Source organism: Dermochelys coriacea, chromosome 14, assembly GCF_009764565.3.
Source record: "Dermochelys coriacea isolate rDerCor1 chromosome 14, rDerCor1.pri.v4, whole genome shotgun sequence".
NCBI lineage: Eukaryota > Metazoa > Chordata > Testudines > Dermochelyidae > Dermochelys > Dermochelys coriacea.
Window position 1 is genome coordinate 10,693,070 of NC_050081.1, and position 122,437 is coordinate 10,815,506.

General features: G+C 42.4%; 1 long non-coding RNA gene across 2 annotated transcripts; it reads right to left on the reverse strand.

Moving 5' to 3' along the window:
- Window positions 1-793: 793 nt before the first annotated feature.
- On the reverse strand, window positions 794-92,813 carry LOC119843118. 2 transcript variants are annotated; one of them, XR_005288864.1, is made up of 3 exons: window positions 92,744-92,813; window positions 31,298-31,530; window positions 794-1,001 (listed from the first exon to the last, which is right to left on the reverse strand). It is a non-coding gene; the product is annotated as an uncharacterized LOC119843118 (long non-coding RNA). The 2 variants fall into 2 exon arrangements; XR_005288865.2 differs by lacking the exon at window positions 794-1,001 and adding an exon at window positions 30,191-31,249 and having other exon boundaries at window positions 31,387-31,530.
- Window positions 92,814-122,437: the final 29,624 nt, after the last annotated feature.

Genomic DNA, 122,437 nt, shown 5'->3' on the forward strand with positions numbered 1-122,437 from the left:
TACATCAGTAACAGCCTATGAGATCTCTTCAGAAAATATGTAGTCAGATGTCTCTATGGTGTCACGACGCATGATGCATTCTGTATGACAAGATCTCAAAAAGATCACACTGCTTCAACATACTGCAGGAGTTGGAACAGCAGCTTGGTGCCAACATAACCGGTGCACAGTAAAATTAGCAACATCATATGCTGCTCATCTGGCCAGTGAAGTTTTCATGCCTGATAACCAAGATATGGTCATTACTGGAATTAGTGATCTCTGAAAAATATTGTCTGGACATTAGTCTGAATTCCAAAGTACAGTTTACTTTGACCATGACTGTGCCCCTTTTAATTTGCTCTTCATGAATATTTGCATAAATAGCTTTATGCTCCCACTGCTGTTGGGGAACGGCTGCTCTTTGTGGATTTGTGCTCTTAAGTGGATTTGGGTACAAACGAGAGTATTTTTTCTATTCTGTATAAAAAGTTTCAGTCATCCGACCAGACAGCAGAAAAAGCGAAGGGGAGGTTGCAGATGCTGAATGTAGCTCTGTATTATATAGTGTTCTCCTCTCTATAGCTATCTCTTATGTTTCTTCCACGCACTTGCTTTTGCAGGTTGCAGAGAGATTCAAGCAGTTCACCTGGCATATACTTTTAGGGCCAAATTCTGATACCCTTATATTCATTATTGCCAAGTCGCTCTATTGAAATCAGTAGGACCATTCATGGAGCAAGGTGCTTCTCCCTATGAGTAAGATAGTCAGTATCTGGCTTTTAATGGGGTTAACAAAATACAATACAATAAAGGTTCTGATTAATTAGTCCAATTTGTATTCTGAGTCACTACTTGAGATAACCTTCATAGCTGACTGTTAAGCTTGAACATAATTCACTTTTGTCACTGAGGGTTGCTGAAATCAGACAGACAGTCTCTGAAAACGTGGCTTTTGGATCTCCCCCTCAGACCGATTATTCACATTAAGCCCCATTCAGGAAGTGATCTCGCTGGAAAATCTGAGAAAACAGTAGCACAGAACTTTCAGACTTTCAAAAAGCCAAAGAATGTTCTCTTTCTCTCTTTTTTTAAAATGAATTTAGTGCTTGAGAAAGGAACCAGATTGACAGCCCCGAAGACTGAAGGCTTCTGTGTATGCACAAAACCAGATCCATTATCAGGGTTCCTTACTGCATATCAGCATGCCTTAATGGTGAGCTACCAGTTTAACCAATTGCCATCAACAGGAATTGAACCTGGGAATCTCCAGGGCTAAAGAGTAAATAGCTATAGCACTATATCCTTTAGCTTTCAGTGCCAGAGAACTCATATCCTCAGAATTAGACACAGAAGGTGGAAGGTTAATAGACCACTGAATAGTGGTTTACATAAAAACACCTCTGGGGGTGATAGGATACTTCAGTGGTCATGGTCTTTCTGTCTTTTGGCCTCCCTGGTGCAACTAGTGCCAAATCTAGTGGTGGATTTTGTGTTGAGGCTGTAGGTCAACTAGGAACTAGACTGAAACTACCATATGATTTATCAGGAATCAAATAGTAACAATTTTCTATTACTCCTGACCTGGGCTGAATTTGAGAACTGATGGCCTACAGGTGAAAAGCTTTTTCTTCTCTCTTCTGTTGTTGAAAGAATAAATGGGATTAATAGGAGAGTACATTAAATTCATTTCAGCTGAGATCTGAACCCAATTTACCAAGGGAGATAAATGAATGCATTAAGTCACTGTCTGAACTTCAAAAATTTTCAGTACTTTCATTCTGAAATGGACTTGTGCAACAGAAAAGACTGAATGACCGATAGGCAGTGAGGTGGGGGTTTTTTTGTGAGGGAGGTTAAGAGCATTACTGCATTATTATTATTAATTAATTGTATTATAGCAGTGCCTATGAGCCATTAGGGCCCCCTTGTGATAGGCACTGTACAATATAAGTCAGGGGCCGCAGAAAACCATTTAAAGTGCGTGTGGATATATAGATTCCCTCTACCCCCCATACCTGATCCTCCTCTACCCCTCAAAGGTATGCAACCCCCACCAGCAGCCTGAGTCCCCTGCTCCATGAACCTCTTCACCCACTTCCTCCAAATCTGTGAGAGAGGCATTGTGGCCTGGCACACAGGGTTCCAATGTCACGTGGGGGGCGATGGCCAAGCCAAGGGCTTGAGCAGAAGCCAAAAGGAAATAGATCCAAACCCCAGCTCTTCTGTGTTATCTCTAATGGGCCAAATCCTGACCTGAGTTACACAGGAGCAATCTGCAGGCATTGCACCAGTGGGATACAGCAGAAACAGATCAACTTTACATAATATAGCACAAGTCCCCAGATTTGGTATCAGGATTTTTCTAAACCTATTTTTAAGGTTAATTGGGCCTAATTTTCAGAAGTAGGGAACTTCTCCATCTCCAGTGGAAGTCAATGACACTCTTCGGCAGGGGATATTCCTAGGAAGGCTGTATGGCTGGTGAAAAGTGGTTGTAGCGGTAGGGTCAATTCCTCCCTTAATCTTTAAACTCTCAGTATTTTCATGTTGATTTCAGAAGACCTCTAGCTGTCTTGACCAAGGTATGGGCGGTCTGACCTAGAGTCAAAGCAGGAATTGGGAGGCAGGCCAATTCAGATACTGGAAGTTCAGAGTCTGAGGCTAGCTAGAGGACAAACTGGGAGATAGATGGCAGGCAGGGTCAGGTTACTAGGAGATCAGTAAGAGCAGGTATTGCATGGGAAGCAGGCCTAATTAGCCAGACCCCAGTTGCATGGACAATTTCTTGATCCTGTGCTTGGGTTAAACAGAATCTGGGGACTAATCAGGACCTGCAGTGTTCCACTGATCAGATCACAGGACTGGAGTCCTCTGTGTGAGTTCAGCTGCTATTCTGGCAGCTGTTAGCAGGTCACTGGGTGGCAGCTTGGGACTCCCTAGCTCCTACGAGCCCTATGGGCCAGCATTCAAGATCCATGGTTCCCGACATGGACTCTTTGGCTAGCCTGTGATCCAAACTATCTCTTCTGCCTCCTCCAATGACTACAGATTTCAGAAAATATCCAATTCAACCTCTTGCAGTGATGAAAGAGATAATTAATTGTTTGTGATCCTTCCAAGAGAGAGGGTGGCCCTGATTTTTGGCTGCAGCTCTAAAGTGCATGGTGGGAAGGGAAAGTGCATCTCAAGGAGGGAAAGTGTCAAGGGGGGGTTTCCTCAATATTAGCTCATGCCCACTTCTCTGACATAGCTCAATTATGGTGGCTTACGAAGGCCAATGCCCTAAAAAATAATTGCCTTAGCCAGGGACTGTGGAGAAGTCCTGGCCTTGCCCGCTTTCCCCTGGCCATGTCTTGTAAAGTGGCAGTCAGGATGTGACACGCTCCCAATCTAGTTTTTAGGAATGCTTCACAGTGAAGAGGTGCAAAGCATCTGGAATGCAGCAGGCCATCAGGACCAGTTAAGCTGTGCTGATGTTGACATATGAAGCTAAGGGATGAATCCAAAGCCTGCTGAAGATGATGGAACTCTTTCCATCAACTTTGGTTCAAGGATTTCAACACATCTTGTAGAGGCATATGTTAAATTGCATGGGTCAAATTCTATGCTAAGTTATAGCCCATTTTAAAGCTAGAGTAACTCCCCAACTCCAGATTTACTTTAGCACGTAACAGACAAGACTTAAACCTCTTTCTAGTTCTATAGCAATAAGGCTGGATGTCAGCCTTTTGCCTGGAGTGAATTTAAACAGCCAAGTAAAGGCAACACAGGTTTAATGATAGTGACATGAATACAATCCTCTCTCCCCAGTTCCCCAGCACAATTTTAGATCAAAATTACTGGTAATATGTAGATGGGTTCTCTCGTTATTTATAAGTCGAATCTCTATTCAGACTGCCACAGGTACTCCTTTCTTGATTTTTCCTCACTATGCCTGCTTATCAGTGTGAACATTTGCAGTGAACAATGAGGTGCTCTGGCAGCTCTGGATATGCATTACCAGTTCATTTCCCTCTATAAAACTGAACAATAAACTCTGTTGTCTTTGGCTGAGAGACAGATTTTGAGTTGCCCTCACTCCTTTTGTTGATATGGAGGTAAACGCTGCAGCGGCTAAGACTTTCAACAGAGCAGGTTTTTAAAAAAAATTTACTTCCCTTGTATCTACATACACAAGGTAGCCGATCCTAGCATTCTACTTAAATCCATAATTTATCAGGTTTCCGAGTAGCAGCCAGTAGTTAGTCTGTATCTGCAAAAAGAACAGGAGGACTTGTGGCACTTTAGAGACTAACAAATTTATTTGAGCATCAGCTTTCGTGAGCTACAGCTCACTTCATCGGATGCATCCAATGAAGTGAGCTGTAGCTCACGAAAGCTTATGCTTATGCTCAAATAAATTTGTTAGTCTCTAAAGGTGCCACAAGTCCTCCTGTTTTCTTTCCATAATTTACCGTGGCTGCTGGTTAATTTTTGGTAAAGATAGTCACACAGCTTTGGTGCTCTCTTCTCTTGCAGCAATAAAAAAGGTCAAATGAAGAGCAAAATAAATCAAGTTTGACTAAGTTTGATTCTAAGATTCTGACAAGTTGCTTGCAAGGAAAAGTTTGTGAGAAAAACTTTTTGCCACGATTCCCATCATCAAACATATGCAGCCAACACTCCTCCTTTCTGTGCCTCATAAAGGCAAAAGAGCTCCTAGAACTGAATCTCACACAGGCTAATCAAAATGTCACTTGACTGCTGACTGAAATATACTTCAGTCAAATCAGAGGGAGAGCTTTTAAAGGCTGCCCAAATGGATGTCAAATTAAATACGAAACAAAATGCAAATAAACTAGCTTGCCTAGCTACTGATACATTATAAATATTTATGAGGAAAAAAAGATGCTGTAATTTCAAATGATACCACAGCACTATTTTGTATAAACAGCTAAAGCAGTTATACATGCAATGCTGTATTTTGCAATTTTTTTTCCATTTCACATCACCATAATCACCTAATAAATATTTAAATGGACCCATTTGCTGTAACTATAAAAGAACCGTGTAAACTTGTTGTCATCTAGACACATAAGCCGCAGTGGAGTCAATGAATTTCAACAGTCACTTAATATTGCAAGCCACAAGCTACCTTAAACCTGCCAGCAACTGTCTGCCAGGAAGCTACTGTAGCACCACGGCTACCTCCTCCAACCCAGGACACGAGATTCATTATGAATGCTAGCATTGCTACTCTAATTAGGCCTGGGAGAGGTTTAACAACCATGCTACAGTCTTGCTGCTGACAAATATAAAAATAAAGCCTTGTTCAAATTAGCAATGTGAAGTGAGAAGGCCTAGAAGCAGCAACTGTCTGACCAGTAGTGAAACAGTTCGAATCTATAGTGAGGTTATTTTGCTTCATAAACTGCTAGTATGTTACCTGCAGGAGGTCTCCCTGTAAAATGAATTATAGTAAGCTATATGTGATAATTAACCGTGCATTAGCAAATATCTTGAAACAGGGGGGCTCTGTTTTCTCTGTATTTTGACTAATAAAAGCATGAATTTGTTCAACAAATGATCATTTAGGTTGTGGAATGCTAAGCATATTGGAGGAACACAGTAAGCAATAGAATATTGTAGGTGGACTAACAGTTTCCTTACAAAAACAGGCTGTTTAATAGGCTGGCTCCATACTACGGTATTCACATTACTAAAAACCACAGTGTTGGGAAGACAAATACAATATACATTTAAAATAATATAAACCTTATACTCTTATTTACTTGAAAAATGCCATGTATGTGACAATTAAAAAAATATCTATATGCAAAGGTTTATTTCAGAAAATTAAAAAAAATCCCAAATAAATCTCTCTATAATTTTTACAGATAATGGAGCAATTTCTATGGTCTTCCTCAGCAGCAAGATTTTTTTTTTAAACGCCAGTGTGGGTTTAAAATGGTCTACATCATCTAATGTGTAACAAGGCTAAAGATCACATTATTAAAAATATCCGTTTCACATGCATACTGTTTGTCATAATAAAGGCAGAGTGCAACGGTAATCCATTTTAGCTTTAGTTTATACAGCACATGAAAACTTTATTTCCTGTTGCTGCACAAAAAATGGATTGCGAGTCTATGAGTGAGATGCTCAGGTGTAAATCAGTGTCACTCTATGGAAGTGACTGGAGTCATGCCAATTTACACCAGCTGGGGATCTACCCCACCGTGTTCGTACTGCTGAGCCCAATCCTGCAAACACCACCACCCATAGTCAGAAGTGCTGGAACAATTTGTATAGTGGGGGTGCTGAGAGCCATTGAACCCAACTGTAAATCAGGGGCGTTGCCACAAGTGGAACTGGGTTGGCCGTGGCCCACCGAGCATGCAGGGCCACCCCCCAACCCTTGCTCTGCTCCTGCCCCAGCGCTTGCCCCTCTCCGCCCACCCCCATGCCCTGACCCGCTCCCTGGCAGGTGGAGTGGGGCAAACCCCGCCCACCCGAAGTCAGGGCCCACCCACGTGTCCCATCCTGGCTATGTCACTGCTGTAAATCCTATATATGATGGATACCACTTCAAGCCAGGGGGTGCAGCAGCACCACTAGTTTCAGCACCTATGTCTGTAATACTTGTGACCATGAGTAGTCCATTGATTTCAACCAGACTACTTGTGGTAGTAAGCATTTGCAGGGTTTGGCCCTATTATAGGAAATCATACAGTATTGGTTTTATAAGGATGATTTGCAAATTGTAATTGACAAAGACCTGAGGAACAACAACCAATGAATAGTAATTCTTTTTAAATTCATAGATAACTGTATTTGGAAGTCTTTGGAAACTTAAACACTAGAAACTTTTTTTAAAATCTGAAATGAGGAAAAATGTTTAAATAAAACCAAGATCAGGAGCAATGCAGCCTCACCATCCCACCCCAAACATATATCTGACCAGTCCTATAACACTGATCCTGAAAGTAAAACCACAAACAAAAGACTAGATCCTCCACTTCACTGGAAAGTACCTGATTTACACCACCTGACAATCTGGCCCTTTAAAGTATTGATCTATGTGGGGAAGGATGCCAAAAATCTGTATGTGCAGTCAACGAGCATTCAACAGTCATGAACTATCAAAAAACAAAATTAAGTTACTTGCTATGCAGAAGGTGGAATTGAACAGAAACTCCTTGAGTAAAATGTATTAGTGCCTAGTTTAAGACACTAATTGTGATGGAGCTTGGAACGTCTGAGTGATAGATATATGTTTTAAATACTTTGCATATTAATTTTTTTTTAAATTGATGATTATTTGGGAAAATTAGTTTTGTTTTGGTTTGTTTGGATTTTTTACCTGATACATGTGGCCCAATTCTGATCTCACACCAGTGGAAATCCTCACACTGACATTAATGGGGTTATACTGGAATAAAACGGGTGAGGTCTGAATCATGTATTAAATTGCCACTGTAGAAAAAAACAAAAACAAAAACAAAAACAAAACAAACATGTATTGGCACAGCCGACATTGGTTTCTAAGGTGACACAGAAAAGATTTTTCTTTGCAAGTTACGAGAACTTTGGCAATATATCTCCTTCTACATTCATGTGGTGGTTTGGAATCATACCGGTCACGGTTTGCATTAAGTGGGACTGAAATTCCCAACTAGAATTTGTTTGGCAAGAGTTATATGCATTGGGTTAAATTATGTGACTTGAAGCATAGTCTCACAGTAGAATGGGGTGCCAGTGTGCATCTCCCTAGCATTCTGAGATACCCCGACTGTCTTCTGGCATTTTCAGATAAGTCAGGAGTGAGAATTCAGCTTCTTAGTTCCCTGTCACCTTCTCCTCAATGGACATCAAACTGATTCCACCAAAGCTCCTGCTTAAAGTCAAGACCACTCGAAAAAGTGAGCTTCATCCCGACTGCTAGTACTGATGCCATCTGCATCACCACCTCCTCTTGCTCTTTCTAGTGTCACTAATGGTAAAGCAAGGGAAGTGGATTTCAATATGCAGGATCTCTGCAATAAACTGTTAGGTACAACTAACCCATTAGCCCATCCCCATTGGAATTCCATGTGAGGCACCCTTCCAGATTGTTTGATATTGGCTTGCCAGTTATCTCTGGGATGACATTCCTTAATGAACCCTACAGTTAGCCAGCCTGTATACCTATATTTCTGATCTAGAATCCTTGCTGGATGGATAGTGGTATTTAACTGCAAGAAGGTTATGAAAGTCTGGACAATGTAACAAAGACTATTTAGATACATGCATCACAAGGTAATTCTCTATCTATTAATGCATATTGCAGTCCATTTTAGAAGGTAGCATGTTTTCATAACAGATATTACATTATATAACAACTTATTTATTACAAATGAATGGCTGAAATGTATTCTTTGGAGAGTTTATTTAAAAGAATACAAGCTATATTTCTATCATGTACTCTGTAGAAATAAGAGCAAAATACCAATTTGAACTGACTTGGCAATAAATTACATTCCTCAAGAAAGCATACTTTTTTTGACTCACACATTTGACTCATACACTTTTCAATTAGCTGGAAAAGTGGGGAGCAGTTTGGGATTCCGTTTTTCTCTTAATCTTCATCATAAATGTGTTTGATTTATGCCCAAAAGCAATTGAAGAGTGTATGTAGTTTGACATTTTTATGGTTCTCTCCATCAGCAATGACTGCTCTCCAGCTACAGATGTTTGATAACCTTAACCATAATCAAACTAAGTGAAGAGTGACCATGTTCTTGTTATTATTGTAGCTAATAAGAAAACAATAACCTCCAGTATCTCACATTTCTAAAAAGTCAGTCTTTAAAAGAAATAAGCATTTTTATCACTAATGTACTAGAGTTAAAATTTAAAGTATTTAAATAAAAACTTTAATATTACCAAAGTAATACAAGAACTTAATATGCTTTTCACTTCAGAACAATAATAGAGACCTGTGCTGCATTTTCTCAGCTGGATTATATTTTGGACAGAGGGTAAGAGTGCCCCCTTTTGGAATTTTAAAATCTAACAGCTCAAAGCGAAGAATTAGGTGCAAAACATTTCCTAATCCCTATTCAAGATGTGCATCTCATCAAGGATTATTTGTGTTTCATACTGTTGTGCTTTCCTGTGATTTTGTATCTGGCTTCACATTCCTTAATAAAGTAATAGACATGAAAGAATTTAATAGCCCTTCCCAGCAACCACAAAAAGGACACACAGTCTAAAGTCAGTTAAAGGTAAACATATGGAACCCTCCAAGGAATGCAGAAAAAAAATTGGAGTATATAATTTAGACCTTCCCCTTACCCCTGTAGGTTAATTGTATTGACTAGTCACTTCACAGACATTAATCTACAATCAATCTACCATAAACTGATGTTCCCTAGTAAACACTCAAAAGAATCCTACAAGAAAAGTTTAACATTTTAAACTAAGCTACTGAAATTCTTAAATAAAATAAAATAAAAATCCAAGGACAATTATTTTTATTCCAGATTTAGTTTAATAGCAAAAACACCCCAGCAATACTGACTCTGGTATTTGATATTTTTACATTTACAACTTTAATACCCGAACACCAGTCCTCAAGAATGTAATTTCATTAGATGTACTAGGAGCTAGACGTTAGATGTTCATGGGCATGGTTAGAGGAGACACACACACACAAACTAGGAGCCTGGATTGAAATCAACATTTCCATGGCAAGGTTATATTTTATTTTTCCTGATTGCAGTGCCATAATGCCAGGCATAACAAAAGGAATGTTTTTGTTAATGAAAGCAGTGCATTTTGCTCCATATTAAATGAGTATGCATTGGAAATATCGTGCTAATAAAATATGATCAGTGTGTTGCTTGACAAATATCCTTTTGTGACATCTAACTTTAGAAAACTGATCTCTTTTAATTGCACTAAATAGCACTTTCCTCCTTTTGCTTCAAAATTGAAGACATGTTTGCATGGTGTATTAATAACTCTCGTTTCCATTCAGAGTTTGTTCCTCTGGTTTTAGCATCGTATGCCCTAGACAGTAGCAATGCAGAGCATCTGCAGCTAGAGCCATCATCGTGAAATGCTTTTGAAAACACAAGCTTTGTACATCAGCTTTTCCTGCTTTAAATGTCTACAGAAATAGCTCCACAGCCCAGCATCACTGCTAGTATGCAACAAGTTACAACAGATCCTATTAAATCACTTTTTCATTTTCAATGGACATGCTCCCTGGTTAACTGAAAAGCATCCCAGTTCACTTAGCAGATCGCTCTTCCTCGTCTTAAATGTTATACTCATTTTGGTAGTAATTCGAAATCATTGCCACATGACAGCTGTGTAGTAACCAATCAACCCCCTGTGGGGTCCCGAAGTATTGTTATTGCCATGTAACAGATTGGTAAACTGAGGCAGAGAAGTTAGTTTCAAGGACTAATGATACACAGGGAGTTAATGTCAGAATCAGGCTTGAAAAAACAGAGTAGCTAGCTGTCAATCTAGAGCTTGCCCAGCCCATTAGTTCACACTCTTATGCTTATTGCTATCCCTGCTGGTGTTGAGAGACTTGCACGAACTGATCAGCAGAGCAGCTAGTTCAGATGCAAGCATCCACCCCACCCTGGAGGCGCACCAGGTGATACAATGCATCAGGAAGGACACTCTTCCAGGGTTGCTCAAGGCACATGAAGGGTTGCTCCCCAGGGTTTGTTAATACCTATCTATGGGCTGATCTGGAGGAAAGAGCAGGTCTACAGCTCCGCCTACTACCCAGCTCTTTTAGATGTGATTCACCTCCTGGGTCCCTGTAACAAACAAGGGCCAAGTCCTCGCTCACTAGGGCTGCTTTCATGCTCTGCCCTTTGCACAGGATTTGCAAGGATCATGGTGGAAACTTCTTGTGTTTCCTGGCTCTGCCCATCCAAGCATAGGTAGATGGCAATTCAACCCCTTGATTGGGCTCATGGGTCCCTCCCTGTAAGGAGCTGGACTACTTGTTTGAACAAGTGCTCACCAACCTAAGTGAGTGTTGCACCCATAGGAGTTGGCTCTGCATTAATAGACAGAGTGGAGTTTGTAGATGGATTTTAATGGATTTATTGTAAGTTACACTGAGGGAAATGAATGGTGTTGGGATTTTGTATTTATTCTTTAAAATATTATTTGAAATTTTATAGCTTTTGAACCCAATTTTCTTGGAAGGTTGCTCCCCGTCTCCTGTCATACCCGTAGCTGCCTCAGATCCCAACAGGGAATCACTATTATCTATAGGCTTATTTTTCTTTGCTGAGATTTCTATCTCCTGATCGTTCTTATCTGCCGTTGCTTCACCCTTCTAGACAGAGATGTTCTTTTATAAAGGCTCAGGTAGGCAAATCCACTTTGTCTAAAATCTGATTAGATTTCCCCTTTAGTTAGATTAATAAAGAGAAGGTTTAAGACGTGTCTTAGGCCCACTTGGTCACCCAAATACTTAGGCAAGTGCTTAAGAGAAGGCTCATGCAGTCCCAGTAGTTTGCAGTTTAAAAAGAAAAAAACACCAAAAAAGACTAAAGGTGAGATTTTTTCAAAGCTATTTGGATACCCAACTCTGATTAATTTTAATAGGAACCTGGTGACTTAATCCCTGAGGCAACCTTGAAAATCTTGCCCCATACCTTGTGAAGACCAAAGAAACCTAATTAAAAGCAGCTTAGAAAACATGTGTTTCCTCAAATGGGGGAATCTCGCAGGTAACTTAAACCACAGCCATGTTACAATAGGGCACAAGTTGAGATACCCAAATAGAGACAGGTGAATATGTATGGCTCGGCATTACCATCAGTAAAGCAGAGGATCTTGGCTGGAATCACTTTTACTTATCACACCACATTTGAAACATGCTTCTTTCAGATGGACTCAGAACAGCAGACAGTCAAACACAGATACTAAGCGCACTGAAAATGCAGAAGTTTTCAGGTTGCACAACTCTGCAGAAAATTTGGTCACCTGCAGCTCTGCTTATTGTATTAAATAACAGCATGCAATCTATTCCAGCATGCACATTCCAGGAAATGCAGCATTTGGTCTCCTACCTTAATGTGATTACAGCTATTTGTTTTGGATTGTTGCCCCCTTACTAACATTCAGTGGGGGTGTTTTAGTTGCTAGCTACCAGTACTAAAAAGGGGGAAGGGTCGATGGGGAATCAGGACCCTGAGACTGACAGCCCCCAGGAACAATGGGGAGAGGCCAATGCTCCAGGTCAGCCTAAATGACAGGGCGGGCAGGCTAATCAGGGAGTCAGGAGGCCAAGGAGGTCCTGTCCTCTGTGTGAGCTGGTATTGCCTGTGTCAGACAGAGTTGGGCCCAGCTAAGGAGAAAGCAGGGGCCCAAGCTGAGCTGGGGAGCAGAGCTGTGCCAGATCCAGAGAGAGCAGACCCTGTCCTGGGAGCAGAGCTGCAGCCCCAAAGCCAGAGGCACAGCCCAGAGAGAGCAGACTTGCCCTGGGAGCAGAGTTGCAGCAACCAGAGCCAGAGGGGCCAGAAAAGCAGCCCAGGAAGCAGGTCAGTGCTGGATGCAGAGTCACAGAAGCAGCCTGCAGAGCAGACCTGTCCTGGGAGCAGAGTTGTGGCAACCAGAGGCAGAGGGGCCAAAGAAGAAGCCCAGGGAGCTGGAGGCAGAGGAGCAGCAGCACTGAGACAGAGTGGTGGAGCTGGGGCTGGAGCAATCTGGAGCTGGGTGCGGTGAGCAGCTGGACAGAGCAAAGGGGATCCTGGGCAGCGGGCCCAGCACAGGGAGATGCCTCAGCCAAGAGGCTCTGCAGGCCAGGATTGGATTGTAACCCCAACAGGGCGGGGGTGACATTGGGAAGAAGGGTCCTACCAGTTAGACCCTGAGAGCGTGTGGCCACCACCAGAGCAAGTGTCCAACCCACAGCATCCCTGCAGCACAGCCAGGGCCTGAGACTTACAAGGAACAGACTGAACTGCCCCGACATTCCAGATACGCTGTTTGTGAAGTTCCCTGCCATAGAGCGAGCTGATGTGTTTCCTTTAACCTTTCCCATTTTTCCTTATTCTTTTTAAAATTAATTGTTGATTAAATCACTTGCATTTGCTTTAAATTGTATGCAACAGTCAGTGGGTCAGAGAAGTGCCCAGTGCAGAGAGAGAACCCTGGAGTGGGGACACCCTAGCCCCTAGGTAACCACAGCAGGGTTAGGGGTCGAGCCCCCCAGGAATCCTGGGCCCAGCCTTGTTGGGGTTACCAGAACTCTGCCAGGCAGGAGAGGGGAAGGGGAGTCCTCAGAGGCAGGGAGGCCACTGGGTAAAGGAAGTGGGAGCGAGGACTCAGATCCTTCCGCTAGCCCACTTCACCGGGGTAGTGCAGAAGCCAGGAAAGTTCCCCACAATAGCGGGACTATTCCCCCCACTTACATATGGCTACCATCTCCTGATAAGATAGATAGGTTTGAGCCAGCTGATGCATGACCAAATAGCAGGACTGGTGATTCAGTAAGTAAGTGGCACGCTTGAATCTCGGTCACTATTGATCCAGTCTCCCAGCATCATGCTAGGGAACAGTGCTCCTTTTGAAGCAACATCTTTTAGATATCACTGAGATAAGCATTAGGGCGAAAGATTTCAGAGCACTATGAGGAGTTGGGATATTAGTCCCAGAGTCCTCCCCACATTTTAGTTTTAGTAATTACAATATGCATTATAACACATCTCTCTTCCATTAGATACTATAGCATTCTTCAGTTCATTCCTATGCATCCATCTTCACTTTGCATTAGCAAATGCGAGGATAGTCATCCTTAGCATTTACATAGTGCTTTATCATTCCTTCACAATGAATAAATAGATTAAGCTTCACATTATCCCCTGCATTAGTGTAAATTATAGTATCTTCATACCTAGCCTGGGGCCACCAATAGGCAGCCACCCTAACCATAGGCCAAAGACACAATTGGCTTCAAACACTAACCCTAGCCGTCTAGGAATCCCAAGCCATATGGCCATTTGCAGCTGCAACCCTAATCTTAGCTCTGGGCTACTTACATGCCCTAACTCTATCCAGGGTATCATCTATATGCCTGAACCCTAAACCTAGCCTGGATATAGTTCCTCATATGATTCTCCAGCCCTAATAGCAGCCTGGGCTGCCCCAGTGGCCCCAACTTAAACTCTATTTTAGGACTCCCAACCATCTCCATTAAGCCTAACCTAGCTCTGTCCACAAACCTAATACTTGCCCAGGGCCTCTGAAAGTCCCCAGCCAACTCTAGCCCACAGCCAATAGTCCCCTAACTCAGGCCCAGTGCCTCCAACTAGTCCCAATCTTAATTCTATCCAGGGACTAACTACAGGCCCCAGCCCTAACTGTAACTCAGGGCTGTGATCCAGCTCTAACACTAAACCTAGCGAGAGAATACAATCCCACTCTAACCCTGGCCCCAACCCTACCCTTAGCTCAGCATCATTTACAGGCCCCAACCCAAACCCTACCTCAGGACAGTCTACGGGCCCCCAACCCAAATGCTTTCCTGTGGCCGCCTATGGGACCCAACGCTAACCCTAGCCTGGGGCCATCAAGTAGGCCCCACTCTAATCTTTGCATAGGCCATCAATTGGGATTCAACCCCAAACCCCAACTTTAGGCCACCTATGGCCCCTACCCAAAACCTAGCCTCGGAACATGATCCAGCCTCAACTCTAACTCAGAGCCTCACAAGAGCTCCGACAGCAACTATAACTGTGGGTGCATGTCTTGCTGAAGTTCATGTGGTGTCACAGCTAGTTTGAGTCTCCGGTTCTCCTGCCCCCCGTCGTCTGTACAACCAGAAAACCACACTGCCTTTCTGCTCCCATTGCCAATATTAAGGTCATAAATACTATGCAAATGTGGTACAGACTATACAAATTCCATAAAAGGGAACGGAGAACCATGCTGACTTTTTATAGTTGGAAAGACCTAGTCCCCTATGGCCAAACATTTTCCATGACCAAAACTATGCTCTAGATTAGACCGAACCACATGCCACATCCTGCCTCATTTCTGTGTCAACTCTTCTTACAAGCAAAATACAGTGTTCCATCTTTGCAATTAAAATGCACCCTTTGATTTCATGCATGAATATCCCTTTTAAAAAAAAATCAAACCCTATAAACCTAACATGGGCTTTTGACGTTTATACATTTGCATCTATGGCAATTTTGATGAGTGTTTAAAAGTCAATGGGGCCAGCTCATTAGCTGGTGTAAACAGACGTATCCCCTTTGCTTTCCGTGCTACCGCCTCAATTCACACCATCAGATGCTCAATCCCGTTGTTTCCAGGGCTTCAGTTAAGAAGGCAAAATTGCTAACACTGATGGAGTAAGGATGCTGGTTCATTTTTAAGCCGTCATGTATACCCATTGTCTTAGCCCATTTCACGTGGCCTGGTCTTTCATCTGTTGTGCTTCAGTGGTATGCCTTCTTACAGCTTGTGCAGAGTTCCCACTGGTATTAATGGGAAGTCTGTGTGTAGAATAAGAAATGGCAGCCACTGTGGGGATGTGAGAGATTTTTGCCCTTTAGTTGATCTTAGTTATTTGCTTTGCATTCAAGCCTACAAGATACACAAAGTCTAGGTGCTGCATAATTTTACTGCTAAGCATGAGACTTGGGTTGTGAACATGAACAAGCCGTCTGCCACCACATTCCAACATCCAGGTGAAATGACATTTTCTGCTCACCACAAAATCATGGACACATGATTGTTCACTGGTTGTTCTAGCAGGGTGTCCTTTCTCCCCCACTCCCAAACACACTCTTGAAAAAAGGGTCTTGTAGTTAAGGCACTGGACTAGAATTAAGGAGATCTGAGTCCAATTTCCAAGTCTACAGCTGACTTCCTTTGTGACTTTGGGCAAGTCCCATAATCTCTATGCATCTCTGTTCCTCATCTGTAGAATAGGAATAATAATATTTCCTGTCTCCCACTTCTTGTCTGCCATACTGATTTAGACTGCAAGCTCTTCCTGGTAAGGACTATCTCTTGTGTCTAGAACAATGTGACCATGATCTTGGCTTTAAAGACTAGTGTATTACAAACAACATACGAGGTACAGGGTAAGGTTTCAAAAAAAGGGCACAAGTGACTTAGGCACTTAGCCTCAAACTTTCAATGAGACCTAGGCTCCTAAGTCACTTTAGACACAAAAATGTTACCCATAAGCTTTTATATTGAATATCTAAAATTTACCACCCTGCAGTACTATTGAAAAATTTCCCAAAGCCAAACCTAGAAGTTTTGACAAGCTTTAATTAGGATTAAGCTGCAGACTCTCACTTCATAATCACTGACAGGCCTTGTTGTTTTGATTTTTGCTGAAGTGTAAGTACCCGTTCAGCAGCTTTTTCATAAATAATTGGCAAAGGCATTTCTGAGTCCTACCACGCAAAGGCTTCTAATAATAATGAAACAACCTATCAATAACAAAAAAGAGAGTTTGCAGTTGCACTTTACCAGAGCCTCACCAGAATTGCATATACCTGATAGAACACTTAACATTTTGCTATTGTCGCATTGTTTAATCATGTCCTTACAAACTACTTAGTCCTCAATACTTAATTATGCAGTAATTTTGCTGTGATTTTTAAGAAGAATCATTAGAGGGATTGTGTGGACACTTTTTTGAGAAGTTGGATGGTTATGTAAAAATGTTAAAGTAGCACCTGAAATAGTGATAGTTAAATGAACTTTTCTGTTCCATATTTTTTTTTATATTGTGCTCATCACTGCAATAACTGAACACCTCTTCTGTGTGTTGGGTGAACAAGGCAACATTTGGAATAATTACTTCTTTCAACAACACGCCAAGATTTTCAAGCTGTTGACCAGGCTAAATCCAGATGTTTGCAGTTTCTTTTGACATTGACAAAGCATCTGATTGAATTGAAATTTTTTTGGTGTTGTACAATATTATTATTGTCTAATGGGTCCATTAAGCTCAGGTCTGGCATCATTAAAAATCAAGAGAGACAAGGTCAGGCCCTAAATAGATAACAAGTTTTCCAATTCCCCACAGGCCTCTTTCAGAAACATACATCAGAAACCTCTACTTATGCAGAAGAGCCCATCTTCTGCACTGTCATTGTTTGCTGAACCCCTGGCTCAAACATTCAAAGACCATATTCAAAAATGCATGGAAACAATTAAATCCTGGAAAGTAAGACTGGAGATCTGTGGGTAAATGGTGTGGAATATCCAATACTTCTCTAGGGGGAAAAGGGAGGACAGTGGGTAGGTGCTGGAAAAAAAAAAGAGTATAAAACTCAAGGATTGTCTATGTACAAACTTCCAAAGTCCTGTTGGCTGGGCTTCTTGGTTGGATTACATGTCCTCAGCTGTGTATCCTCTGACAGCATGGTGCAACAGGTAAATTACATAACTGTGGTGCTTTATGGGAGATGTAGTCTGGCCGGGAAGCCTGACTCAGTGAGACACAAGAGGACTCGGCACTCAAAATACAACTCCCGTCGGGCACTTTGGGCAGATGCAGTCTGATGTTGAACTCACTCAAAATGAAATAGTTCAATTCAATTCAACAAACTGAAATGTTTCAATCTAGGAATGTTGAAATGTCTCATTTTATTCAAAAATGTCAAAAGTTTTGTGAATTAAAATTTCAAACTATTTGTTCTGTGAAATTTTTTTGATATTTTAACTTTTTGTCCAAATCAGGAGGAAAATAAATGTCAAAGTCTGAGAATTTCCCAGGGGTTGAAAAATCCAATTTTTGCTCAGCTTTACGTTTAAACCAAAATCAGAGAGTGCCAATGCAGCCTCTTACACTAGTTTAAAAAAAAACTTCAGACAAACTCAGTGCAACTCTGCATGCAAACCAGCCCTCAGAATTTCTTCTGCTGTTTCAGCATAGAAAATAATGCCAGAGTAGCAATTCTAGCCAGGCTTTGTACAATTATGAGCACTGGAAATGTATTTGAAAGGAGATGTTTTATGCAATCATTGGGTAGATTTTCACTCCATAATAATCTGATCCACAAATTCAACACCTTGGCTGAATGATCATTTTATGTTTCTTATAATACCCTGGCTTTTTAGTGAAAAACATTAGGAGAAATGAATTTCTAACAGTGTATAGACTTTGATCTTTAATTATCACAATGTGTTTTTAAAAAGACTCACATTGGAACAGAGTCTCAGACAAAGTCCAGGAAGATTGGAAACATTCTTGATCTCCAACTGTATTGGTTTCTATTATTGTGAAGTATAAAGTGTTTCTCCCTCCCCCCACCCCCCATCAGTAGTATCCATTATTTTCTTTACCAGTCAAACAAATATTCTTTGTTTGCAATAAATCTAATCACCTAATAGAAATTCGTAGTCATGTTTTTCTCATCTTGCAGCACTATTTAGTCTTTTAGGAAGATGTTTGCAGAGTTTTTGGACCCTGTATAATTTAAGAACCTTCTGACCAAGAGGAATTTAATATTATGCATATGAATAATACACATTCATACATTGGACTGCCATAGCACCCTCCATCAAAGGATCTCAAAGAACATTACCAACCTTAATTGAGCTTCACAACACTCTTGTATGGTAGAAACGTGTTATCTCCATCTTACAGTTGGGAACCTGCGTCTCCCAGGATAAGTGCCTTGACCATGGTAACAGAGCAAGTCTAGGACTGGTATTAAAATGCCAGAGTGACATTCTTTCAGGACTGAAAAAGATATTTGTGACTGTTATGGATTTCCCTTTCAAGTAAGCTGGAAATCTACCAAGTCTCCAGACCTAGGCAGATGACTGGAAAATTGAAGGGGAAGGAAAGGACAGAGTCTTGTCTGCAAAAGTTCTTCAAATAAATCTTACATAAATATCCTTACATATCAGCATATCTTAGAGCAGGTGGAGGGCTGCTCTAATTTATACCAACTGCTTATGGTCTTTATGAGACCATGGTTAAGGATCAGGGTAGAATGGGCACACTGCCCCACCACCTCAAATCCCCTCACACGCCTTTTGCCCCTTAAGTCAGGATGTGTGGGGGCAGCTGGTGTCAGAGCCAGCCACACCACTGTACACCATCTCAGAATTCCCATATGTGGGTGGAATTCTCAGTTGGCCACTTAGGACCATGTTCTACAACTTTGTGCCTTCTGTACAGCACAGAGAGGCTGGAACGGAATCTTGGTCACACTTACTCACTTGCACACCATGGTGGGGTACCTACTCCAAAGCATGGTTGAGTCACACAATGAGAAATACACTGGAGCTTTACTTCTGCTATCCTTCCTGTAGTTTCTTCGTCCAACAACTCAAGTCTTCCACTGATTTCAGCGAGCTTTAGATCAGATTCTTGGACTTCACTATAAGACTTCTATTTCCACTGCTATGGATCAGGTACTTTTCATGAGCACTACATTAATTTTAGATTTTAAAAGGGGCAGGGGAGGAAAGCCCAGTGTATTAATTTTATCCTTCGGGCTTTATTTTATCCTGGCTAATTTCAATATTGGTTCACACTATCACGGAACACTTGCTAGAGTAAAATGTACCAGAGTTCCATGCTGCTGCACACTGCCTTTTAATGTGAAGCAGATTCTGAAATGCAATGGCTAAGATACCATTTTTAAAGATACACTCATGACTAATGAGTCTTTGATCAGTCTTTACTATTTGACAGCTCTGAATATAAGAGTGCTCCAAAGATTGAATAATGAATATCTATTCAATCTCAATTCAAGCCACAGTTAAACCTTTCCTCTTCTTGGAGATTCATAACTCTAACAAGCACAATAATATCTCCACACTTAGAATATATATATTCTCATATGGCAGATCATTTTGGGTGATCCTTCATAGCAATGGGCTTTGCTAATGTTTATCTCTCTCTCTAGTATTTTATTTCACAGTTTTTGGTTTTGACTCTTTGGAAGGAGCAAAAAACTGGTATTTTGCCTACAGGTTCGGTTTCATCAGCAGAGATCATTTTATTTTAAAATCACTGTGAAGGCAGAAATTTAATGTGTTCCAATTAGAGCCGAGCGAATAATTGATTTTTTGGGTGGGGGGGGGGGGGGGGCTGAACCAAAGAATTTGGGGAAAAAAATTGCTTAGTTTCAAACTGATTTTTTTCCCCTTGACAAAATGGAAAATTGGAAAAAAATTATTTAGATCTAAACAAAACTGTTGTTCCAACTTTACATTTTCTAACCAGTACATTTTGACATTTCTCAAAATTTTGATTTTAGGGGTTTTTTGGCTGAAACTTTTCACTGAATTTGACCTGAATTCACAAACAGTTTTGACTCCCTGAAAACTAAATTTTTCAGCAAATTTACTATTTGCCCCCAACTTTTCACCCAATTCCAGTTCTAATATTATTTCAACCGCTCACAGTTTCTCCTTTAAGATAAAAATATAATCAGAAACAGTTAAAAGCTAAAGTCCTGAAACATTGCTGCTACGTTCCTGGAAAAACAACCAATATTGGAATGTTCCTTTGTTTTTCCCTATGGTCCTGCCTACAGTAGGACATGATTCGGAGACCAGTTTAAGCTATATTTGTGGGCCAGGATAAATCATGTTCGGCAATGGTCCAGAAATTATTGTCAATATCTGCTCATAGGTACAGATCCTGATTCCATCTCATTTAGTGCTGCTTTGACATGGGTTCTCCCCATCCTGTGGCTACGTAGGCAGGAAGTGAAGCCTAGGGGAGCTTCTGTAACCGGAGCCACCTCCCTCCCATTCCCACCCTCCCAAGCAGGTTTGGCACAGAGCACAGATCAGCTAAACCCAAGGATCTGGCACTTCGTGTAGACAAGGCCAGAATCCATAGTTAGAAGATGTCGACATCAGGCATTGATTGCCTCAAATTTCCCACTGGCACAGCTGTGCAATTCCACCAGTAAGAACACCAGTGTGTCTTAACACAGAAAGGGTTCACCGCTGATTTAAGCTCTTTGTTGTCTAACATTGCTTAGAGTAGATCTACAAGACATGGTGCTCAAAACTCTGCCCACCACCAGTACCTTGTGTACACTAGTGGTCCCTCTATTGCGATCACACATGGAACTGCACTGCCGATAGCAGAGGTGGGGATTTTTAGCAAGAATTTCCTAGCGTAAACAAGCCTGGGGAAGGCTCTCTTCACACATAAGGACTAGAAACTTAGGGTCTCCCTGAGTTCATTGGAGTTGGACTGGTGCAATGCAAAAGAGAATCAGGAACAACTAAAAGAAATACATTAAAAAACTTAGATTCTTGAACACAACAATGTATCAAATTTGCCTATTATGTAGCTGCACAATCACATTATACTTAGGAACCTGCTTATATTAACTATAAACCTCTGAAAATGAAGCTTGGCAATTAACTCCCAAAAACATTTACAAAATTGTTTGCTTAAAGCCAGTTCCGCAGTCCCTACATTTTCATCATGCAGCTAAAATAATATGTAGCACAAAAGGAAATTGTAGGCTGCAGAGTCTCTCTTCAGCTAGCTAACTGGTGAGCTTTCACTGATTTTTTCCAGAGTTGAAGACTATAGTGGGTTTACTGCTGAGGTTACAAATACATTCAACTGCTGCAGAGTGGATGCATGAAATAGAATCAAAGACTTGAAAGCAGTGTCTTAATCTTGAAGCTCTTCCCCCGGTCTATTAAACAAACAGTCAGATCCTGTAGGCAGTTTGAAAGCATGCTCTATAATTCTGTTTAAGACAGTATGGAAGAGAAATAAATAGGAGTTTATAACTGGAAAGAGCCTGCTGTAGTTTAATTGGGCTGGGCCAGTACATTTTAGGTGCATTCCAGAATCTTTGAAAATACTTAATCTTACCGACATTCAGCAAAGTGCAGCAGAAAGACAGATGCACAAACTGACTATTAAGATGTACTTTGCATAGAAATGTAAATTCTCAGGACCAAATTCTCTGTTGCTGAAAATCCACGCATCTTCACTGAAGTCATTGGAGCTACACCAATTTCAACTAGTGAGGATCTGGCCCAAAACATGGCATTCCGCTATTCATTAACTTTCCCCCACTGTGCCTCTCTCCCTACCCCAGCCCTTCCCAGTTCATTGGGCGCACATCAGCTTTCATCTATACTGTTCATTCTCAAGTTCCAAAACAACAGTTTTAGAATTGTGTAGAGCTGGCCAGAAACTGAAATTCCTGCTCTGTGGGAAATTGTGAAATTATAAAAATAATGTTCTAAAAAGGGAACAACACAAAACCATTTCCTGAGGAACTGGGATGCCAAAATTTTGTTTTGCGAAAGTTGAAACATTTGGTTTCAACCATTGTAAAATATTCCCAAGGCTCCCTGGGCTGGCCAGAACCCTGTCAGCCCACCAAGTGGAGAGCCACAAAGCTCAGAGACAGTCTGCAGGTTTGGGTGCCCCAAAGCTGGGAATCCTGGAAGTCCAGGTGCCAGAGCAGCCTGCCTGGTGGGCTGCCCCAGAGCCAGCAGTATGGAAGCTATGGAGAGTGTGGAGAGCTGGGGGCATGGGCTCCTGAGCAGCTCCCCAGGAAGGCTGCTGAGGAGCTGGATGGGCAAGCTGTCAGGAAACCAGGCCTGGAAACATGCCTGCCTAGTTTCCATTAGAATTTCATCAAAATCATCACATTCCTGCAGAACATTTTGGTTTTGACAAATTGGCACGTTGCATTGGATAATTGTTGCATCCAGCTCTAATCTTGTGACTAAAGCCCTAGGAGAAATACTTGTCAGAATAGAAACTATTCTAGACCTTTGGTGTGATAACTATTATAGAATTTGAGGTTACAGCAGATGGCAGCTCCCCTACCTAACAGAGATATGGTTAAACTCAGTTCATAAGGGTTTCTAAAGCACTTTGAGATCCTGGGACAGGAGGTGTGAAATATCAAATTATATAAAATTACAGGCATCCTTTGCAAGGACTACAAATAAATTACTGCACTGTACTGAGATAAGCATACAGACCTAATTTAATAGGTCTTCTGTCCCTAATTGTCCTTTCCCCACAGCTGCTAAAATTCAGTATTTTCCTCTTGTCTCTGCTCACTAAGGGGATGCAGATTCCTTGACTAAAAGCCAGACTGCTCCTCAGTAGTGACTTCATGGAGATGGGATCTGACCAGGTTTGGGCCCATTTCATTCTTTCAATTGGCTAGAATTTGCTTTAGAATGTGGTCTGTAAAGGGACAATTTCACTTCCAAAGAATGTTTTGGCTATCCAAGGAATTTGCTGGATTTCAAAGGGGACATATTCACTGCTGTCACGAGCAAATATAGCTCTGTGGGCTCAATCCTCAGAGGAACTGAGTTTATGCTCAGCACAGCTGAGGAAAACAGGCTGAGCCAACGACCTGCATTTCCATTCTTCTAATTCTGGGCCAGCCAGGAATTGAAGTGGCACCACCTCATTTAAAGCAGCCCAAGTTCTTGCTGCAAAGGCAATAAGGACTGGCTGAGCCAACCAAGGATCAGGCCCCGAATACACCATCAAAGGAGCTGAGGCATGGAGTAGGGGGATATGAAATGGTTGCACCAGATATGTGTCATCTGACAATTCCTCTGTCGGGGGAATAGCTGGTTGTCCCTTTAGGCAACTTACTTGTTGCTTTCCATTGCTTAGTCAATACAAAGTGGCTGGAGCCAGGGTCAAGTAATTAATCCACTGAGATCTATGAAAACGCACTTACTTATTCCAGTGATGGTGCACTGATTTTAGTAGTAGAGCTGAATGGACAATTGATTTTTTTGTTCAGAGAGTGAACCGAAAAATCAAAATCATTTTGGAGCAAACAGAACATTTCATCTGATCCAAACCATAACAAAAAATTAATTTCATGTTTAGAGTGCTTTTTACCTTTTTTTAAAAAAAAATCTAGTTAAATTTCTAAAGGAAACATTCTTTTGACATGAAAAGTCAAAACATTTCGTTTTAAAAAAATGACAAAATGAAACATTTTGACTTAAAATCCTCATTTTTTTGGGCTGAAACTATTTGCCGAATTCAACTCAAATTCGCAAATTGTTTCAATTGACACCAAACTGTATTTTTTTAAGAGAATAAACTGTTTGTCCAAAAAGTCACTCAGTTTTATTTAATAGGGATGCACACAGAAGTACACACAAGCACTTCCACCAGAAGCGAATTTATCCCCAGAGAGTAGGATAATTTCATGGCCCCTTGTAACTTATTTTACAGAGTTGGGAACCCGGAGAGCTTTCATGTTCTATAGTTTTATTAAAAGATGAAGATTTCCATCTCTTCATTTAGAGTAAACCGGATCTCCTCACCCCCTTCCATTCTCACAGGATTATTCACTGCCTGCCTGAAATATAAACTCATCTAATAGCTGAGAAATTACTAACCCTGTGGTCCTACAAAGTTGCTGATTCTTTAGAAAATTTACCGCCAAGTAATTTTCCTTAGAGCAGGCTCTTAATCTGATCTTCTATTTGAAGTGTTATGGAAAATACAGAATTTCTCATTGTAAATATAGCAATTAATTGTAATTAATTCACTCAAATATAAATCTTTGCTTTAATCATTTTAGACGATGACTAGGGGGAAGAAGACTCTGACCTGACTTTTGCATATATGGCAGTGATTGGCTAAAGGAGATGTGGGGAAACTCTGCCTCTCCGGATACTGTATAAGTAGGTAGGTAGATATGTAGGATTACAGACAGTCTTATAGTTAAGGGACTGGCTTGGGACTCAGGAGACCTGGATTCAATTCCTGATTGCTACAGACTTTCCTTGTGACCTTGGGCAAGTTGCTTAATATCTGCATGCTTCAGTTCCTCCTCTGTAAAATGGAGATATCAATTCTTCCTTCTTCCCACCCTTTTTTTAATGGTCTCTTGTAAATTTTTCAAGGCAAGGATTATCCTTTACTGTGTGCCTGTACAGAACCTAGCACAATGGGGCCTCAACTCTGTTTAGTGCTACCGAAATACAAATATAGAATAATAATATCCTATAGACAGTCATCTAATCACAGATGCTTTGGAATAGGTTGGTGCAAAACTCTTTCTTGGAAATATTGACAAAGGATTTTGCCTCACCGAAGATCAACAAAACACTATTGCCCAACACTCAGATATACAGATTTTCTGGGGCCACCATGCCTTGCCATAAGGACATTCTCTTGGATACCAATAGAATTCTCCAGGTGCACCTGCTCCAAGCCCACTTGGTTCTCCAGACAACATCTACAATCCTACTTTTCTGCTGCAGTTAAGAACACACCAAGATCAGAAATTTTACTGCAAGAGCCATGCCGCCACTAAATTTTGGTCTGGGATGAGGTAACTTTGCAACTGCATGATCAGGATGCAGATCACTAGCCACATTGCTTTCCAGCAATTGTGTCCATAATATAGCAGTGGTGCTCACTATCATTACAGATGGACCCGAGTTGCAACATTCAATTCCCACAGAGTTGACGGAAGGGTGGGGTGGGGAGGTTTCAGAACTAAGATTTTGGTTGACCCTATTCTGAAGAAATGGGCCACTTATTTTGAGTCTTTCTCCTTCCTCCAAAACTTATGGGGAGTTGAGATTTAGAGTCTTGGCTTAGACTCATATTTAATATTACTTTGCCCTCCTATTGAGTCTTCCATTCAATAACCTCAATGAATTAATGCAACCTCCAGCATCCCCTTTGATGGATACATAGAGCTGAATTCATCCATGCAGCAGCCACTTCTGAAGTAAGATACAGCATCAGGGCCCAGCAACAGCGGACAACAGGTTTAGGATGGGACATGAAGGAGAATTCCACATCCACTGAAACTGCAGGAGGAACTTATGTACACATAACGTAATTACCTAATCTGGAATTTGGCCAGGACACCAGGGCTACGAAAAGAGATATGGATTCTTTAATGACCAGAAATAGTCAGCACTAGAGCTGGTCAGAAAAACTTCAGTGGAGCCATATCCTGTCATAACATGCAGTTTAACAGAAATCTAAATGCTTTGTGTAGTCAAGTAGATTTTGCCAGATTTTCTCTTTGGAAAAAACTCAGAGTAAAAAAAGTTCTGAAGATGTCAAAACATCTTGTTTGGAAATTTTCAGAATGAAACATTTCTATCTGAAACTACTATGTTTTGATTTTTAAAAATGCTTATGACATTTTATACTATAATACAGCACAATTTAAAAAGCCAAAATCTAAAAATGTTTAGATTTTGTCAACGTTTCCATTGTGGAGAATTTCAATATTTTGGGGGTTTGTTCCAATTCAGATCAACGCCAGATTTTGGAATCTCAAAATCCTCTGCAGTACTTCTGTCCTCCGCAGAAGCTCTAGTCATGACTGTAGTTTTACTCTTGTGTAAAAGATGGCACATCCAGAAGCACAGTGTTCCATTGTCCATTGCTAGGAACGTTCACTGAACACTGACAAGAGAGAAGAGTATCACCTACTGAATCACCAATCCCATTTCTGCAGCACCCATGTGTTTCTTCAGTCTCCCATCCAAGCATTGATCATGCTTACTTAACGTGATGGATCTGATAGCATGCTCTCTCTAGATAAAGGAGGATTAGCATTAAAAACTAAATCATGCATTCAAGGCCAAACATGCTTTGGATGTGATAGACTGTAAAATTTTTGCCCATGATCCATTTGCAGAACTCCCAGTTCACAGATCAAAGACGGCACATAGCCCTTTATTTGTGAAATATCAGAAGAATATTAATAAGGAGAATATTGAAGACAGGTGTGGGGAAAAGAAAGACATGAATGGTTCTGAGTCTTGAAGACAGGGTAATTATTTTATTCAATTATGCATTCAATCCCATCTGACTGTCATTAACAATGTGTTCTTTTTTGATATATACAGCCCAGCACAAAACTTCCAGTGTGTTTCTTTCTTAATTATCCATCATCCAACCAAATGCAATTAGTAACTCCCCACTAAAATGTAGCAAATGGGTTAATGAATATTTGACACTAATGAACATTGTTACTAAAATTGTTAACTTGAAGCAATGAAAAACTCTTCAGATTTTCTCAGAAGTGCTGAACACCAATATTGAATACAGTGTATATTTCTAACAGCTACATTCTCAAATCTTAATGCTGGGTTTGGCTGTATTGACATCAGAGGGAACCATGCAACTAAAAGTCTAGGACAATACTTTGAAAATTAGTGGTTACAGGAAAGGGTGGGCCAAAGCACTCCAAAGACGCGTTTTTATTGATGGAGCACTGGATTTTCAATGAAGCAAAAATTTGTGGTAAATATTTGGTTTCCTTAAATATTTTATGTTTTTTTTGTGGGAAAAGTGAAAATCTCCATCTAAAAGGCATTCAGTCATTTTTTGCCTGTTTGTGGCAGTTGTAGGCCTAAATATTTTTAGATGCCAAAAACTGAGCTGGTTTTCAGGGGGAGGGAAATATGTTCCAAGGTGCTCTAGGCACAGGCTGTCTTCTTTAAAACTTCCTATTCAATCAACTTAAAAAGTGCAGATTGCACTTGTGAAGGTCTTGGGCCAGGGCCTTTTCTTAATATTTCCCATTATTGCTCCTTCTGGGTGGTAACAAAGGTGAGATCTCTAGTGCACAAAGCAAATCTTATTTTAATCAACATGGGCAACATTTTCAAAAGTGCCTAAATCCCATTTTGAAAAGTGTCTAAGACACCTAGGCTCCCAAATCCCGTTGACTTTCAATGAGACCTAGGCTTCCAAGTGTCAAAGACACTTCTGAAAATGGGACATAGGCTCCAAAGTCATTGACGTACTTTTGAAAATTTTACCCCATGTCTTGTAAACCTGCTGTGAACTGGGTTAAAAGACATGGGGGTTGAAATGCCAGTGTCCAGTCTACACTAGTACTCTGAACATTGCTATCACCAGTGGAGTTGCACGAGTGGGAAATTTTAAGTGTGAAGACATGGCCTTGGAGACTGTGGTTCCATTTAAACTTAGGACCTGTGGGCAGTGGCACAGAAAGCTTACCTGCACACTGATCAACCAATATAGTATTGTCCTATTCTTCAGTGGCCAATTAGAGTGAAGTATATAAATCTCCATAACTACCCAGCCCTTAACGTTTCTGCCAACAGTGGGTGACAATTATGATGCCAGTTGTGATGAACAGCTCTCTAGTAGGAACTCATTTTTTTAATGAATCTGTGAACTCAGGAGTAGTACCGAATGATTGGAGAATTGCTAATATAGTTCCTATTTTTAAGAAAGGAAAAAAAAGTGATCCAGGTAACTACAGGCCAGTTAGTTTGACATCTGTAGTATGCAAGGTCCTGGAAAAAATTTTGAAGGAGAAGTTAGTTAAGGACATTGAAGTCAATGGTAAATGGGACAAAATACAACATGGTTTTACAAAAGGTAGATCATGCCAAACCAACCTAATCTCCTTTTTTGAAAAAGTAACAGATTTTTTAGATAAAGGAAATGCAGTGGATCTAATTTACCTAGATTTCAGTAAGGCATTTGATACCGTGCCACATGGGGAATTATTAGTTAAATTGGAGAAGATGGGGATCAATATGAACATCAAAAGGTGAATAAGGAATTGGTTAAAGGGGAGACTACAATGGGTCCTACTGAAAGGCGAACTGTCAGGCTGGAGGGAGGTTACCAGTGGAGTTCCTCAGGGATCGGTTTTGGGACCAATCTTATTTAATCTTTTTATTACTGACCTTGGCACAAAAAGTGGGAGTGTGCTAATAAAGTTTGCAGATGATACAAAGCTGGGAGGTATTGCCAATTCAGAGAAGGATAGGGATATTATATAGGAGGATCTGGATGACCTTGTAAACTGGAGTAATAGTAATAGGATGAAATTTAATAGTGAGAAGTGTAAGGTTATGCATTTAGGGATTAATAACAAGAATTTTAGTTATAAATTGGGGACGCATCAATTAGAAGTAACAGAAGAGGAGAAGGACCTTGGAGTATTGGTTGATCATAGGATGACTATGAGCTGCCAATGTGATATGGCTGTGAAAAAAGCTAATGCGGTTTTGGGATGCATCAGGAGAGGCATTTCCAGTAGGGATAAGGAGGTTTTAGTACCGTTATAGAAGGCACTGGTGAGACCTCACCTAGAATACTGTGTGCAGTTCTGGTCTCCCATGTTTAAAAAGGATGAATTCAAACTGGAGCAGGTACAGAGAAGGGCTACTGGGATGATCCGAGGAATGGAAAACTTGTCTTATGAAAGGAGACTTAAGGAGCTTGGCTTGTTTAGCCTAACTAAAAGAAGGTTGAGGGGAGATATGATTGCTCTCTATAAATATATCAGAGGGATAAATACAGGAGAGGGAGAGGAATTATTTCAGCTCAGCACCAATGTGGACACAAGAACAAATGGGTATAAACTGGCCACCAGGAAGTTTAGACTTGAAATCAGACGAAGGTTTTTAACCATCAGAGGAGTGAAGTTTTGGAATAACCTTCCAAGGGAAGTAGTTGGGGCAAAAGATCTATCTGGCTTTAAGATTCTACTTGATAAGTTTATAGAGAAGATGGTATGATGGGATAATGGGATTTTGGTAAGTAATTGATCTTTAAATATTCAGGGTAAATAGGCCAAATCCCCTGAGATGGGATATTAGATGGATGGGATCTGAGTTACTATAGAAAATTCTTTCCTGGGTATCTGGCTGGTGAAACTTGCCCATATGCTCAGGGTTTAGCTGATTGCCATATTTGGGGTCGGGAAGGAATTTTCCTCGAGGGCAGATTGGAAGAGGCCCTGGAGGTTTTTCACCTTCCTCTGTAGCATGGGGCATGGTTGACTTGAGGGAGGCTTCTCTGCTCCTTGAAGTCTTTAAACCATGATTTAAGGACTTCAATAGCTCAGACATGGGTGAGATTTTTCATAGGAGTGGGTGGGTGAGATTCTGTGGCCTGCACTGTGAAGGAGGTCGGACTAGATGATCAGAATGGTCCCTTCTGACCTTAATATCTATGAATCTATAAACTGGACTGAGGCCATCAATTCATTTCACAACACTCAGGTTACTGGGACCATCTTAATTCAAGGGACTAAGTTCCTATCCCAATATGCAGTGGACTCAGTATCAGATTTGGGATGAATTCTCTGGGGACGTTCTTTTTTTTTGCCAAAGTCCTGGTCAGGATATAAAGGCAATATCCCCAAGTCACCATTAAAAAAAAAAACGAACATCAATAGTGTGTTTCACCTGCCGTATATTGAGAAGACACAGGCACGTAAATCATGCTATTTCCAAGGCATTCATTTGAATTGTACACGAAGGTACAGGGCAAGCTTTTTGCTGCATGAGCAGCCTCCGTGAGAATACTGTTCTATGAATCACTGTATTTCCCTACAGCACCTCAGTGAGCTACGGCAAAATACAGGCAAATGCTTCAATAGTAAATGAACTCAGGCTACATGATTCCCCCGTTCTCTCTCACAACATCCACACCAATTTCTGAAACATGCAAAGATCCAAGTGGACATAGTACAGCCATCAATATGGCTTCCCGTAATTACTGCAATGAGGGGCAGTGCTGCACCTGTTTTTATGGCACACCTGAGACTGAATTTATAGTGTTATGGACAATTTTTGTTTCAGCTGGTTCTTCGGAGGGGGGCAGTGAGGTGTAAAAGAGGGTGAATGTGGGTTTGCACTTCTAGAAAGTCATTTATTCTCAAACATTCAGGAAGTACAAACCCACATTCACCCTCTTTTACACCTCCCTGCCCACCCCCTGAAGAACCAGCTGAAACAAAAATTGTCCATAACACTACAAATTCAATCTCAGGTATGCCATAAAAACAAGTATATTTGCTCCATGCTGCCAGTTTCCTTGTTGGGCTAGCTTAGCTGCATTCACACGGATATTAAAGGAAATTAACCCATACTTCCATAGACTTGGCAGTTGCCGAGAACAGTGAAGATGTCGCTAACCTTACAGACAGACACAATGAATAAGAGCCTCCCTGAATGCTGCACTTATTTGTCTTTGGGTTGCATGAAAATCAATTGATCCAAAATTCTTTACAAACACCTTGCTACTAAGCACCTATGTGATCAATATGTCTGTAGACACTTGTCAGGCAAAATGACAGGGTATTTTCTGCCCCTGCAAAGATTTTAAAATCTATTCTTTGTACAGTTTCAGCCACATATTTAGAGAATAGTTAAGAAAGCATATGCCTAACACTTCACATTTGACGAACGTTATTTATGGAAATGAAAGTTTTGCTCTTCCTCTCTGCATTTATTTCTAGATGCGGTTTTCACCTCCCAGTCTTCTCATCTGAAAAGGAAAATAAACCAGATTTAAAAATCATGAAAGGATACTCACATGCAGTGACTTCAGCTTGTCTTTCCCTCTTGCCAGTCTACTCAGTGGTTTTTGCTTCTGGTACTCTTTGGGCTTCAGCTGAAACAAACCTTCGACAGAAATGCTTTCCCTCCAGGCTGCTTTGTCCAAGATTCCCAGATGAATGCAAAATCTTATGCCATTATTGGAGTTCTGTTGCTCCCCTAAAGCAGGCAAAGCTTTGGGTCTGTCATCTTCCACTTGCTGAGCTTGTACTGGAAGAAACAACAGACAAGAAACTGACAACTGATAGCATCTGAATACCCAGGGGACAGCAACCTGAGATGAAGAGGTAACATATTAGATTGCTGCAGGACGGCATAGTGTATCATCCGTCTCCGTCAGGGCATTCTGAACCCTGGAAAGTCTACAAAATATTATTTATGAACTTGTAATTGTGTGAGTAAATCCAGGTAAAACGATGATGGTTTTATACAGTCAGTAGCAATACACTGGCATTAAAACCTAGATTTTTTTTTAAATACACTAAATATCTTAATGAGACAACCCTCCCTTCCTTTGCTAGTAACCACAGAAAATGCTAAGGTAACTGATGGCTGAAGTGTCCTGCTTGAAGCTTGAAAAACTTAATTACAGCACCTATATTAGCTCTATAGACTGTCTTGAAGCCAGTTGTATGGTGTTAATAACAATGTTACATGGCCACTGAGCCTATTTAGGTTCTTAACAAACATCAAGTATCATTTAGAAAATAAAATTCTAAGTCAGCGTGTAAAAATTAAGGGACGGATCCTCAGCTCCATCAGTTGGTATAGCTCCATGACTTCAACAAAGCTACACAATTTGCACCAACTCAGGATCTGGCCCTAATGCTTCTTTACTCATTACTGAATTGCAACCACGTCTGGGGTGAAACAAATGTACTGTTTAACAGCACACAGGAAAGCCAGCCAGCAAGTTCAGGAAATGAAAAGTATTTTGTTCCATTTGGAAATACAAGGGGACTTAAAATGGGCAGAATTTAATGTTGCTATGTCGGACTATGCTCCAAGAGCCCAACGCCAACAGAAAAAAAAATGAATTTTTTCCCCATACACAATTGTTTTGAACAAAAAACAGTTGTCTTTTTATCAAAAAGGTGGAAATAGGGACATTTTGTCTATGTGCAGCATTTGAAAATGTTCAGTTTGGGGGTTTTCAAAGAAACCCCCCATTTTTTTTTCAAATGAAAACCAAAAGTGTTTTGGGTATTTTTGGAAATTTTCCATGGGAAAAAAATATTTCTCTACCAGCTCTAGCCAATCAGGACTTTTGTTTTGCCCCATATCCAAAAGACATTTCTTCTCATTCTAAAGTACCCCTTAACATCAGGCACAGACGTTGGTTCAACACTGATTAAATGGGAAGAATGCTACCTACTCTTCTTCCTGCAGCATCTGGGTAGTGCCAAGACTTCTCCCATGTAAACATTGACCTATCTTGAGCCTGCTTAGCTTGAGAGAGCTGACGAGAGTAAAACCTGAGCTACCATCTCCACAGCTGGAAATAGGAATATTGTGAAAATCTGTCATGCATGGAATTGAATATTATTATTTCATGGGGCATTATTTGTGAAGTTGATGATATATGTAACAGTGATGCCATCATTTGGATTTACACAACTCTTTCTACAACATTTTCAAAAGATGAATAAAATTTTTACGAACCTGTGCAAGCTGCAAGCTGCAAAATAAAGAGAACTAAGACAGAAACAAAGGGAACACATCATTCTGATCCAATCTAAACCATGTTTTTTCTGCAGAAGGGTCTCATATCTGAACAACAGATTTCACTAACAGGAGGTTCAGTAACCAGGAGTATGGTCTTTAGATATCTGATGCTTCAGAACAGAAGGGAATGCCAGTTAAAATGACAGCAATAGCACATCATCCTGGAACTAGAGTATTAAGTCTAAAATATAAATATCACCCAAGCTTGTGGTAAGTGTGGTGACTGCTTATTATATAGTGTCAAAGTCAGATATAGGTACATGTCAGCTATGTTCATTAGAAATGTCCATAACCCGCTACTTTAATTCATTGATTTGGATCAGTGCATTTCTCTACTGGGAAATTTTGAATGATAGTTATGAACTGCTGGAAAAATAAAAGCTGCTCCATTTCTAAACTATAATATGGAGAAAATAAGTGAGTTTAGACAGTCTCTCTTAAATATTACCCTATTCTACAGTAACGTGCCAAAGTGAAATTTGTCCCACGCAAAGGGGTAAGCAGCAGCAGCCTGTGCTGGGGGTAACTGCAAGATGAGATGTCATCACACAAAACCGTGTTCAGCTTTTCCAATGAGCTAGTCAAATTTCAGGTCACACCATTCGAACAGTCTAAACTCCCTGGAATAAAGAACATACCTAGACTTAGACACACCAAGAGGAAGACAGACATTTTCAGTACATGGGATAATTCTATAAACGGCTTCTTGATTCTTACAAAACACTTCTATTTTTAAATCATCCTAAAAGGAAAACAAAAATGCGTAGGGACAAAATGATCTCCCATCCATGCAGTAATCCACATGTTCAGTATCTCTGTTCCAATTTTCAGTCACCTTATTTTCTCTTTCCCGCCTTTTGTGCCCCCCACCCTACCACCCAGAAGCAATAAGATACTGCCACACGATACAGCCATCCATTCCCTCCTCCTCAATTCATATACTGTATCTCATAGGGCCTATGGCTTGTGTTATGCAGCAGGTCAGCAGAGTACATAGCCATAATGGTCCCTTCTGGCCTGAAAATCTATGAAAAATGGAAGCACTAAAGATCTCCTACGGATAGCAACACTGACTATGGCATGGGAAAGTACAGATGTTGTGCAATATCAGAGGGATATGAGAAGAGAATTATTGCCTGAATGAGAAAGAACTGAAGCACTACTGTTTGCTTAATCAGAGCTTTCCATCTACTTCAATGGGCTTTGCATCAGACCCCAAGTGTCTGGAGTGACACTATATGAACGTATTCTTTAGATTCTCTCTTACACTTATTTATCCCCGATGGAATATGTATTCCTGAAAACAGTTTTGTTTGAACCTACAGAGGTAGATAATCTGTCACTATTTCTTACAATTACATAAATTTATCCCTAAAAATATACCTTATATGATCCTGCCATCGCCTTCCATTCTTCCCCCTCCCCGAGGAGATGAAAGGAATGGAAAACCTACTACTGAAATGCAGTGTTCTCTTGAATGGAGTATGATGCACACTTAACAGCACCCTTTCTTGGCAGCTTAGGGAAGGAAGGATGCAACCTCTCTAAGTGACACTAGAAGGGAAATGTATTTAAGGGCCATGATTTATTTCTCCAAACTGGGATTTGGTTGGATTATTGAAGATATCTCAACAGCACTTGATAAAATCAGATGGTGATTTAAATGCAGTCAAAGAGCTCTGATTTTCTGTACCTGTCCTTTGGAGGATGTGGCATGTCAGAATATTGAAATGCATTTAAAGATTTTCTATTAGGGAGCTAAAACAATCACTTAAAGGATGATGGAAATCACATAATGCTATAGCTGCATTTTAAATCATTACAGATTTAAGAGAAGCAATCTATGACATTTATCTTTACAATAGAAAGGGGTGCTGAAATTCTAGAAATTATGAAGCACATAATTCAGGGCACCACAGGTTTGAATTCATTCTGGAAGCTTAACAGTTACCTGTAAGTCTTTGAGGAAAACAGTGGGTGCAGGTTACCATGTACTTGCAAAAATAAAGATGCATCAAAAGGATTGCTTGGACAAAGCACATTTGCTGAGTGAGGGCACTAGTGAGGGAAATAAATTATGGGAATTGTTCCTGAGAATGTAAAGGTCCAGCTTTTACAGCAGAGTCCATGGCCAATGAAAATAGAAATACAGCTGGCCAGCCAGCATGTGGCTCCTCAAGTAAAAGGGAATAAAGCAGGGAGTGGAAGATTTCAGGTTGCACTACATAATTTGTTTCAGAGTATCAACCGTGTTAGTCTGTATTCGCAAAAAGAAAATGAGTACTTGTGGCACCTTAGAGACTAAAATTTGAGCATAAGCTTTCGTGAGCTACAGCTCACTTCATCGGATGCATTCAGTGGAAAATACAGTGGGGAGATTTATATACATAGAGAACATGAAACAATGGGTGTTACCATACACACTGTAACCAGAGTGATCACTTAAGGTGAGCTATTACCAGCAGGAGAACGGGTGAGGGGGGGAACGGATGGACCTTTTGTAGTGATAATCAAGATGGGCCATTTCCAGCAGTTGACAAGAACGTCTGAGGAACAGTGGGGGGGAGGGGGGAATAAACATGGGGAAATAGTTTTACTTTGTGTAATGATCCATCCACTCCCAGTCTCTATTCAAGCCTAAGTTAAATTGTATCCAGTTTGCAAATTAATTCCAATTCAGCAGGCTCTCGGAGTCTGTTTTTGAAGTTTTTTTGTTGAAGTATTGCCACTTTTAGGTCGTCCAGTCAATCACTTTATTGATCCCCCTGGCTTTCTCCTGGATTTTGTGTTTACACTTGTTAGCAAAAGTTAAGTTAAGTTTTCACATTAATAACGCAGCCATGCGAGCCGGTCTGAATAATGGGGGCAGACTAATCCTTTAGGTTAGGGGAGGAGGATCTTGTGGTTAAAGCCTAGGACTAGGACACAGGAAATCTATTTACTTGTTCATCTCCACTGCTATAGTATCTGAGAACCTCACAAACTTTCCATATCAAGTGCAATGTACTGGCTATTTTTTTTTTAAACAGCTGCTAATAGTAAATTTATGTCTCTTCCAAATTTCCATATACCTTCTTGCTCTCAGAGACTGGGCTGTGGGCAGTCGGGCCTAGCGGTTGGAGCAGGAATCAGCCAGGAATAGGAGCTCAGGGGTTGAGTCAGAGTCTGACGCCAGATATCAGACCAAGAGTCAGAGCCAGAGCCAGAGTCAGAAGTCAGAGCTGGGCTACCTAGAGTGAGGCAAGGCAAGGTTCACGGCAGCAGTTGGGAACATGCAGGCCTAGGAGCTATTACAGCTGTGGGTGAGTGCTGTGAGCAGCCACTGAAATGCTGCTGCTGCTGGGTGTAACAGCTGGTTTGCGGACTCTTCCCACTGATCAGGCAGCCTCCTACAGGCCAGCTGCGCTTGTTCGGTTGCCCTAGATTGGCTGTGCTGCAATCCCTGATTTCTGACAGTACACTCTGCCCCTTCCCCGCGAGGGTGCCGCATAGGGTCTTCAGGGCCCAGTTTCTCAGGCCTGATGAAACTCTTGTAATAGATGTGCTCTAACGGTTCCCGAGACCGCTCTTCCATACTGTAGCCTTCACAGTCCACCAGGTACTGGAGCCTTTCCCTAAACTTTGAGAGTCAAGGATTTGGTGAACCAAGTAGTCCTGTCCACCTTGTTACAGGTGGCAGTGGCGGGTTGGAGCAGTTTGGATATGAGTTCTTGGGGTAGGGATTTAAAAGCAAGATGCGAGATGGATCCTCAAGGATTCGGGCAGCTGTACCCTGAAGGCCACTGGGTTTACCTGTTCTATAAACTTGAAGGGGCCCAAGTATTAGCAGTCTAGTTTGCCAAATGGGTGGCATGATTTCAAGTTCTGGGCAGAGAACCACACTTTGCCCCCTACACCAGACTGGGCGTAGCTGGACGGTCTTGTTCTCCACAACGTTTGTAGGCTTCTCTGGCAAACTGTGATTGTTGCCTGAGCTCCCAGTGCAGGTGGGAGTCTAAATCAATGATGGCCAGTATTGGGAAAACCATGGGTAAGTCTCTGGATGGAAGCGGGGATGAATGCCATAGTTTGCCAAGAATGGGCTTTGTTGGGTAACCCATGGAAGTGGGAGACATTTTCCAGGAAAAGCCAAGCCGTCTGCTGTGTGGTAGGAGCAGTATGGATCGGGATGAAGTGCACCATCTTTATTAGGAGGTCAACAGCTACCAGGGTTACCAAGTGTCCCTCTGAGGATGGCAGTTCTACAGTGAAGTTCACTGATATAGTAAACCAAGGCTGTGGAGGTGGAGAGACTGGAGGAGGCCTAGGGGTTTTGATGATGAGTGCTTGGTCCGGGTGCAGAAGTTGCAGGACCTGATCTAATCCTTGATGTAAGCTCATAGGCCTGGCCACCAGAAGCTCCTCAAGACCAGATTCCAGATCTTGCAATTGCCAGAATGGCCCAGAAGTGGCAAACAACAGCATAGTGTCAATACCAGATGCCTAGGTTGTCCCTCTACAACATAAATACAACCCTTGTGATAGAGGAACTCAGAATTAGGTTGGGATGATCTGGCTTGTGAATGGATCTTTGGGGAGCATGGAGCAGATGGAGGACATCAAACTGCTGTCCATCATTCTTTTGACGAAGTTGGACATCTTCAACATGATGGCAAAGGCTTATTCATCAGGTCTGAGACATTCATCTTTGTAGGATAGGGCATCCGCCTTCCCATTTCTCCCCTGGGCAAATGTTACCACCTAGTCAAAGAAAGCGAAGGGGAGAGAGAGAGAGAGAGAGAGAGAGAGAGAGACTGACCAGTGGATCTGGCATTGGTTAGGGCATCTAGCGGTCTGTAGGTAGCAGTCACAGGTTCTTGCGGTCCATCAGGACTCTGAATGGGAACCAGGATCATTCTAGGAGGTGGTGCCACTTCTTGAAAGCTACCTTGATAGCCAGTAGCTCCTTGTCCCAAATACCATAATCTTTTTCTGCTAGGGTTAGCTTCCAAGAACAGAGGACAAAGGGGTAGAGTTGGTTGTGGGGCCTGCATGCTGAGATAAAACTGCACCTATGGCAAAATTCAAGATGTCTGCCTCAATCACAGATTGTTTAGTGGAATCGGGGTGAATCATGATGGGTGCCGAGGTGGATGCTCTTCAGTCACTCAAAGGCTGACTGAGCAACCATGGACCAAGCAAACCAGGCTCCTTTTTGCAGAAACACCATTATGAGTGCTGTAATAAATCACCTGTAAAAACTGGCGAACCCAAAGAATCGCTACTCATGTCCTTGGGTGCAGCCCAGTTGGATATTGCAGACACCTTACGCGGGTCCATAGTAAATCCCTCATTTGAGATGATATATACCAAGAATCCCACTGTTTCCTTATTGAACTCGCATTTCTCGAGCTTCACATTGAGGTGGTTTTGGCAGAGTCTCTCCAAGAGTGTGCACATGCTGATTATGGGAGGGCTTTACTTTCAGAGAAAGTGAGGATGTTGTCCAGGCAAATTATGACATATTGGTCCAGAATGTCCCTAAAGATATTTATGAAATGCAGCTATTGTACACCTGTGGGCTGCTGCTTCTGGGCTTAAGAGCTGGTCTGCTGATTCTTCCCACCAATCGGGCATTATAGCCATTCAGGTAGCTTATGAAAGGCCACTGCACTTGTTAGGTTGTCCAGAGACTGGATCTGTTGTAAGCCCCGATTCCTGACACTTCCAAGCATATATAAATCCTAGTTTTCTCCTCAAAGACCAAGAGCAAAATAGGCAACAGAGATAAGATGACAACCATAAAAAACCACAAAGTAAAATTGTGAAATCAACTAGGTGTGTGCTAGCTTCGCTGCTGCTGCAGCCTGTGTCACACCAGCTCCCTCCATTTTAATTGGTTGCATATTTCATTTGTAAGTTCCTTATGGCACAACTCTGCATCTTCATTTTTAAAAGTGTCTTTTATCCTGGGCCTGACCCAATGGCCACTGAAAGTCAATGGAAAGTCTTCCATCAGCTTCAAGAGGCATTGAATGAGGCTATATGGATGAAATTCACCCCAATGGAGAACAAGGCCTTTGCATCACTTGTCCCCTAATTTAAGAACTTCAGTAGTGCTCATAGGCCTTGCGCTTTGCACCAGAGCAAATTTCATCCTATACAACACTACCTGGACATATTGGGAATGTGTGCTGCCAGCATCCTTAACAAGTTCAAAGGCAGCCCAGCTAGGATAGCTCCTCTAGGACATTGTATGGAAGTCAAAGCCATCACCCCAACAGCGAATGAGTGGGCTCAAGTTTCCAGCAGCCAATGACTCTGCTTATTTTCTCCAAGCTCTTTCACTGGCTGTGAGTTATTAACTTGCCAGAGCATCCAATCAATGCCAGCTATTTTTGGCTGACATTCAGAGTCCCAGTTGAGTAGAGTCTGGCCAGTACTGGCAACAGAGCAAGGCTGACACAGACACACAACACTAGCAGGAGGAAACGGGGAGAGAACCTGGGTGTTCTTGATACAAGATTGTATTTTTATGAGGCTAATAAACACAGTGTCTGCTCATTCCCGTAGGCATGTGGAAATCTCATTTCATAATGTCACATTCCTGAAGAGTACAGTTGGCATAATCCAGAGAATACATTTCTCTCTCTCTCTCTCACACACACACACCCTCATTTTATAAATTAAGATTACAGCAGCAGCAGAACTAACTGAAAGGAAAAGGCAACTCCACAGTGCCCCACTGTCTTCTGTTCTGTCACCGGTCCAGCCGTCATCATTCTTTCTATCCCATTGTCCAAATCATTCTGTTTTTGTGGGAGCTTGGGAAATAAAGTTACTATGAATTTAGGGGGGAAAATGCCTAGCCCTGACTTTTGATCAATCATCTCCTAGTCAAGAATGTCAGGCCTATTAAGTGCTGCTTTGTTGCCAAATATTAACAAGCCAAAAGTCAGCACCAGGGATTGGAATAAGCTCAGTCTCATCTACATTCACTGCCAAACCCTACGGGAGATGAGGGAGAAGGAAAGAAGAGACCAAGAATTGAGATGTGAATTCTCTTGGCTGTCAACCTCCCAACACAGAAGCAGCAGCGGCTAGAGCTGTATGAAAATACTGGCAGCCACACTGAAACTGGGCCATTTTTGGTGGGCGTGCCAGGTCCACCTGCAATTTTGTGCCATTTCACAAGTGGGAAAAGGGGTTTTTAGCAGGAACATAAAATATCTATGGCTGGAACCATCCCTTTATCCTGCAGCGTGATCATTCATCAGCCTTGGGCTGATGTAAATTGTTGTGTAACCCCCTGGATGGACAATTTACAGCTTGATTAGGATCTGCCCCACCCAGCCCCATCCCCCTTAGTCTTCTGATGTTCATTTTGTAGATCCTGCCGAGTTTCCATGTAGCATCACCACTAGCTGGTGGACTTCCCAAATTGAAGTAGGATAGTAGTGCTCTATAAATTCCCTTACCCATGTGGAGACAACTGCCCTCAAACCATCCCAGCAATGTCATCCCAGCCTTATTTTGGTAATTAAATTCATGCTATGTCACAGCCACATCACTAGCTGTGCATTAATCATGAACCAAAGAATGGATCCCTATGCTCTGACCTCCTGAGAGATAACTGTGTATGAAACCGGGATGGGATTGAAAATTAAACATCTCAGACTCAGTTTCAGGGTTTAATGGACTGAACTGAACATATAAATGGGAATCAGTCATCCCCAGAGTTCTGCTCCCAGCTCTGCAACTGACTCACTATATGGACTTGAGCAAATCTGTTCACTCCTCTGGGCCAAATCTGCCCAAACCTATTTTGTTGTAGTAAATACTTGCAAATTGGAGCATGTGCTTCCCAGGTGATATACTTTCTTATATTAAAGTTGAAAACCCAAGACAATTTTTGTCTAAAAATATTGGCTGGGATTTTCGAGATACCTTAGGGGAGTTAGGTACCCAACTGTTATTGAATTTCAGTGATATTTGAGTTGTTTTTTTAAAGGTGCCTTTGAAAAATCTCACCTATATTAACTGATTAACATTTTGTCCAAAAGTCCCATATTTTGCTACATATTTGTTACTCATCAGCTCACAATACCCCTTCATTTTTTAAAAAATACTATGCCTCCAAGATGTTGTATATGGCACCAGATCTTTATGGTGTGTCATGACAGCTGCTGGTTAATTAATGACAAAAGATAGGGTTTCAATTAATTTAGTCAGTCATTGTTATATAGTCTTACCAGCTGTCAAAGCAGATAGGATCATATTAAATGAACCCGTTTAATACCATCATGGTTTACTGCAGCCGCACACACACTAGTTTTACTTGCACTGTCAAACTATCTATGTTCAATAGGTCATACGGGAAGAGAATTCTTGCCTGGAAATACTAGTACAAATTGTGATGCTACTTGTATCGTTATGTATGACTTTCCTAGTGCTGATATTGAGCGATGCTGCAGCCTGGAGCACATACAGGAATTTTATTCAATAATGTCTCTGCTTCCTTTCTCTGTATTTCCCTGAAATCTATTGGCAGCAATAAGCCAATTTGTTTCCTTTCATGAAAAGTTCACTGTAGCTCCCTAGACAATTAAAACGCATCATATAGTTGTAAGTAACTCTGTCATTATCTTGGCAACGAGCCCCTGATGTACAGTTATGGAGGAAGCATAACAATTTCTGCCCCAGATACGGTGATTGGCCTCTTAGCTTTAGAGGGGGCTAAAACAGCTTAAAATACAAAAGGAAATTGGCTCCATTAATATTATGCTCTTGACTCAATGTAAGATCAGAACTCATGAGAGTTGAAATGCAAGAGTCCTGTAAATTCACACCTCTGTGGGTTGAAAGGCTAATTGCCTGATCTCACGAATACCAGCTTGTTGTTAAGGCATTAAACTGGGGCTCACGATATGGTGCAGGGACTGTCTCTTGCGAAGTGCAACTGGCAAAATAGTGCCCCAAAGTGGTACTGTAATACAAATAAATAGCAATAGAAATAAAAGGGGCCAAACATTAGAGAATCAAACTGACTTCAGTACAAACTGACGGGTGCTCAGTACGTCACTGGATGAAGGACCTAAATGCGACCAACCTATGGTTTGAAGGAAAATAGAGAAAGAAGAGCATTTTAATTATAAAGAAATGTGACCCCCCCAAAACAAACAAAACAAAACTATTGAACAAGTCACAGGATATATATTCTACAATGTTCTTGGACCAGGATATTTCATAGTATCAAAACCAACACACTATCTGTTTACAGATATTGTCTGTAAATGAGATGTAGCCAAAGTTATTGTAGCAAAAAAAAGCCCCAACACATGCACTCTTCTCTCTCCTGTCTAGGATACACAACAGCAAGTGACAATGCAGACAGTATCATGTTGACAGAGAGGTATCCTATATTTAAAGAAGCCAGAAAAGCTCTCTAAATTGGCCTGCCAGCTTAAAGCTACAGCCGTAAAAATATATTCAGTGCAGGCTGGAGAGGTCTGTGTACACAAAAGGCTAATCTTGTACTTTAAATATGTACTGCTATAGACGGCAAGTCTTGGCAGCTAAGTCTTTTGAGAAAGGGCAGAGGGAGATCAGACATGAACAGGAATAGTCTAGCACGTTACTTTTCAATGGAAACAATTATTGGTAACCACAGAGGTTACCACTACTTTCTTAAAGGAAACTGAACTAGTTATTGGATTAAAGCAAAAAGCCATTGCTCAATGACCCACATTCTGTTACAACAGACAGAAGGGATTTTTCTTTTAGCGCTTTTTCTTTGCTGACTGATGTGTAACCCTATCACAGTAAAATTAAACTCCCCCTGGACACAGTGGTAAAATTTAAATCACAGATTCATGTGAAAGTGAACAGATGCACATAAACCAGTATTGAATGGGAATTATTCATGCAACATTCGGGCTTCAGTAGAAATGAAGTGAGGGAGAATGGCCTCGGGAAGAGGTTTTAATATCTACATAGTCACTGAGGTTTTTGGCTACTGTGATGGGGTGTATAAACCCCCTTTCCAGAGAGCAAAGGGTGGAAGGGCAGCTCAGGACTCAGGAGGTTCTGCCCTCTGCCTATGCTGAGCATGCTCCACATGGACAGGGGCTAAAACAGAGGCAACTGGCTCAGTTGGGGTGGACAGGGCAGGGAGAAGAACCAGCTTTGGGAGCTCTGGAGGATGACGTAGCCAGGCCCAGATCAGAAGGAGAAGCATCAGTGAGCAGCACCTCTTATGGGCCAGAGACAGGTAGGCAACCTGCAAGCTAGTGCTTGCCAGGACAAACTGCAGCCCACTGCAGGAAAGGGGGAGCTAGGCAGTGACCCAGAGAGGCTGACTTGAGGCATGTCAGGGTGAAAGGCACAGGGCAGGGCTCACAGGGCCTTGGGTTGTAACCCGATGGAGCGGGAGGGCCTGGGTTCCTTTACCCCACCTACCGTGGCCCCTAGGCAGGATGACTGCCAGAGCCCATGATCCCCAGGCGGTGGATTCCGGACCCACTCACACCACCTAAAAGAGGCTTATTTTCTGTCCTGTACAAAAACTTCAGACCACTATGTTAATGTTGAGAAGATTGACATGGAATGAAGCAGGAGAACATGGTTTATATTTACAATACTTTAATACTGGAATAAGATATGCTTGTTATTTACAGTTCAGTCTGGTGAATTTGCAGGGGTGGGGAGCATAGCTGCATCTGTGCAAATAGGGTTGAATCAAGCCCATAAATAAAAGGTAACATTAGATGGTTTCTTCTTCTCTGTTGCTATCTGGCCCCTTTGCACTGTAATGGCAGCACAGAGGAGCCAGGAACTGGCTGACTCATCAACTGGTGTTGGAGAACATCATGATGATGAAGAACCAGCATACTATACAACCCCGCTACCTGGGGGTGTGCCAGGTCAGGAGAGGTGTGTCCAGGATGCTCCTGGACTACAGTTATTCCCTGCTGAAGAACAGGCCCTGGGGAGCTGCTATGCTGGCATGGTTTAGAGGAGCCCCCACATTGTTCTGATCTACTCTGGGGCTTGCCTAGAAACAGTCCACAAATGAGGGAGCCACAACTGGCTCTGTTCAGCCTCCCCTTTGCAGCACCCAAGAGAGCCTATGTTCAGGAGAGAACCTGGGCCTTTCCTGAAAGAGCACCAACATCAAGTGTGTATGACGCTTTATAAAAACAGCAAGGCAGGGTCTCTGCCCTGAGGATCTTACTGGCCAAGCGATACTGTGCTGCAGGGAGAGTTTCATACTTATCTGCAGTAGAGTTAAATCTGAATTGCTATTTCGATAACAAAACCTTCTCCACCAACCTCCCCTGAGTGATTTAGTGCGCCGTTGTTCCTAAATTGCATCGGGCTGAAACCTTGTACACAAGCTGTCAGCCTTGATGCAATTTTTTTTTTTTTTTGTAAAAAATGGTCTGTGTTGTAGGTTAAGCCATTTTGTCCGTTCTAATGTGGTAAGACAAATAGGGGATTATTTGGTGGCTTTAGATGCTCTTTGTGCCCTGTTCTCTTCTAGCTCAGGAAAAGAAAAGTATCTGAAAGAGACAATTGTTTGCTGAATCTCAAAGCAAACTTTTCCTCCTTGATCTGCACTACACTCTGCTATCTAAGATGCAAATCACTACAGCATGCGTGTGTTAAATTCATTTTTTCCCACTGTATACCATGCCCATATCACAAACTCTTCAGGGACATTAACAACATTCAAATGATACAGACTTGGAGAAAAAAAGGTGGTACATTTTCACATCCCACAAAGCCTCCCTACCCAATCCACCTCCTTCAATACATCTTGAATAAATAGATGAACCTTGCAGTATGCCCCAAAAGTCAACAAATACAGAATCCGTCAGACCAAGAGGAAAAGCAACTTCCAGAATGCAGGACTCATCAGTAAGAACGCAATATGTACCCAGCACGCTGATGAACAAATCCAGCAAAAGCATCCAAAAAGTGATCAGCATCAAGAATGGAGAGAATGGTGGTCTTCTACCTGCCCAGGACCCAAAGCAGAGAAGGTCTTACAGATCGAACCAAATCGAGCCTCTTGAATTGCATTTGGAAAGGAATGCAAGATCTGTCCTCTTTCTCAGTTTCCCAGGAAGAACCACCACTATGTAAGAGGGCACATGCATACTGCAGTAGTGGAAATATCTGAGTGGTCTTCAGATGTAGACCCATGTAAAGTTCATTACAGTAAAATAGACCAGAATTGACAAATGCATGAATACTTGGCAAGGTGTTCTAATCATTTATTCTGCAAGTAACTCCCTGTAGGGGGGGGGTGGTCCTGGCAGCAGCTGACCCTTATAAAAGAGAGCTATGGGGCAGAAGCTGGAGGAGTCTCACCTCTAGCCCTGGAATAGGAAGGACTAGCTGCCTGGGAGCCAGGTACCTAGAGCAGAGCAGTGCTAGGGAATTCCAGCCTGGTAAACCCGCAGGCTGCAGGCCTTGGTAAAGGCCAAGAAAGGTACTAGGGCTGCAGAGGGGCAGCATGGGAACAGGCGGCAGCAGCTGGTCCTAACCCCCTGCCAATGATGAGTGGCCATTACACTGCAGTCTGCCCCAGTGAGCGGGGGCTTAGATGACAACTGGCAGTAGCCACTGAGGTAAGGTGGGGGTAGAGGGTTGGGAGATCCCCTGGCTGGGGAAACCCAGAGTGTGGGGGAACTGCCAGGGGGCAGCACTCCAAGATAAAGGGGCAGCGGGGTCCAAGAGGGACATGGGGGCCACCGTCAGGCAAGACACCGGCCTGCAGAGGGCGCTCTGGGCTGGAAGAGCTAATTCCCAGGATGATCAGCAGAAGGAGCAGCACTGGTGAGTCGTTGCCTCACTACATTCCCACTGATGTCAATTCTGAGCAAACCTGAAACGTTTGGTCAAAATTATGGGATGGAGAGAACTGCATCATGGCATGCTGAAACCATTTTCCCCCAGTCACCCTCAGCGTAAGGCTCATTTTCCGCAGTGAGGCATTGCAAACCCTTCCCAAAACACCCAGCTGGAGGAGTCTCACTCTAGCACTGGAGTGGGAAGGGCTAGCTGCCTGGGAGCAAGGTACCTAGAGCAGAGCAGAGCAGAGCGGGGAGCTGACGGTGGTGAGTTGCAAGTGTTATACCTACCCAGGGTGCACTGCTCTCTGTATCGACTCAAGCGCTGCTAGTGAGGACGCGCACCACTGACACAAGGAGCATAGTGCGGACAGGCAAAAGCAATTTAATTACTGCGGTGGCTGTATGACAACATAACTTAGGATGACTTAAATTTTGTAGTGCAGACTTAACCACTGACTTTAAAAACAATGTCAGTGAGTATCCATAATTCCACATACAGCATTGTAACATACATTTTGCAGTGATATTACTGACTAGTGTGTTGGATTTTAAATGACACCTCACAAGGCATATGTTGTACAAATATAATTGCAGTGGTACTTAGGGTGCGAATACAAGAGTTCCTAGGATGATAGGGGGTCTATTTTGAATGCACCCCTTTAAAGCTAGTCAGCATCCCAATACATTCAAGGTGAGGAAACACAGAAGGCAGTTTCTGAAGCTGGCAGTCCCCTATTTGCAGGCTCAAAGATCTGTGGCAAAGTGTGCAAAGGGATGACTCTTTGAGCCTGCAGTAACCTCAGAGTGGAGATTCAAAGGGTTGTACAACCCTTGAGGACTTAATTTGGTCATAGGGAGGACTTTCAGTTAATTGGAGATAAGTCGTATAAGTCTGATTTTCCACTTTGTCGCAGCAGTTTTACATTGCAACTTCAGTGAAGTTGAACCCAGGTAAAACATATTGGGGAATCAGACCTATATTAGTAAAAAAAAAAAAATTTGAAGCTGTGTCTACACATGGCTGAAAAAATGCAAAGGAAGTTTTAAAAACTATTTTGAACAATTCCCTCTCTATTTGTCAAAACTTCAGTTTTTTGGAGAAATATCAACATCTCAATGAGCTGGCTGGAAAAACATTTCCACAAAAAATTGACAAATATTTCCCCCTTCAAACATTTTTTTTAAAGCTCATACAGTGTCCTGCCTAATGTGAAAACAGCCAGGGATTGTGGCGTTAAGCCTGCATTTTCATATTTAGCTTACTCAGTGACCGCTGCCAGTAATGTCATCTATTGTCTGGTCAAGTATTTTGAACCTCCAGAAAGAGGCAGAACAGTGTCAATTTGGACCAATCAGCCACTGGATAATACTTGCCTCAGACAGTAATATTTGTTTGCTGCTGCAGAACAGAAATAGAAAATAATAATTTTTGAGAGCAATTTTTGAGAGCAATAATTTGAGAGCAATTGTAAATGGAAAAAGGGGTTGATATACAAAAGAACACAACATTAACATCTGTTCCGTACAGCATGCAAGGGGGAAAATTCATTAATTTTTTTATAAGTGGATTTAACCGAGTGCCTAATTTCGTTACAAATAGGAAAGTGAAAGCACAGACTAAGCAGGGGCAAGTAGTAACGAGAAAAGATTCAGTTTCTATGACAACTGTTGTAGCATGCTCTCATAATCACAGTAAGAGGTCTAACAGGGATGTAAGTTCCAAAAACAAAACAGTCAGCTCCGTTCCATTGTGGAGCTTTTCCCCCAACCCATTCTTAATAACTAGATTGGTCCTGTGATTGCAGCAAATAAGTCTGAGAAGTACTAGTGTAGCCACTGGGCAGAGATTTATGTAACAATTTTACAATTAAAATGTAGCAATAGAATATATTCCTTGCTTTTAAAAAACCCACTGGCAACACATGCATTTTAACCATAGATGTTTTGCAGTGCATTGGCTTTGGGTGAACATGGCTGATTTTGCACATAGGATCTACAGCTATTTACATTGACTCAGGATTTGGTCTACTTCCGTTTACAACCTGTTTTACAAAGACAACTGAAGTCCATGGACTGCACCCAAGTACATTAAATCAGCTGAACATGAACTCGTGTGACTTTGCTGCCAAAAGAGCTAATGCTATCCTGGCATGCATAAACAGAGGAATCTTGAGTAGGAGTAGAGAGATTATTTTACCTCTGTATTTGGCACTGGTGCGATTGCTGGTGGAATATTGTGTCCAATTCTAGTGCCCAGAATTCAAGAAGGATGTTGATAAACTGAAGGACATTTACAGAAGAGCCACAAGAATTAAAGGATAAGAAAACATGCCTTCCAGTGGTAGACTCAAGGAACTCAATTTAGCTTAAAGAGAAGGTTACGGAGTGTCGTGATGACAGTCTAGAAGGACTTACATGGGGAACAAATAATAAGGGGGGGTGGTCTTTAATTTATCAGAGAAAGTATAGCTCGAGACCATGACTGGACATTGAAGCCAGACATATTCAGACTAGAAAGAAGGTGTACATTTTTAATAATGAGAGCAATTAACCATTGAACCAATTTACTAAGGGTCGTGGTGGGTTCTCCATAACTGGCAATTTTTAAAATCACTGGACATTTTTCTAAAAGATCTGCTCCGGGAATTATTGTGGGGAAATTCTCTGGCCTGTTATGCAGGAGGTCAGACTAGATAATCACAGAGGTCCCTTAGAATCATAGAAGATTAGGGTTGGAAGAGACCTCGGGAGGTCATCTAGTCCAACCTCCTGCTCAAAGCTGAATCAACCAACTAAATCATCCCAGCCAGGGCTTTGTCAAGCCGGGCCTTAAAAACCTCTAAGGATGGAGAATCCACCACCTCCCTAGGTAACCCATTCCAGTGCTTCACCACCCTTCTAGTGAAACAGTTTTTCCCCAATATCCAACCTAGACCTCCCCCACTGCAACTTGAGATCATTGCTCCTTGCTCTGTCATCTGCCACCATTGAGAACAGCTGAGCTCCATTCTCTTTGGAACCCCCCTTCAGATAGTTGAAGGCTGCTATCAAATCCCACCTCACTCTTCTCTTCTGCAGTCCCCTCAGCCTCTCCTTGTAAGTCATGTGCCCCAGCCCCCTAATCATTTTCATTGCCCTCCGCTGGACTCTCTCCAATTTGTCCACATCCTTTCTGTAGTAGGGGGGCCAAAACTGGATGCAATACTCCAGATGTGGCCTCACCAGTCCCGAATAGAGGGGAATGATGACTTCCCTCGATCTGCTGGCAATGCTCCTACTAATGTAGCCCAATATGCTGTTAGCCTTCTTGGCAACAAGGGCACACTGCTGGCTTATATCCAGCTTCTCATCCACTGTAATCCCCAGGTCCTTTTCTGCAGAACTGCTGCCTAGCCAGTCAGTCCCCAGCATGTAGCGTGGGATTCTTCCGTCCTAAGTGCAGGACTCTGCACTTGTCCTTGTTGAACCTCATCAGATTTCTTTTGGCCCAATCCTCCAATTTGTCTAGGTCCCTCTGGACCCTATCCCTACCCTCCGGCATATTTACCTCTCCCCCAGTTTAGTGTCATCTGTGAACTTGCTGAGGGGCCATCCATCCTATCATCCAGATCATTAATAAAGATGTTGAACAAAACCAGCCCCAGGACTGACTCTTAGGACACTCCACTTGATACCAGCTGCCAACTAGACATCAAGCTGTTGATCACTGCCCATTGAGTCTGACAATCTAGCCAGCTTTCAATCCACTTTATAGTCCATACTTTTTTAACTTGCTGGCAAGAATACTGTGGGAGACTGTATCAAAAGCTTTGCTAAAGTCAAGATACATCATGTCCACTGCTTTCCCCATATCTACAGAGCCAGTTATCACATCATAGAAGGCAATCAGGTTGGTCAGGCATGACTTGCCTTTGGTGAATCCATTTTGACTATTCCGAATCACCTTCCTTTCTGCCAAGTGCTTCAAGTGCTTCTGGCCTTGGAATCTATGAATTTTCCCCACATTAGTATTATGAATGACGAATGATGAGGAGGTTGCAATAAATGTTGGTAGAATTTACCCTCACTTTCCTGAGCTCAGCTGTTCCTAGACTAATCAGTGTAGAATATCCTCCTGCCCCTTGTCTCAACCTCTAGTTCACTGTGGTCGAAGAGTCACTCCCAGCCTTTTTATATTGCTGGATTGGAGTGAATAGGACTCATCTAATCAGACCAGGAGCGTGAGTCAGCACAAATAATTACATCTCTGGGCAGGGTAACTCTTGACTCAAAGGCTGAGTCAAAAGAACAGGTTTGCATCCCCGTTGCAGGATCCTAGCACTTGACTCTTTGCGCCACTGGCGAACCAAATGACTTTGCATAGAAAACAAGTGAAAATTTAACTCTTAGAAAGTTTTTGGTGGAAAAAAAATAGCCATTTTACCATCATTCAGGGGAAAATAGTATTTAAGGGGTCAAAATCTCCTGGAATGAAGTGTTCAATAATTTCCCAAGAAAACTTTCAGCAGTTTTGCATTGCTTTATTCCTGGAACAAAGGAAATCCATTGGGGTCAGATAATAACGGCAATCAAGCTGGCTGATAAAAAGTATCCCCTCTGTTTTCTGGGAAAGGCATTTCAATTATCTTCTGGCACAGGTAATGTTAACCCTTGCAATACTTAAAACAAGAATGGACAGGTGCACAAATGCACTATAGCCATTAATGGGCAGCAAATTAGATTCAATTAAGTCTTTTCCATTTCTAATTCTCTAGGATTCTTCACTGAACAATGGTTAGAGTGCTAGAGGCTGTCTGATCTTCTCTTGTCCCTCCCCCCCAAAAAATCACAAGGCAAAAAACACTCTTGCTAGTTACTGTGTTGCAAACCAAGCCACTATTAAAAGTGTTTTTAAACTTTCAAGAAGGAACCACTGTGATACGGGAATTGATCTGACACAAGCAAAACCCTAAACAGAACATTGTAGGAGGCATGACTGCAGAAGCTGACAAGATCTCCTGTAAGGCACTGCAAGTAAAATCAAGAGGCAAGAATTCTTGTTATGCGGACAGTGATGTTATTGTAAGATTCTCCCCCTTCATCTTATTGCCTTTCCAATTTACAGCTGGTTTATTAAGACATTACCATTGAACAATGGCTAAGACACAATCACAAGCTTCCTCCCACCTTCCCACTTACTGGGGATACAATGGATGTTTCTCTTATGATTGACAGCTTCCCAAGAGGGACAATATAGTATGATAGTATAACCATCATAGGCAAATTAATGAAGCATTTAAGCAGGCATAATATCCCAAACTTCAGACAACAGAGCCCAGTTTACTTGCAATGAGTTTGTGCAATTTACCCAGGAATGGGAATTCAGTCAAATCACATCATCAGTACTCCACAGCCAGTTAAATGGCAAAGCCACATCAGCAATTAAAATTACTTAGAGCCTATTAAAGAAAGGGACATAAAGCAAAGAATATATATGGCAAGCCATTCTTGAACAGAAAAAAACTCCCACAGAAAACTTTAACAGCAGCCTGGTACAACATGTGATGTCAACTAAAGATGGATGCGTACCTTGGTGCCTATAGCACCGGCATTACTATGACTGGCAGTGATGGAAGGAGTAACAGAAACTAGAAGAGACACACAAAGTCCAAAGCCTATTGTAACCAACAAGCTAGGGTCTCCCGGTTGTGGTTCTGGGAAAGACTTACCAGTATGAAATTATTTCCTAAGTGTTTGGAAGCAGCCTACATGTGTTGAACAGATGAATCCTCTTTCATATAACATAGCAATGGAATTGCTTTAAAATCAGAGACATTTGCCCACTATGATCACAAGACATAAATGTGGATGGGGAGTATGCTGAAACATGAAATCCACTGAGACTTTTTCAGAGGGACGTAGCCTCTGTTTGCCAGAAGCTGGGAATGGGCAACAGGGGATGAATCACTTGATGATTATCTAAAAAGAAAAGGAGTACTTGTGGCACCTTAGAGACTAACAAATTTATTAGAGCATAAGCTTTCGTGAGCTACAGCTCACTTCATCGGATGCATTTGGTGGAAAAAAAACAGAGGGGAGATTGATATAGACACACAGAGAACATGAAACAATGGGTTTATCATACATACTGTAAGGAGGGTGATCACTTAAGATAAGCCATCACCAGAAGCGGGGGGGGGGGGAGGAGGAAAACCTTTCATGGCGACAACCAAGGTAGGCTATTTCCAGCAGTTAACAAGAATATTGAGGAACAGTGGGGGGGTGGGGGGGGGTGGGGGGAGAGAAATACCATGGGGAAATAGTTTTACTTTGTGTAATGACTCATCCATTCCCAGTCTCTATTCAAACCTAAGTTAATTGTATCCAGTTTGCAAATTAATTCCAATTCAGCAGTCTCTCGTTGGAGTCTGTTTTTGAAGCTTTTTTGTTGAAGGATAGCCACTCTTAGGTCTGTAATGGAGTGACCAGAGAGATTGAAGTGTTCTCCAGCTGGTTTTTGAATGTTATAATTCTTGACGTCTGATGTGTGTCCATTCATTCTTTTACGTAGAGACTGTCCAGTTTGGCCAATGTACATGGCAGAGGGGCATGGCTGGCACATGATGGCATATATCACATTGGTAGATGCACAGGTGAACGAGCCTCTGATAGTGTGGCTGATGTGATTAGGCCCTATGATGGTGTCCCCTGAATAGATATGTGGACACAGTTGGCAACGGGCTTTGTTGCAAGGATAGGTTCCTGGGTTGGTGGTTCTGTTGTGTGGTGTGTGGTTGCTGGCGAGTATTTGCTTCAGATTGGGGGGCTGTCTGTAAGCAAGGACTGGTCCGTCTCCCAAGATCTGTGAGAGTGATGGGTCGTCCTTCAGGATAGGTTGTAGATCCTTGATGATGCATTGGAGAGGTTTTAGTTGGGGGCTGAAGGTGATGGCTAGTGGCGTTCTGTTATTTTCTTTGTTGGGCCTGTCCTGTAGTAGGTGACTTCTGGGTACTCTTCTGGCTCTGTTGGGTTGGAGCAAATGCGGTTATAATCGTAGAGCTTGGCTGTAGACAATGGATCGTGTGGTATGATCTGGATGAAAGCTAGAGGCATGTAGGTAGGAATAGCGGTCAGCAGGTTTCCGATATAGGGTGGTGTTTATGTGACCATCGCTTATAAGCACCGTAGTGTCCAGGAAGTGGATCTCTGGTGTGGACTGGTCCAGGCTGAGGTTGATGGTGGGATGGAAATTGTTGAAATCATGGTGGAATTCCTCAAGGGCTTCTTTTCCATGGGTCCAGATGATGAAGATGTCATCAATGTAGCGCAAGTAGAGTAGGGGCATTAGGAGACGAGAGCTGAGGAAGCGTTGTTCTAAATCAGCCATAAAAATGTTGGCATACTGTGGGGCCATGCGGGTACCCCTCAGACAGAGACAAACACCTACAAGATCTCTATCATGCATTCCTACAACTACAATACCCACCTGCTGAAATGAAAAAACAGATTGACAGAGCCAGAAGAGTACCCAGAAGTCAAACTGGACAGTTTCTATGTAAAAGAATGAATGGACACAAATCAGACGTCAAGAATTATAACATTCAAAAACCAGTTGGAGAACACTTCAGTCTCTCCAGTCACTCGATTACAGACCTAAGAGTGGCTATCCTTCAAGCTTCAAAAACAGACTCCAATGGGAGACTGCTGAATTGGAATTAATTTGCAAACTGGATACAATTAACTTAGGTTTGAATAGAGACTGGGAATGGATGAGTCATTACACAAAGCAAAACTATTTCCCGATGCATCCGATGAAGTGATCTGTAGCTCACGAAAGCTTATGCTCTAATAAATTTGTTAGTCTCTAAGGTGCCACAAGTACTCCTTTTCTATTTCCCCATGTTATTTCTCCACCCCACCCCACCCCCCACTGTTCCTCAGATATCTTGTTAACTGCTGGAAATAGCCTACCTTGCTTGTCCCCATGAAAGGTTTTCCTCCTCCCCCCCCCCCCCCCCGCTGCTGGTGATGGCTTATCTTAAGTGATCACTCTCCTTACAGTGTGTATGATAAACCCATTGTTTCATGTTCTCTGTGTGTCTATATCAATCTCCCCTCTGTTTTTTTCCCCACCAAATGCATCCGATGAAGTGAGCTGTAGCTCACGAAAGCTTATGCTCTAATAAATTTGTTAGTCTCTAAGGTGCCACAAGTCCTCCTTTTCTTTTTGTGAATACAGACTAACACGGCTGCTACTCTGAAACTTGATGATTATCTGTGCTGTTAATTTTTTGGGGCACCTGGCATTGGCCACTGTCGGAAGACAGGATACTGGGCTAGATGGACCTTTGGTCTGACCCAGTATGGCCGTTCTTATGAACGCAGGCTAACAAGTGAGAGATGGATATTGGAGCAGACTCAAAACACCACACCACCAGAACCACCAAGTGCAAGGCATCCCAAGAAAGACTCACATTCCCTCCAACATCAAACAGCCAGCAAAGTAACTATATACAAGTCTGTGTACTATACTATGGTGTGAAAGAACAACCCTCCCAAATACGGGGGAAATATCTTAGGTCCCAAGCAAGTTAAGAGTTAGTTAACACCATTTTTTTTAAGTTACATATGATGAGATGGATTTTAAGGGAGTGCCATAGAATGGTAAATAGGTAAGCAGGTTATGGTATTCAAGTTTAATTTTGCTATCTCAAATGTGACCAAAGGGATATTATGATAGATAGCGCCTCCTATTTGGAAGGTATGGTATGATGGTATGCTTATATATAGGGTAATAAACGCTGAATGTTGCACTGTCCTGGCTCTCTCTCTTTTCATGCTTGAGCACTAAAAAATTTCTTTTTTCCACTCGCTCTTATTCCTAACGAGTCCTCTAATTTAGAGATCGTATGGTTTAAATATGCTGGGGAATGGAGCGAGGGTACAGAGCAAAGTAAAGTGAGTTCTATTAAAGCTCTCCTTCGTTTGCACAGTAGTCTCATATCTGCCGCATGACAGTGCCCTTCATAAAAGCCCCATTAAAGGAAATGGGCTTTCCTTTAATAGGCCCTGAATCATTGGCAGAGTTCTGATCTCAAGTACTCCCTATATTCATCTACTGCATTTATTTCTAGTATTATTAGAAAACTGATCTCCCCCAAGTGAGATTTTAAAGGAACTATATTTGTCTGCAAGAAACCCGTATAATCATTATTGGCAACATTTTCAAAAGTGATTTAGGCTCTTAGGGTTGCCACATAAGGAAGAGTATTCTTAGCACACCCGCCCCACTCTTCCTCCCAATATCATCATCAGCATCATTAACAACACACACACACACACACAAATAATAAGTACTCACTTATTTGCCAGGGGTATTTCTTGCTGATTTTTTGCAGTACTCAGCAGCTCCCAATCTTGTTGTACAGAGATGAAAAAATAAGGGACATCCCGAGTAATAAGGGACTGTTGGCAACCCTAATGCTTGGGTTTCTTGAGACTAGATGCCCAAGTCTGTAAGCCATGTTTGAAATGGGACTTAGAAGCCACATATGTGGTTCAGAAAAAAATTTACCTTGTATAGTACAGATAAGCTCAAAGCTGAAATTCACAGAAGGACCAAAGGGCCAGAAAGGATCAGAGGCCTATAGATAAAGTTACATTAATGGTCTGAGAGGTTTAGAAAATCAGGGACACTGCACCAAGGGTGAACTTCATAGAGCAGTGTGTGTCATCCAGGCCAAGTTCTCCAGACCTAGGAGGTTTGCCTGAGTTAAGACTGATATAAAGTTATATCAGAACTGCTCTGTATGTGCTGCTGAATCATACTGCTGACAAACAAATGACAGACATGTAAGGTCAGCCTATTACATAACTGACGAAATAAAACAGACTCGCAGGATCAAAGTCTGGCCTGAAGCCCTCTGCAATCCTATTACCTTCAGGACAGAATTTGGCCCTCTGAATTGAAGGCAATTTTTAAAGCTCATAATCAATCAATGTTCAAGAATAAAGCCCGTCTCTCCCCCAATTGGTGCACCCTTCCCCTCCTATGAACACACACATACACACACTGGGTCCTGCCCAAAACAACAGATTTCTGAAAGTTCTGGTTCCTTCTTAAGGGCTAAATTTTACCTTCAGGGACCAGAGCCTCAGCTGATATAAACCAGTGTAGTTCTATTGGCTTCAGTGGGACTACATTGATTTATACCAGCACAGGATCCGGTCGCCACTGTGTATGGAGAGATTTTTTGGTACATTCAAATGGAAACCATTCACACAGCCCACAAAAAGCAGATTTAGTCCTTTACTGGACAAAGGGGTACATGAATGCCTGACAATTTCTTACTAGGGGAGGGAAAACAAAACAAAAAAAACCCCATCACACACTTACTTGAAGATAAATGAGGCAATTCGGGTAAAGACAATTTTCTGACAGGTTTCAGAGTAGCAGCCGTGTTGGTCTGTATTCGCAAAAAGAAAAGGAGTACTTGTGGCACCTTAGAGACTAACAAATTTATTTGAGCATAAGCTTTTGTGAGTTACAGCTCACTTCATCGGATGCATCACGAAAGCTTAGAGACTAACAAATTTATTTGAGCATAAGCTTTCGTGATGCATCCGATGAAGTGAGCTGTAACTCACAAAAGCTTATGCTCAAATAAATTTGTTAGTCTCTAAGGTGCCACAAGTACTCCTTTTCTTTTTACAATTTTCTGAAAAATTTTGGCGTTGCTCTATTGGTTACTTCCCCAGTGTGCCAATCGGAGCTTAAACTGTTCTTTCAGGACACATTCTTGGAATTAAAAAAGTAAGTTTAGTCTTTTGGAATTGCTTTGTGACTTGACAGAAAGCACAAGTGAGAATTCCACTCTCTCCAGCTTGGGAATGCTATAGTAATCAGAGGCAATGAATTCTCAGAACTTGCTGCTATTAGATAATTACATTTCAAAACTCTGTTTACTATAATAGAATCTAGACCTAAGGTACAAGCTGTACTGTAGAGAATGGGACAATGACAACCCTTTTTCTCCCATCTTCATAGATTCTTATTCCTCTGTATCCACCAGCACGGAATCTGAGCACCCATCAAATCATCATATGTTCACTAAGAGATGCGTCTCTCTTTCCTCTCATCTTACTCTTTTCTCTCTAAACCCCAAATCTTCAAGGACTGGAATTTGTGTGTGTGTTTTCATAAAGTACTAGCCGAGTAAATCATATCCCCTTTTAGTGGAGAGTTCACAGAGGATAAGAACCTACTACTGCTACCAACTAATGAAATGATTCCTTTAGATCAAGTGGTACAGGATTACGAATTTGATGTTAAACATCCCATGTTCAATCTCTGATGACCCAGGGTGGGTCTGTTTTTGCTGTGTCAAGCTTGTTTTGCAGCTGTGGGGTGTGTGTGTGTGTTTGTTTTTTTAGGGAGGGCTCATTCAAAGTTGTGGGCTCTCTCATTTTGCTCTAAAAGTTTGTGATCATCCTGATAGTTTCCACGAATGAGCTCCAGCTGTCAGCCAGTCTCTGAGAAAATTCCATCTCCTGCACACATATCTCACTCCAAACAGTGACCGCTCCATTGCTCTAGTGGACCACAGTTGTCATGGGAAGTCATGATCAGGTAAGGCAAGATGAGGCACCATGCAACAGGAAGATAGTGGAATGAGTTGAGTACTGGAGTGATAGACTCTTGGGGGCCTGTGCTTCTAAGCAGAGGAGCATGTTGTGGTCTGAATCAGTTGTAGATTTTTAAAGGATAGCGGTTTCCTAAACAGTGAAACCTTTGAAAGCCTTTGGAAGACTACAGGGAAGCACACTTGTTAATGAAGGCAGAAATTGGCCTTAATAGCCTACATTAATTTAGAGAGATTAAAACACTGGGTTTATGACATGGAGTGCATCAAGTTATTGAGATAAGGGCATGTGAAAAATTGAGCAGTAATGGTCACACTCTGTCCATACCCATTGGTTGGATGAGGAGAGTGGGTTGGAATGTGACATATTGGGTCAATACAGGAACATCAAAAGCAAAGGAACAAAGTGAGTGCCTGTGTCTCAAGCCCAGAGGCTTATATTGTTTTCCGCACTCTTATTGCATGTTACTAGGATAATATGAATTACAGAGGAGCCCTGTAGAAATTTACATATCTAGATAGATATAGATACACACATGCACAGAAAGAGAGGAGGCTGTATGGAGGGTTTTCTGACCACACACGTTTTAGCCTCCTGCTCTTTACAATGCATCAAATATAGCCTGGGCACAATTTGAAAAAATAAAATGTGGCCATCAAGTGGCTGAAGTTCAAATCCACACCTCAAAATATAGGCCAGGCTCTGTCTAAATCAAACAAACAATGCAAAAAATCAGGCACACAGAATGCATTTGTCACTATAAAAAAAAATAATATAGTCAGCATTGTGTCAGACATCTTATAAACAGTAAGCTACCTATGTCATTTCTAGTTACACATTTTTCTTTAGCCTGGTTAGTGTAAACGATATCAATCCTCATGCTTCAGGAGATAAAGGCAATGACCTACTACTGAGAGCATGAAATCATCTTTCCTAAAAGGTACATTATAGCAGAGTTGTCTCTTGTGGAAGTTTTCCACTTTTCTGTAAAGCATATGCTATTAGCGACTGTAAGACAAAGAGGATGTTGGTCTAGATGAGCCATTGTTCTGATGCACTAAAGCAATTCCAAGGTTTTTAAATTAGTGCACACAAAAGAATTAGTTGATTACAATATATACACACTCAGAACCATTCCTCATTATGGGCAATTGCTCATCCATAATGACTGTATGATTGAGACTTTGTCTCATTTTATTTAACACAATAGCATCCAGCCACTTAAGCAACTACCTTATAGCTGTTAAGGATCACAATACATTGGTGACATGAGAGAATTAATTTCAAATTGTGAGATCATTTGATAGAGGCATTAATTCTCATTCAGATAAGTGTCATCAAGAATGAATGTATGAGAAATTCTATGACTGTATGTTATTTAATTGCATGGTTGTTAAATCATTTTATAGCAACATGCAACTTTTCCTTACCATTTTCTAGCTGAGGATCTCAAAGTACTTTACAAACAAAAAGTCCCCCAGAACCCTTGGGTGGTAGGGTATGTGCACTAAATATATATTTATGTGCGCACCTACCCGCTAGAGTACAGACCTATTCAACAATTAGAGCTGGGCCCGAAATCTGAACATTCTCAAATTTGGGGGAAAAATCTGGATCCAGCTCAGAATCTAAACCTGAAACTTGGACCCATCTCTAATTAAGGTTTCAGGCATTGATCCTCAGCTTGTGTAAACTGATGTAGCTCCACTGATTTAAATGAAGCTGTGGTGATTACACCCGCTGAAGGGCTGGCCCCAATTTCCATTTTCTCCCTCTTACGATACACACATTTTGGGGGGGGGGAAGAGTTTTCTTCTTGTTGCTGTCTATTCATGGTTTTCATAATTATCATGGTGAATGAATCCAGGCCATAGGCCAGAAAACATTGGAAAGCTGCTCAGGTACTCAAAGATTCTGTCAACCAAACAATTTCATTGAAAGTAAAGAAGTGAGAACATATCTCCTGTGAGGAAAAGGCACGAAACTGTGCATGTTTTACTCAGATCCTAAACTGCAAATCTGGCCCCCCAAGCTCTTCCTAATGTATTTACGTGCCTAAAGATCCAGATAGGCCCTACTGGGATTTAGAGAAGTATTATGCTCTAATAAATTTGTTAGTCTCTAAGGTGCCACAAGTACTCCTTTTCTTTTTGCGAATACAGACTAACACGGCTGCTACTCTGAAACCAGAGAAGTGTGTAGCTCCCACTAGAAGTTAGGCACCTAACCTGATTAAGCACTTCTGTAAATACCTGTAGGCACCTATCTGCATCTTTAGGAACCTCAACACCTAACTCCGGGCTGTGGACAGCAGTTACGTGCCAGTGGCTGCATGGGGTTGTTCTTCTATGTTCCTTTGTCTGGGGTCTGAGAGATGATTTGGGAAACCTCAGGCAGAGATCTTGGATGAGTAGTTATGCCATATGTATGAACTGAGAAATGAGAGTGAATGTGTCTCTTGTACACCATGTTTCAGTCTCCCTGATTCCAACAGGAAATTTACTGCAGTGAAACAGCACCGTGCACACACATTATCACCTTCCACGCAAGGATCGCAAAAAACCATCATAAATACTAATGACTTAATCTCACAGCTCCTAGGAGATAGGTATTATAAAAGCCATGTCAGCTTGAGCAAATCACTGTTGTATTTTAGTCAGGTTCTGATTTTGTGTTCATCACTTAACCTCTGTGTGGCTCAGTCCTATCTCCCTTCCTCTCCCCACCCTCATCTATAAAATGGGGCTTATCTGGAGCATCTTTTATGTGGAGTTTTGAAACAGTTCTCCCCTCCATTCATTCTATCTACTACAGCTGTCTCCACAAACCTTTTTAATAGCCGTCTCTTAACCCCTTGAAAACTTTCAGATCATTATTGACCCTAAATTAGAAAGTTGCTGCCAATGGGTAAAAAGGGCTGGGAAATTCAAAGAATGATCATCTGCTACAGGTTTCTGGACTTGATCAATATAGAGATCAACTGTCCCAAGAAGTCTGTATTTGTGCATGTCAATAAACCTTGATTGCAAAGCTTGAAAAACAGACATCAATAGTTTCCTTTGATAAAATGCAACAGAACTTATGCTAGATCGTGATCGGTGGAACACAGCCACTCAAATCACACTACAACTACTAATTTTTTAGACAAAATACATGATTACTTTTATAAATGACTGACTATTCCCCCACAAGACCAATCATAGCACAGATGATGGTCAGATGTGGTCCAACACCAAACCAATAATTAAATGCTGGTATTTGGCTAAAGCAAATTGCAAGCAAAGATATTGGTCTGCTGTCTATACTGAGAAATTAATGCTTTAGAAACTGAATAATAAATGCCTTTAGAGTTTTCTCATACTTTTTTTTTTAAATTGCATCCCCAGGTCAGTGTGTTCCCCTTCTCATTCTAAAAGAGGCAGATTCTTTACACAACTTTTTCAATAAATGGGTCTTTTATGCAGTATCAATGAAACCTGATTTGGGCTCAAGTCAGTTATTTTTTTCCACCCATTTTAAATTAGTAAATATAGTGAGCCCTGTGCTTCTGTTGGCACCATCTTATGAGCAGACAACTGGAAAAGCTAGGGTTTAGGACTAGGTCCTGCACGCCGAGGTTGGCAGAGACACTGGTCATGTCAAAAGCAATGGCAATCTCCATGTGAGGAGGAAGCTGGCTCGGTTCCTCACGTCTATAATGGAAGAGCATTCACTTCGGCTCAAAGGGATCTGTTCAGTTATGCTCCTTTCTACTAGGAGTAGCAGGAGGAAATCAAAAAGAGGAAATCTTAGGCTGAAGGTTAGGATAAATGGGCCAGATTATCAGCTGATGTAAATTGGCATCACTCCATTGAGCTCAAGAGCTATGCTGGTTTATGGCAACTGAGGATACAGCCCAACTTCTTTCCACTCTTAGTAACAGTCTTCCCAAAAATTGTGGTATTGACCTCACTGCTTGGTATTTAAAGCTTTACAAGGCAAAGAATATGCAATGCAGAACAATACGGAGCATTAGGTGACAATGTGTCTTTTAGCACCTGTAATTCCCGATCCTAGGACCCCCTCTCTTCCCTTTAGATGGGCATACAAAGACATATTGATGTAACTGAAAGGATAGACCATGAAGATTTAAGAAAAAGTGTCAAAATGTTATTTTGTCCAGGCCTGATCGAAAGCTCATTGAAATCAATGGGAGTCTTTCTGCCGAGTGTTGGATTAGACTTCTCCTATATGCAATAATGGAACAGATGTTCTGCTAAATATTCAAGCGAACAGAGCTCTCTGTGGCCAAGAAACTGCAAGCTGCCCATGCAGATGGACTCCCGGGATCCCACTGATGTCAACATCATATAAATTTCATAGAAAAAAAAAAAGGAGAGGAACTTTGCCATGTTATTCTGTTGTTGCTAGACCAATGCTGGGATGGGCATAGAGGTTTGCAAAACACATAAGGTGAAATTTTGCTGCTGTTAATCAAACAAAACTCACCCGGAAGTCGGTGAGACTAATAAGAACTATTCTGGTAGGAAGTAGTTTCAGGATCATGCGCTAACTTTGTACCCTAAAGAAAATATCAGCGCTGCTAGCCCAGGAGCCAGTTGCTATGGTAACTATGGGTTTTTTCTGTATTTCAAACTGAATGGTCTTATAAAAAATTCAGAACTTCTGGTGTTTCACATGGGGCTGATTTGGTATTTTCTCTTTCTTTGATGTCAGTAACTGCAGTCAGGGTAGGGCTATCTCAGCATTAGCATCCAAGTGCTAGACTTCCCAAGGAGAACTCCTGGAGGGACAGAGGTAGCAATGGGTCTGGTACCTTCAGCTGTTCGTGCAGTGACAGGGGTTTGTAAACAGATGCAGACTTTGATTCCCACCTCTGGTCAAGCTGCAAATTTGTGGAAGGAGTAAGATCTGGGGGGTTTCACATTCAGCTAGAGGAATGAGAACCTGGGTGTAGGGATGAGTATTCTTCTATGCCCGTTTCCCTCTATAAGTCGATTTGGTGGGGAATGGGGAACAGCAAGAGGAGGTTAGGGTGTGTCATCCCCCATGCAAGGGACTCAGGTCTGGGAGGGGTTAACAGGAACTCATAGGAGACTATCCCATCCATTTTCACTAGTTCGAGTGGGAGCTGTGGCAAATCTACAGATCTGGATTGAATAGCAATGAGAGCGCCTAAGCCAAGCGAGACTGTGCTAATGCTGAGAGCCAGCATCTTGGGCCTAACGAGAGGGGCTGGAAATGTTCTAGGTTAGAATTTTTGCTGTAATTTGAAATTTTTCTATTTATTTTTTCTAATGACATTTCTGAAAGAGTCACTGCTCCTCTCCACCCCCTTTTGTTATTTGGGTCAACTATCCCTTTGGTCAAGATGTCTCCAATGAGCCTTTCAGAAAGGAAAATATCTTCAGGCCATGGTTCAAAGCTCCTGTCTCTCACCTCCCTATGATAAGCAATCCAAAAAAAATCAATATAGTGATAGATAAAGTTGGGACAGATACAAGTATCAGTAGAGGCTCCTGCCTCAGGTCACTCCATACTGTTAAGGGTTAGTGTAAGCATGTGGGACTCACCCCTGCAGCGCCTCCTGCTGGTGTCCTGGGAAGTAGCTCTTCCAGTTTTGGAGCACCCTCTGCAGGCCGGTGTCCTGCTTACGCCAGGCTCCTGTGTCCCTCCCGGACCTGGTGCCCCTTGTACACCAGGGTGCTACCCCCTGGTAGTAACCCCTCACTTGCAGGGTCTCCCCACCCAGGAGAACCCCCACACCCTATCCCTACCTCACCTCAGTCTTTGGCTACTGCTCATTCACTATCTAGCCCCCATTCACTGGGGCTGACTGCAGTATAGAAGCCACTCATCACAGGCAAAGGGGGGTGCCTCTGCCTACCTGTGGGCTGCCCCCCTGCAACCTCAGTACCTAATTGGCCTTTGACTAGGCCGCAGCCTAGGGGGTTTCCAGGCTGGAGTTCCCCAGCTCCCTTGACCTTTCCCCAGCCCTGCTCCACTCTAGGCACTTGGTTAGGCTCCCCTGCAGCCACGCATGCACGCCTGCTCTTCTTTCTTTCTCTCTCTCTCTCTAGGCAGAGTGTGTTTGGACTCGCAGCCTCTTATAGGGGCCAGCTGGGCCTGATTGGGTCGTGACGCCAGCTGTTGCTGCCTTCCCCAATCAACCCAGTCTTTTTGTCCCCAGCCATAGCACTCTCTGGGCTGTTCTAAGCCCTTCAGGGCAGGAGCAGGTGTCGACCCCACTACTTTTGCTTTCAGTCAGGTTTGTTTAAGACAGGATCAATGGTGTAGGCAGAGAAATGACCACAGGAAGTTAACACTCCCCTCTCCCCCCACCCCCAGGGCTTGGATGGTAGGGAGGGAGTTGCAGAAGCTTAAGGGAAGTTACATAATGAAAATCACTTTAAATATCCCTGCGGAGCACAGGGAGCCATAAAAGTACAGTACTTTATGGATCACAGTTTTGTGGCTGACCAAGAAATATTAGGGCTAGCCCCCTTAAACCTATAAAACAGCTACATCTAAGGATTAGAAAGTCTTGCGGCATGTTTCCATGGCAAATTACCATGCAGAAAGCCAGGATGTGAATCTAAAGTGCAGCAGCTTGCTAATGCTGTTAACATCCTCTGTGGACGCTGCTACCATGCACTGAGAGTCCCAGCTTAAGCCAACAGCCCTCCAGGACTTTCGGTGCACTGTAGAAGTGTCAACACCGGCGGTTACTGTGCAGCAAGCTTGTGCACTGTAGCTTTACACCCTGACTCTCTGCACAGTCACTTGCCATAAAGGCAAGTCCATAGGATAGTATTGCCAACCCCAAATGTTCAAAAATCATGAGATTATGTAAAAATATAATAGATATGGTGTTTTTATTTGCCTTCTGCTTTTTGAGCCTTTAGGGTGCACTGGGGTCACATTTTGAAGCTTTCTCCACAGCCACAAGGGCTAAAAACTTACTTTTGCTTTAAGAATGAAGGCTGAATTCATCACACATCCACTTCACTCCAGGAGCTGGAGCTTTAAGGAAAACAATAATCATCATGAGACTTGGCAACACTGCATTAGGGCCTACTCCAAAGCACATGGAAGTCCACTGAAAGAGACTCATTGACTTCCATGAACTTTGGATCAGGCTCTTCTTAGTTATCTGATTTTGTGAACCAACGGGTTGATGACTGGGTACCACTAAGTAGAAAGGGAAGCAGCAGAACTCTCTATTTCATGAGTCGCTTGATATTGGACTGGCCCAGATCTGCCAAAGAGCTCAGCATGTTGGATACACATTGGGGGCTGAGCTGCTTTTGAAAATCTGGCCCCATTGGGGTGCTGAGCACTTGAAATCTGCTGTAATTTACAATCTTGTGTTGTCAGGATGACAGACTTAGTTAGCCCCCACCCAAGTGGGATTCTGCAGAAATCTTCGTTTGAGCATGAAGTGAAGACAGAGAACATTACTCACAGTCAAAGCAACACAATATAAAACAATGAGGCCAATGGCTCACAATCACAGCTGCTATTTGCTTCCAGTTCCTCTCAAGTGACATTAATAGTGAATGTATTAGAATATTTTATCATTCACCAACAGAGCAAATGAACAGAGTCATTTATTTTTTTCCCCCACACAACCCTAATTTCCAGATAAAGCAAGTCTGCTGCCGTGCAGGATTATTCATATTAACGACCCAGAAAGGCTTGCAGGCCATCCAGTTATATATTTTTTTTTTAAAATCAAGGAAGAACCAGTTCAGGATTTTGGATAGAAATGAGAGGACCCGATTCCTCTCTCATGTTAGCAGTGTAAGGCAGGCATGAAAGTAGGGAAAGTGAGAGCAGTAATTCAAGGCCTGATTTGCCAGCCATAATCCTATTGAACAGTACCCTCCTTCGCGAGCAGAGTAGAATGCGGACAAGAAGCACAATTATATCTGTGCTCCTATGACAAGCATAGCAGGCTTTTAAACCTTCAGGCAGCAAATATTGCCCTTACGATACATCTGCTTTACTTGATTTTAGAAAGGACAGGATTTCAAATCAATAGCAAAGCATCTATTAAGTTCAATGGGGTCAGAATTTTACCCTTGGTTTCAGTTAACCTGTAAAGCTGAATTGTCCTTTACGTGGAAGATTTCTTTCAATTCTCCTAATAAATTGAACATGTTTTTTCAGAGTTTAATATATTTTTTTTTTACATAGAAAGGCCATTCCATTCACAACACCATCCCCAGAAATACACTGATGAACTTGACCCTGCTGTGTTTTCAATGGCAGTGCAGATGCCTGTCTTCCTCACAGAAGAAAAATCTCAGTTTAGAAATGCTTCACATGAGTAGAATTTCCAGCAGACTTTACAACTCAGTAAAGTCAGGATTTAGACTTATTTTACAGCTGTGTGATACGTCATTGGTGTCCTAGGGTTTGTTTGCTACCACTTCTTCATGTGTCAGAATAATAAAGGAGCAAAAATCCAACATTACAGCCATTGATTAATTTTCCATTCTGAGCAGAATGGACTCTTATTTGTGCTAGTTCCAGGATGGAACATGCACAAACAAAGTGAATTTCAAATCCACTTGTCAGATGAGAGGATATTTAAATGGACAATGATAAAAACAAAAATGACATTGTCACTGGTGCTACATGTCACATATCCTTTTGAAATCACACAAAAGGAGAGAGACCCGGGAGAAGGAACAAATGTAGTCATGGTTTAAAAATTCAAATAAATAGGTTTACCATTATTTGTCCAGATTCTAACCAAAGTTGATCTCAGCTGGATTGATTGGGGTTGGGAGAGTTGAGGGAAATGCGTTTCTATCATAAGAGCTGCCACACTGGGTAAGACCATGCCCGGTATTCTGTCTCTAGCAGTGACCTGGACCAGAGCTTTAGGGGCAGCGTACAGAATAGAGCAATTATGAAGAGATCCACCTGGTCTTCCACTCCCAGTTTCTGGTAGTCAGAGCGTTAGGCTTGCCCCAAGCATGAGGTTTTGTCCCTGACCATATTGGCTAATAGCCACTTATGGATTTATCCTCCATCCATTTGTCTAGTTCTTTTTTGAACCCAGTAATACTGGGATATAGGTATTTTTCCATATGGCAAATAAGACACCATTAGTGTAAAAAACCAAGACAGCTAAAATAACAGATGTGCAGTCGTTGCCAAAGATCCCTTTACTTGAACTGATGTTTTTAACTGGCAACGTCACAGAGAAACCTTTTAGGGGGGGAACAATTAGCACATTTTATACTTATCCAATTGAATTCTACTTTTTTTTTTAAACTAAAACAGACGGTCATTGCTCTTACCTTCATCGCGTCTGTTGTGGTGAATGTTTAAAAGACCCCTTGCAAACTAAGTAATCCATAGCACAGGAGGCAAAGTATGGTCTCATTTTACAAATAAGGAAACTGAGGCAGGGAGTTTTAGTGACTTACTTAAGGCTACACAGAAAACAAGTAGCAGTTGAGAATCAGCACTCTGGTTTAAACCTTATAATCTCGTCATTGGGACCTGCTCTTTTGCTTCTGCCATCAGTTTTATAACCACATCTGGCTCCATCCGAGCTCAGTGACAGGCCTCTTTAAATATAAATCCTGTAAAAAGTAACATGGTAATGATAAAGCTTCCAGTGGTCTGAGCAGTGACAGCTTCAGACCTAGGCAACCGCTGCAGTCATCTAAAGATGCTGCAGGTCAAATGTAGACGTAGCATTACGTGACTTTTTTGTGGGGTGCGGGAGCGGCTGGTCTTAGGCCCTGATCCCGCAAAAGACTTCAGCACATGCTCAACTTGTATCACTGACTCCAAGCATTCAAAGAATCATCCGTCAGGCCCCAAAGACTTAGGAGACTGGCTTAAAGATTATAAGGTAGGTTGGTTTGTTTCTATTTGTATTTTAATTAATAAAAATGGGCTTTTTTTAAAATATGCCTTCTGAGCACTGGTAAAGCGGCAGCCACCCCTACGTTCCATGCCATGCTGAGGCTTCCATGGAGACGTCAGGACAACAAGGTTGCTATGAGGCTGTGGCTCTACAGGGCAATGGTTATATCGGATCTATTGTGCAGTGAAACATAGGTGCTGAGAATGGCTGACAAGCAGCAGATTGATGTTTTCAATTCTCATCGTCTTACAGCAGCTGCTCTATATTAAATGGCAGGACCAGGAAATGAGGATAGTCAGAGCCAAACCCAGCCAACTGGATCAGTTTATTGGAATGCATATATTTATAAGGATGGTAGACCAATGAATTACAAGGCACTTTTACCAAGGGATGCCACTACACGGCTGGAGATCACATGGTCATCAAAAGCTCCGGTAGTGTCATAAAAATCACCAAATTGGACATAAACTAAAATAACCATCCTGACCATTTTAAAGACCTAGTGAGAGATCAATTTGGATGGTATGTGACCTGCAAGAAGGCTAAGTTCCTTCAGGATTTGCCTTGACAATGATTGCTGAGCCTCCAGGGTGCATCCGCTTCATGTTTTCAAACTTTTCTCCACAACCATGAGGGCTAGGTGCCAAGTATCAAAGGGGTACCCATGTTAGTGTGTATCCACAAAAAGAACAAGGAGTCAGGTGGCACGTTAAAGACTAACAGATTTATTTGGGCATAAGCTTTCATGGGTAAAAAACCCCACTTCTTCAGATGCATGGAGTGAAAATTACAGATACAGGCATAAATATACTGGCACATGAAGAGAAGGGAGTTACCTTACAAGTGGAGAACCAGTATTGACAAGACCAATTCAGTCAGGGTGGATGTGGTCCACTCCCAATAACTGATGAGGAGGTGTCAATACTAAGAGGGGGAAAATTGTTATTGTAGTGAGCCAGCCACTCCCAGTCCCTATTCAAGCCCAAATTAATGGTGTTAAGTTTGCAAATGAATTGTAGCTCGGCAGTTTCTCTTTGAAGTTTGTTTTTGAAGTTTTTTTTGTTGAAGAATGACTACTTTTAAATCTGTTATTGAACATACAGGGAGATTGAAGTGAAGTGTTCTCCTATTGGATTTTGTATGTTACCATTCCTGCTGTCTGCTTTGTATCCATTTATTCTCTTTTACATAGAGACTGTCTGGTTTGGCCAATGTAACTGGAAGAGGGGCATTGTTGGCACATGATGGCATATATTACATTAGTAGACGTGCAGGTGAACGAGTCCCTGATGGTTTGACTGATGTGGTTGGGTCCTCTGACGGTTTTGCTAAAGTAGATATGGGGACAGAGCAGGCAACAGGGTTTGTTACAGAGATTGGTTCCTAGGTTAGTGCGTAGTTGCTAGTGAATATTTGCTTCAGGTTGGGGAACTGTCTGTAACTGAGGACTGGCCTGCCTCAGTTACAGGGAGAGCGAGGGATCGTTTTCCAGGATAGGTTGTAGATCGCTGATAATGTGCTGGAGAGGTTTAAACTGGGGGCTGTATGTAATGTCATTTTCCTTGTTGGGCCTGTCCAGTAGTAGGTGACTTCTGGGTACCAGTCTCACTCTGTCATTCTGTTTCCTCACTTCCCCAGGTGAGTATTGTAGTTTTAAGAATGCTTGATAAAGACCTTGTAGGTGTTTGTCTCCATCTGAGGGATTGGAGCAAATGCGGTTGCATCTTAGGGCTTGGCTGTAGACAATGGATCGTGTGATGTGTCCTGGATGGAAGCTGGAGGGGTGTAGGTAAGTATAGCGGTCAGTAGGTTTCTGGTATAGGGTGGTGTTTATGTGACCATCACTTATTTGCACTGTAGTGTCCAGGAAGTGGATCTCCAGGAACTGGTCCAGGCGGAGGTTGATGGTGGGGTGGAAATTGTTGAAATTATGGTGGAATTCTTCAAGGGCCTCCTTCCTGTGGGTCCATATGATGAAGATGTCATCAATGTAGCGCAAGTAGAGGAGGGGTGTTATGGGACAAGAGCTGAGTAAGTGTTGTTCTAAGTCAGCCATAAAAATGTTGGCATACTGTGGGGCCATGTGGGTATCCATAGCAGTGCTGCTGACTTGAAGGTATAAAGTTGTCTCCAAATCTGAAATGGTTGTGGGTGAGGACAAAAAGTCACAATGCTCAGCCACCAGGTGTGCCATGGCTTCATCAGGGATACTGTTCCTGACAGCTTGTAGTCCATCCTCATGTGGAATATTGGTGTAAAGAGTTTCTACGTCCATGGTGGCCAGGATGGTGTTTTCAAGAAGATCACCAATGTATTGTAGTTTCCTCAGGAAGTCAGTGGTGTCTTGAAGATAGCTAGGAGTGCTGGTAGTGTAGGGTCTGAGGAGAGAGTTCAAATAGCCAGATAATCCTGCTGTAAGAGTGCTAATGCCTGAGATGATGGGGCGTCCAGGATTTCCAGGCTTATGGATCTTGGGTAGCAGACAGAATACCCCTGGTCGGGGCTCTAGAGGTGTCTGTGTAGATTTGTTCCTGTGCTATAAAAGGGAGTTTCTTGAGCAGTTTCTTTTGATAACCCTCAGTGGGATCAGAGGATAGTGGCCTGTAGAATGTGGGCTAGGAACTTTTTTCCCCAAAATGAAAGTTGAGATTCTCATGAAGTCCTCTGATTCCAGGAGCTGAAGTTTGAAGAAAAACTGCAAATATAATGAGCAATAAACAGAGCTGGCAACACTGCACCACAGTTAGTGGGACTATTCACAGTGTGTTAATTTAAGCACATGCATATTTTCAGGATTGGGGGCCTTAGATTTGTTGGAGCAGGGACTGTTCTGCTTGTTCACTGCGTAGCACAATGGGACCATGTTCTCAGTACCATGGCAATAGAAGTAATCTATTAAGCGTTCTGGGTGTTGGAGGATATGTTAGCTTATACTTGCACTTTACTATTGGTTGTATTTCATAGTACACATCACTTTCAGTCTCTCCTTTGCACCGGCTTGCAATCCCTTACACCAATTTATACAGCCTCCCTCTGAAAATAACCCTGCCCTCAGGGAACCCCCACTCATGCATCACTGACCTACACCTAATCACAGAACTACCTGGCTCCCTTGCAGGGACTATGGAGGTGAATGCAGACACAAGTGGCAAGGGGCCACATGTGCCTCCCTTCACACACAACAGCCTCTTTCTGGCCAAAAGGCTCTTTTAAAGAAAGTCAAGGACACAGGAGAAGCTGTTAGTAGAGGAGTAAACACACACCAGGGAAAGGAATTGTAAGACACACACACACAAATCTAAATGAGACACACCCCTAACCCCACCTGCCATGTCACAATACGTGCTTGGCTTTCAGTTCTTTCCTACCTTTTGGCCAATGTCTCTCATCTACTGCACTAGCAGCTCCTCCATGCCCAGCCACACTGGGGGTTATGAACATGCTGCCTCCTCTGAGGTATGTTCCATGAATAAGCTGGCAGGAATACTAGGAAGACGACGGACATAATTTTCTGCCAGAAAGGGGCAGAAGGGGGGAGAGAATACTTCGTGGCTACTATGTCCCGGGCCTCCTGCATGGCAGTGCTAACAGTTCTTGCATCCTCCAGAACATTATGTCTCCTCTTAGATCACTTAACTCATTGCATGCACACACAACACTCATCTTTTCAAATACTGCAGAAGGGCTCTCCAAGCAGACTCATTTCAGCACTGTCTTAAACAGCTTCCAAAGCAGCCAGACGGACTTCTCCAGACATCAACTATAATTAAATGTTCAGTAAAACTAGGACAACAAAATTAGCATCTAGCCCAAATGACAGAGATTGAAGTGTTCAGAGAATATCGAAGTGTTTTATTTATAAATCAAAGCAGCTGGAGATTGAACTAAAATGCTGGCATTTTTCTTTCTGTGAAATAATGCCAAATTCTAGAATTTTGTTGTTTGTCTTACAAACAGTGCTGAGCAGCTCCAGCTGCGATCAAGATACCAGGGTACAAAGGGGTCGCACAAAACAACTTAACACAGCCCCTGCCCCAAACATCTTGTGGTCTAAGTATACAAGACAAAGAGAGAGTAGGCTATTCTCTTGTTTTAACGCTGGAGAAATGAGGCACCAAGAAGGTTTAGGTAACTTGCCCATAGTCAGGAGAAAGAGGAGTTGAACACAGGTCTCTTACATCCCAGCCTAGTGCTTTTACCATAAGACTCTGCTTCCTCCCATGTTGTCATCACTAGTTATTTCACAGATGTCTTGAGTTCCCTGTCAGTCCTATGACTCTACGATTCAATTCTATAATTATTTGCATTGTGGTAGCACCTAGGGAGTTCAGCCAAGACAGCTTCTCTCCTGTGCTAGGAGCTCTACAAACACCTTGGCCCCAGAGAGCTTGCAATCTAAAAAGACAAGATGTAGAGAAACAAATACAGTAACTCCTCACTTAAAGTCATCCCGGTTAACATCGTTTTGTTATTAGATTGCTGATCTATTAGAGAACATACTTGGTTAAAGTTGTGCAACGTTCCATTATAAAGTTGTTTGGCTTGCCCCACTCCACCCACCCACCCGGTGCTCCTGCCGGGGAGTGGGGTTGGGGGCTTGCCCCATTCCGCCCGCCCACTGTTCCACCTGGGGAGCAGGGTTGGGGGGAGTGAGAGCTTGCCCCATTCTGCCCACCTGGTGTTCCAGCTTGGGAGCAGGGTTGGGGTGTGGGGGCTTTTCCCACTCCACCTGCCCAGCATTCCAGCCGGGGAGTGGGCAAGCCCCCGACCCCGTTCCCCAGCAGGAGCGCTGGACAGGTGTAGTGGGGAAAAGCCCTACGCATTGACCCCACTACACCCCGCCTCAACCAAGCTTCACAGTCATGATTGGTGAGTATAGTATTAAATAGTTTGTTTAAAATTTATACTGTATATGTATATAATGACTTTTGTCTGGCGAAAAAAAATTCCCTGGAACCTAACCCCCACATTTACATTAATTCTTATGGGGAAATTGGATTTGCTTAACATCGTTTAACTTAAAGTAGCATTTTTCAGGAACATAACTACAATGTTAAGTGAGGAGTTACTGTAGGTATGGGTGAGGAAAGACAAACACTAAACAGGCATAATGATAAATAGTACTACTAATGGTTGCAAACAGCTAGATGAGTCTCGGATGCCATGAGGTCAAACCATGTTATCACAGAAAGCATGAATCTGTTTTTGCACGTGAACTGAGAGGCAGTTTGTCTCTATTGTTCACCTACTAAAAGTCATAACGCAGATGCTGAAATCCATTCTTATAAACAACCTGCAGGCAGAAGAGGAAATAAAGTAGTTCAACTTGACCTGCATCATTAATGAAACAGAACTCACAAAACCATCATTGGAACAAATGGATTTGTCAATGCCCCTTCTGTGTGGGCAGCCCTAGTTGATCAAACATCAAAACCAACACACCATAGCAGCAGCTGGCTCTTCCAATGTTGGAGAAAATGTATTTTCACTTGAAAGACATCATCTTTGGCCACTCTCTGTGAGCTCAGTTATTTACAAGTTCTCTTTACTGATGTTCCTGAACAACCTAGGTTTCCTTTCTTTGGATACTGTAGACACAAAGAACGTAAACTCTTTGGGTCAGGGACTGTCTTAGTTCTGTGTTTGTACAACTCCTAGAACAAGGTGTCCTGATCCAGGACTGGGGCTCCCTCAATATTAAATAAATAATCTGAATGCACTACCTTGGGTGTAAATCTGGAGTAACTCCACTAAAGTCCATGGAGCTATGCCAGTGTAAAACCAGTGAGAGATCAGAACCAGGTCTACTCTGCCATATTGCATGTACCAATACCACATTTATTTTGGACAGAGGTACCAGTAATGTTGAACCATCAGATCTCATTAGAACTAAGGAACAATGTACCATGTAAGCAGAGCAACATGTGTGTGTCTTTGGACACTGAATTGCCATTAACAAGTGCCACTGAAATGGAAATCCAGTCTAATCCCTAGAAGGCAATTAGTGCGGGATGGAATGTGAAGCTCCTCTAATTACAGCTTGGAAGGATGCATTGCGCATTGAGACATCATGCATTGACAACCATCCTGCTTTAAGCTTGTAAACATTATAACATAGGCCAAAATTATGCTCATTAATCCACTTAAGTCAGTGGGGCTACACATGTGTAAACCCCCGATTCAGGAAAGCATCTTTCTTCAGGAGAGAACTTAAGCATGGAGCTTAACTTTAAGCACATGCTCAAGACCAATTGAAGAAGTCAAAGAGCTATTCTGAGTAGGGCACATGCTTTTTTTGAATTGTGCTTAAGTAAGCAGTATAAGATGTATTTGAAATATATCTTGCATGATCATATGGAGACATATAAGACTAAACAGTTATTTAAAGCATAGACCTATGAGTAGCTGGATAGATCCTTAAAGAGACGCAGCACAACACACACACAGACATAGATCCATCTTCTCCAAAAAAAGAGCCTGTTATGAAGCCTGAAAACCTCAGTATTTCAGTCTTTTTCTATGCCAATAAAATGTATCACATCACCTGTTTTGGCTACCACCAGCAATGCAAGTACTGTAGGAAAGGAGGTGCTGGATTTAAAAAAAGATGGAAACTGAATGGCTGCATTCCAGAGTTATAGAGTGAAGTTTATGCTTTGGACTCTCTTCTGAACTGGTAGACTTTACAGTACCATCCACTGAGCACACCAGCCATGCGAAACTTGTGAGCTTTGTGGAAACATTTCACTTTCATGGAAGGAATTTGCTCCCTTAATGTCACAGTATTTGCACAACTGGACAAGAGCCTTACTATTATTCAGACAGCACATTAAATGTGCACAGACAATGGAACAGAAACACAAGCCCTTGCCCTGAGAAAATTACAATCTAAATGCTATGGGGAGGTTTCCCTCCTGGAAGCTTTACACGCTGACCACTTCCAAAGACAGGATGAGACGGACAATTTGTCTGAACTAGCATGGCAAATACTATGGGTGAAATCCAGCCTCCATTGAGGTCAGTGGGAGTTTTACCTTTGAGTTCAATAGAGCTAAAACTTCCTATGCATCAAGCACTGCCTCGATCACTGCTGAATCCCTTTAAACCCCCGAACCATTGCCTATCCTGTGCATCTAGAGAGAGTGCTGATGGGTGCTACAAAGAGTTAAAAAGAATAAATAAAAAGCTCCACCAGGTGGGATTTCTCTGGAGGGCAGCACGGAACCTTTGGCTGCTGGGCCTACAGAGAGCTCCTCTGAACTAGCTGTCCATGTGTCAGTATCTATGAGCTGTATAGGCAAGCCTCAGTGGGCTTAAGAAATACAGGTAAATAGGAAATCAGATGTACTTATATGGGGCCCATTATTGTGGTATCTGACTGCTTCACAGTCTTTAATGTTATTTATCCTCACAACACCCTATGAGGTAGGGCAATGCTATTACCCCCATTTTGCAGATGGGGAACTAAGGCACAGAGAGGCTAAGTGACTTGTAAAAGGTCTGCCTCTGACTTCCTATGTGAGCTGGAGCTTGGACTAGTGCCCTCACCACCGTAGAGACAACTGACAGTGCAATAGCACCAGTCAAGGTGTATTATTGTTCTTTAGAAGTTTTGTTCTGTCTAACCCAGCCCCAGCCACATCTGGCAGCAGGGAATCCAGGATACAATCACTGAACATCCAGTGAATCATGATCACTGTGAAACCAATCTTAGAAATAGGATTTATTGCTACTGTTAGAAAGTTATGTTCAAGGCATAACAGGAAAGGGTTTGATTTAACCACCACTCCACGATGATCAAAGTCACTCCTTATTGCAGCTCTCCTTTAAGAGAAAAAAAAAAAAAAAGAGTTGTACTTACTCTGGGAGATGCACTGCTGTTATGCATATGTAGGGGTAGTTTAGGAATTTTTGTCTACCTAGGTCTTGTCTTCATAGTATCTGAGCAGCCAACTCTGGATTGCAACTTTGGCTCGGATGTCTATGTGAGGTTCTCAGGGTAGTGCAAGATTTTGTGATGCTCTGTGGTCTTTATAGGGCCTGATCCAAAGCCCAATGAAGTCAATAGCATCAGACTCAATGATCCACAGGAGCTAGCAAACAGAGCTGTAAACAGTGGAGTTTGAGTGGGAGTTTGTAAGGGGAGTTTATATTGTGGTGCTTGTTTGGGGTTTGTTTTTGCTGTGGGGGTGGTCTTTTGGTGTGGCTTGTGTTTCCCAGATTAACAGGACTTAGGTGGGAAGGCTATGACAGATACGGAGGCAGCTGTGGGAGCGACTCGTGTAGTGGAAGACACAATGAGGATGACTGGATGTGGAAGCTGTGGTATGTACATGATCCTGGAAGGGGGACCGATAAGAGTTTTTTCTGCATGAAATGCTGTCTGATAGAGCTGATGGAGGAAAAGATCCGAGGTTTGGAGATGCAGGTGGAAAGTCTGGTTGAGTTTAGGAAGGGGTTTGAGCAGATGATGGAGCAAAGACATGAGGTATCTGAAGGGAAAAGCTCAGACTCGCGGATGGAAGCAGGGCTGGGGAATTTTGAGGGGAGAGTGGGTGAGGAAAGTGGTCAGTGGAAGCATATGACTAAAAGAACCAGGCAGAGGAAAAGATGGGCTAGTGAAGGAGAAATAGAGCTTAGGAACAGGTTTGCAGAATTGGAAGATGAAGGGGCTCAGCAGGTAGTTGCTGAAGGTAGAAGAGCAAGGAAGAAGAGGAGAGAGGGGAAGAGTCAAGGGAGACTACACTAAATATTAGCCCCAGAAGGATACAGGATGGGTTGAAGAGGATTATAAGGGAAAATAGGAATGGAAAGACCTTGCAGCCAGAGGGAACAGGGGAGAGACTGGAGAATAGCACCGTCACCAGGAAAAGGCAGGTCTATGTGATCGGGGACTCTTTATTGAGAAGAATAGACAGGCCTGCAACTAGAGCTGATCCAGAGAATAGAAGGGTGTGCTGTCTTCCAGGTGCTAAGATATAGGATGTAGACCTGAGGTTGAAAAGGATCCTAAAGGGAGCGGGAAAGAATCCCCTAATTATCCTTCATGTCGGAACAAATGATACGGCTAGATTCTCACTGGAAAGAATTAAGGGAGACTACGCTAGGCTGGGGAAGACTCTTAAGAAAATCAAGGCTCAGGTGATCTTTAGTGGGATTCTGCCTGTTCCTAGAGAAGGGCAACAAAGGTGTGACAAGATTATGATTGTCAACAGATGGCTTAGGCAGTAGTGCTATAAGGAGGGCTTTGGGATGTATGGCCACTGGGAGGCATTCATGGACAGAGGACAGTTCTCTCGGGATGGACTTCATCTGAGTAGGGAAGGAAATAGACTTCTAGGATGGAGGCTGGCACAACTGATAAAGAGAGCTTTAAACTAGGAATTTGGGGGAGATGGTTGGGAGATGTCCAGGTAATCTGCACTCCAGATTTTAGCATTGAGAGGGAAGAAAATGAGGTAAGAAAGGATACAGCTGTGGGTAGGAGAATGTATATAAGGAGCGAGGGCAGTGTGCATACCAGTCTAATAGGTTATACTGGCTGTAGAATGACTGTGCCTAATAGAGTACAAAATGTGAGCGAGGCCAAACAGCAAAAATTAAGATGTTTGTACACCAATGCGAGGAGCCTAGGTAACAAAATGGAGGAACTAGAGCGACTGGTGCATGGAGTGAAACCAGATATTATAGGGATAACAGAAACATGGTGGAATAGTAGTCATGATTGGACTACAGGTATTGAAGGGTATGTGCTGTTTAGGAAAGACAGAAATAAAGGTAAAGGTGGTGGAGTAGCATTGTATATCAATGATGAGGCAGAATGTAAAGAAATAAGAAGCGATGCAATGGATAAGACAGAGTCTGTCTGGGCAAAAATTACATTGGGGAAGATAACTAGTACAGCCTCTCCTACAATAGGGCTTGGGGTGTGCTATAGACTGCCGGGATCTAATTTGGATATGGATAGAGCCCTTTTTAATGTTTTTAATAAAGTAAATACTAATGGAAACTGCATGATCATGGGAGACTAACTTCCCCAGATATAGACTGGAGGACCAGTGCTAGTAATAATAATAGGGCTCAGATTTTCCTAGATGCGATAGCTGATGGATTCCTGCATCAAGTAGTTGCTGAACTGACTAGATTTTAGTCATTTTAGATTTGGTTTTGGTGAGTAGTGAGGACCTCATAGAAGAAATGGTTGTAGGGGATAATCTTGGTTGAAGTGATCATGAGCTAATTCAGTTCAAACTGAATGGAAGGATTAACAAAAATAAATCTGCAACTAGGGTTTTTGATTTCAAAAGGGCTGCCTTTCAAAAATTAAGGAAATTAGTTAGGGAAGTGGATTGGACTGAAGAATTTATGGATCTAAAGGTAGAGGAGGCCTGGGATTACTTTAAATCAAAGCTGCAGAAGCTATCAGAAGCCTGTATCCCAAGAAAGGGGAAAAAATTCATAGGCAGTAGTTGTATGTCAAGCTGGATGAGCAAGCATCTTAGAGAGGTGATTAAGAAGCAGCAGAAAGCATACAGGGAGTGGAAGATGGGAGGGATCAGCAAGGAAAGCTACCTAATTGAGGTCAGAACATGTAGGGATAAAGTGAGAGAGGCCAAAAGTCGAGTAGAGTTGGACCTTGCAAAGGGAATTAAAACCAATAGTAAAAGGTTCTATAGCCATATAAATAAGAAGAAAACTAAGAAGGAAGAAGTGGGGCCGCTTAACACTGAGGATGGAGTGGAGGTCAAGGATAATCTAGGCATGGCCCAATATCTAAACAAATACTTTGCCTCAGTCTTTAATAAGGCTAAAGAGGATCTTAGGGATATTAGTAGCATGACCAATGGGAATGAGGATATGGAGGTAGATATTACCATATCTGAGGTAGAAGCGAAACTCAAACAGCTTAATGGGACTAAATTGGGGGGCCCAGATAGTCTTCATCCAAGAATATTAAAGGAATTGGCACCTGAAATTGCAAGCCCATTAACAAGAATTTTTAATGAATCTGTAAACTCAGGAGTAGTACCGAATGATTGGAGAATTGCTAATATAGTTCCTATTTTTAAGAAAGGAAAAAAAAGTGATCCGGGTAACTACAGGCCAGTTAGTTTGACATCTGTAGTATGCAAGGGCCTGGAAAAAATTTTGAAGGAGAAATTAGTTAAGGATATTGAAGTCAATGGTAAATGGGACAAAATACAACATGGTTTTACAAAAGGTAGATCATACTTCTTTGAGAAAGTAAGAGATCTTTTAGACAAAGGAAATGCAGTGGATCTAATTTACCTAGATTTCAGTAAGGCGTTTGATACTGTGCCACATGGGGAATTATTAGTTAAATTGGAAAAGATGGGGATCAATATGAACATCAAAAGGTGGATAAGGAATTGGTTAAAGGGGAGACTACAATGGGTCCTACTGAAAGGCGAACTGTCAGGCTGGAGGGAGGTTACCAATGGAGTTCCTCAGGGATCAGTTTTGGGACCAATCTTTTTATTACTGACCTCGGCACAAAAAGTGGGAGTGAGCTAATAAAGTTTGCAGATGATACAAAGCTGGGAGGTATTGCCAATTCAGAGAAGGATAGGGATATTATATAGGAGGATCTGGATGACCTTGTAAACTGGAGTAATAGTAATAGGATGAAATTTAATAATGAGGAGTGCAAGGTTGTGTATTTAGGGATTAACAACAAGAATTTTAGTTATAAGCTGGGGACACATCAATTAGAAGTAACGGAAGAGGAGAAGGACCTTGGAGTATTAGTTGATCATAGGATGACTATGAGCTGCCAATGTGATATGGCAGTGAAAAAAGCTAATGCGGTTTTGGGATGCATCAGGAGAGGTATTTCTAGTAGGGATAAGGAGGTTTTAGTACCATTATACAAGGCACTAGTGAGACCTCACCTGGAATACTGTGTGCAGTTCTGGTCTCCCATGTTTTAAAAAGGATGAATTCAAACTGGAGCAGGGCTACTAGGATGATCCGAGGAATGGAAAACTTGTCTTATGAAAGGAGAATTAAGGAGCTTGGCTTGTTTAGCCTAACTAAAAGAAGGTTGAGGGGAGATATACATCAGAGGGAGAGGAATTATTTAAGCTCAGCACCAACGTGGGCACAAGAACAAATGGGTACAAACTGGCCACCAGGAACTTTAGACTTGAAATTAGATGAAGGTTTCTAACCATCAGAGGAGTGAAGTTTTGGAATAGCCTTCCAAGGGAAGCAGTGGGGGCAAAAGATCTATCTGGTTTTAAGATTCTACTTGATAAGTTTATGGAGGAGATGGTATGATGGGATAATGGGATTTTGGTAAGTAATTGATCTTTAAATATTCAGGGTAAATAGGCCTAATCCCCCGAGATGGGATATTAGATGGATGGGATCTGAGTTACCCAGGAAAGAATTTTCTGTAGTATCTGGCTGGTGAATCTTGCCCATATGCTCAGGGTTTAGCCGATCGCCATATTTGGGGTCAGGAAGGAATTTTCCTCCAGGGCAGATTGGAAGAGGCCCTGGAGGTTTTTCACCTTCCTCTGTAGCCTGGGGCACGGGTCACTTGAGAGAGGCTTCTCTGCTCCTTGAAGTCTTTAAACCACGATTTGAGGACTTCAATAGCTCAGACATAGGTGAGGTTTTTTGTAGGAGTGGGTGGGTGAGATTCTGTGGCCTGCGTTGTGCAGGAGGTCAGACTAGATCAGAATGGTCCCTTCTGACCTTAGTATCTATGAATCTAACCCATGGCAATAGCAGTGATGGGGTATACTAACCTCATACTGGGTCCAGGTAATGCCACCCTGGCTGAGCATGCTCTGACTGGAAGAGCAAGCTAAAAGGAGCTCAGAAGCCCAGACAAGAGGTGGTGGACAAATGGCAGGAGAGGGGAGCCCTTCTCCAGGAAGCCAGATGGAAGGTGGAGCCGGAGAAGGGACCACAGGGCAGGTAAGGCACCAGGCAGAGCCTTCTCCAACCACCATCCCTTTTGTGAACCAATGGGTCCTGCAGGGCCTTCTCCTCTGGACACTTTTTGTTAAGTGAATGACTGTTTGTCATAGGGGCCATGCCCCAAATTGAAGGGACCTATAGGTAAGAAGCAGCACAGGGCAGCGGTCTTGGACTCACTGCAGGGAGGACCCTGCCAGTATTGCTTCCCATATGGCCTTGGACTGGGAACCAGTGGAGAGAAAGGGCCTGGGTTCTCCTACTATGCCTCACTTAAGGGCCAAAGCCCAGTGCAAGTGGAAAGCTGAAGATTCCTGGCTGAGGATCAGGAACAGGCACCTCTATGGCCCTGACAGAGGCGCCAGGGCTAGAAGTCAGTTGTGCTAACTACTAGCCTTCTGAGCCCCCTATCACATAGATGCTGTAACGTAGATGGGCAGATGGCCCCTGTCACCATGTTGATTACACCTGCACTGAGCCAGCTGCCCATCTAGAATAAAGGTCCCAACACTGCAGACACTGATGGAGCTAAACCACCATTAGCAATGGCGTGGTGATGGCAAGCTCCTCCTCCCCCAGCCGAAGGGAAGGGATTCCACTGGAAGTCCAGCTTTTGCATCCACTTTACATTTCTGCACATTGTCCAGGGCTTTGGTTGGGAGTAACCGTCATTGAAATACGGTGTCCAGATAGGGAAAGAGGGAATCCAGCTAACCAGAGAATCTCATTCATTCCCTCTGGTGATGATAAATCAAGCACACCCAAATAAATAAATATGCAAATCACCTGTGTGGCAAAACAATTGGGGGGAAAAAAGTATTAGATTCCTATCAAGTGCATATATAAATAGATATAGTGAATTATAACCGCAGTCATAGCCCTGAGGGTATCCATTTAGGTGCAGTATTATATATTTCTCCTCTGACTGGGAACAACCTCACAGCAGCATCAGAAAACTAGTAATCACTGTTTTTCAGCAGCACTCTCCATTGCAGAGCAATGCCGGCAGCCTCAGTCATTGGTGTCACACAAAGTCTTAACAGCCACGTGTCTGAACAATGAATCAAGTTCGGTGCCTTCTGGTAATCAGTGAAGAAGAAACAGATGTTATACGGCCAATTTCAGTCTCAAAGTTCTGCTTGAAAACTTGATTCAAAATTCTTCTAAGCATTAACCCTACCACACCCGGCCCTATATGGCATGGTAAGAAAAAGAATAATGCTCCTTCTATTTTATCAACCAGTCTGACCTGACTAGTGCAAAGTGCCTTCGTGTCATTAAAGTAAGTATTTCTCAAGTATGTTCCAAATACAGATTCCTCAATAGGACCCCAATTGTGCACAGACCAAGTGGCGTCACCCTTGAAGGATCACAATCAAAATATCTGATTTACTTGCTGAAGGGTAAAATCTTCAGAGCACCTCTGTGACTTATGTTAAGTCCCATTTTCAAAAAGGGACTTTGAAGCTTAAATCCCATTGACATTCAATGAGACCTAGATGCCTAAATGCCAAAAATGGAACTGAGGGTCCTAAGTCACATTGAAAAATGTTACCCTAGGAGTTTGTTCTGTTTGATCTATAGCTGCTTTCTTTCCTCCCCCTCCTCCCCGCGTCCCATCATCACATATTGCATTTTATCATGTTACTAATCTGGGTGACATGTTCAATACAGACTTGTCATCTACCACAAAGAGGCAACATCTATTTTAATAAAAAGAAAAGGAGTACCCGTGGCACTTTAGAGACTAACAAATTTATTAGAGCATAAGCTTTCGTGAGCTACAGCTCACTTCATCGAATGCATCCGATGAAGTGAGCTGTAGCTCACGAAAGCTTATGCTCTAATAAATTTGTTAGTCTCTAAGGTGCCACGGGCACTCCTTTTCTTTTTGCGAATACAGACTAACACGGCTGCTACTCTGAAACCCATCTATTTTAATACAATACATTTGTAACAATTTTTCTTGTGGGATACCAATCATATAGAAAAACAGGTATGAACCTTGAATATTGCACAGGCAGGTTCAGCATAATAGACAAATATATATTGCCGGTTACCTGCATTAGATCAGCACTTCATCCACTTATAATTTGATGGTATGTACAATAGAGGTTTGTTCTGTTGGGATTTGGGGTTTATTAGTTTATGCGTAGCATATACTTTCTTGACTACATTGTACAGTTTGTAACTTTTTAAAAAAAATTTAAAGACAGGTCAAATTAATCCCAATTGTATTTAAAATTGAATACAATGGACCTATCCATGGGATTGAATATCATTCATATTAAAATTCTATCTTTAGGATCAAAGAAATAGGCCTGCAACTGCCAGGATCACCTATGGAGCCCTTTTTTAAAAATAGATGTGACATTAGCTATCCTCCAGTCATCTGGTACAGAGGCTAACTCAAGTAATAGGTTACATACCATGGTCAATAGTTTTGCAATTTCAGATTTGAGTTCCTTCAGAACTTTTGAATGAATATCATCTGGTTCTGGTGACTTATTACTGTTTAATTTATCAAATTTGTTCCAAAACCTCTTCTATTGACACCTTAGTCTGGGACAGTTCCTCAGATTTGTCACCTAGAAAGAATGGCTCAAGTGTGGGAATCTCCCTCACATCCTCTGCAGTCAAGACTGATGAAAAGAATTTATTTAGCATCTCTGCAACTGCCTGTCTTCCGTGAGTGCTCCTTAGGCACCTTAATTGTCCATGGTGGCTAACCTACTTCTGTCACTGATTATACCCCGATGCTGCCAATTCTTATAAGTCTCGTGTTGGTGTTTTTCTTAGGGCCCCAGATCCTGAGGTCCTGTAATTACATGAGATTCTTGGTTTTCCTTTTTAAAAAAAAGTAAGTTTCTAGCCATCAAGGTTGCAGAGAAAACCTTGAAAATGTGACCCAAGTACAGTGTATAGGCACAGAAATCAAAAGGCAAATAAGTTTTTTTTTTAAAGTCATCATTTTTAAGGCAATTTTATCATTTTGGGAGGCAGGCTCAGACTTTTTCCAACAGATGAGGTTGGCAATACTCTAATTCAATTATGTAAGTCATGTTGTTACTTGAAGAACATAAAATTGGAAGTCACAGCCATAGGTGCTGGAACTAAGGGTCCTGGGGGTGCTGCCACAACCCCTAGCTGGAAGTGGTTTCCATCATATACAGGGTTTACAATGTGGTTCAATGGCTCTCGGCACCCCCCACTATACAAATGGTTCCAGCACCCCTGGTCACAGCATGAGAAAGTATCTAATCCAGTAGGCTTTATTAAGGTCAGGAATTTACACTATTTTCTGTTAATACTCTGATGAAAGTATTATAGCAGTTTAGAAAAATTGAGGAAGAGAAACTTCTGGTGAACCAAGAAGTTTTAAATGAACTTTGCAGGTAATCTGCATTCCACAACACAACCTGATCGTGTCACTCACACAGTCTTCTTGCTTTCCAGAGACTTGTCAAATTCCTCTGCAAAAATAAACAATGACAGCAAACAGAGAATTCCTGCTTCACAGAGGTTTGTCAAATTACATTCGTTATTTAGGCAAGGCTATTGATTCCCTGGAGGGGGAAAAAAAATAAAGAATTCATAAAAGGAGCTACAGATGCACAAATACCTTGCAAACAAAAGGAAACTGATCAGCTTCCTTTTTTTTTCCTCCTAAGTTGATAATATTGTAATGCAAAGGCTATTGCTGCATTTTGCTGGGTGGAATTAGAACTTTTCAGCTGGATCTAGGGTGTTTCATAGGCACTATATTGCTAAGAATTAATGGAGAATCTCCTTTAGCTCAGCTCTTATGGGGTGGGGTTTTGGAGTGAGAGGATATAAATTTTGTCTCCATTGCCACTATGAAATTCTTATGCAATCTTTGTGTACAGCACAGGTGCAGTCAGTTACTTTGTTACAATTTCTTACTTTTATAAAATGCCTATCCTTCCGGAGAGTCCCAAAGTCCTTTACAAACTGAGACTCCAGTCTTGCATCAGGATTTGCTAGCATGAACCCTCTCATATGCGTGGAGTCCCACAGTACCTAGGAATCATTTCCACCCACTACAATATTACAGCTGCCTCTGGGGCAAAAAGCAACAGAGCACTGCACTGGCACACCTCACTATAGTTTAGACAGGAAGTGTAAAATACTGTCTCTATTTGAAACTGGAAAAGAAGTTTAGAATATTGCTAAGCCCTTTTGTGCTAACTCTTCTGGGGGAAAAAATGAGATCTTTAACAAACCAGACAGGGTCTGGACTCTATTTTACATCTTAGCCAAGACAATTCACTTAGTGACCTAGACCATTTAAAATGAAAACTGAATTTTTATGAGTGATTCCACAGCTTTTTGCATTGCTGTCCTTATCAAGGCACTAGTCATTACCATTCTTAACGAAGTAATATGCTTTATATTACTATAAATGTTTCACACTAATAGAGCAAATTTTCCCCCAAATAAATAAAGCAAGTTCTAAGAGAAGCTGCGTTCAGACAATCAAACAGACAAAAACCTGCAGGAATAGGTCATCCTGGGAAGTTGTGGTACTTCTGAGTTTAACTCCCATAGCTCTTCTTGACACAGATAGAACTGAACAAGTAAATAACTTTCACAGTCCACAGGTATCCTAGTCTTCTCAGATCTCATGCTTACATTCTCTGACTGCTTCTGAACCTAATACCATGGCTGGAATTTACAATGCAAATAATTCCATTTATCCACAGCTACCTCTAATCTTTATAAGAAGTTGGTTTCTGGAAATTTGCTGCTGTCTCAGTCCAAAATGTGCAATACCTGCATCTGCAGGCTCGCCAGCATTAGGCAGCCTCCATGCGTGAAAATGGGAAGGCATCCAATTAAGCTTAAAAAGAGGCAGGCTAGATCCTGCACTGGTGTAAAGTGGTATGGCTTCACTGAAGCCAGTGGAGCGATGCTGCTTTACACTAGCTGAGGATGTGCTTAGACCAAGACTGGGGCTTTTGGGTGCACACCATAACACAAACAAACAGATAATTCTATTTTAAAGCTTAATTGGAACCCCTGAGATCTCTGCATCCATGCCAGACTTAAGGGAATGGATGTTGAATCCACAGTACTTCTAATATTAAATGACAACAAAGCCAGCTATATAAGAGGTGGAAGAACACTGCTGCTATTTATACCAGAGCCTGACACATCAGCTTCCCTTTGGGGTGACCTGGTTTTTCTAAGCTTGGGAAATGGAGCAAATTTACACTTGGAAGAAGATAGTGAAATGAGAATTGGTGGTTGCAGTCTGCCAGGGCTGGACATGAAAAAAAAAAAAACCAACCAAAAAACTGTCGGGTATCTCGTCTTTCCTGCCACGTTCTCCTGAAAACACACGGGGAAGCTTTACAGAATGGAAAAAGCTGAAAGATGATATACAAGGCCTGATCCAAAGCCCATCAAAATCAACAGAAGGACACCCATTAGCTTCATGGGCATTGGATCAAGTCCATCAGGAATGATCTCGGTTGCATGCCTAACCATCCAAGGAAGGGGGGGGGGAGGTAGAAATATGGTCCCATTATATTTTATTGTATTCATCTCGTGAGAACCAAAACCATAACAAATTTGATCCAGACACATTCTTTGTCCTCCTCACTTCTCATTGCTGAGGTAATGTAAAGAGACATGCACACGGATCTCCACAACCACAGAAAGAAGGACTAAACTTGTTTTGAAATACAAGTGACCAGCTCGCAATCTCAGTATAGTCTGCTCCATCTATACACAGTAGTCGTAAGTGGTTTCTAGGCCGTATGCATTTAGTTTAATCTCTGCTTCACTCAACAAGACCCTGATAAAAATCCACAAAAAGTGAAGCACTCCTCAGCGAGAAGGAGAAGCGACAGCTTTTTATGGTTACAGTATGTAGAGATTCCCATTTTTCATGCTGGCACTATTTACATAGGGCCTTATACCGCATGTAGGTCACAATCCAATTTCAGATTTTTATGGCTAAACAATACTCATATTCTGGTCAATTTATTGTAACAGTTGCAATATGATCCTGGTTTGATTCATATAATGCTTTAAAGGAAGAGTTTTCCAGCCTTACTGCAGGGATGGCTCTCAGTTTGGAACTCTTTGGTGTTATGGCATATAGATGAGCTGGAATTGAGGTCTGGCCACTTGCCATGCTAATGATGGAAGCTCTGAAGAAAGAACTAGGGTGGATTCTAAATTTTAGCTTGAAAGTAAAACCAAGTCAAATATTTTAACCACCCTAGGTCTCAAGCTTTTACAATCCCGCTAAACAATCAAGAAATTCTAAGTGATGGTCCTAACCAACTTTGTGAAACTCTGAATCACATAAACCAAAGTTCCATTCTGTGTAGCCCTGAGACTTCTCTATGCCAGTTAGGCTGGCACTATGGAGTTGCAGGGGAGGTGCCCTAGTTTAGATGCCCAAAACGCCCTGGAGGAGAGTCATCTCTGAGCTGTCTGCTGCAGTCCTGGGCTCATGGTCATTCCAGGGTGAGCTGGGAGTGGAGCAGAAGTTGGGTGTCAGCAAGCCGGGGGATCCTTGCTCTTCAGTTATTCTGTTACTGAAACAGGAGTGCAATTCAGGGCAGCCCACACCTGATGCTGGAGCCACCCTCATAGCTGCTAAATAGTTGATACACAAACAACCTCCTCTCTGTCCCTACATTGGTAGGAATCCAATTCAGACTGTGTACCATGCAAAGGCTTTCTCAGGAGACACTCAGCATCCTGAAGGATGGGACCGACTTGAGCAAACCGATGTAAATTTGTGTCCAGTGACTGGTTGTTTAACTGCGACCAGAACTGGAGGGAGATCCCATTTGTACAGCTCACTCGCTGAAAGGGTCTGTTACAAAGCTCACTGGCTCAGAGTGCCAACTTGCAGTACAGTGTGACATTGCAGCTGCTCTGCCACAGCATCCCCACAACCATCTGGAGCCTTCTCCAGGCAAAGATGGGACACTGCAGCAATTCGGTCCTCCAGCTAAGTCCGTCCCCTGCAGGAAATCCAAATCCAAACAAACAAAACACCCCGTCTTTGCCTCAATCTTAAACTGGGCCCAGTCCCTCCTTCCCAGTGGGTCTGTCTTCTCTCCTCTAATTCAAGTGCTCTTCCACTCACCCTTTGGGCTCAGCATTCACTCTTCCCAGGCTCTTTTCCCATCTCTCCTCTCAGCCCCTCTTGGGCTCTTTTGGCTTGCTCCCTGCTCTTTCTTGAACAGGACTGCTAGGCCTTCCCACCTGGAGTCTTTCACAGGCCTTTGTCTGCTTTGTGCTCTTCTTGGGATTCTCCTCAGCCTTCTGCTCTCCCCTCCAACTAGCTCTCCTCTGCTGGGCTTCCTTCCCATTATGTCCCTCAGCCAGCACAGGTGTAGCAGGGAGGGCTAATTGAACAGGGTTGAATGTCCCCAGGCCTCCTGGCCTTAAAAGGGTAGGCCGTTCTGTTACAGTGACACATATTAGTGGCATTAACCTAAAACCAGATGTGGCGAGTCAAAACAATGTGCAAAAGTTGAGCGACACCAATCACGAGTCCATCCATTCTGGATATTGTTCATGGAGCTGAAATATTCTACCAGAGCAAACACAGTCTGAGAAATCCAGGTAGGAATGAAAACCTATAAAGGCACTGTGAAAATTAGATGCAGTCGTTATTAAACTTGACTGAAACTGGATTTTGGATTTACAGGGGTTCATGCAAACCTCATTTGGGTATCAGTTTATGGGGTTTCCCCTCCACCTGAATTTCAGATTTACCTGTTCAAACAAGGTAGATGCTCTTGTGACTAAGGCACTGGACTGGGACTCAGGAATTATGGGTATAGTTCCCAGCTCTGCTGCAGGCTTCGTAGGCACTTCACTTCATCTCTCTATGCCACAATGTCCCAGCTATTTTCTTTCTCACACTGTTTGAGAGTCTTCTCTATTTATACCGTGACCCTCACAGGGCGTCACAACCAGGATGCAGGTGGTCTGATATAGCAAGTAGGACCAGGAGTCAGGTCTAGTGGTCAGAACTGGACTCACGTGTCTAGCTGAAGGTCAGAACCAGGAATCCAGAGTCGAGTCAAGCCAAGGGTCAAAGCTGAAAAACAGAGCCAGGGTCCAAAGGAGGATGCGATAGTGGGGTCGGTTGTCACATCATGCCAGGGACTGCTGAGTTGCACAGACAGCTTCCTGGATCATCATGCTTAAATAGTGCATGTGGACCAATCAATCAGTGGTTACAGGGGATGCCGCCAATCAGGGGTGGCACTTCCTGTGATGCTTAGTTTCCCAGGATTTATAGTGCATTGATCATAGTTCTCGTATGGCAGTGCAGAAGTTTCAGTAACCTTGAGACCTGCAGACCTGTGTTCTACTCCTCCCCATCCTTACATAGGGCAGAGATTTTCTTTTACCATATGAGTGTACAGCACCCAGTATATTGTGGCACCTATATGTAATGTAATGCAGATAGTTGTAACAAAAAATGAAACAACCCAAAAAACAACTTGGTTTTGGTGCAAAACCATCCAAAGTCTCCATCTTTACTTGGCCTGCAACCACAAAACCGTATTACTTAGGTTATTGGCACCCTATTAGCTTAGCTATATACTGTAGTTAAGTCAGCTTAGATTAATCTGAAACTCAGCCCAGATTTGTGAACCTTGGAGAACCTGGCTCAGCTAGTTTTGCACAGCTAATAATGGAGAGTGAGCCAACTAGTTCAAATCAAATAACCATTGATGGATCCAAGATGTAAAACTTTGGACCCAGAGTTTGACTACCCCAAAGTTTTTTGGGTTACCAGATCCATGATTTTGGTTCAGATGCATCCTTGAGCAAAAGTAACAAAACAAGAAGAACATTACCCAAGAACACTATATAGATTGTGGTACATGGGAACACCATTAGATGAACTATGGAGACGTGGCCAACCTTTTGGATGCTTTTTTGAAGCAAATCATTTTTAACTTTGACTTTCATTGATTATAATGTACTGAGCAGAAAAAAGAATTATGAAAAAGTAACTACTGGACATCCTAAGAAAGTACTTCTCTAAAGTAAATGCCTTGGATTTCAGAAAAAATGTATAATATTTTTAATTACTAAACAGTTCCAGTCCACATTAAAGATTAACTGCCAGTAAAACATAATTTTGTTCATTTGTTTTGTTTTTCCTTTCAAAAAAGTGCTGGCTTGCTACATAAAGCATATGAAACAAACAAAAAAGGCTAGTTTTTATTTGCCTTCCAGTTACTTGAAATTAGCTTACGAATAGACCATTTTAAAAATTAAAAAGACTACGAAGCTAGACTGACAGTGGAAATTCAACCCTGTGTCTTTATAAACCCTTGCAAATCAGGTTCTTATGAAGGGATAATGAGCATTTTAACTAAGGCATGTCATCTGATGTTGCTTTCATAAGCCTGATAAACTTTTCATAAACCTGCCCAAATAAATCTGTTAGTCTTTAAGGTGCCACCAGACTCCTTGTTGTTTCTGATGGTTTCTGTAACCTATCAATTAAATTGTTAATATTAATATCTAATATAAATAGTCTCATTAAGAAGATTTGGAGGAATCTTTGTTGATATGATTGGTATCATACGTATTACCATACTGCCCTCTAGAGTAGAGTGACAGCTCATGCATATGGAGGAGATTTACAGGACTAAATTTGCTATCCCTCTTTGCTTACAATGTAATTGCCACCTCAACCCCGTTATACTGCACTGTATCCTTAGTGTTTTACTTAGAAACCACAGAGGATAAAGTGTAGTATTGATAGGCATTCTCATCTGGAAACGTGGGGCTGGATTCACCAAGAGAGACCAGGTAGATACCGACCTATTTCATTTTATTCTGAGTAAACCTACATCTACACTGCCTCACAGTTCAGATTATGGGAGTGTGAATAGCAGTGTGCACCAAAGTGCTACAGTGTAACTCAGTGTGGATGCTGCAGACACAAACTAAAAGATTCCTAGTTCTTGTTAATGTAGTCCTGTTTAAAGAAGACTATATTAATGCAAACTATGAGCCTTGTGGGGTTCATGCCTGCAACGTCCACATGGGGGCGTTACAGCGCAGCACTTTGGTGAATTGAACAGACCATAATGTCTCAATGTTTCATAAATTATGGGAGCAAGAAAATATACTGCCCCAGCTACAGGATTCTCAGCTTAGTTTTATTCAATAAAGATACACAATTAAAGCAAAGCACAGTTTCTCCCTGGATCCTTTAGCTGGCATGCCACATACTGCATGATTCAGTGATGTAGGTAGGGGGATTCAAGCACTTGTGCCACCGCACATAACTTCAGGTGAAAGCAAATGCTCTTATTTCTATTCACCCTGGCACAAAGAAAAAGCTTTGGGTACAGCGTCACCTTGCATCCAGCTAACAGGGCAGGCAACACAATGTTGTTTAATGTGTTTGATTTCTATTGCTAGAGGTATGGATTCAAACTTCCTGGAGAAAATGCATTTGGTGGCCTTGACCTACTTCATACTGGAAGCTGGCTGCCAAACCCTGTCCTCAGTAACACCCGTGCAGCGCCCCTGAAGTCTATCATGGTGCCAAGGGTAACGGAGGGAAGAATTTGGCTCTTTATGTACGCCCACATCACCAGGCCAACTGGCAGCATTCACAGGGGAATAATAGGAGTGTTGAGGACAAGAACTGAGGAGCCTTGGCAGAGCGGTGGGGAGAACTGCACAGTGCCTCCCTACAGTCTGTCTGGCCTCATGAAGTCAATGCTATTAGTTTTTCCTAGTTGCTGGAACTTGCCACACGCAAAAAAAAGCCTTTCATTGATGAACTCTGCAAGATCTCTCCACTGTTTTGAGCTTGTTCAGTCTCCTGGTGCATTGCACATTTCTGCACTGGGGTTTTTTCCACATCCAACCAAAATTGTAAGCTTCTTAGGGCAGGGACTGTTCTTGTATGTTTATGGAACACTGAGTAGACCAGTCCTTACTGTCATCAACAAGCAACAGGTGCCAAACTTCAGAGCTGCTGTATAAAATACAGACACCAAACTCTTCTCATGTAGCCCAGAGGCTTGCTCTCATTTTGATGCTGTTGTGTTACTCAGTAGAGATTCGGGGTCAGATCTTGGTCCCCGTGAAGTGAACAGAAAAGCTCCCATGGGCTTCAGTGGGAGCAGGAGGCAGCCCTCTGTGTATACATCCATACTCGAGTTGCTCCTGCATGACAGCTCAAGGGTTTGGGTCAGTGGTTATAAAAGCAAAAGTATTGGTAGGAAGTCTCCAATTGCTAGACCTGCTGTAATAAATCCATATGTTGCAGGCAATAGACCAAATCACAATATCAATCACACACCCATAGGGCATGAGCACAGCCAGGGCACACTAGCTCCATTAATGCAGTCCTCTACCACAGGAGCTAAAGGAAATCTCCCTTATAGCTTAAGGAGCAGCTGCTGGATTATAAGATCACGTCACTCAGACAACACCATTGCACTATTCCACCACAGAGGAAAAAAAAAAAATATGCTCAAGGCGGCAGGAGGGCCATTTACACTCATGGGCAAGCTCCTTAACTCACCTCTGTGACATGGTCCCGGTTACAGCACTCGAGGAGGGACCCAACAGCAGGAGCAAGTGGGGAATTCTGCCCATGCCAAACTCATATTCACACAGCTACCTCAGGGCCAGACTGCCATAGGCTGGCTCACATTCAATAACATCATACTGTACAAGCAGCCCCATTGACTTAAGCATCAGGTACTTTTCAATGTGAGCAAAGGTATCGCAATCTGTGCCTTAACTCATAGCGGCCCCTTCTCCTGCCATGCTGAGCAATACTCTAACACTTCCATGCCTGACCTTGAAGAAATGTCAGAGACAGCTTGTAATGGGGATGCACTCCCCTCTCGCGAGTGTCCCCTGGCCAAGTGTGGGTCCCTACACACACTGTCTACCCGTTTGTGGTGGGTCTTTGCTGACTCATCCCTCCAGCCGAGGCACACTCAGGCTGTATGTGAAATAAAAACAAAGCAAACACTTTCCAGGGTACAAGTACAACAGCAGCCTCTCTCAGTGCCCTCTGTAATGTCGCTCAGTTGTCTGTGCTCCGGTATAGAGCGATGCCCCAGGGCTCCCTCCCTGGAGGCAATGTCTTTGCCATCTCAGGGCCTTTCTGGCCACAGCAATCCAGCTGGCCACTATAGGTCAGTTCCCTTTCTGGGGTAACTCAAAGTCCAGGCCACTTTCCCAGTGCCTGGTATTGGGGGACCCAGCCCCCCCTCTACACCAGGTCCCAGCCCAAGGACCCTATAGATAGGAGCAATCTGCCATGTCCCTTTAAACAAACCACGTTGCTACAACAATTCCCTGGGCCAATTCCCGGTGGGTCCAGCACATTCTTCACCCTTACCTCAGGGCCTTGTCCTGGTGGTGTCCCAGCAGCCAGACCAGAGCACCATCCACTCTCCTCCAGCTCTAGCAAGAAACTGATTTTAATCTGGTCCTGCAGCTCTTCTTATACTAGCCTGCTGGGCCCTGATTGGCTGCTTCCCACACAGCCACTCTAGGCCTGTTGGAGGACCTCTGTACTGCCCTTTTCTGGGCTGGAGTGTGGCAAGGCCACAAGGCCTCCAGCAGGGGGCCTCAAGGCCTAGTCCACCCTGTCACAGGGCTTAGACATAATTCCATAATTATGGAAATTACCAAATTACTGCTTCCATAATTTGTCCTTCACAATGAGAATAGTTTGCAATAACTAAAAGGAATTGGACATACTCAGATCAGTTCCCAAAGCTAGAGCTGTTCTGAGAAATATTTGCACCGTTTTAAGCCTCCTCAGACTCAGTCTTGCTTTGGCAGTTTGCTATGGCCATGAACCCCGGCACTTGTTTCTGGAAAGGGTGGAAGTTCTCTGCACAGCCTGAAAGCTGGTCAACCTTTTTTTTCCAGGCCCACCCTCCGTTGTGTCCAGCCCTGGCAGACATCTCATCTCCACCAGAAAGAGCCAGGCTGCCCTTAACAACAACTAGGGTAAGAAATTTTTGCCTGGGAATTGTTTGGGCAGGACACCAAAGGATCAGCTCTAGGGGCATTCCCCTTAGTGGCCTAAATTCGTCAAACATGAATTTCCAAGAGAAAGAACTTGCAGGGGTGGTTTCCTTGTAGACCCTGTGATTAAAACTACAGCTCAGGCTGTGATCAAACTCATGCACAGTTCCTGCTGTTCCCAACAGTTACATACCCTTGTCTTTTATGGGATGCTTTTGTTTCAATGGTAGTAATGATATCTTCATAGTCTGTAGTCAGGCAAACCAGAGTAAGACCAAGCTGCTTTATCTGCCAGTCAGTCATGCTGTGTTGTCATAGCCACAAAACTAGGAGGCAAAGGTCAGAGCCAAAGGCCACTCAGCTTTGATATTAAGCTTGCAGAATCATTCACTGGGTGAACTGAAGAAAAAAATGACTACAGAAGGATTTAGTTTCTAAACCTGTCTATTTGCAAGAGCCGTTTGAACAAATATCAAAGCCAGATGGGCAGGTAAACAAATAATTGGGAAATGCATGGAACATGGTGACGTTATTGCAGGCTAGAGCGGTGTGAAAGGTCTGGATAAGAGATCCCCTGTGAGGGAGCCCAAGGCTATTATCCCCATTTTACAGATGAGGAACTGAGGCTCTGAGACTAAATGACTTGCCCAAGGTCACACAGGAATCTGTAGTGGAGCAGGGAATTGAACCCAGGTCTCCCAAGTCCCTGTAGCTAGTGCCCTAATTGTTGGATAGGTACAGGTCATTTTATCTGCATAGTTTTGCACCATGTTAAACTACATGACAAGTTCCATAATAGTAGTTGGTGTTCTAGCTACAGTCCTGGATCCCTGAAATTCACCCTGTAGTATTAGGTGCTTCCTGGCTTGTGGGGGTGATATCCATTGAATAACTAAGAGTTCCTTAAAAAGGGGCACTCCTCTGTCTGTGGAACAGGTGGAATTTCAAGCTTCAAGCCTATAGTACTAACAGATACAGCTCACAAAGTTTAAGAATCACCCGAAATGAATTAAACTCTCCTATCTGCTATGTCTGTTCAATTTGCCGGACAGAAGAACAAAGAGACGCTAAAGAAAATAAGACAGGGCGAGCAAAGAGCATCCTGCTGCTGTGTGCAGTGGGAACCCTCTGAGTGAGCTGTGAGGAGAGACAAAGAGCTCCGACGCATGGTACAAATAATAAAATCACTTTGATGCCAGAAGCCAGTATTGTGGGTGATGTATTTGCAGTTATAAAAGCCCTGGCACTCACCTCAGTGGGAGAGGGTAAGCTGTAGCTGTAAGGGTCCTGTAATCTATTTCATACACAAAAGTCAGAAAGATAATTTCCGTGAGAGGAGAGATGTCACCATGTTAATCCACAGTGAAACCTTGACTGAGGTTAATGAAATCAAATATAGTAGAGGAGAAAGGCAGAGAGTAAAAAACTGATTTCAGAGTAGCAGCTGTGTTAGTCTGTATCCGCAAAAAAGAAAAGGAGGACTTGTGGAACCTTAGAGACGAACAAATTTATTTGAGCATAAGCTTCCGTGAGCTACAGCATCTGATGAAGTGAGCTGTAGCTCACGAAAGCTTATGCTCAAATAAATTTGTTCATCTCTAAGGTGCCACAAGTCCTCCTTTTATAAAAAACTGAGCTGCATAATGCAACATCTGATTCTACTGCTGTTGATGATGTTCTAAGATGGACTGAACAAAAAACAAACCTCCAGTAACGGCTGGAAAAAAGCCAGAAAAAAAAAAGGATAGTTTCAATGAGAAGTCACTACACTAAATTGCTCAGTTATTGTTTGGCCTTTGACACCAGCTCATTTCCATCCAATGAGGATGGAACTTAAATAGAACTTGCATAGAAATGGAATGGAGAGGGGAAGGAGGGGTATATGAATGGGGACGAGCTTTTCATCCAGGGAAGCTGGGGTTGGTTTCAAACCCGTTGGAAGCTGGAGGTAGATGGAGTTGCATACACTTCTATTGTTTGAATTCTGAAGTCAAATTCAGACATCTGTTTATAAGTTCTTCAAGATAGGGAACACATCTTGTGTATCCTGGACAATGTTGAACACATTTTCAACCCCCTAACAAATATATTGATATGTCCACTCTTTGCAGGAGGGATAAAGCAGGTAGAAATGATTTATTATGAATGTCTTGTGAGTGAAAAAAACTGGATTTTGTCAAGACATACCTGCCTACCTCAAATTAGAGAACTGTCAAAACTTATATTTACTTTGTTTTGAAAAAGTATTTATATAGAAGAATCAGTACAAAGAATTGGATGAAATTGCCATGTCTGGATTAGTTTAGGATCTGAGACGGATCCTCGGCTGCTGTAGATTTCTGTAACTCCATTGAAGCAACAGAGCTATGATGATTTACACCAGTTGAAGTCTATTTCCCCAACTTCCTTCCCCTGTACACACTGTAATGTTACAAAGATTTAAATACTGCAAATCAGACAGGCAAATTGTAAGAGTACACGATGAGATGTGAAATCTCTCTTAAGAGATTATTTGTTCTCTGCTTTCTGTAACTAAGAAACCCATAATCATGGTCATCATTTCTTTAATGCTAAGGTCTGATAGAGAAAGTGGCAGGCACTACGTAATTCAAAAAAAGCCTTCTCTGCAGGAAGTGATTGCCCTACCCCCACAAACTTATAACCCAGTAAACAATTTCTGACACTTGGCATCATTTTTAGTTTGTAGTGATGCAATAACAACAACTTACAATTATATAGTAACGCCCAATCTGAATGCAAAGTACTTCACAGACCACTGACAGAGAGCACCCACCCACTGTTACAATGCAGTCATCTCTGGAGGAAAAAATGAGAGCAATTCTGTACCAGATGGAAAATACAATAGTATTTAGAAGGTGAAACTAAGAATAACTTCTCCAGCTGAAATGGATGGAGAAATTCAGGCAGGAAACATTTAATGATTAGAGATGGTCAGAAAACAAGATTTCCATTATATGAAAAAAAATTGAGGGTTTGAAATTTGTTTTCATCCTGCATTGGAATGAAAATGAGACCTTTCTAAACATTTTACAAAAAGCTCAGAGAGGGACCTCTAACCCAGAGCAACCTGATTTAGGGCACACGCACGGGAGGTGGGAAACCCAGGTTCGAGTCCCAGCTCCGAATCAGAAAGAGCAGGGACTTGAATCTGCGTGTCCCCCACCCCGGGTGAGTGCCCTGACCACTGGACTATGGAGTCAGTTCCTTTCTGTCATGTTCCTGGGCCTGAGAAATTTTCAGGAACCCAATATGTTTCTGCAAAACATGTTGGTTTTGACAAATGGGCATTTCCAATAAACTTGTCATTCAAAAATTCCCGACTGGCTCTAGCAGTTACCCAAGACACCTCAGTTAACATACACCACTATTATTGCTTATCCGCAGGCTGGTCACTCTGTTGGTATAGCCCCACTAACGCCACAGGTAGGCACTGATTGAGGGAGGAGTGCCCTCTACAGCACCATAACCACCAATTTCAGGAGGGGCTTTGCTTGAAGGTCTTCTAGCCTAGCTACTGACCGGGTCTGGTTCTACTCTTGAAAGACAATGGGCTGAGGTAAGATGGCAAAGGCATCAGGAACTTGGCTGTAAAATAAGTCATCTCTAGTTTTAGTGAAGAGTAGTGTATCTACATTGTTTAAAATAGCTCTGGGTTGAACATTTTTCATTGAAACCTTTTTTCCCCCTAGTTAAAAAGGTAGGAAATAGCCTATTACATGCCCACTGTCCTGTGATATAGTGGAGGAAGGGTATAAGTCCAAATGAGAGCATCCATTCTTTGAGAATGTGGTCAATGTGATTACTTCCCCTGCACTACCTCACAAAAGGCCTTATCCACCTGGAGGAAATCGGCATTGCTCCATTAACTTCAGTGGAGCTATGCTGATTTACACCACCTGAGTTCTGGCCCATGAACTGCAAGGTCCTTTCTTTTAAATCATCTTTCCTACTCAAAAACTATCAAGATGATGTTTTAGAATTTCATTGCTGAACAGTCCTTCAATTTCATGGCTCTCTGCATCTGTTATAGTGTAAAGCATTGGAGTCCAGATATTTTAAAGGAAAAAGCAAGAAATGGAAGGTCAGAAGAGTTCAGAATCCATCTATCTATCTTGGTTCTTAGATTGTGCTACATGCCATTGAAAAGAGATCAAATGGCCAATGCCAAGGTTAAGGCAATGGTAAATGGGATTTGTACCGATAATTAATTGATTGGGGTTAAATGATGAAAGAAATTCTACCCTCAACCTAAGGGCAGGTCATGGAACTGCTGTATAGTTGCTCTATGGTAACTGCATCTGCCCTCCTGCATGCCCTCTTCATAGAGTTAGAGGATGACCAGTATAGGTGCATGCTGTGAAGAAGTGGGAGTTTTCTGTAATATTTTTATGAATCCAATGTGTGCCTCAGTTTTCCTCTGTACTTGGCATTGCTATCCAGTAGGTGCAAAAGGGTTAAGTCTGCTCATGGCGAGCAGTCTAGGATATGAAGGGTGGGTGTTGCCTTGTTGTCTCGGCCACAACCACTAGGGTTGTTAAGGAACTGGTTGAAACTGACCCAGTTCAACAAGGGGTCCAAAGGGAAAATGGAAGCCCACAACGACTCAACAAATCGACACTCAGCCATGAGAAGCTCGGGCAGGTGGGGTTGTGAACAGCATGGCCTTGCCTGGAGACAAAGGACTGGGAGGTGACCATCAGGAAATAAAGTATGGGCTTCTGGAAGAGGCTGGCTGCTTTCTTCTGGGACTGACTATGGAGTCAGAGAGAGACCGAGCCTGAGATGGAATCTATAGCAGCTTGGCCAATGGATCATTCTGGCTTGGCCAGATGGACTATGTTTTAACCTTCATTTCTCTGTCCTAAGCTAAGGACTTCCAATGCTCTGTTCCAATTGACTAATAAATCCTGCTCTGTTTTGAAAACACAGCTTGGCATCACTGCAAATACTTGTGTAACGACAGACCCCAGTCATCAGCAGGCAGGATTGAACTGGGAACCTCTGGAGCTTAGTGCATGAGCCTTTACCCACATGAGCCAAAAGCCTACTGCCTGTTAGCTAAGGCTATAGAGCAGACTCATTTAATTCTCTCTCAAAGTGGTCTCAGTGCCACTAGATGGGGCAGAACACCACACCCGGGAGGTGGGTTACACTTGCTGGTGTGCATTAGTCCTGAAGAGTGACCAAATCCCTCACCAGGAGGGTATCTCAGCTGGACTGGCTGGGTGAGCTCATGGCATGAGGCAGGAGGGTGGGAGCCCAGAGGCTCTATCTCAGAGGCGATGTGGCTGCATGGCCAGCTCTAACACACAAACGGGGTTCCCCCAAGAGAGTGTTTAAAAGCAGGGGCATAGTGGGTCTGTGACACATGTCACTGGACATTCCTCCAGAACAATCCTCCCACATCACCACTGAGTTAGGAGTGTGCCAGGTATGCAATGATCTCCAAGATCTCATTCCTTCTAGCAAATGGAAAACAGCATTCTGACCTTCCAAGTGTGACCTGCATACTGAAAACACCTTGCCTCCTGCCTCTTCATTAACCCTTCTAGTAACCTCCGATACATGTTGAATAGTAGTGGGGTTGGGGGTGTAGGTGACAAAACAGAAGGCACCCTGCACTTGGGTAAGCAGATCAATTGCCCACAATTACCTGTTGCAATCTCTCAGAGAGAAAAAGGTCCATAGGAGAGTCAACAACATCTCACCAACAATGAAAAGCAGCTCATAGATCTAATAATATTAGCACCGACACGTGAGCATCCTATCCAAAATTCCCATGGCACCGCTCTAATATCACAACCCAGAAACATTTCATTTTGTACCCAGGTTTTGGATGCAGTACATATGGCTGTATTGCTTATGTGTCAGTCCTGAAGATGCCTAGGATTTCACATGCAGAGAGAAAGAGTCTTACTCTGTGTAGATTTAATAACTGATTTCTAACATCCTTCTCTGTGAATGAAAGCATTAACACAATGAAGTAAACAATTACATTAAACCAAAAGAATCAATATTCTCCATGGGATCACTTGACAGGAAGCGTAATACGTAATAAAACCCCACAGAATGCAAACTCCTACTTTAATCATATCTGATATGCTAAAACTATTACTATCATTCAGTGCAGCAGAACCAATCTGCTATACAAATTGGGAGTAAATCCTAGTAGGAAGACACTAATTAATATAAATGAAATGCTGTGAGAAGCCAGTTGTATGTGCAGCATAAAAATAAATTGCAATCAATTTCCCATGCAAAACAGCCTTTCTGGCAGATACAACCATACAGTAAATATTTCGGGTCTACAGACTACTCAGAAGTGACTTTCTAATTTGAGAGAAATACACATTAAACCATACGGCTTGATGACGGAAACATGAAGGACTTGCTTTAAAGCATGATATTTATTCTGGGTAGCATACAGGAGCAGAGCATTTTCATCAGTTTACAATAATTTTCTGTTTGGTGAATTTACTTACAGCAATGGTGAGTTTATCTTCTCTGGTGCTGGATTTTTGTCAACAAAACACTGCTGGGCTTCACTCATCCAGAACTTCTGAAACACATAACAAGGAAGAGATGGAATTTTTCAAGGGAAAAGGAAAATAATAAACGCCCATCAGAAAACCTGATTCTCCCTACAAAATTAGTCTGAAATCTCAACCAGGAGAATCTTGACCGCAGGGATAATCCCTGGTTGCCTTTTTAGTAGCTTTGCCCATACTTCCAGTCCCTTGTGATTAGAGCAAACTTTCCCATGCTGTTAATAATTCCCATCTACTATTCACATATAAATGTGACGGAAGGACATCCAATCATCAGAACACAACACATTTTTGAAGGCTCAGAGAGGAACACGTGTGCAGCATGTTTAATCAGTAGAGTTTAGTAGAGACAGAAGCATTAACTATGATTGTCCTGGCTGCTGTCTCACATTATAGACCTGCTGGTTGCCTTTTTAGTAGCTTTGCCCATACTTCCAGTCCCTTGTGATTAGAGCAAACTTTCCCATGCTGTTAATAATTCCCATCTACTATTCACATATAAATGTGACGGAAGGACATCCAATCATCAGAACACAACACATTTTTGCAGGCTCAGAGAGGAACACATGTGCAGCATGTTTAATCAGTAGTGTTTAGTAGAGACAGAAGCATTAACTATGATTGTCCTGGCTGCTGTCTCACATTATAGACCTGCTATTTCCCTATTTTAGACCAGCAGTGTCATTTTTGTACCTAAGATCCTTATTGAGTTGTCTTGTCAAACTTATTCCATTTATGCATGTGTGTTGCTTGAAATCTGCAGATCTTCTTAACCTGCTTAAGGTACCCTTTGGAGATTGAGAATCACACCATAAGAGAGAAATGTTGGTCTTTGTACCAAAGGAAACAAAAATCCCATGGTACAGTATCTGAGCGTGGATGTCATCTCTCTTCCAGGCTAGAGGACCTCATCTCCACTATGCCACTGAAGCAGATAAAATTGCCTTCCCTTTCATCTTGCAACGTGACTTGCCCTCTCAAATCTTTTCCCTGGATGTTGAATTTTCAGCAAATCTGATTGGTGAGGAGGGCTGCTCCCTACATACTTCAGCAGCTTTTCTCATTGTATCACGCCTATCATTAAGCTTGCCAAACAAAAACAGTTCCAGATCTATCATTAACAGCTCCCGGTGTTGTTACTTCTGTTTCTCTGCTTCCTTTTCTATTGCCTTGGTGGCAACAATGGGAGATTGTTCACCTTGAAAGGAATATTGGTTTGTCAATGCACATCAAGCCTGTTTTGATCATAAAGTAAGGAAAGGAAATAAAGTCTCCCTTCAGTGAGCAATAACTATATTTACCATTATTTGGGATTCTATTTATTGCTAATGGGCAGGTTTTCTGGAGGCTTTCTTTCTTCCTTGGTAGCTTATAGGTGAATTTATTGTTTGTGAAAGCAAAGGATTTACAATACAGATTTGAGCTAGCAATAATGTGGGCAAGTGCTATGCAAGACTCCTCTCACAGCAGCTCTTCCAATGCAGTGCCTCATTCCTAGCCCGCAGCATGCCCTACATTTCAGTTCTGATCCATCGTGAGCAGAGTCAAATGCTAGGAGGTGTTGATCCTATGAGGCCCTGAAGACCAGCTTTGAAGTGCTGAGAACTCTCAGGGTCAACAGCACTCGAGGGTGCTCACTACCTTGCAAGATTGGTCCCTGTTTTGTGATGAAGGCAAAAGAGAGCTGGACTCATACAAGCAATAATAATTAGAGAAGGAGGGCCTACCCCCAAACCCTACATCTGAACATCCTCAGACTTTAAGAGGATCAAAAATTATAGGCCTATGATTCAGATGAATCACAACTAGGTATATTACAGAACTTGCTATACACATTATTGCTCTGTCATACGCTGATGGCATTGAGGATTGATGAGCCCATGGAATGATGAGGGTGGGTAGAGTGCATGGTAGAACCAGAACATTAGCTGCTGGACAGGAAGAGGACTATAAAACCTCATGAACTGAGGAGATAATTCTTACCAAAAGCTACCAGTTTGAGTTGGATTCTCCACTGGCTCACATCCTGGACAGTCATTTGCACCAGTGCAAAAGCACATGTGTAATACTATTCTGGTTTAATAGCAGTGTATATCCACTTTGCACTGACCTATAGGGTTATGTAAGTGCAGGACAATGGGAACAAGGTACTTCATCTAGACTTTGCTTTTTATAATACAAAGGTGCTAATTACACATCTCACAAGCATACCTTCTACTTTTACTGAAAAATCCAAGCAAAGCTAAAAACTTGGCTTGGACCTCGCTGCCTGCAGCGTTCCAGCCAATATAAGCTATTATTTGACTTATGTGTTTTGATAGCTGCTGTTGTAGGATTACTGTATATTACAAGGTAGAAAGCAGCTAGACATAGGATAGGATTGTCCATATACCACCAAGATTGCTCGATGACAGGAGACATCCCAAATAGCTCTCCCAGAAATTACTGTGAAGAATTAGTCTTACTCTATTTGTAGGCAATAGTAATGCCATTTTATTAGCTAGCATGGGATGACTTTGTAATGGGCTTCCACCATATAAGCTTAGAAAAAAACATAAAGAACTTTAGAGCTGACAAGCTAAATTGTGTAAAAAAGGATTATTCTCATAGGCAGTCTGAAATCTCTAACGAAGAACATGACTCACTGCACTAGGCAACACCCAAACAATGAAAGGCCTCCATTTTAGAGCACTTGTCAGCAGCTGGACTGGAATTCCATCCTTTGGCTCTGCAGAACAGCAATTGTAACGGCATGTTTATTTGATGCAATGTATAATTTACTAAGTCATTTAGTCTCAGAGGAACAAACCCTGAAGTTACTGTGCAGTAATTTTAGTAAAAGGGAGCAAATAAGGACGTCAGGATTTGGTCCAATATTAAGGTTTAATACAGTATGGCATTTGTTACTTTTTACCTTGATCTGTGGTAAATTAATTTGAGACAAAGAAATCGTTGGGGTCTTTGAAACTCTAAGTGTCATTTCAGCCTTATACTTTTGCCATTAGGGCCCAATTAAATGGCTACTGAAATCAACTGGAAGGCTTCTATTAACTTCATGGGCATTAAGTCAAGCTCAGAGCTATCTCTTATGTTCAGTTTATCACCATGCTGTGAAAATATATTAAATGGAGGAGCAGTATCAGGAGGTACTTTTGCATTCCCCACCAGAATTAGTTAATCATTTCTCATGATCTCTCCAATTTCTGAACAGTATCTAAACACAGAGGAACAGTAATAGGAGTGTTACCTGAGTGAGGTGTGCAGAATAGGCCCCAACCAGACTTTCTGTAAAGACTTTCTTAACTGGCTGTAACTCTGAGCACTACATGATTCACACCAGATACAATGTACGTTTGGAGCTCTGTTTACATATTTAAGGCCTGACCCAAAACCTGTGGAAGTTGACTGAAGACTCACATTGATGTCACTGGGCTTTGGATCAGGCCCTTAGGATGTTTCTACACTAGTGTTTTTCCTTCAGATTTTGATAATAATGGTGGAAGAGCTAGTGTAGACAGGCACAGATATTTTAACCCCTATGTCATTTAACAATGCTCAGGACAGGTCTACATAACATCGGGGTTAAATATGGTTGGTCTTATACTAGTGCTCCCAACACTGCTCCCACCCATTGTAAATACACAGCATCCCAGTGACCTAGGAACATCCAAAAACTGGGCAGGTTGAAAAAAAATGGGGAAATTTTTTTGTAAAATATTCTTCCCTTGTTTCGGTCAAAATTCTAAATTTTGTGCAAGAGATTTTCCAAAGTTTTGAATTTTGACAAATTCCTTCCATCTCTCTCCAAAGGAGATATGAGCCAACACACAGCTGAGTCAAATCAACATAAAGAGGGGGTAAGCTTGATGAGAAATCGTCTGCAGACCAACTGAAAGTTATTTCTTACTTAATGTTGCTATAGGCCTTGGCCTATCCAACCCACAGGTTAATGGATCACTGGATTGACTGGTCATCTCTGTCCTACAAGCTATAGTATTCATTCGGGATTTTGTCTTTTGTCTCAGCCTTTTGCTGGCTTCCTTCTGATCTTGCCTCAGATCTCTTCCCTCATGATATCTGAGTTCAGCATACTCTGAAAACACAAACAGAGAGAGGACTGATTCACTGGAGCAGACCAAATGTCAAAATGTTGCTCAGATGTATCTTCATTTTATAGATCAGCTGGGAGGACGGGTAACCCTTTTCTCCTAGTGCTGAAAAGTACCACACTTTCTTTCAGTTGCATGACAAGGGTTCAGACTGTTGTACAGCACTAGATGGCAGTCACATTACATTTTCCAATTAACTCATTCAATTTTTGCATGTCATTAGTCATCTGTGTTGGGAACCATAAATTAAGTGCAAAATAGAAACAGATTTTTTTTAAAGTTTGTTTTGGTCTATGGTATGAAGTTGATTTAAGCTAAACCACAAAAAGCCATTTCTCATGCTACATTCAGGACACTGCACTGCAAGGGAAAGCTGATCAGGTTCTCTGTGCCTTTGCCAAGAAAACTAGATACTGTTATCTCAGGCAATGGCAAAAATTAAACAGGGGTTTAAACAGGGGTTCACATCTAGCCAAACCTGTCATCATCCAGTTATAATTGACATTAATTGGTAAATTAATGTGAAACCTGGACACAACAGCAGGTCACTGAGCCACATCCTCAGCTGGTGTAAATTGATGTTGCTCTATTGAGACACAGTACTCTTGCTGGCCTAAGCAGCTGTATGATATTGCTGTGCTGCTAAGCCCCACCATTGCATGGCTGTAGAGGTGCATCTTGGAATGTGCAAATTTTCAGTTGATATTTGTATTACTCAAGGAATAGCAGGTTTCAGAGTAGCAGCCGTGTTAGTCTGTATTCGCAAAAAGAAAAGGAGTACTTGTGGCACCTTAGAGACTAACAAATTTATTAGAGCATAAGCTTTCGTGAGCTACAGCTCACTTCATCGGATGCATTTGGTGGAAAAAACAGAGGAGAGATTTATATACACACACACAGAGAACATGAAACAATGGGTTTATCATACACACTGTAAGGAGAGTGATCACTTAAGATAAGCCATCACCAGCAGCGGGGGGGGGGGGGGGGGGGGGAGGAGGAAAACCTTTCCTGGTGACAAGCAAGGTAGGCTAATTCCAGCAGTTAACAAGAATATCAGAGGAACAGTGGGGGGTGGGGAGAAATACCATGGGGAAATAGTTTTACTTTGTGTAATGACTCATCCATTCCCAGTCTCTATTCAAGCCTAAGTTAATTGTATCCAGTTTGCAAATTAATTCCAATTCAGCAGTCTCTCGTTGGAGTCTGTTTTTGAAGCTTTTTTGTTGAAGGATAGCCACTCTTAGGTCTGTGATCGAGTGACCAGAGAGATTGAAGTGTTCTCCAACTGGTTTTTGAATGTTATAATTCTTGATGTCTGATTTGTGTCCATTCATTCTTTTACGTAGAGACTGTCCAGTTTGGCCAATGTACATGGCAGAGGGGCATGGCTGGCACATGATGGCATATATCACATTGGTAGATGCGCAGGTGAACGAGCCTCTGATAGTGTGGCTGATGTGATTAGGCCCTATGATGGTATCCCCTGAATAGATATGTGGACAGAGTTGGTAACGGGCTTTGTTGCAAGGATAGGTTCCTGGGTTAGTGGTTCTGTTGTGTGGTGTGTGGTTGCTGGAGAGTATTTGCTTCAGACTGGGGGGCTGTCTGTAAGCAAGGACTGGCCTGTCTCCCAAGATCTGTGAGAGTGATGGGTCGTCCTTCAGGATAGGTTGTAGATCCTTGATGATGCGTTGGAGAGGTTTTAGTTGGGGGCTGAAGGTGATGGCTAGTGGCGTTCTGTTGTTTTCTTTGTTGGGCCTGTCCTGTAGTAGGTGACTTCTGGGTACTCTTCTGGCTCTGTCAATCTGTTTCTTCACTTCAGCAGGTGGGTATTGTAGTTGTAGGAATGTGTGATAGAGATCTTGTAGGTGTTTGTCTCTGTCTGAAGGGTTGGAGCAAATGCGGTTATATCGTAGCGCTTGGCTGTAGACAATGGATCGAGTGGTATGATCTGGATGAAAGCTAGAGGCATGTAGGTAGGAATAGCGGTCAGTAGGTTTCCGATATAGGGTGGTGTTTATGTGACCATCGCTTATTAGCACCGTAGTGTCCAGGAAGTGGATCTCTGGTGTGGACTGGTCCAGGCTGAGGTTGATGGTGGGATGGAAATTGTTGAAATCATGGTGGAATTCCTCAAGAGCTTCTTTTCCATGGGTCCAGATGATGAAGATGTCATCAATGTAGCGCAAGTAGAGTAGGGGCATTAGGGGACGAGAGCTGAGGAAGCGTTGTTCTAAGTCAGCCATAAAAATGTTGGCATACTGTGGGGCCATGCGGGTACCCATCGCAGTGCCGCTGATTTGAAGGTATACATTGTCACCAAATGTGAAATAGTTATGGGTGAGGACAAAGTCACAAAGTTCAGCCACCAGGTTAGCCGTGACAGTATCGGGGATACTGTTCCTGACGGCTTGTAGTCCATCTTTGTGTGGAATGTTGGTGTAGAGGGCTTCTACATCCATAGTGGCTAGGATGGTGTTTTTAGGAGGATCACCAATGGACTGTAGTTTCCTCAGGAAGTCAGTGGTGTCTCGAAGATAGCTGGGAGTGCTGGCAACGAAGGGCCTGAGGAAGGAATCTACATAGCCAGACAATCCTGCTGTCAGGGTGCCAATGCCTGAGATGATGGGGCATCAAGGATTTCCAGGTTTATGGATCTTGGGTAGCAGATAGAATACCCCAGGTCGGGGTTCTAGGGGTGTGTCTGTGCGGATTTGTGCTCTTGTGCTTTTTCAGGGAGTTTCTGGCTATGTAGACTCCCTCCTCAGGCCCTTTGCTTCCTCAGCTCTCGTCCCCTAATGCCACTACTCTACTTGCGCTACATTGATGACATCTTCATCATCTGGACCCATAGAAAAGAAGCTCTTGAGGAATTCCACCATGATTTCAACAATTTCCATCCCACCATCAACCTCAGCCTGGACCAGTCCACACAAGAGATCCACTTCCTGGACACTACGGTGCTAATAAACGATGGTCACATAAACACCACCCTATATCGGAAACCTACTGACCGCTATTCCTACCTACATGCCTCTAGCTTTCATCCAGATCATACCACTCGATCCATTGTCTACAGCCAAGCGCTACGATATAACCGCATTTGCTCCAACCCCTCAGACAGAGACAAACACCTACAAGATCTTTATCACGCATTCCTACAACTACAATACCCACCTGCTGAAGTGAAGAAACAGATTGACAGAGCCAGAAGAGTACCCAGAAGTCACCTACTACAGGACAGGCCCAACAAAGAAAATAACAGAACGCCACTAGCCATCACCTTCAACCCCCAACTAAAACCTCTCCAACGCATCATCAAGGATCTACAACCTATCCTGAAGGACGACCCATCACTCTCACAGATCTTGGGAGACAGGCCAGTCCTTGCTTACAGACAGCCCCCCAGTCTGAAGCAAATACTCTCCAGCAACCACACACCACACAACAGAACCACTAACCCAGGAACCTATCCTTGCAACAAAGCCCGTTACCAACTCTGTCCACATATCTATTCAGGGGATACCATCATAGGGCCTAATCACATCAGCCACACTATCAGAGGCTCGTTCACCTGCGCATCTACCAATGTGATATATGCCATCATGTGCCAGCCATGCCCCTCTGCCATGTACATTGGCCAAACTGGACAGTCTCTACGTAAAAGAATGAATGGACACAAATCAGACATCAAGAATTATAACATTCAAAAACCAGTTGGAGAACACTTCAATCTCTCTGGTCACTCGATCACAGACCTAAGAGTGGCTATCCTTCAACAAAAAAGCTTCAAAAACAGACTCCAACAGAGACTGCTGAATTGGAATTAATTTGCAAACTGGATACAATTAACTTAGGCTTGAATAGAGACTGGGAATGGATGAGTCATTACACAAAGTAAAACTATTTCCCCATGGTATTTCTCCCCCCCCACCCCACCCCCCACTGTTCCTCTGATATTCTTGTTAACTGCTGGAATTAGCCTACCTTGCTTGTCACCAGGAAAGGTTTTCCTCCTTCCCCCCCCCCCCCTGCTGCTGGTGATGGCTTATCTTAAGTGATCACTCTCCTTACAGTGTGTATGATAAACCCATTGTTTCATGTTCTCTGTGTGTGTGTATATAAATCTCTCCTCTGTTTTTTCCACCAAATGCATCCGATGAAGTGAGCTGTAGCTCACGAAAGCTTATGCTCTAATAAATTTGTTTGTCTTCAAGGAATAGTGAAGTGTAGCTCACGAAAGCTTATGCTCTAATAAATTTGTTTGTCTTCAAGGAATAGCCAGACCCCCAAGATATATATAGTTTCCTCTCGCCTACACCAAAACACCCCACCTTTTGTGATGCGCCAAAGAACATGTCTTAACTTCTAGCCTCAGGCTAAGTGAGGAGAATTTGCTTCCTCTGATGGTTCAAGATTAGGGGAACAGCCAGCTAGAGCCATTGAAGAGAAGATGAGGTGCTCACCTCGGTTTGAGACAAAGAGCTGAGAGGGAGAGGGACTTAGGGTATATCTACAATGCATACCACTGGTGGTGCTGTGTAGGGTATATGTAGCTACATACCACAGTGAAAAGCAGACTGTGTCCACACTGCAGTGTGTAGCTACACACAGCAGTGAAAGGCAGTGCGGGGAGGCTGCTGGAGGCTTTCCCTGGTGATAGAGCCTTTCCTTGCAGTGGGGACACTATACTGCGGGGCTGTACTACACTGCGGAGTGGGACACTATGCTGCTAAAAACAGTGTAGATGGGAGAGGCATTGCTTGGGCGTGTCAAGAGCCATGTAGGGTACATACGCTATGGATTCAGAGGTGTTTTTACTCTACTCATCTAAAAACTGTACCTCACTCTCTTCACTGCTATTTATACTCATGCCAGGGGGGCTTGCACTGTATGTACTCTACATGCCACAGTAAGGAACGTGCAGTGTAGACATATGCTTACGGGTTGCAGGACAACTTTCAAACTAAGGTGAGGGGTCTGTGATGGGACCTGCCCCCATGCCACTGACAGCAAATCTAATGAGCAGCCCTGCACTCGGGCAGTACAAGTTAGACCCATCTATAGAGCATGCTGTTCTTGGAGAAGGGCAGCTTTAAAAAGAAGAGGCTGGCCACAGATCTAAAGGGGATGGTTGCCCAAGAAGAGAGGATGCTGGAGACTGCTAGGGAGTCCAGCAGAAAGGGGAGTGACTAGCCTTCCCTTTCCCCTGACTTGGTTTGGGGCAGACAGACACTGCACCCCTGAGCAGGGATCTGGATGTCTGCTCTCCATCGCTGCCCTGTTGCTAGACCTGAAGACCAGTATCAGGGACTGGAGATAGTTAGACTCAGAAAGGAACCTGGGAGAGAACTCAGCTGCCACAGGGAACAATGAGCTTGCCCAGGAGTGGAGGTTCTGGAGAAGATCCATGGGCAAGAGACTTAGTGTATCTCTATACAGCAGCTAGATACCTGCGGCTGATCTGTGCCAGCCGACTCAGACTCACGGGGTTTGGACTACAGGGTTGTTTCATTGCTCGGTAGATGTTTGGGCTCGGGCTGGATCCTGTGATACAGGAGGTCCCAGAGCTCAGGCTCCAGCCTGAGCCTAGAAGTCTAAACAGCAACAAAACATCCCCATAGTCTGAGCCCAAGTCAGCTGGCACATGCCAGCCGTGGGTGTCTAGTTGCTGTGTAGACATGCCCTTAAAGAGATGGCAGTCGAGCCCACATTAAGAGCTGGTAGGCTACAGGATCCTGAGGACAGTATGAGGTGGGGAGGGAGGGGACAGTGTGTTGGTCTCCATGGGAAGGGGAGGAGTATGGGGACAAGGATAGGAAACTGAATTTTCTGAACTAAATATTTTCATGATTATTGTGTGCAAACAATTATTTCTGAATGGGGCCAATATTCACTAGAGCTACTCAATACTTTGCAAGCAATTTTTTTTTCCTTTTCCCAAATAAAAATTTTTTCAGGGAAAAAAACATATTGACATTGTCAATGTTTTTCACCACAACAAAGATGACAAAAACTATTTTTGGAGGGAAATATATATGAAAAAAAATTTAAAACCGGATACTTTTTTTATTCACCAGAAACCTAATTTCAGTAAGTATTTTTCCAATAACAATTTCTATAATATTTTTCATAAAAACTTTGGGGAAAAAATTGAAAAAATCCACCACCCAAAGGAATCTTTTGAAAGGAAAATTACTTTGAAATGTAAACTTTTTCCCTACAACAATAGTTTTAATGTTTGACTAGCTCTTATATTGGAAGATTGTTTTATTCAGTTCACTCATCCCCAGTCCTGCCTTGGGAGGAGGAGTGTTTGGGTATTTTTAGCCAAAACTGCAGAGGCAACATCGGTTAGCTGTTAGGGCACTGGACTGGAATCCAGGAGATGAGATTCTATTCCTTGCTTTGCTGCTGACCTTTGGCAAATCATTTCATTTGGGGCCTCATTTTCCCCATCTTTATAAAAGATAATGATCCTGACCTCCTTTGGAGGGCACTTTTAGATATATTGATAAAGAACTCTCTCCAAGAGCTAGCTTTTGTTATTTACTATTATTAAAAGACAGGTCATCTCATTCTGTGTTGACCAGACTGAGGTTTCCATCCCACCCTTTGGGCTCATGCCTCACTGTATAATCCTTTAATCAGTTCCCAGTGCAAAAATCAACATGTTCTTCTAAAACAGTTTTCATGATTGCAAGGTGTTTGCCAAAAGCAACCACTCAGTCACTTTACTTTCACACCATGTCTTCCTACCCCACCTTGTATTTGCTTTTTCTATTTAGATTGGAAGCTCGTTGGGGCAGGGTCCTTCTCCCTCCCCCGCCACTTTCTCCCCCCCCCCATGAATCCAGCAGGGTTGGAGATATATAGTGTGAGAACAACAATATAGACCCTTCAATCATCATAATTCTTCCTTAGAACCGCAAAGATGGCTGTCAGACTCTTACTCTGGAGCCATCAATCTCCAGTTTCCTAGAATTCAGTGGTATCCTATTATTTCAGTCTCAGTACTTAATAAACTGCAGGGAACTTCCTTAAAATCCTCCTTATGTTGCATTAACAGGGACTACATTTTTCTTTAATGTAATGGATCTCACAAGGGCAGATTCTGATGCCAGTGCTCATTGCTGACTGGCACTTTTCTCCATGAGAAGTTCCATCGACTTCAGTGCAACTTTTCATGGAGCAAGGTATCATTCATCAGCACTAAAAGGATCAGCGTCTAGCTCAAAGTGATTGAGAATACATAATAAATAAATAAATAAATGATCATAATAATGCCTTGCTCTTCTGTAGTGCTTCTCATCCTTCAATCTCAATGCACATTATAAAGAGTATCAAGATCACCATCCTCACTTTACAGATAGGGAAACTGAGGCACAAAGAGGTGAACTGACTTGCCCAAGGTCATTCAGCAGGCATAGCCAGAAACAGAACCAAGATCTCCTGAACTTTATTCACTAGATCACACTGTATCCCATTAAAGAACCCATCTCTGCTCCCCTTGAAGACTATGTCAATCTTTCCATTAACTCTAATAGTGCAGTATCAGTCCCTAATACAGTAGTGAGGGGGGCAAATGAATGTTCATGAAGAGATCCCCTCTTCCCCAGTTCAATATGTCAGTCTGAAGACCTAAAGATAACAGACACCTTGATTTAAAGGAGAAAGCAGATAAATTGTGCCATCTTCTTGGTTCAAGAGGAGCTTTTGCTGAAAGGATAGGTTAGAGGATATAAGATAAATAATACCTTCCCGCATCAGACTAAGTTGGGCTGGTTAAAAAGATGATTTATAGGTGGAGAAGCAAACCTGGTTTTGCACAGAATTGACATTTTTCCACATTGCAGATTTTTAGTGATACCTCCTAAGTACAGATAATATGTAAAAGCATTTAGAATCTGATCCAAAGCTGACTGAAGTCAACGGAAGGACTCCCAAAACCCACTGATGTCAAGGGCTCAGGGCCCTAAAGTGCTTTTTATTTAGCATCTAAATAAATAAATAACCTAAAAATGTGCCACTATCTGTGTGCTCTTTATTTTGCCTAAAACAGAATTCAAATATTTTCCCTTTATCCCCTCCCCCAAATTGTCAATTGGCTTTGACAAATCTAATGTGGCTCACTTAGGACCATAACACCCCAAATGTCAAACAGATCAAATTCAGTTTCTTGAAATTTCCAGAATAGTGTGCTCTTTGTGAATTGCCTTCAGCAGCTGGCAAAAAAACCCCACTTTTCTTATGAAGGCAAAATAGCACAGAACCGTTTACTGCACTGCTTTGCTGATTGCCATCTGTGATTAGCACCCATAGCAGGCTACAGGTGTTGCTCGTATGTTAATCCTGGCTACAGAGCTGCTGAGATGTGGCAGTTTTTCAGAGTAGCAGCCGTGTTAGTCTGTATCAGCAAAAAGAACAGGAGTCCTTGCGGCACCTTAGAGATGAACAAATTTATTTGAGTGGAAAATTCCACGGCATGCATCCGATGAAGTGAGCTGTTGCTCATGAAAGCTTATGCTCAGATAAATTTGTTCATCTCTAAGGTGCCACAAGTACTCCTGTTCTTTTTGAGATGTGGCAGTTAGCATCCGTCAGTCCCCAGGAAGTAGGAAACAACATTCTAATCTCCCTTTCCCTTGCTGTGATGAACATATTATTAAGGTATTTAGTTAGATACCTCGAGACAAAAGATAATACTTTGACTTTTGATAGTGCAGTATCACCTTTGCTGATTGAGGTTAGAACTGGATATGGAATGTAATCATTGTGCAATGTGACAAAAAAGAAAAGACGAGAAAGAAAACCCACCCGAGGCCACTTGTGGTCATTTACTTTAAGGAGCAGAAATGGTTAAATGGTCTGAATCTGCTGCTAAATTTGTCTTTACTTGCCCTTTTATCACTTACCTTTTTAGTAGTACATGACTGGAGGAATAATTTCTTTCAGTGGATCACATAATATTTTCAGCCAGGAATGAAGCAAGCATCACAAGGCTTAGAATTTCCTCTCCCCCTTTTCCATGATAATTCTTTGCACATCTATAACATGTTCCATCCAGGGATGTCAAAATGCTTTGCAAACGTCAATCTCCTGTGTGATCATCAGCCTTTATTTGACAGATGACAAAGTGGAAGCACACAAAAAAGTGACATTCCTAAGGTGACATAGCTAGTCAGTGGCAGAGCTGGGAAAGTAACCCCATAGACCTGATTCCTAGCCTTACTAGCAGATTCAGGATTACATCCACCGCTGGTGTAACTCCTTAGCTAACTTCAGGGGAGCTATGCAGATTTACATCAACTGAGGATCTGACACTAAACACTCCCCTTCCCTGCTATAGGTATATTAGGCTGATTTTTAAAAATTGCTCCATATTTTTGAGACCACAATCAAATATGTACACAGATGGTAACCTGCAGCTGCAATTAATTGTGGCAACAGGCAATTGGGCGTGCAGCGTTGGAGGCTGGATTTAAAATCAGGCTCTTGTTCAGCAGAAATGAAAGGAATTTCTTTGTCTCTTAGCTCTGTATTTATGATCTGAATCTGCATGATAGTCATTCACACGGCACAGCATGAGGTTCCCACATACAGTGTTCTTTAGGGAGAGCAAAGATTTCCAACATTGCCCTTTGTATTATTATGGTAACCCAGCTGACAAATGAGCTGCCAGGTGACTGAGGCAGTTTGTTGTGAAAGAGAATAAAAGTCTATAGCCTGGAGAAAGTTAAACCATGAGTTCTTCAGAGCAGGAATCGTGGCCACTGTTTTTAAAGGTGCCTAGTGATTTTGGGTGTCCAGCTTGAAATACTTGAAAAGGGAGCCTGATTTCCAGAGAGTAGATGTGCTGTTGCCAACTCCAAGTAGTCAAAAATCATGTGGCAGGTCCCAAAAATTTTTGAGCAGGTTTAAAAATCACGAAGATTTTTTTAATCCATTTGGGATTTTTTTTAAAACCTTCTGGGTTTTGAACTATAGGGTTACACTCAGGTCATATGTTCAAGCTTTTTTCCATAGCCTCAGAGGTAGAAACTTTCATTAATCTCCCCTCCCCCTGAAATTCTCATGACTTTGCATTACTTTAGGAGCTAGAGCTTTTAGGAAGTCACCAAGTATGATCAGTCTCATGCTAAAAGTCACAGGACTTCAAACACGGGGGCTGCACGGCAGTTTCTGAAAAGCTGGCCCCTTTACACTGCGCCTGTTTGGATAGTCCAAAAAAAAAAAAAAAAAAACCCAAAACCCAAAACACTAGTGGTTTTTGAAAATCTTGGTCCCGGGGTTTTGTAATTCACCAAAACACTCTCACAGTGCTCTATAAACAGCCATCAGGGTGTGAGATTATTATTCTCCCCAGCCCTGGATGATGAAGTACTAGGAAGTCTAAGGATATGTCTGCACTTCAAGCTGAGGGTGTGATTCCCAGTTCAAGGAGACAAACCCATGCTAGCTTCCCTCAAGCTAGCATGAGCATCACTGAGATAGCACAAGCTGTGGGAGAGGCTAGTTGCCCTGAGTACATTCCTATTCAAGACCCCAAGGGGCAGGGAGGGTTTAAGAGCCTGAGTTGGATCATCTACATGCCTATTTTCAGCACCACAGCATGAGCTCGAGTTTGTTGACACTGACACTTACTGACAGACTGTGTAGACGTACCCTTAAAACCTTCCAGCTGCTGGAATCATGTTATTGCATAAGAATCTCAGCTGTGCTTGTTTGTAAAGGAAGTTTCTGACCCTCATGGGTGCAGAGAAAAGCTTGAAAATGTGAAGCCCAAAGTCTCTCATGCCAGAAAACAAATAAAACCAACCCGGCATTGTTATTTTTTAAGTTGCATGGGTTTTGGCACCTGACTCGTGATTTTTGAATGATTAGGGTTGGCGTTACTGCAGGGGCATGTGCCCCGGAGGCATCTACAATAGAATTTACAGCCTTGTTAGTTAAGAGGTGTTAAAGTTCATGTGTGCACCCGCCAAGAAGAGATCCCTTTCTGGTACCTGACATGGTCTTCTCAGAAGTTGCCAAAGGCACTTAATGAACTAGAGGGCATCCCCTGGATTTCATGGCTACCTCAAGCTTCCTCTCACCAAGAGAGCTATCATTTTGCCTCCCCATGGGATGAATTATCAAAATCCCCATCATGTTTTTTTTTTAAGCCAAATCATTTCCCACCCTCATCTTTTCTGGTTTACTTCCAATCACTGGCGAAACATCAGGAAAGTGTCAGGAAAAGGAAACCAAGTGCTGATGTGACTTGGCAGATAAAAGAACCCCACTGTGTCTGTGCTGCTTCTATTTCCAACCCCCTGCTGACGTTAGAGTCCGCACAGCGCAGTCTGTGCCCAGCAGTGCCCTTGTTTGTTTTACTCTACCTGAAGCCCTTTCCTCAGGCTTTGATCCTCCTTCCTGGCCTACTGTCTTCTGGTACCCAGCTTCCTGGAGCCTTTCCTCACTCTTCAGCTCTATTTTGGTGCTCTTTTCCCGATGCAACAGTGCCCTGGCTCACTGCACATACATGCCTGTCTGTGCATGGGTATGTCTGTTTTCCTTCACCCTCCACATTTCAGACTCAAAAAAATTCCATTCTTGTGCTCTCTGCCAGTTTACTCACCAGCGTGAGCATGCTGGGTCGTTCTAGATGAGGCTTCCAAAAGAGACAATGAGACTGCTGATGTAGAACTACCGTCCAGCCGGTTAGTACGATGATTTTTGTTCCTGGGCTGTCTCAGGGTAACATGCTGGCAGATGAAATCCTTGAGTCCACTAATCAATGAAGATCTCTTCTCCCGTGTGGAGGCGATTGATTCTGCACAGAACTTTACTGAAGCAAACATCACGTTTATGACAAATGTATTCATTATCAGGATGCAAAGCCCCTGTGTTTTCTTGGGCAAAGTTTTTGATCCCCATTTCTTGAATCAGCACATAGAACTGGTTCATTTTATTTGAAAAAAGAAAAGGAGTACTTGTGGCACCTTAGAGACTAACAAATTTATTAGAGCATAAGCTTTCGTGAGCTACAGCTCACATCCAATGAAGTGAGCTGTAGCTCACGAAAGCTTATGCTCTATTAAATTTGTTAGTCTCTAAGGTGCCACAAGTACTCCTTTTCTTTTTGCGAATACAGACTAACACGGCTACTCTGAAACCTGTCATTTTATTTGAAGACAGCTTTGGGAATGAGGGAGAGGAGGAGGAAGTTGGTGGGGATTTTTATTGGGCGTTACCACGCAGAGATGGTAATGTTGCACTAAAATGCATGTTGTACATCAAAAACTCATTTAGGACTTTTAAGTTGGGGCTATGCCACCTTGTGCTGCGATTCTCCTCAGTTCTGTCAGCTAAGCAGACTCAAACTGGCTCACAAGGTGAATGGGAGTCTTCAAGGAACAGCAAGACAGCACAGTGACGTTGGTCAATAGGCTGAGGGTACCACTTATAAAAGATCAATACTAAATCCATACCTCAGTGTGGTGTTGGAGATATCGCATTGCTGGAGAGGTGCAGCGGTTTGTTTGTGCCATCAAACTGCAGTTTTAGTTAGGTACAATGCCTGCCTCACTTTCTACCCCAAAATACTACACAGCTTGCTATTAAGCAGACATGTCATTCCACTCCAGCTGGTCTGGATTTCAGTGCCGTGTGAAGTTAACCATTAAAACAGATCCAAAGTTGTAGTTTTTTTCCAAAATTTTCTGTGATTTTAATTTTTTCCCCAGTTTTTCCACATCATCTCCCCAAATGATTTTTAAGGTTTTTATTTCTCCCTCCCCTTGCTCCCTTCCCCCAACCTGCTCTCTCTTCCCTCCCCTGTTCACCAGCAAAAGAGAAAGGAGGGAAAAGAAAAAACACATTTACAATTTTAATATTTATTCATTTATTTTAAAAAAAGCCAGGAATATTTTTAATTTTTTTTTCTTCAAAAGAAGTTTGAAATGAAGAATTTCAACCAGCTTTACTATATGTGTATGTGTATATGACTTACTGACCACACAGGTACATTAGGCTTAATTAGCAAGTGTCCCATCTGTGCCTTAGTTTCCCCATCTATAAAATAAGGAATGAGATACTGCCCTCTCATGTAAAGTGCTTTGAGATATGCTGATGCAAAGTACTACAAGAATTGGGTATTATTAATGTAGCATTATGATTGCACATTAACCAGGGTTTATAATTCACAAAGAAGATGACACAAATGTGTCAAAGGGCTTTCTCATTCTACTTAACACTATATAGTGTGGTTATGAAGTAGGCTGATCAAAAATTGTCAAAAATTGCAATTGACATTTTAGTTGATATTTCAAACTTCAACAAAAAAAAGTAAAATAGATCCCTTTTTTTGACCAACTATTCAGCTGGTCAAAACCATGCACATTTCAAAATGTGTTAAATTTTAAATGAAAAAAAAAAAAGGAAGAAAATACATGAAATATTCTTCTTGGTTTTGATCTGCTCTGCTATTAAGATTTGTGAAATGTGCTCTCATGGAAATAGTCTGGTAATGCAAGTAATTTTATTAGATCCCTTGAAACACAAATGCTATACTGGCTTACAGTGATTAATGCTGACTATATTTTGTCTTTTTTTCCCCAATACAGCATATTCTCAACTTTCCCATTTGTTCCTAACACACACACACACACACACACACACACACACACACACACACACACACACACACACACACGTCTCAAAATGTATAATCATTGCTTACTAGTGTAAATCAAACTATACTATTTCCTTGAGAAGGAAAAACAAAAATCATTCTTTAAATTTTTTTTATTTTATTTATTTATTTAATTTATTTTTTTAATACACACACTACATTAGAACTCACTGAGCCAAAAATAAGTAGGTGGGTAGAGGAAGATGCTTAGAATAATTTATGCACTTTGCTTGCCACAGCAGGAAGTGTGACTAGGTTAGTAGCATGCTGGGCTAGAAGGTCACAAGTTCAGGCACACGCTAGGATTTGGGCTCATACCAAATGCTGATACTTACAGTACAATATTGAAGGGGGAAGGGAGAGGTAGTAGCATCAGAGAGTGAGGTGCTATTATGGCCACTAAGCACTGATTCAAAGAAATTAATTTGTGCCACAAAGGAAGATTCCAATATGGAATCAACCCAACAATTTATTAACCTCCCAGCACTAGAGGTTACTGGCTAAACTGGGAGGATGGTGCCAGGAAAGCCCAACTTCTAGTTTTAAGGAATAACTGTCCCCATCTGACAGAGAATCCCATCATATTAGACTATGGATTTGGACCAGTAATTTACTAACCCACCCTGTCATGGCACCTTGCTATACCGATCAGTGTGTTGTCTGCTTAAAATACTTGCCAAGAAGATGAAGGTTAAACTAGTTATGTTTTGTCCAATGCTTGAATTTCTGGTTTCCACATTTATCATCCTAGGTGGCATCCAAACGTGGTTTTCCCCTCAGCTTTACTCTTCTGAACAGGATCTACAGCTGCTAGGTGAAGGAAACGAATAGTAGAAGCTGTTGTCAGTAACTTGTTTGACTCTGCAACACAAACCTGGTTTGTCTGCTGCTGCTGTTCCACTATCCTTTTCCAGAAGCAGTTATCACATTATCATTCTAGACAGTGGGGGAAGGGTTATTATTCATATTAAGCTTATGCAGCAGAGATCTGAAATTTTGCTTTCATTAAATCAAGCTTTTAAGACTTTTCTGCTAGATCCCAAACTAAAGAAAACAATGGAGTGCCTCCGACAGCATTTATACACAGTCACAGAATTTTCCTGTTCTTGGCAGGCTTTTAATGTGGATCATACTCACAAGATCCCCAGCGCTGACTCTCACTGCACAAAATGGGAATTTGGCTTATTCGAGCTGCTCAAAAGAGGATTGTGGATAGTACTGGAGTCTTCCAGCTGCGCACATGTGGAAAGCTTCTGCTAGGTTTCTTATTATTAGAAAATCTGAAATGTCAAACCAACCACTCTATATGTTGGTGGTGTTTTCAGAGGTGACATAAGCAGATGGCTGTTTAGTGTGCAAAACCACCACAGTGACAAACAGGACAGGGGTTAACATACAATCATTTTAAGATTTCTGCTGATAAAGTTTTTTTTTTCTTAAGGATCCTCATTGTGGCATTCATTCCGCTCCATGGGGACAGCCTGGATAGTTAACCTACCAGTTAAACTATAAAGCCTACATCTTTTCTTGCGGACATTTAAGGCCCAAACCAACATCCATTGAAGCCAACTGGAAGCTTTTAATTCAGTTCAGTGGGCATTGCATCCAGGTGTTAGGGAGGGTCTGTGGAAGTTCTTACAATACTCTCCTCAGTAAGGTATCTGAGCACCTGTTGAAGTCACAGAGGCAAAAGGGATGGAATACAGGATGGATACGGGTAGGAGTAAGGTGGTATTTACAGCTAAAGTAGAGGACACACTAAGGAATTGTATTGCAATGGCAGAGAGAGACAGACCCGTAACTGACCTAGCATAAACCCCATGCACCACTTAAATTCTATTCTGAGGATTTCAGTTTTTCTTAAAAAGAAAAAGAGTACTTGTGGCACCTTAGAGACTAACAAATTTATTAGAGCATAAGCTTTCGTGAGCTACAGCTCACTTCATCGGATGCAGCTGTAGCTCACGAAAGCTTATGCTCTAATAAATTTGTTAGTCTTTAAGGTGCCACAAGTACTTTTCTTTTTGCGAATACAGACTAACACGGCTGCTACTCTGAAACCAGTTTTTCTTAAGTGAGTCATAGGTAGTAGCTAGGCCTTAAGTTAGCCCTGTGCATAGAGAACAACTCATCTGTGTCAGTGATTTTCACTTACTCACAAATGAGACATTCTTCCCAACTATTCCATGTATTTTGTTCATCACCACCACCTTAAAATGTAGTGTTCATACTTGGAGAAGGGAAAGCATTTTTTATACCCATAATTCTCCTTATTGCATCTTTATCATCTCTCTGGCTATCTTTCATTGCGATACAGGGGGTGTTTGTTTGGGCTGTGTTGAAACATCAAAAAATAAACATTTAAATAATTTTTTTAAAGGCTGAATGGATCCATTGTCAATCCAGCTGAAATCACAATTTCCTAAAGACCTCACACTAACAGCCACAGAAAATGGGGTGGTTGCTACCCTTGTATCCATATTAAAATCCTTCAAACAGGCAGTTTATTGTTCCCATCACAACTTTCCAAATTAAACCAAGAATTTGATTACATAGTAGCTACTGAAAACAGATTTTTTCCTTCTTTCCACAAGCAACTAAACAGTGATGTGTGATGAATACAACATCAGATGTTTCTATTAACCTTAGCTCTCCATCAGCTTCCATAGTGACATAAATATGCAATGACATTGCATTTGGTTTATTTTTAAGACCTGGAATATTAGGTCTGAAGTAAAATTACACCTATCTCATATTACTAGCCAACAAAAAGCCATTGTATCTATGTGTATGGCAACTGCTTGTTTTAATCAGAGACTACAACTAGAAAAAATACTTCAGTATCATTCAGTTTTTGAATGCGAGAGCCTTATTCATAAAGCATCTTAGAGCTCTATTCATGATTGATAAATATTGATCTTGTGTAAATTACATGAGGGTCATGTGAATTTTTCCTGGACAACTTGAACAAAAATTCCCCCTTTGTGCAGGGCATAAGTCACTGTGTATTATGGGCTGGGTAGCACAAAAGTTAGATGGAAAAAAGAAAAACACTGGTAAGTCATGTAGAGCCTAAAACTGCCCTCCCTGAGCTTGGTCTGAGAAAGGAGTGCTTTTAGCACATTCCTCTGCTAACGTAGCTTCATTCCCTATGGCACATCTACTAATGCAGTGGTTCTCAACCGGGGTACATGTACCCCTGGGGGTACATAGATCTTCCAGGGAGTACATCAACTCATCTAGGTCAGTGTTTCTCAACCTAGGGGTGGTGGGACAAGTTGGTTTCTTTTTTTGGGGTGGGGAGTGGTCTGCAAGTGCATGGCAAGTGCCTTGGGCCTTATACCACAGAGGGCAACATGAAGCTGTTACATGCTTCAGCCTCGGGCAGTGGGGCTTGGGCTTCAGACTCCTGAAAGGGGTACAGTAGTTTGGAAAGGTTGAGAACCAATGTACTAGTGAATTATCTAGTCTGGTGTTAAGTATCCTGGGTCACGTGGCTTCCACTACTTTCCTTAGGAGACCATTCCATAACAGGTGCCAATGGCAGGAAGACAGCCTAAATTTCATCCGATCAGGAAATCATTCCAAGTTACATCCCCTTGATCCACTCTAAATAATTTCTCTCCCTCCTTAGTGTTCATCCTGAAAGGGCCTGTTCCTGCAAACAATGACGCATGTAACTTTACTCAAGTGAGTAATCCCACTGGAGTCAAAGGCACAGCTTGCACCAGTAGATTTCTTTCTGAGTAAGCAGCTAGAGGACTGGGACCTTAAAATTTTGCTTTGTGGATCATTAATGCCTCTTCCTTAGATACTTCTAAATTAGAGCTAGTTGCACTATGTAGAACTTTCTCTAACCTAAGTCAGTGACTCCAGCTTCCTGAATTTTTAATATATGTTATTCTCTAAACTTCTTCCATTGATCAATAGCTTTCTGGAAATGAGAAGCCCATAACGGAGCCTTAGGTTCTGGGAGCCCTGGCACCACAGCCATAGAGATCCTGGGAAAAGGCATTTTTGGCAGAAGGGATCTGGCTGAGAAACGTGGCACCAGAGGGAATTAGATTAAGCCAGACTCTGCCCTTGATAACAATAAAGCTAAACTCACCATAACATAGAGTCACAGCTGCTGACACTCCCCAGCCAGGCAGTCGGGGCCCCTCAGGAACACCATGCCACAGGGCCCCCCTGAAACCTACCCTTCTCATTCTTATGCTGTAGCCCTGTCTCCCACTTGGGAGTATTAACAGCAGGGGTGTATCTGTTTGGGCGTCTGGGCCGGGGTTATTGCAATGCTTCTGCTGCTACAAAGTCCTCTACTTGGGTGATACTGGCAAGTTACAAAGCAGCGTTAATACCAAATGAAGATAAAACTGTGCAACTGACCCCACCCAGAGCAACTTTTTTCAGATGGTCTATGTCACTTAAGTCATGGGTTCCTTTCTCCACGCAACTATGACAGCTAGGAATTTCTTTACGAATGCAAGACCTAGTCTGCACTTTAGTTTTGCCAACTGGGAGGCTGAGAGCTTGTCTAGATGAACAGCGAGCATGTGGCGAGCTGGGATGTAAATGTACCTTGCACTACGTCCGTGTGGATGCTGATCTACTCAAAGCGTACCCAGGAACTAATGGGAGCAGGTCAGTGTGTACTAGAGAACTTTTAGTGCTCAGCAGCAGGGTCCATATGGACAATTTGT